This window comes from Nelumbo nucifera, chromosome 5 (assembly GCF_055504915.1).
Source record: "Nelumbo nucifera cultivar China Antique chromosome 5, China Antique-T2T, whole genome shotgun sequence".
Lineage (NCBI taxonomy): Eukaryota > Viridiplantae > Streptophyta > Magnoliopsida > Proteales > Nelumbonaceae > Nelumbo > Nelumbo nucifera.
The window spans coordinates 4,128,232-4,232,264 of record NC_142653.1 but is presented as its reverse complement, the minus strand read 5'-3'; the positions used below and the strand labels follow the sequence as shown (position 1 = coordinate 4,232,264).

General features: G+C 37.6%; 4 protein-coding genes across 7 annotated transcripts; 3 read left to right on the top strand and 1 right to left on the bottom strand.

Moving 5' to 3' along the window:
• The first annotated feature begins 20,878 nt into the window (after window positions 1-20,878).
• On the top strand, window positions 20,879-58,165 carry LOC104603621 (E3 ubiquitin-protein ligase UPL3-like). Its single transcript, XM_010267683.3, has 17 exons — window positions 20,879-22,404; window positions 22,654-22,764; window positions 22,909-23,025; window positions 23,151-23,321; window positions 23,395-23,556; window positions 36,949-37,197; window positions 37,311-37,432; window positions 37,557-38,985; window positions 50,254-50,349; window positions 54,258-55,844; window positions 55,951-56,169; window positions 56,275-56,379; window positions 56,674-56,754; window positions 56,835-56,903; window positions 57,001-57,129; window positions 57,216-57,338; window positions 57,439-58,165. The coding sequence occupies exons 1-17, from the start codon at window positions 21,544-21,546 to the stop codon at window positions 57,502-57,504; spliced, it is 5,697 nt and encodes a 1,898-aa protein (XP_010265985.1). The 5' UTR covers window positions 20,879-21,543; the 3' UTR covers window positions 57,505-58,165.
• Window positions 58,166-63,282: 5,117 nt separating this feature from the next.
• Window positions 63,283-68,289, bottom strand: LOC104603863 (beta-galactosidase 13-like). Of its 2 annotated transcripts, XM_010268033.3 has the most exons (19): window positions 67,972-68,289; window positions 67,752-67,847; window positions 67,501-67,613; window positions 67,340-67,406; window positions 67,109-67,201; window positions 66,842-66,985; window positions 66,602-66,696; window positions 66,398-66,503; window positions 66,148-66,232; window positions 65,927-66,045; window positions 65,638-65,805; window positions 65,363-65,544; window positions 65,120-65,229; window positions 64,884-64,993; window positions 64,683-64,790; window positions 64,476-64,580; window positions 64,201-64,346; window positions 63,738-64,089; window positions 63,283-63,601 (listed from the first exon to the last, which is right to left on the bottom strand). In XM_010268033.3, exons 1-19 carry the CDS (start codon window positions 68,137-68,139, stop codon window positions 63,473-63,475), a joined length of 2,496 nt encoding a protein of 831 aa, XP_010266335.1. In that variant the 5' UTR covers window positions 68,140-68,289; the 3' UTR covers window positions 63,283-63,472. The 2 variants fall into 2 exon arrangements, with proteins under 2 accessions (XP_010266335.1, XP_088744098.1); XM_088887972.1 differs by lacking the exon at window positions 67,109-67,201 and having other exon boundaries at window positions 67,972-68,288.
• Window positions 68,290-75,517: 7,228 nt separating this feature from the next.
• MCM10 (minichromosome maintenance 10) lies at window positions 75,518-82,142 on the top strand. The gene is made up of 11 exons (XM_010267684.3): window positions 75,518-75,767; window positions 75,903-76,086; window positions 76,217-76,291; window positions 76,397-76,634; window positions 76,716-76,840; window positions 80,172-80,205; window positions 80,305-80,351; window positions 80,453-80,593; window positions 81,534-81,598; window positions 81,682-81,763; window positions 81,872-82,142. Exons 1-11 carry the CDS (start codon window positions 75,665-75,667, stop codon window positions 81,999-82,001), a joined length of 1,224 nt encoding a protein of 407 aa, XP_010265986.1. The 5' UTR covers window positions 75,518-75,664; the 3' UTR covers window positions 82,002-82,142.
• A 9,045-nt stretch (window positions 82,143-91,187) lies between these two features.
• Window positions 91,188-99,534, top strand: RAC3 (RAC-like 3). Of its 3 annotated transcripts, none has more exons than XM_010267685.3 (8): window positions 91,188-91,487; window positions 91,761-91,978; window positions 92,664-92,751; window positions 92,862-92,971; window positions 93,103-93,166; window positions 98,581-98,645; window positions 98,738-98,803; window positions 98,898-99,534. In XM_010267685.3, the coding sequence occupies exons 2-8, from the start codon at window positions 91,880-91,882 to the stop codon at window positions 99,000-99,002; spliced, it is 597 nt and encodes a 198-aa protein (XP_010265987.1). In that variant the 5' UTR covers window positions 91,188-91,487; window positions 91,761-91,879; the 3' UTR covers window positions 99,003-99,534. The 3 variants fall into 3 exon arrangements, with proteins under 3 accessions (XP_010265987.1, XP_088743558.1, XP_010265988.1); XM_088887432.1 differs by having other exon boundaries at window positions 91,268-91,487; window positions 91,614-91,978; XM_010267686.3 differs by having other exon boundaries at window positions 91,371-91,551.
• The last annotated feature ends 4,499 nt before the right edge of the window (window positions 99,535-104,033 follow it).

The following is a 104,033-nucleotide window of genomic DNA, read 5'->3' as shown; positions in this document are numbered from 1 at the left end:
AGTTACTCGTAATCTCATATATATCTTTCCACCATATTTATATATCCAAAAATTGTATTGTGGTGCATGTCCAACCGTATTAAGAATGATGCAATACAAAATACCGACACTATGAATATTAAGTTGCTTGGTTCCATCAGTTTCCCCTTTTTAATGTTGATGTGCCTCTTCTATTAGACCAGGAGACCACCCTCAAAATACGTAAAAACTAGCTAGTGGTTGCCACTAGCTAGACGAATGGTTTACATCGTTCAACCATGGAGAGTGAATAAATTACCATACATATGGAAATCTCATTGTCAAAATAAAATGAAGAGAAGGAAAAGCTAGACTTGAGTAGAATATTTTTTTCGTTCCATTTAGCTATTTGGTATTTTTAAACAGAGTTCACATCAATAATTTATGTAGCGTGAGTCACTTGGCTCCACTCCACATAGGTAGTTATTTTGTAAACTCATACACCGACACTGTTCTTGAAGCAATCATGAAATATATTACAATACAGTATACGATAAACATGTAACATTACAAATCAACAACAAACAAGTAAACAAATATCAAAGCATCTGAAAATGTTTTTTTTATTTAATCCATGCGGGTATTGCGCTATGCTAGCTTTGGGTCTACGGTGGCGGTGGCGATGGCATTGCCACCGCAGCCTGATTTTGGATGGGAAAAGTAACACTCCACTTCTGGCTTGGTCTATGCCCATTAGACGAGTTTTTTCACTTGTGGCCTCGTAAGTCGTAACTCGATGAGGCAAATATGAATGTTGGGATGGGTGCTAATTAATTGCTATAGTTGAGGCGTATGTTTGTTCCGTAGCGTTTTGTGATAGTTATTTGCCACACAAATTAGCATCATGTTCATCTTTATTTTAAGATAAATTAAATACAAACGTTTATTTAGTAAATGGAATCCATATCAAAGAGATATAATATTATTATTATATTTTTTAGTATTCCGTGGTATGCATCATTAATAACTTCCTTTCAACCCTTTCTTTTTGATTTTATGTCAATATTGGAACAAAGCAGCTGATACACCAGTAAGCCAGTCCTTGGTTCATATAGATAAGATTATTGGTCATTCAAAAGATTCTCGCCAAAAAAATCGGCTCCAGTACTCACAAAACTGTTTTCACACTTTTTGCGCAATCTTTACAGCCATACATTGAGAATATCTCAATACTTATATTTTTTTTTTTATAAAGAGATATTCCCAATGCAAGGCTTTAAGTGACTGTACCAACTGTGTGAGTATGGTACTGGTGCCTATTTCCTTGCAACAACCAGACTAGCTGCAAATTCATTTAGAAAAACTACGTAAAACTATTAATATTACTGCCACTGTTAGTTATTTTTAAGAAAAAAAAATCCGTACAAGTTGTAGGGAAGAAATGGGGAATATTGGTATCTAATTGTTGCTGCTGTCATTATCATACTCCTCACCATCTTTATTAATATTAATACTTTTTATGTATGCATTTTATATTCACATTTTAATATATAATATGAATCGATGAAAAGAAATTGATTAAAATTTTGACTTAACATGTTGTAAATATTTAAAATGCATGGTAGTTGAACTCTTTTTTTTTTCTAAATTCTTACTAAATCATATGCAACGCAAAATCACTGATATAAAACCTAGGGTTGCATCTGGTTACGAGAAATTATTGAAAGTGAGAATGTGGTGAAGTCTTAAGGTTATATTTGGTTTGGTAAAAAAGTAAAACGAGAAACAAGAAATTGAAAGGAAAAGTTCTTAAGAATTTTCACAGAATTATTAAGAGTACTTTCGCTTAATTTTCTATTTCTCTATAATTTTCTTCAAGCCAAATACATCATAAGCGTTGAAAGAGGAAAAAAAATAAAAGCCTTGGAAGACTCTTTCACAACTTTTTCCAATTTCAATGTTTAAGCAGTAGAACCCATGGAAAATTGAAATAGGCACCATGAACGGAGACCTGAATATCTAAATGGTCAATAATTTGGAACGTCGACTTCTTTATTCTTTAATTGATTAATTAACCAAAGAAAACATTAAAGTGGATTTCAGTTTGGTACACGTAGTACGTACGCATGTACATGAGCAAGCAAAACCGCAAAAGCTAACTTTGTGAAGATTATTGCCATTGCTTGGATATATATATTCTAAAAAAAGATGTCAACGTAATTAATCGAAAATCCGAAGTCGGTGGCCCACGCTGCAGTCGCACCACAAACGCTGAAGCACACGTAGATTTACGAAAGCATATGGAAGAAAAAGAAAAAGAAAAAGCAGGTTCTCTTTATGAGTTTTGAATTGGATCATCCCAAACATGGAATACTGAATGTCCATCGGAATATTCAACTTTATGAGTTTTGAATTGGATCAAAGAAATAATTAAAATTGGTTCACAGATCCAAAAAGTCTTTGCCCCTACCACCTATACATTCAGCCCATGGCATCCTTCACTCAAAAGATATTAGAAAAAAAAAAAGGAAAAGCTAAAACCTTTTGACAATAACTCAAGCCTCATATTAAAAAGAGGTGGTAGAGGAACTCTTAATTGCTTTTTTAGGACGTTTAATATCTTTCGTTTTAATAGGTTTTTGGATTTTTCTTTTTTTTAAGTTTAGAAGACCAAAATTTGGTCCTTTTACATGTGTTAATGAAAACCAGGAAGCCGGAAAGACCTATGCCCCATAAAACTTGCAGAAATTCAAAGCAACCAAAAATCAGGAAGTTTCAAATTTCTGACTTCCTACACCTAAATGCAACGTTTTAAAAAATTGATTCAGAAATGGAATTGTTTTGACCATCGGTTTTTGGGTCAATGGTCCAATCATCCGATTCGAATGAACGGCCCATTTTAATAGCAAAATTAAAAATTAAAAATAAAAAATCGTTAAATGGAACAACGGGTCAATTGCCTGAGTCAACAATTTGTTGACTTTTCTAACGGTTTTTTAACCAGATTCTAAATTTAGAGTAAAACAGAACCGATTGCCTGAACGATTCATTGGCCAAAATATCCGACCATCCAAGTGAATGGAGGTCCAAAAAAATTGCCTAAATTAATGTATTTCAATTAACAGCTCAATAGACCATACTAGACAAAGATACTTATCAAATTTGATCTTTTATGATAAGGCCCCAAAAGTTTAATATGTCAAATGGTTTTTTTAGTATTTGGTGAAACGCTTATCACACTTATCACCCCCATGCTAACAGTTAATGGTAATGGGATTCGAATCCCTGTCTCTACTGGAACAAACCAATTAATATACCAACTGATGAACCAGCCTCGTCGGCCATCTGTGTAGAACTTCCCAAAAAGATTGGTCAAACAGCACCTTTTTTTTATTACTTCTTTATTGTAAAGAATTCATTCTTCCCGATCTACCCTATATATTCCAATATTCAAATAGTTGTATAAAATTTCCAAATTGCAGATTTTTTTCCTTTTTTTTTTGTGGTCGGCATAACATGAGATATATTATATATATGACTCTCCACCTATCAAAAGTATCATACTCATACGTGGCAAATGACACAATGATTTCAAGTTTTCAACATAGTTTTCATTCAATTTGTATTAGATTAAGGTAGAGATGGATAATTAAGTGGGTTATTTTGGGAAGATGCCTGCACAAATCAAATTTGTCCAAAATATTTCAAGTTTTCACTGTGTTGGTACAGGTATCCAAATTTTGATTGTACCCTAGAGGCTGCTGAACTGTTTTAATTACCAGGTGGGTGGGTAACCGGTTCAACCATATCAACAGGTCAACCACATGGTCCACATTATACTATGCACAATTAAAGTTTTGAAAAAATAAATAAATATAAAAAAACTAGTGAACCAATTAATAGGTCGAATGAATCAATAATTTAATTACCTAGGTCCTAGGGTCATTGCCCAAGCCAAATTTTTTTTTATATGGTGGCCGGGTTGGATGTTTGATCCAAATCAGAATTGTGGCTGGGTCACCGGTCCAACTGGGTGAATCAACTATGGGTTCAAGAAGAGCAGTTTCCAAAATTTGCTAATTTTTGATAACCACAAGATAAATGATCTATACTCCCTCTTCGTTATTCTCCTCCTACATATGCGATCCGAGTTTTTCACCAAATAACCCAGTATTTGTGGATTAAGAGTAGGGTTGCAAGTAAGAGTGCAACTTGGGCAGGTTCAAAGTTAAGCTTTTATCAAAATTTTAATGAATCCAATCCAAAAGCTTGAACACAAAGCAGTGTAAAATACTTATTCAGGCCAAGTCGAGTTGCACCCCTGATTACAAGTTATGTTATCTGACTTGAATTTTAACTCAAGTTAGGGTTTGAATTTCAAACCATTTAAAAAAATTAACAATTTTCAAACCAAATCCAACCTGACCTAAGTTGCACCCTAATTAAGGTTACCTAACTTTGATGAATTTTAACTGTATTCAACATTTCAACTCGAGTTAGGGTTTGAACTTTAAATCATTTAAAAATTTTAACAAATTTCAAGCCAAACCCAACCTGACCCAATTAACGTGCACCCTGATTAAGATTACTTGACTTGATGAATTTTAACTGTATTCAACTCGAATTAGGGTTTAAACTTCAAATCATTTAAAAATTTAATAAATTTCAAATCAAATCCAACCTGACCCAAGTTGCACTCTAATTAAGGGCCATTGCCATTGATTGATCTTCACCAGTGACCAAAACACGGAAATTGGAATAATAAAAGATCCTTAATTATGTCACCTATTCTATCTTTAATTTAAGATAGCGTACTACAGACAGACCATGACCATCCATGTTACTATGAGAGGCATCAACCATCCGAGTTAGGTAATTGATGACATAATGCTACACTTAATTATTTAGATTGGGAATAATGTACGTAGTAGAAAAAACTGTATATAGCAATGAACAACTGACATATTACAGATTGCACAAAAACCAGAAACTATATATTATCAGTGACAATGCATTCCTTCGCTTGATGCTGATATAATATATTTTGTAGATCGAATTAAGGTGGTTATATATAATAGTAAGGTTGCATTTTGACTAATTTGTGAGTGCAGACGTGGGTAGGTGTCTGTTTTAAGGTGTTGAAAATTGGAATTTTTGAACATTGCTTTTTAATTTGATCAGCGGAGAATAGCTAAGTATTTGATAAGCTGCTACCTAGTTTTTTTTTTTCTTTTGCTTTTGTTCGGTAAGTATGACTTCCTTAATTAATGCCCGGAAGATAGGTGCATTTGGTGGAGGTTTTGCTCTTACCTCTGGCTTGTTAAAATTTGTGCCAACTTGCAAGGAAATCATTGCTCAACTTTATTAACTGTTGTTTATTCCGGCCGTAGAGAAATATGATACAAGTTTCGGCAACTGACCCCCTTCCCATCTTCATTTGGACCCTTTTTATTTGTGTTAGTTATTTATTTGGGTTGAAAATTTGAAATATGATAGGAAGACATGATACCCAAGAAATATTAAACAATCAAATGCTATGATGACAATTGTGGGTTTCATTAAAATTCATTAGAGGTTTTCTTAATGTTTTCAAAACTGGACCGGACCAGATCAGACCCAAAAATCAGGAATCGGTTATATGATCGGCTTTGTTTTATCTTAAAATTGTCTTTTGACCAAAAACTGTTGATTTTATCAGCAAACTGCTGACCCAGGCGTTGAATCACTGAATTATCAACCCAAACAATGGATTTTTACCTTTTTTAATTTATTTTTATCAGAATAGGCTATCCATTCAGGCTGGATGATCGGGCCGTTCAACCCAAAAACCGGACCCAAAATAGTTCCCTGTCTTATCCAATTTTAAAAACCTTAGTTTTTTTTATTGGTCAAAGTTTCAACGCTCTTATGCATGTCTTTCCATATTCTAAATGGACCTGTGGTCAAAACCAAGTTTTCCTAGAGCTGAGACAAATGTAATATTTCCTGTGGTCAAAATGTAATATTTACTTAATTATTTAATTAAAGATTAATATTATTTTTAATTAGTAATGGTGATGATTATTTTCTTATATTCAGTATTTAATTAATGAATGTTGTTGTTATAATAGATTTTCTAATTACAATAAATTCTGGTAATTTACATAACTTTAATGCACAGTCAGTTTTTGAACCGTAGGACTCTTAATTAAGATTAAAATTCAAATTTATTTGTGGCTTAAAGTAACCATTTTGAGAATTTTTTAGGAGTGGATAAGCCCCACTTCTAGGGACTGGGGTGCTGTTTAATTAAATTTTAGGATGCCACATGTTTGAAGGGAGGGGATTGTTGCCCAAATACATTCCTTTAAATATATATAATAAATTTGTAATTAGGGGTGGCCACGAGCCGAGCTTTCACAAGCTATTCGAGCTCAGCTCGTCAGGCTCACGAGCTGAGCTTGAATAGATAAATAATATATAATATTTTTATTCTTATATATAATAATAACTAATTATTATACTTCTTGATTTTTTAAATATCAAATAAAAAATAATATATATATTTATAAAACATTTAGCCTAACTTGAACTTACGAGCTTTTGATTCGAGCTGAGCTGAGCTCGAACTCAAAGTTCTAACTCGAACTAAGCTCAACCTTGAGCTCGAGCCTCATACTGCCTTGGCAAGCCGAACTCTGAATCCACCCCTACTTGGCACCTGTAATGCGTAATATGTAATAAAATAAAGGAAATATATTTATTCTACTATTTTCAGATTTTGGGAGGTAAATAAATTTTTATCCTCAAAATATTAGAGTTTTATTTATATAAAAGGTTATATTGACTATTGAAAAGAAAAAGGATCAAATTTTATCATTCGAATAAATCGGATATGCTTTTAAAATAATCACAAAAAGGAAAAGTCGGTCAGATTTTTGCTTTTACTGGACCAAACAACTCGTTTTCCTCTTTCAGCTTTAATGTGGGCTATACCATTTTTACAAAGCAAACAAGATATAAAGAGCTACAGTCTTTAATAGGCAAGACAACTCAAATCCATTGTTGGAATACATATCCAACAAGACATTGCCAATAACAGTGGTAAATTTAAGCTTCTCATAGCCAATAGGGGATGTTTGGAACCATGGCGTTTTTCAAAAATGCCCATATATCTCATTGTTTGGTTCAATTGATTATTAAAAAATTGGGCATGTCTCTAAAATGGGAATCCCATTAGTCAACTGTTTCTTCCAATGGTTGACTGATGTGTATCCTATGTGGTGCTTACTTGTCAGCACATACATGAAAAGCGATAATGAAAATCACCTCGCCAAACAGCATAGTATTGCTCACTGTCTGTATAGCAAAAACATTTTTTTTTTGAAAAACTAGTCTTAGAAACATTGACGTTTTTTCTTGAAAATCGGTCCCAAAAAGCATCCATGCTTCCAAACACCATGTAAGAGTAAGAGTGTTGACCGCTGACTACTATTGCTTCATCAGGCCTCACACAACTTTGAGGTTTCATCTAACTAGAAAACAGAAAATGCATGCATTGCCAAATCATGTTTAATCTGAATTATTCAAAAATTTCTAACTTTTTTTATTTTCCATTTTTTATTATAAACATATCATATCAATATTTTAATCCTTACGTTTAATATATCTATAAATCAGAACATTCTAATAAATTATATCTTTCCCAGACATCCCTTCAAACAAACAAAGTATTGCAAAGTCTACCCCCCACCCATTCATTATACATGTCTATAAGTGAATTTCTCACATAAGAAACAACATTTTATCGTTTTGGTTCAATTTGAGAATATTATAAATACAAATATATAAAATACAAAACCTTGTATTTTATATTTTGTGTACAAAATACAAATGTGTATTTATGATCTTTCTAAACTGAACCTGTAAGTCAGAGATGATTTTATTTTGCAAAACGAAGAGGAGAGAATACAAATTGTAGTCTTACGGGTGAGTTTAACACAAATGGCTTATTTGGTTATTTTATCTAAGGTCTTGAAAGCCGGACTGAACCGAACAGTGAAACTAGTTTACCTGGGAACCATTCAGGCAATCTGGTCTGTTTCACCCTAAAATTGTTTTTAAGCCAAAAGTCATTGATTTAGTCAATAATCCATTGACCTAGGTGGTTAAATTGTTGATTTATTGATTCAAATAATGGTTTTGACTTTTTTATTTTAATTATTTTTTAAATAAAATAAGATGTTTATTTGAACTGAATGGTCGAATCTCTAACTCGAAAACCGGCAGCCTAAGTGGTTCCAGTTCTGGTTCCATATCGTTTGTTAAAACATTGATTTTATCTTGCAAAAAAAAGCCTAAAATGATATCTCTTGTCCTTACCGTCGTTGAACTATTCGAATTCTCACCCAGCCAGGATTTCAGGTTTGGTTCAGTCAAGTCCCACTCGACTGTCAACAATCGCTGACTTAATCAAGAACCGTTCGACCCGGCCAATTCAACCATTGACCCATCAACCCGGTGATCGGATCGCAGGTTGCACACTAAATACATACAAACTTTCAGAGGCCATAACTTTACACTCTAATGTCCGATTGAGGTATTTATTTATTTTATTTTATTTTGGATAACTTTTAGAGATCTATGCGCCCATGCGCCTTACCATGCTATTTTTGCAAAAAAAAAAAAAAAACTTTTTTAGCCTCAAAATGCATTTTTTAATATTTTTTATAAATAAAAAATTTAAAAACATAAATTAAAGAAAAAATAATATATAACATATCTAAACATATTTATACATTATTTAGTGCTATACATGTAACACGGTCTGAACCGGGTCGAATCGGTGACCTGCAACCCGAAGGCAAAAACAGTTCGGCCTCCGAATCGATTTTTAAATATTGGTCCTTTTTTTTTTTAAGGAGGTGATTATTTGGTAATTGATCTGGTCATTGCTGGTTACGTCATTGTCATTAAACAGCAAAAATATCTGTTTACCAGAGAAGTAGAGAACTTCTCATTTCACTAGTACCGTGAATGAGGGGCGGGATTCGATCTCTGGATCACACCTCTACAATCAGCAGAGAGCCAAACAAGAAGCCAGGCCCAGCTGCCCCACCGCACGGTGCCACGGTCCGCACCTGAAATAAAATAATCCAAATTAATAAGTTAACATTTTTTTTTACCATGCCCACCACGTGAGGGCATAACAACTGTTATTAATACCAGCGCCGTCCAGTCAAAAACGTGTATGGCTGGGATATATCCTGTCTCTTTCGCCACTGGACTAACTTTGGGGAACCCGATGTAAACATCGACGGTCTATATTCCTCCAACGGATACTTTATATCTAGATCCAACGGTCAATGTCGAATCGGCGGTTGCCGCCCTACAGTATCTGGTCCTGGGGTTTGCAGTAGACGACCGAATGGGTTGTCGGCAAATTAGGAGTAACATAATAAAAAAATTAAAATACAATTTAAAAGTGTATAAAAATTAAAAATAAAGTAGCCGTTGGCGGTTCGTCTATAAAAATGGATGTCGACACATTACAGATTTCGCGTAAAGCAGCAAGAAGGATACCATTTATCAGACCCTGTGTTTAGGGTTCCTTGAACATTCATTTTAAAAAAAGCTCAAAGATCTGCTTCTCGTCTCTGTGATTACAGATCTACTTATCTATCGATCTACGGATCGAATTTATGTTTATCATCAGGTATAGGTTTTTTCTCTCGATGAGAGAAGATTTCCTCGTTTCTTCTTAGTTTTTTTGATAAGTTTTTTCCCATATAGTTCAAGTTGAAAACAAAATTGGTTTCAGCGAGGCAGTGCGTTTTGATGATTTGATCCAGTTACTCGATAGATATCTCCTTTTTCTTCAAAATCTTAAAAAGAAGATTCTTATGGTGAGTATTCATCGCCGGTGAAGTTCCTTGAATGAAATTTAGCAACTCCAGGGCTTTCAGCCGAGCCTTTTTTTATCCTTTTGATATTGCTTTCTGTATAGTATTTCATCGCTCCTCGGTCTTTTTTTTTCATGATTTGTTCGTAGTTAGCTGTAGATCTGTAAGGATTTCTGGCTGGAACAGCGAATTTTAACAGGCTATTGATCTTTTTTATTATTTGAGATCATCGCCGCTTTTTTTCTCTTTCTGTTTTGTACTTAAGAAGTGAAAATTTCCTATAGATCTCAGTTCCTTCTAGAATCTATTATCTTCAAAAGGATCAAGTTGAAAACTTGAATCGACACAATCAGTCATGGAGGCTGTTCTTTTACATCCTTCTTTCGATCAATCAATCTCTCCTCGCAAACATGTTCGGAGGAACCCCAAAAGAAACATCCAAACCTTCATTTCCGGACCTTCTGAAAATGTCGCTCCTTCTCCAAATCATCTTTTCAGCATCTTCGGGCCTCCACCATCTCTCTCTTCTTCATTTCCCTTCTCGGTTATCAATTACTCACAACGGCAACCACCTCTCCTTCCTCTCCCCTTTTCCAAAACCTATCCTCCTCTCCCATCACGAGACAGAGGCCGCTCCTGTCCTCCTACTAGCAGAAGAAACAACAAAACCAAAGACCAAGATCTCACACCAAAGAAACCCAAACCTTCGATCAGTCCCAAAAAACAAAACTCGAAACAAGATTTAAGACCAGCGACGACGACGGCAGCAGCAACAGAGAGCTTGGTGATCACGTCAACTAATAGGTTGGGACCGGAGCCGAGGGAGCTTCCGAAGGAAGTATCTAGGGCCTGGAAACCTATAGCCTCGTCATCATCAACTGCTGCCAGTGCTACAATGGTCATTGAAGGTGAGGGAGAAAAGTTTTCTGATTCTGTTTTCCTTCTGTCTCCTCCTCCGAGTAGCTTGCCTATACCAAAATTCTCTCTGAGGCCGAAGCACAGTTGCAATGTCGAAGCCGGTGGGATCGATGCCGGAGCGACTGATAATCTCCGGCGACTTTTACGCCTCCGTTGAGAGTATGATTGCTCTTCTTTTTTACGAGTAATGATGATTGATGAGTTTGCTTTTGGTGAGTTGGCGTCTTTGGGTCTTTGTGTAAATAATTCGGAAACGAAGGGTGCTGTTTGCTGGGTGTTGGAACTTTGTGATGACATCTCGCGTTTTTTATTAGAGGTTTCATTGCAGAGTGAGGTGGAGCTGGGGAGGCTGCATGGGGTTGTGTCGTTTTCCGTTTTTTTTTTTTAATGTAATTCCCATTTTTTTTTTTACAAGTTTGTAATTCCCACTTGATGACTTGATGTTGCTTTTGTTCCTTTATTTTTATCTTCTCTTCGACTCCCCAAACTTTATGTATGTACGCAATTATGTTCTTACACAGTTTCTGCAAAAGAAGAAAAGCAGTTCCCACAGTGAAGATTCTGTAATGACATTTGAATTTCATTTCTTTTATACAAAAACAATCAGTTTGGAAGGATTACAAATAAAAATATGTAGAGTGCAAATTTTGTATTTTATAGATTGTATTTTGTATAGTGTATCATTATTTTATATTTATACTCCTTCCAAACTGAGCATTTTCACAAAATTAAAATCAAATCGGTGGTATTGAATTGAATGGTAAGATTTTATTAGGGACGTTTGGATTGTGGTAACAAGGGTCTAGAATTGGAACGAAATAACCAGAATGACGGGTGTCAATCATCGTTTTGGATTGGATTTAATCTTTTTAAATAAGATATAAGATTTGGACCAATTGGGCCAATGTAATGGACCTAAATCAAATTTTTAATAATTCGATCATTTTGGATTGATTGGCCAATCTAATTGGATTTAAATCAAATTTTCAATAATTCGATCATGAGGCCGAATTATCCATCAAAGATCTTTGTCCCATTTGAAATTGATCATCTTTTATTAAAAGTAATATATGAAAAGTATTTTTATGAAAAAAATTATTAGAATATTTATATGAAAGCATTTTTTATAAAAGTATTTTTATGAAAACATTTTTACGAAGCAGTTTTACAAAAATATTTTTACGAAAGCATTTTAATAAAAATATTTTTACGATAATACTTTTAAACGAAATCATAAAGCACTTTTATGGAAGTATTTTTATAAAAATACTTTTTATTAGAACATTTATATGAAAGCACTTTTTATAGAAGTATTTTTATGAAAACATTTTTATGAATCAGTTTTGTAAAAGTACTTTTACAAAAGCATTTTAATAAAGGTATTTTTATGAAAGTATTTTTAAATGAAATCACAAAGCACTTTTATGAATATATTTTTATAAAAGCATTTTTACAAAGGTAATTTTATAAAAGCACTTGTACGAAAGTATTTTTATAAAAGCATTTTTGCGAAAATACTTTTATAAAAGCATTTCTATGAAAATACTTTTATAAAAACTTATACAAAAGTACTTTATAAAAGCACTTTTACAAAAGAACACTTATATGATAGTACTTTTATAACTTCTATAGAAATAATTTTATGAATACACTTTTATGAAATTACTTTTATCAAAGTATTTTTATGGAAATACTTTTTCAATACCAAAACGTAATGTTTTTGTACTTTTCAGATTTTCTTCTTCATTTTAATATGGTTTTTGTAATTTTTATATGTTCTGTTTTTTATATAATTTTGATATTTTATCCAATTCAGTCCATTTACATTTTAATGGATTGAATTAGATATGATTTGTATTGGATTTGGACTGATTTAGATCAGGTCTATTTGTAATTGGACCAAATTGAACTAAATCCAATCCAATTGACACCTCTTCGGCCCATGCCACTCTGAAGTCTGATAATTTCCTCCCTTTCCGTGTGAACGAAAATTCTATTCCGGTTGGATCTAATTTTAAGTTCGAATTCTGTTTGGAATATTCGTGATTCCGATTAAGATCATGAAACAACAAATGGACCCTTGGAACTTGGAAGAAGTGGACAACAAAAAAGAAGAATGATCCGGGTCCCTTCCATGGGAAAATTGACACAGAGCCTTGGAAGTATCGAGTATTAACAACTTGAAATGGGCAATTTTGTCAAGGTGGCTGATTTCTTTTATACAACGCAGAATCAGTTTTGTGGACGTGCTCGCAGTCTCTTATTCTAAATGGACCCCACTGCCCCTATGTACCAACAAGGCGCCAACTCATTTATCATCGTAATATTCCGTTGGTGGGCCAATTCCCTGTCATAGTAGTCCAACGTGGACTTGCGGTATAACATAGGATTTGGGGGCAGGCCACATCACCTTTTTTTTAAATCATGCTAAAGGTTAAGGGGGTATTTGGTTGGACGAATCGTGAAGATCCCATTAAGGGGAATATTTTCGTATTGGCAATTTGACATTATCATATGTCATATTTTATAAAACTCGTGTAGGAGAAATAGTACCTTCTTGTTCATTCAAAACATCCATTATTATTATTATTTTTTTAATTATCATAAATGGTAAATTGAATAAAAGAGTATCACTTTTTTTTGGTTCCATTATTGGATAGAACATAAAGCCGGGGAAAGGCTGGTTATTCTATTTCTACATCTATAAATATCCAAATTTATATATAGATCCATTCAACATTATATCCTGAAATTTGTATTTGCTTATTCAGCTAATCCAATAAGGTTTTAAATTGATTTTCAAAATGAAACTTTATTGTTTAGGTGCACACCAACACAATACAAAAGGAAGCTGTTTTGTTTATGGTTCATTATTTGAATCATGGTATGTGAGGATTGGTTGTATGAGTCATGTGCACTATGCTTTTACTATTTAGTTTTGATCATACTGTCATTATCAAAATACAAATATCATGAATATTGGAGCCATGCCGATGCATAAGACATATTATACAAAACCATATTTCCTAGTTCAGGAACCCACTACACCAAAAAATAAGGCGTGGTTCTGGATCTATGGATTAGTAGTTCACTAGTTCCAAAACCAGTAATAGCATATAAAAGTTCACGGAATGATGGTTGTGTTAGCCAAATAAAACATGAACACACCCACCAATAGAACATCCACTTAATTGTATGGATATGAATTTTGCAAAAATACTATCTTCCCATAAGGTTTTGCAATTTCTTTTGAACCACCAATTCGCCTATCTATTAATCCCCTAATAATAACCCAATCTATATCAATTCCCGTCATCATCATCACCATCTAAGCCTTATCCCAAATATACATGTAAGGGGTCATATTTATGCCAACCTTATACTCCATATTATTACCAAAAAAAAAAAAAAGCCATCATACTATTAGCCATTAATATAGAACTTATGAACATATGGCAGTGTCTTTGGGGTCAAATTGTTTGTTTCATTTATTTACGCTGTGTTTGGTTTGAAGGAAAAAATAGGAAAAGATAAGGAAACCTATCTTCCTTTTCCTTCAAACCAAACATAGCCTTAGGGTGGGAGAGCAATAAAGGGAATTCCGTGGGACTTGGGCTCCAAGACAAATTGTATAGGGCTGTCAACGGGCCGATTTGGGTTGGAACCAGTTGGAACTGGAACTGGCCCAACATGAAACATTGAGGATCCAATCCGGAACCGATAGGGTCTGTAGTTTTTTGGACCCGGAACTGAATCGATTAATTATCAGGACAAGAGGGCCTGATCCAACAGACCTAATTATAACAAATAAAAAATAAATATTTATATATATCAGGTCGGGTCTAAATCTGTTCAGGACTATGTGAAATCGATTCTAAACTGATAATGATCATAACCATATACCAAAACCTGAAACCGAGCTATCTGTTCCAGTTCCCAAAACCAGAACCGGCCCAATTAGATCGAAACCATCGGGTCAGACCCGATCCATTGACAGCCCTAAATTTTCGTTAACATGCAATCACAGTGGTTTGCTAAATTTGCATCAACATGCAATCACAACTATTGACGCATTCAGCTGTCAATAATTACATGGCTTTGCTAATCACGGTGGTTTGCTATACATATATATATATATATATATATATATATATATATATATATTAGCGGAAGCATTGGTGGCATTTGTCTATTTGATAATTGCTGGAATGCGTGGAGAAACCCAGAAAGTGAAAACACAGAAAAACATTTGAAACTAAAAGTGGCTCAGTTTGCAAAGAGTATAAATACAAATGTATACAATACAAATAATAATAGATGCCAAATAACTCAAAATGCAAAGTTTTGTATTCTACCTATGCATTTGTACTCCTTCCTTTGATAAGGGTAAACAGAAACACTCTATTGGCAAATTCATAAATCAGATGGCTTTTGGATTTTTCGATTATAAATTTTGTGGAAGGTGTTTTCTGATTGGTTTGTGAAAATGATTAAGGGTCTTTTTGGTTTATAATCGAATTTAGAATTGGAATCAAAACCCATTTGAATTGTTATTGGAATGATCTGTTCTCATAATTTATTTGGTTCATACTGGAATAAGAATGAAAATTGAAATCAGTTGAAATGAGATTTTATTTCAATTCTAAATTTAGATCTATTCCCATGAACCAAATCGACCCTAATTAAATTATTGAGGTTGGGTTAGCTCGAACCTACCTCAATAAAGTCAGTTTAGCTGATTAACAATAGGGTCATGCTTACCTAATTTCAATTCCGGTTGGGTTAGAGTTGAAGAACCTCGGATAACCCAACCCAACAAAAACGCAATTCTATTTCTACCATTATTAATTTACAGGTAGAATGGATATGGTTTAAATGGGTCGAACTAAAGTGGGTAAACAATCTGATAAGACTCGTTAACCACCCAGCATTGTTTATTCTTGCCTAGTGACTAACATCATACACAGTAACACAGGTTGGTTTGTTTATCGTGCATTTTTAAGACATAAAGCATTTCATTGCATCAAATATTTCATGAGTACAGGAAATAAGAAATGTGAAACAACGGACCACGTGGTCGGCTAGACAAACATACTGCATGTTTGGCAATACAATCAACGAACGATGAACGAAGTAGATGGAGTGATGCTCAAAATCATGCAGAATATTTCGTAGCAATCAATGATGTGATGGAATTGGGCCAGCTTTGAACGAAAGCCCAAATATGAAGTTCAACAAGTCTTGGTCTCTTGGATACTTGTTGGAGCATGCGCTGGTAGGCTAGATTTGGGCCTGCATCGAACAGGCTGGCTTGACCTCTGGACTTGGGCCTTAGGCCCAATTCTTAAGTTTGCTTACAGGTTTCGTTAAACCTGGCCTAGCCACTATAGGCCCAATTCTTAAAAATGCATGTGTGAGCCTGTTTGTAGAAACATCAAATTGGAACCTTGTGGTCCTTGCCCACCATAGCCACTTCATTCACTTCCTCTTTTACCTCTCCCTCCACAATTATTCATTCTGTATTATTTTTCTAATTTCATAGAATGCTGGAAAAATTATGTCATTTTTTGTATTAATCTGTGGGAGTATTCTTTGAAGCCTTGCATTTTCTTATCTACCAAAAAAAAAAAAAAAACTTGTATTTTCTTAAGCTTTAATACCTGATCCTTCTACATCATGCATTTTGGTAGTCCATCAAGTTGAACCACGTGCGAGCCCATTTAAATCCCATCTAAAGATTATAAAAATCAATACAAATCTATTAATAAAAATATTAGTTTATAACTACTTTTTATTAATTTAAACCCATATAACTAATAATCTAAATACATATATAAAAGGCAACTGTCCATGTCAGCAACTACTCTCCATTGAGGTAAAATATTTTTATATTTTTTTGTTTGTTAGAAGCTTATATGCAAGTCAATATGATACACCACATATCGGGTGTATCATATTGTATCGGTGGCTTAACGATATGCCCTTACAGAGGTCATATCGGGGTCTGAACTGTTTCAGTGAGTAGATCAGCCTTAGACCGGCCCTCTGAACCAGTTTCAAAGAAAAAATGGGGGGGGGGGGGGGGGGTAGCAAGCTTCGGTATAGGGCAATATGCCCTTACTGGCATATTAGGTTGTATCAATATATATTTTAAACCTTTCTTACAAATTATAGTTGACCTTTTTTTTTGGTATTTCGTAGATTTAGTTGGCATTTGCCACTATCTTGCTTACCCACTCCTAGACTATTACTCTCATTAATCCTCATGTTTTATCTTAAAACAGACACACTCTCTCTCTCTCCCTCCCCCACATTACTTAATAAATTAATTATAAATTAATGATAAAGTTAAACTTTAAAGTTTAATAGTAACATCAATGGAATTAAGTTTACTTAATAAAATTAAAAAATATATATTTGAAAAAAAGTTGAAAAATATTTTAATTAATTGATGAAAATAAAGTAGAGTTAACATATGACTGTAATGACATTTAAGAAATTAGCTAAGTTAAATGAATTATTATTTTTAATGATAAAGCAATAAATGTTATTAAATCTAAATAATTATTATCAATTTAAACTTAAATTTCAATGTTTTAAAATCTATTTAAAAATGATATAAAAATATTAATCTAAAACCTATTTAAATCCCATTTAAATTTAATACGAGTAACATTTGTCCACTCTTACTAAATGGTGCAACTGTTTTTTTTTTGTATTACATATTATAGACCATAAGAGGATCAAGGAGTTACATTTAAAAATAATTACTAAAATTTTCAAGAAAATTTAAAAATTTCATTTAATAAGAACGAAATTTCCAATAAAATTAATAATTAATGGAGTGTATTAACTCATTTTTAATTTCCTACTATTTTGAAAGTCCATTTAAAATATTAGAAATTAATAAAAAAAATATTAGTTGGAGTGTTGTACAACTATATTAATTTAAAATATATTTAAACCCATTTAAAATGAATTGTTGGACATTCTCATTGGATGGTGCAACATTTTTTTTTATTACCTATCAGAGATTATAAGGGGATTAAGGTGTAGGGACAACAAGGTGCACATAAGGTCCATTGACATTACCACAAAGAGCCTACACTTACATAGGTATTGAATTGAGAATGTCATGTCATGTGGTTGAATTGGATTTGGACTGCCTTTGCCAGTCGATAATGTCATACGGACCCTTTTGCCTCATTTTTCACCTAACAAAATTTGTGCATTTTGTAAATTAAAAAAATGCTTACAGTAATAAAATTTTAAACTAATTAAATATAAGAATTAATGATAGTTTAATATCTAAAACTCAACTTTTGCCAATTTAAAGCTCATACGAAGAATACTAGAGATTAATAAAAATTTATTAATTTTATACTTATCTTTCAATTGTCAATTAAGATATGTTTAAATTTTACATAAATTAGTGAAATTGAATACAAAATCTGACCACTATCACTGAGGTTGTAACTTGTATGCATTGTGTCACTTTTACGACCACTTTATCACTTTAGCCACACCGGTACCACGTAATTTAAATAAGTGTGACCAAGACAAGAGAACTTTGCACGGATGAGGGTAGTTCTATTGGAGATTGGGTTTTATCTTGAAGACCTCGGTGGACAATCTCATATCGACAACCCTGAAAGCCTCATTCAAATAAGACATGGATTTTTGGCTATAAAAAGGTAATTCCCGCTTAATATAAGGGACTTTTGACTCTTCAGCATTCATGCTGTTATTCTGCTCGGATTAGCATTGCTCTCAACTGCTCGGCCCGACCACCATTTCTCCCCACTGACTTGAGCGTCAGAGTACCTACTCAATGAACAACTCCTCGGGCCTCTGACAACTTTCTTGGTTTCAAATCTTGCCATGTGGCTTTGTCCAATTGGCATAATTATTTGATTTCAAATCTTGCCATGTTGATTTCAACAACATCAATGCTATTATTGGTCTCGATTTTTTTATAGGGTAAATTACAAAACCCCCCCCCCCCCAAACTTTTTCTATATTCTTTTTCTTTCCCTTTTTCTCTTAAAACCTATTTAACCTAGGAAATGAATATCTTTGTTTTGGTTGTTGGTTATCTTCGTTTCCATGGTCAAAACATCATGGCCACGTACAAGAACTGTAGAAGAAGTACCTGCCAACCAGCTTTTATGCTGTTGAGATCTGGGCCGTCAAAGGATCCAGAAAGACTAAACTCGTTCACCACTTGGATTGATGCATGGTTTCTTCTCTGCTTATCTGTTTGTCTGTAACCTTCCATTCCATTGCAACCATAAACCATCATCTTCTTCTTTGCTTGCTTGGTATTAAGATTACAGAAAGTCTGAGAGGAATAGATAGAACACAAATACCTCATGGCCATTGCCACTGACCACATCAGGAGCATTAACGTATCTGTCAAGAGGAAGCCTGCGTATGCGTTGTTTCTTCTCAAAGTAATACAGAGATTTGTCTCTCAGCACATCATTCATTGAGCTTCGCCTTATGGGAACCGTTCCCAAATGGATTCATCATAAGTTCTACCACATGATTGATAATTTCATTAAATATTATTTGCATATCCTGTGGTGTTCCTTCGTCAAATATCCTTTGCAAAATCCGACAACCATGCTGATCCTTTGCTATGAAGTAGATATAGCCTTGGGCTTCCAGCAATGAATTATATTTAGGTGGCAGAAAAGGGCAATAAATCTGTGGACTGCAACCATTTTCAGAACTCATAGTAGGGATTCCTCCAGAGCAGAATCGACCATCCAACCCAGAACTCTTATGCCATAGGTGTTCTGTGACAATTGCATTGCCACAACCTTTTTTATGTCCTTTTGAATGATCATTTCCCTTGTTGATCACATAGTTCAATCCTTTTCCCTGTATGATGATGCTATCCTCACAATTAAATGCCTCAAGATCTTGCATATTTCTCATTGATGGTACAGATTGAGCAGCCCAACTGTTGGGAATTTCTCCTGCCCTTCTGTTTAACATTGGAATGGTGTAGCCCAGTTGATTTTCTACACCCGAAGGCAGCTTTAAATGTGTCCAATGAGAACTTTATGAATTCAATGCAACCCTGTCTCCACTAGAAATTATCCTATTTTGCTGTGAGAATAGGAAAGAATCGTTAGCAGAAGGCCTAGTTAAAGAAGGGATTACATTTGGTACCCGAATTCCCCTATGGTACAAGTTCCTACCAAAAGCAAAATATGCTCGGAGTTGCAAATTATTTAAGGTTACATTGTTTGCATGCTCCCATGGAGGATTGATTTGGTCTACGAAGCAACTTGGCTGAGAAAATTGCACATCAGGTCGACGGGGAGAGAACAGGGCCATGATAAATTACCGAAATGAGATCCCTGCTGCATTCTCCACAATGCCGACGACATCTCCTCGTCTAAATTATGTTGAGCCGTGGAACCAGAGTAGTTAAGGTCTCCATAATCAGAAATTTCTCTGGTACAACCTTCAAAAGAACCATTGATTTCGCCTGACTGGTGAATGATCATTATACCAAAAACCACTGTAAGGCTCTCTCTGAAACGCTCTGTTCATCGATAAAACCTCTTGATCATCTCTAATATGCATTTTACTTAACTCCTCCAGTGGAGGAGGAGTTGGTGATCCGTCGTCGGGTGAGGACAACCCACCAGAGAATGAACTCGAAGAAAAAGAGCCTTGGGACTGCAGCGAGACTCCACTAATAGGGGGATACCAAAGAACATTGGACTTGGAAGAGTTCTCGAAACCAACCGCCATCCGGTGAGAGTGCTTTCCCAACTAAAGAGCACTCTCATATTGTCTGATCTTCTCCCAAGCATCAGTCTAAATGAGGGGAAATGCTTGAGGTTAGTTTTGAGATTCAATCGAGAAGACAATGAACAATATAAAAATAGTACTTTGGTCATTTAAAAAATTTTAAATAATCGGATGAAAATTTTTTCAAGTTAACTGACAGAATATTAACGGAAGGGGGTTTTTGTTTAATGGATAAAGTTTAGGGGGTTCTGTCGCAAAAAAATACAGGGGGACTTTATCACTGACCCCATAGGACAAGGGGGTCTTTGTAATTTACCATTTCTTATATCATTTTACAAAAGAAAGGAATCTCCTTTTCATGGGCACGAAGAAGTGAATTTGTGCCGAGATTGTCAAAAATCAAAAGTAGGACGTGCCCAAATCAGCAGTTCAGCACTTTACCTCAAAAAAAGGGAAAAAAAAAAACAGCAGTTCAGCGCAAGAAAATATATAACAAAGCACAGAAAAGCATATGCCGATTAAGACGGGGTGAAAGGAGAAGCCTTCATCGGCTCATCATTGCCATGGAAGCTTAATAAGAGAAGGGGGAAAGAGAGAGAGGGATACTTTCTTGTTCTTCTAAACCAGAGCGTTCTGACTTCTGAGTCTCTTCTTTAAAACTCTATGTGGACATAAATAATATGTTGTATCATTTGCAAAATTTGGAGGCAAGAGCTTAATCACTATTCTAAAAATGTGTAATTCTGATTGAACCTCACAGCAGAATGGTTTTATCGAATAGTTTCTGATTGCAGAAAGGCTGATTAACAGTGATTTTAGGGTTTGTAGGTGATTTTCGATTTTGGTGGTTACTTTGGAAGGCGAAGTTAATTGGTTCTTGATCAGCTTCGACACAGCTAGGGCTTTTTTTTTCCTGATTGGAACTGTTGGTTCAGCGATGCCAGAGTTTGGTGGATCAGGGAAAGTTTGATCGCCGCCGAAGGCGTGCGGCTTCTCGTCGTGAGGGGGGTTTTGTATGGAAACGCGGAGTCGGAAGCGGGCGGAGGCCTCCTCAGCAGCCCCTTCATCTCAGCCCACTACCCGTTCGAGCAAGAGAGCTCGTCTGTCTGTTGCATCGCCCTCGTCTATTCCCTCCATTTCGACAATTTCCACTCGTTCCCGCCAAAATTCACGGTCCCAAGAATCATTGGCATCTGCTGCTCCCATGGATTCTAATAGCGAATCATCTGGTTCTGCTTCCCGCCGCGAGTCATCCAGCCGACGTGCAAGGAATCAGGGTTCGGAGAGAGAGAAAGATTCGGATAAAGGGAAAGAGAAGGAGCCTGAAATTAGGGCTAGGGATAGGGAACGAGATAGCTTAGGATTGAGTATTGATGGTAGTGGCGGTGGGATTGATGATGATAATGATAGCGAAGGAGGCGTTGGCATTTTACACCAGAATTTGACCTCTGCGAGCAGCGCTCTTCAAGGGCTTCTTCGGAAACTTGGTGCTGGATTGGACGATCTTCTTCCTTCCTCTGCTGTGGCAGCAACATCATCCTCTCACCAGAGCGGGCGGCTTAAGAAGATATTGTCTGGGTTGCGTGCGGATGGAGAAGAAGGGCGTCAGGTTGAGGCCTTAACTCAACTCTGTGATATGCTCTCCATTGGGACTGAAGAATCGCTGAGCACGTTCTCTGTTGATTCATTCGTGCCTGTTCTTGTCGGACTGCTTAATCACGAGAGCAATGCTGATATCATGCTGCTAGCTGCCAGGGCTCTCACCCACCTTTGCGATGTGCTCCCATCGTCCTGTGCCGCTGTTGTTCACTATGGCGCTGTTTCATGTTTCTGTGCACGGCTGCTCACTATTGAGTACATGGACTTGGCTGAACAGGTGCATCCTTTTCTTTGTTTAAACATTTTTCATATCCTTTTCTTCCCTGTTGGTTCTATTCAAGCAAACCCCCAAAGTAGGGAACAAAGTAAAAGAAAAGAGAGGAGGAAAGGTCAAATTTTCTGATTCCTATAGGATCTGGTTGAGAATGCCAGTTTCATTCCTTGCCTTAAAATCGCTATTCATTTGATACTTGCTCTTTCACTGGAGTTTGATAATCTCATATTATGTTTGTTCCAATGCATGCAGTCTCTGCAAGCTCTTAAGAAGATTTCCCAAGAACACCCAACTGCCTGCTTGCGAGCAGGTGCTCTTATGGCAGTGCTATCTTATCTGGACTTTTTCTCGACAGGAGTTCAGGTAGTTTTAAGTCTTTTTGTTAATGTTGTTTTCCAACTAGTTAGGTTGCTTGTATGCTTCTTGGGAGGCTGAGCGAATAATGTCTTTTTGTGTCTGCTTGTTGTTTCTGTGTGTGTGTACACGCGCACTTGCTTCATGTTCCAGCGAGTTGCATTATCTACTGCTGCAAACATATGCAAGAAACTTCCATCAGATGCAGCCGACTTTGTGATGGAAGCTGTACCACTGCTTACAAACCTTCTTCAGTACCACGATTCAAAGGTGAGATTGTCATTTCCAAGTTTCACGGTTCAAGGCTTCAAGCAGTACTCTCTCTCTCTCTCTCTCTCTCTCTCTCTCTCTTTCCTCCTGTTTGTTCTGAGTTTTGGCGTGTTTATTACTTGCAGGTTTTGGAGCATGCTTCTGTTTGCTTGACTCGAATTGCAGAGGCTTTTGCATCATCACCAGAAAAATTAGATGAACTGTGTAATCATGGACTAGTAGCACAAGCTGCATCTCTTATTTCTGTAAGCAATTCTGGAGGTGGTCAGGCATCCCTTAGCAGATCTACTTACACGGTATATTCAAATTCAGAGTTTTGGATTAATTGCTTATTTTGTAGGCCTCCTTTGTGACTTCTATCCTGTGCAGGGTTTAATCCGCCTGCTTTCAACATGTGCCAGTGGGTCTCCTTTGGGTGCCAAAACTCTACTTCTCCTTGGCATCAGTGGCATTTTGAAGGATATTCTTTCTGGATCTGGCCTAGTTGCAAGCATTTCAGTTTCACCTGCTTTAACCAGACCACCAGAGCAGGTATGTGCGTCTTGTTTAATTAGTTCATGTTCATAATGTATTTTTGGTCATTGGAATGATAGGATGAAATACTACTTATTTGCATGCTTCATACCAAAGACACATTCCATATTTCCACTTAAATATGGATTATTGACACTTGATAGCATTTCATAGCCCATTGGTTCATGGATTCAGCTGCTGTCTTTTGAGCAGGAAAAAAATCTCAGGAGAACACTTTATTAGTTTTTTTTTTTTCTTTCCATATTGCAATTACAAATGTCCATCACTTTCTCCAAGTAGAAAAATGGGTATCTCTAGGCTAGTTGCTTCACTGTAAGAGAGTAAACTTAATTTTCATCTAAGATTTGCAAATCTCACAGCAAACTGAGGAATTTGTGAGTTGGCCAGGAGTCATGAAGTTTTATTGAGGTGGTTGATGGTGTTGAGGAGTGGTTCATACTAAAAGGAATGCATTTTGGCTGTAAATGGAGAAATTGGTTGAGGTATGTTTAACCATGCCATCCTTCTTGGTAATAATAAATGTTACTTTGCAAGGCAAATATTATAGTTCCTGGAGAATTATGCAAGGTGACCCACTATCACCTTTCCTATTCTTTTCCGTCACTGAGGCTCTTAGTCTTAGCAGGTTAATTGATAGGGCTGGTCAGGGAGGCTTCATTAGGGGTTTCTTTGTGGGAGATGAGATAGAGGAAATCTCACTTTTTTTTTTTCTGTGAAGCTTCACAAGAGCAGATGATGCACCTAAGGTTCATATTTTTTTTGGTTCAATTATTATTGATAAAAAAAATATTAAGGTGGTTGAAAGTCATATCTGGTTTTCATGTCAACTTGCAGATAAGTGGCTGTTGTGGAGATACCTGAATTAGAGCATCTAGCAGATATACTCGGGTGTAATGTTGGAAAGCTACCAACAAAGTATTTGGGCTTGCCACTAGGGGCTTGATGCATTTCCCAACAATATTTGAGATCCAACTGGTAACAAAGGATATAACATTAAACAGAACGGAATGGCGAAACAGGATTCATGTAGCTGACCCCAAATATTTGGGATAAGGGTTGGATGATGGTGATTTGGGATCTTATGGTAGAACATTTTGATAAAAGACTGGCTTCTTGGAAGGCTAGATGCCTATTAAGGTCAGTAATTGGGAGTGTATTATCCTTGATTCCCTATTATTTTCTATCACATTTCCCTTTGCCATCTACAGCAGCAAAAAAGTTGGAAAAAGTAATGAGGGATTTTTATGAAGGGATGGGATGGAAGGATGATATCAAATTCCATTTGGTTGCTTGGAAGAAGGTATACATGCCAAAGAATGAAAGTGGCTTGGGGAGGGCTATGAACACTGTCCTGCTAGGCAAGTGGTTTTGGGGTTTCATTGAACAACAAGACAACTTATGGGGGCAAGTTATTTATCCAAATATGGCACAAGAAATAGGTAACTTTTGGAGGGATAAATGGTGTGATGATCTTCCACTTATGGTGATTTATCCAAATTTATACATGGCAGTTTATAACAAGGATGTACTAGTTAGTGATTGTTATGAGATCCATGACAGCACAGTTGTATGGAATTCCTGATTTAGATGTTAGAGAAATGCCTACTGCTGTTGAGAAGGGGCATGGTGATGGATAATAATGATTGTATTTTGCTCTGATGAGTAGGAAATGACATACTATTTCATTGCCATTTTATCCAAACATATAGGAAATGGTGTGATGATTTTCAACTTATGGTGATTTATCCAACTTTATACATGGCAGTTTATAAGAAGGATGTAAGTGATTGTTATGAGATCCATGACAGCACAGTTGTATGGAATTCCTGATTTAGATGTTAGATAAATGCCTACTGCTGTTGAGAAGGGGCATGGTGATGGATAGTAATGATTGTATTTTGCTCTGATGCGTAGGAAATGACATACTATTTCATTGCCATTTTATCCAAACATATAGGAAATGGTGCAGCTTCTTTGGGTGGAAAGGTTTAAGTGAGAATATATGGGGGATTCTATCAGTTGCTATTTTTGGGTGCATTTGGGCTGAGAGAAATGTATGCCATATTTTAGGAGAAATCAAATGCAGAGGAAGCATTATGAACCGAACTGAATGGAACGTTAAGTTCTTGGTGGTCCATACATAAACTGTTTAGAGATGTTACTTGTAGCCTGTTTTTGGAAAGGGTCGCATTATTTAGGGCATAGTGATATACTGATCCAACCTCATGTATATTCCCATTGTACAGGTCCTTGGATCTAGGGATACATATGTGGTTTTTGAAGCAGAAGTTTACAAGTTGTAGGAGCTGGATATTTATTTCTTTATGGAAGGATGAATGGTAGATTTATTGGTATGTCACCTAGGTGGGGGAGTGGGTTTCATTGGGGGTGTTGGTTATTTTTTTTTTTGACTTGTTCTGTTTGGTAGGGGAGAGGAGAGATGAGTGATTTAGTGATGGGTGTTTAAGTTGGGTACTCCTGGGGATCTTGTTGTATAAGTGATGTTTGATCAACTGAATTTGTATTTTTTAATATCAATTAATAAACTGCCTACATAGATGGTAGAAGCCCATTGTAGCACCCTTGTTTCTTTCATTCTTAAACTAGGAAGGGGTGCCCGTGCTGAGCATGGACATGTAACCAGAAAATAATTACTTAATTTTTATAAGGATGAAAGCTAAAATTACTTAATTTTATTAGATATCTTTATTAATTTTTATAAAGATAAAATCTCTCTCTCTCAAATATGGCTCTGGGTTCCACACAACCCCCCCCCCCCCCCCCTTTGTCACTTGACACCTCTCTCTCTCAACCCCCTTATATTGGCATGAGTTTCTCCATTATGGCACTGGGTCCAACACAACCCCCTTATTTGTCACTCCACTTCTCTCTCTTAGTATGACACTAGGTCCCACACAGCCCCTTATTTTGTCACTTCACCTCTCTCTCTCTTTCTCACTCTCTTCCTCCCTCCCTCCCCATTGGGTTCTCCATTATGACATATGCTCTCACTGGTTCACCTCTCTCTCTTTCTCTCTCTCACAACTCCCCATGTATTTCATGTGTTTCCCCATTATGACATCAGGTCCCACACAACCCCTTGATTTGTCACTTCACTTCACTTCACCTCCTTCCCCCCTCTCTCTCAAATATGAAACTCCATTAGGTGACACATGGACCATAACTCCCACTTTCTCTCTCAAATATGACATTAGGTCCCATTGAGTTCCACACAACCACCCCTTTTCATCACTTCACCTCTAGTCCATGTCGCTTACTTCTCAACCCCAAAATAGATACCATTCTCTCAGTGCTCATGCTATCCACGTTAGTCTTTAAATTCCATGAAAGTCATGTTCTAGACGTCAACCATTGAAATTTGGCTTCATGACATTTGATGGAAGTGGAAGTGACTATATTATGTGTACATGAGTGTCACAATTTATCTGACTTTGTTAACCTAAAAAATAGAATGCAAGCAAGGATGAGGCCTTCTGTCTTGGTGTAATTGATGCTGGGAAGGAAGGTGAAGAGTAATCTAGAGGTTGAAGACAATGAACTCATAACGTCAGGGGGTGGTAAGTAATTTCGACAAGAGGGGGAATCGTTCCATTTATTGGTGACCACATGCTCACCAAAGTTGAGGAGAGGGGAGAAGCCGAAGGGTTGGAGGGCTTCTTGGGTGCTAGTAGCATTATTCCATATTTGATCTCGAGGGGTTAAGATGGACAGGTTGGGGCCACCCCCTATTTGGTAATGTTGTTGATTCATTCATCCTAATAGAATATCTTCTTAAAAAGCAATTAAAATGATAAAATCATTATGTTTTTGTGTGAGGACTAAGAGTTTAAGACCCTATCATGAACTTGTTTGGGCTTGCCTCGAGGGGCATGGCATGGGGGTTTGGGGCCGGAGCCCTCAACCCAGTTGCTAGGTTCAAAAAAAGCAAAAAAGGTGTTAAATTTTCAAAAGGTGCACCAGGCGTGCACCTTTGGAGAGGGCCGCGCCTAGGACCTAGGCGAGGCACCTACCCTAAAATGCGCATCGCCTGTGCGTCTAGGCGCGCCTTTTAAATCACTGTTCTCGCCTGTTGGCAACAATCTGTGCTATTCCCAAGGTTCAAAGTATCGAAAATGCAAGGTGTATCGGAAAGGTAATTTTAAGAAACATATTGAGATATGCTTTGGAAACACATAGATACAGAGGAAAATCAAGATACACATGGATACACTAGAAAATCCAAAAAATGTAAAAAAACATATTGACAGCAATAAAAACGAGTTTTATGTGATTATAACTAACTTATTTAAACACAAAAACCATATTTAATGATTTATATAAAGTAGTAACATAATTAGTAATTGTTGAAAAATAATAGAAGAACTAAAATGTACGTGTGTGTGTATATATACTAATATTTATTAGTTAATATTTTTTTTGAAGTCATTTATTAGTTAATTTTTAATAGATAAATATAATTTGTTTTAATCTTATTATTATATAAGTTTTAATAATCAAATTTAAGCATTTATTGGGAAATATTCACCAAGAGAATAAAGATTACATTAAGAATCAAAATACATGAGATAAGCAATTAAGGTTGGCATAGTGATTAGTTAATTGTTGTTGTAAATAATGACTAGGGTTCGAAACTTCTTACCTCCAACTTACGATTTTTAATAATAACTTAATTAGCATTTAATGACATCTTAAATGCCTTAATTAAAGGTTATTCAAATGAGTATTTAATTAAATAATATTAGCATTTAATGACGTCTCGAATTTAAAGGCTTAATTAAAAGTGATATAAATGAGAGAGAGAAGAGATAAATTAAATTTACATTTGAATTGAAATGTAGAAAGAAAGGAAAATTAAATTTGGCTGATACGCAGTGCATATCGGTCTGTTTCGGGATTGTATCAGCCTATACATATCCGAAACAGTCTGGTACGACTGAAAAAATATGATACCATCTATTTATATATGTCCCGTGTATCCGATGTCTCCCAAAATGATACATATCGGCTGATACGGGCTGATATGTTGTGAAATCTTAAACCTTGGCTATTCCTCCTGATGGTGTTCATTAAATTGAATGTGGTGCTTCATCCAAAGAGATAGCTGTGAAGTCGGGGGAATCTTGTCTCGATGGTGTTTTGGTTAAGCCGTTTAAGGGTAGAGATGGAGGTGTCGATTTGGGTGGGGGTGGTTTTAAAGGAGTGGAGAAAGGGAAGGTGGGTGGCTTTGGGGGTGGGGTGGAGTCGTGGAGAGAAATATTGTGGATAAGGAAGGAGATAAGATGAAAAGAAGTGGTAGGGGGGAGATAGTTGTTTGTGGTGGTGGTTCGAATTCCATTTGTGCCAGTCTGGTTTTGGATAAGGAGCTTCCTGAGAGTAGAGAAGACCTTTTAGTTGATGAGGTGCTAGTTGGAAAACTGGGAACAAGGCTCATATTGTTCACGTTAATAAGGTTTTCCCATGACTTAAAGATGGCATCGTTGGGGTTGGGCCAGCTAATAAACTTAAAAAGACTTGCAAAAGAAAGGGAGTCAAATCCAAAGGACAGAGATCTGATTTTCAGGCTGGGGATGGCCAGAGTTTGAAGGTTTTGGACTGGAAGTCGGATCCTTTGGTGATCCCTTCAGATGAAGAAACATTTAAAAATGGAGGATTGGAGGACTCTAGGACAGAAGATAAGGAGGAGAAAGAAGTGGAGCCAAAGGAGAAGGAAATGAAGCAAGGAAGCATTGATTTCAAGAAGCTTGTCGATAGGGAGTAGAGGTTGGCAAATCCTTGGGGTTGTTCTTCTTGGGAGGTGAGCCTTTTGTTAGAAGATCTTTTGAGTAGTTTGAGAAGAAGAGGAAGGAAGAGAGTCTTTCGAAATCTTTAAAAGGGGAAGTGGGAGAAATCTGGAACGAGGAAGGAGGAGAGGAAGATTTTTATGTTGATGAGGAATAACTGTCAGTGTCAGGGATCTGTATGGACGAAATTGGAGGACTGCTCGTGGGGTCCCTGCTGTCGCTCAGTTTGTTTCTGTTTTGTTTTTAGTTTTGCGTGGGTGAGATGTTTTTGGTGAGTCGTGCCTTCTTGGCACCGATGGAGGATGTATCGAGTTTTTTATTTTCTTTAATAAATATTTTCCTTTTACTTATCTTTGACTCAGTAGAACTTAATTTTTTTCATCAGTGGGTATAATTTTATTAATAAGCTTCATATTGTATCTCAGGGCTACCAATATGCAAGATATAAAATTAGTAGAATTATAGTTGGAAAAGAAAATACATTAATATTAAAAGCACAAATCAATTTAAACAGCACTAAGCAATTAAGATAAGTGATTGTAAATATTTTAAGACATGGAGGCATTCTGCTATCCAGGGTTCAAAATATCTATACGATACGCCCTGTATTGGGTGTATGATATTGTATCTCAGGGCTACCAATATGCAAGATATAAAATTAGTAGAATTATAGTTGGAAAAGAAAAGACATTAATATTAAAAGCATAAATCAATTTAAACAGCACTAAGCAATTAAAATAAGTGATTGTAAATATTTTAAAACATGGAGGCATTCTGCTATCCAGGGTTCAAAATATCTATACGATACGCCCTGTATTGGGTGTATGATATTGTATCTCAGGGCTACCAATATGCAAGATATAAAAAGTTTTTAAGATTTCAACTTTTTAATATTTTAATATATGATTAGACAACTCTCCTATCAAATTGTCAATGAAAAATATTAAAAAAATAATGATTTTGGTTAGCTAAAACTCTCAATATGCAATTTTTTTTGATGAATAAAGATAGTTTTATTACTTCAAAAAATAAAGGAGATCTCATACAACAGCCCATGGAGAGGCCGGAGCTGCAGCCTCTCTCAACTGATTACAAAGAAGCTTAAAAGGAAAAAGGAAAAGATAAACATTACAGCTGAGCCCAAAACAAATCTTCCCTGTTTGTCCCTTGCTTAGCTAAGCCATCAGCCAAAGCATTTGCTGATCTCCCCACCCATTGTGTACTACCAGACATATTCCTTGTCAGCCACTTAAATTTTTTGACTTCATTTCTGTAGCACCATATAGTTTCCTCAGGGTTCTGCAACCACCCCACCACCATCTTGGAGTCCCCATCTATAACAAGCTGTCCTACTCCTAACTGATTTGCGAGTTGCACTCCTTGTATGGCTGGTAATAGTTCTGCTCTGACTGAAACCCCAAATCGCAAAGGACCTGAATAAAGAAGTACATAATCTCCAGCCTCATTTCTCAAGACCCTTCCCATTCCAGAGTGCCCTGGGTTTCCCTTCAGTTTCATTGAACCTTCAGGCGGTGGAGTCCATCTTGTAGATGCCTTAGTCTTCCTAGAAGAGCACCTTGCCACTGCTGGCCAATTTCTCCTAAGATTGAAAAGGAAAAGTGATGGAAAAGTTCCAGAGTCTTTAGCCAGTGGATTGCTCTATTCATCACACACTCCTTCAAATCTTGGCTGCTCCTCTCCTTGTCTTGGAAGATTCTAGCATTTCTTTCTTCCCAAATTGTCCATAGCAAGGCTTCTCTGGCACATCTCCATATAATTCTCCCTCTTTTTTTTGGGGGGGGGGCTGGCTGGAGGTAGAAGTGTTAAAGATCATGCACACTTCTGTTGGCATGTTCCACCTGCACCCAAACAACGAAAAAAGCCAATCCCACAATTCTACAGAAAAAGAACAAGACATTAGTAGGTAACAATCCTCCCCATGAGCTCTACAGAGAGTACACTAGTTGGGTGAAATACGAAGGAAAGGTCTTCTCTTTTGTAGATTATCTAAAGTGTCCACATTCCCATGGTACACTTCCCAACAAAAAAGCCATTATCTTTGTGGGAGCCAGCCAACACCATATTTCCTTTGAAGGGAAAACTTGTTGAGAGGGAAATTGACAAAGGGTGTTAAAAAAAGAAGCACAAGAAAAGGTTCCTCTGGGCTGGGGAACCCAAATCCTATTGTCTGGCTTAGATGGATCCAAACAGACTTGATTTAAGAGATAGATCAGATTGGAGAAGGAATTAATTTCATCATCCCTTAACCCCCTACGAAAGCCAAAGTCCCAATTTGGAGCCAGAGGGGTACTCTCAATTGTGATAAAGTTTGAGATGACCTCATTTTTATATAAAGACAAGTGAAGAGAAAAGTCTTTTAAAGGAATATTTCTGATCCAAATATCCTCCCAGAACCGAACACTGTTCCCAGAGCAAGCATCATACCTGACAAATGAGGAAGAACACTATGAATGGCTTTCCAAAGTGTTGTCAAAGTAGCCTACCTTGATAACCAGCATCCCACCCATTCTCTGAGCTGCCATGAATGCTTCCCACCACTTCATGCCATAATCTCTCTCTCTTTGCAAAGGCCACTACCATAGCAACTTCCCCATCAATGCTAGATTTTTTTGAATCAACTTACCTAGACCCAACCCACCATCTTCTTTGCTTCTGTACACAACTTCCTACTTTACCAAATGGGCCTTCTTCCCTTGTCCTGGTTTCCAAAGGAAATCCCTCATTAGTTTCTCCAGCTTCTTAGCTTCCCTAGGCGGTATCCTAAAGACAGAAAGAAAGTGGGTAAGTTCACCAAGGTAGCTCTTATCAAGGTGATCCTACCACCCAAGGAAATGTAGTTCTTCTTCAGTGATGCTAATCTCTTCTCAAACTTTTCAATCATTGGAGTCCAAAACCTACTCTCCCTAGGGTTTGCCCCTAACGGAAGCCCTAAGTAGGGCAACGACCAAGAAGAGATGGAGCACTCAAGACAAGCTACAATAGCTTCAACCTCCATATCCTCCAGATTGATACCTGCCATACAACTCTTTTCCAGGTTTATTTTCAAATTGGAGATTCTTTCAAATCCTCTAATCACCTCTTTTAACTTTGCTACCTTTTCACTAGCACCCCCATCACAGAAAATCATCAAGTCATCTGCAAACTGAAGATGGGTGACTGGGATTCGATTTCTACCTATCCTCCACCTCCTTATAAGATCTTCCCTATCGGTCTTAGTGATGATTCAACTGAAAACATCAACTACTAGGGTAAAAAGGAAAGGTGAAAGTGGGTCCCCTTGCCTAACACCCCTACAAGTTGGAAAGAAGTCTTCCACTACTCCATTCACCAATATTGAGTAATGATAGGTACTAATACACCCAAGTATCCAGCTACACCACCTTTGCCCAAACCCGCACTTCCTCAACACCTCTAAAAGAAATCACCAATCCACCAAATTGTATGCCTTCTCAAGATCCAATTTACAAACAAAGCCTCTTTTTCTAGACCTTTTCATCTCCTCCACACATTCATTGGCAATCAAGATTTGTTTAGTTATTTGTCGCTCGTGAATAAAAGCCCCTTGGGCTTGACTAATAATGGAGGGGACAATTGCTTTAATACTTCAGGAGAGCACTTTAGCCAAGATTTTGTAAATGCTCGTTAACAAACTAATCTGCCTAAAATCTTTTGGATGGCTAGCATCAGGCTTCTTAGGGATTAGAGCAAAAAAAGTAGCATTGACTCTATGGCTTACTATGTGTGTTTCTTCAAATTCCTTAAAAACATCGCACAAATCATCTTTTATTATTTCCCATCAATCTTGATAGAAAGCCATTGTGAATCCGTCAAGGCCCGAAGCCTTATCTCTGTCCATTAAAAGCACTGCTTGTTTAATTTCTTCTTCCTCAAAATTCCTTTCTAACCACCTAACCTTTCCTCGGTCACCCTTGGCCAATTCACCCCTTCCACCACTAATCTCTCATTCAAGGGTTTTCTAAATATGGACTTGAATTGGTCCACAAACTTCATGGCTATCTCACCCTAGTTGGTAATCACCTTCTCTCCTAATTTGGTCATAAAATTCTTCCTCCTTCCATTTGCTAAATCATGAAAGAATCTAGTATTCCCGTCGCCTTCCTTAATCCATTTGTGCCTTGATTTCTGCCTCCAGCTAATTTCTTCTCTCAAAAGCACCTCTTCTAGGTCCTTCTTCAACTGTCTTCTCAATTCTCGGTCGCCTCATTCAAATTATTTTGAGATTCTTTTTCATCCAATTCTTCAATCGAAGAGATTAATCTCATTTTTTGTTCCTCAGTTTTCCCAAAATGATCCCTACTCCACTCTTTAATTTTGCATCTTAGTCTTTGCAATTTCTTATGGAATTTTATGCCCTTCCATTTTACACTGCTTAACTCCTCACCACACCATTGTTTCATTTTATTCACAAAATCTGTGTGAGCTAGCCACATGTTTTCAAATCTGAAAGGTCTAGGTCCATTGACAAATGACTTCACCCCTATTTTGATGGGATAGTGAACAGAGGTGACCCTAGGCAAGGCTCTGGAAACCAAATCTCCCCCCCAATGATTCTCCCAGTCTAAGTTAAAAAAGGAATCTATCCCGTTTCGAGCAGAGGGGATTTTCCTCTAGGTTGGACCAGGTGAATCTAGAGTTCAAAAGTGGGATTTCCTTTAGCTCACAATCTTCAATAAAGCCATTGGATTTCCTTAGACTAGTTGTAATTGTCTGTTGGGGACTGCTAGATTCTTCGGTGAATTGTGTAACATTAAAATCCCCTCCCCCCCCCCCAAGCACCAGCGACCATCCCTTAGGCCCTGAATTGCATACAACTCCTCCCACATTTTATTCCTTTCTCTGTAACTATTAGGGCCATAAACATTGGTTACAACCCAAACAAAACCATCCACTACATTCCTGAATTTAATTGAGACTGAAAATCTACCTATCGAACTATCAATTCCTCTACTGATTCCACCACAACATCCTCTTCAAAGAGTGATGATTCCCCCTGAGGCTCCCCAAGAGGGAGCTGAGTTCCAACCTATACCCCTAGATCTCCAAAAGCTCCTAATCCACCTTTCATCCGGTTCTGAGAGTTTTGTTTCTTGCAATAGCACAATTTCAGGCTTTTCCCTTTTTAGTAAATCCTTAATCACCCTTCTCTTTCTCGCACTTCCTAAGCCTCTCAAATTCCAGTTAATGGTTTTCATGAGGGCAACTTAAAAGGACCCCAAAACTCTTGTCTCAATCCCTTACTTGAGACCTTTCCTCCTACCCCCCTACCACTGAATTCTAAGTCCCCCTCAATATCAGAGATTAACCTTTCCATCTCCGTTTTTTCTTTCTTTTTCTTTTCCTGTTTTCCTTCATTCTCCTTAGCATCATTTTTCATCTCTTCTTCCCCCTCCCCCCAGTTTCTCAGCCTTTTGCTCCCCTTTCTCACTTTCTGAAATTAATTTTGTTCCTTCACTTTCATGTTGGCCATTCTTCTCCACTGTATCTTCCTTCTGTTGCAAAATCTCGAATTCAGTGCAAATTCCAGATTTTGTCTGCCTCCCACACCCCCTTACTGACATCTCCTCTCTCTACCTTCTCCCTCTAAACTTTCCCTTGTGCAGTCTTCTGTTTGTGGGTGGGATGTTGGTGCACCTGTTTCAGGCACAGAACACAAGTCAGCCACTAAAACTGAATTTACAGTTGTACCTGGGTAGACAGAGGGAGCACACGAAGCAAAAGGACTAGAATGCAAAGCCTTTTCATTTGGTTCTGAGGCCTTCCCCTTAGCTGGAGAAAGTTGGGTTGCAGAAGTGGTAGACACTTTCGCCTAACCTACTTGTTTGAAGACACTTTCTCATTGTTTCCAATCCTGAAGTATCTTCATCCAACCTCATGATAGAATTTTGTCACCCACCGTACAAGTCCTATGAATCTTGAGAACCTGGGTCAGTCCCTTCAACGATGGGATTAGAGGACTGCTCATCAGCAGCTGCACTTGCTTCAACAATTCGTCCTCCCCAACTTCCTTCATCGCCAGCATCTTCTTCTAAAAAAAGAATTTCTGTAAAATTTGCATATTGAGAGTATTGGTACTTTGAACCAAGCACCATCCTAAGGTGTTTGGTGTAAACCGGAACACAAGAGTAGCAAGGATTTTTAATTAATAAATAATTAAAATAAGATAAAACGAATAAATAAAAATATAGTAAAAATACATGAGAATAGGAAAATTTATGAGAAATTTGAAAAATCCATATATGCAATTTCTACTAATAAAATCACCTCTTTTAAATATAGAATTAAAGTATCATCATCCATAATTGTATTCGTATCATTAGCCATCAATATATCACTTGTCAAGGGAATCTGGGACCTTCAGGAATAAGGGGAGTTTACAGAGATAAGAATGGTCACATTGTGGCGTTATATTCTGGACCAATAGGGGATGGTGACTCATGCTGAGTTACAAGCTGTGCTACAAGGGGGGGTACAGATCGCTAAGAATTTGAACTTTAACAGGTTACTCATTGAAGGGGACTCTATGGTAGTGGTTGGTTGGCTGAAGAATCCGAGTAAAGTATTATGGAGTTACTCAAGAGATTTAAATAGTGGACTTCCAACATGGAAATAAGGATCCAATGGGAAAGGAGGATGGCAAATGGGCTAGCTGACTTTTTAGCTAAACAAGGGGTGAACAGGGTTCAATTGTTTTGGGCTTAGCTGTAATTTATGTTTGAGACCTGAAGCTGAACCTTGCACCTCTAGTTGAGATGTCTTAATGATGTATCTCTATTGTTTCTCTCTGATTTTTAATGAAATTTCACTATTTATCAAAAATAAAGGAAACAAAAGTTCAGAATTAACATAAACAAGTGTGCCACCTCATATTCAAATGAATGTAGTGCATTAAAAGAAACCAAAGCTATGGTGCCCCTACTTCTATTTATGACATTTTATTGTAAAATTACAGTAAGCACATTTGGAGGGTTTTCATCCTTTGTATTATGTCAGTATAAATGGGGAACACAGTAAAATGGTTCCCTTGTCTCTTGTTTATATTATTTTTACTAAAAAGTAGCTTAAAAGGTAAGGTCATATGAGGTGTATTTCTCCTGTATAAAGTGCAACAGAGGTGTACACCTCATATTCCTCTATAGTGGAGGTGTATACCTCTATTGCTTCTCTTCGTTTTCTCTTTATTTGATATTTTTTGATGGAGTGGTATTGGAGTGTATCCCGTTTTTGCTAAGCAAGGCACACTCTAACTAATAGCTGAAAAGTACTTTGATTAAATACAAGAAATGCCTGATTTGATTTACCTTTATAACACATAATTGGTGTTGCACGCTATCATATTTTCTTTTTAACATAAATCTTCTTTAACAGTGTATTTTATGAGAATACTGAATATCAGTATTCATACATTTCAAATTCTAAGAGAACTTAAATGTGAAAAATAAGAAACTTAAAAAATAACTTCCAAAAAAAGGAAATTATAGTGCAAAATGGTATTATTCATCTGGTGTTCATTTTATCTGATTTTGGTGGATTATGTTCCATGGATTAGATTTTTGAGATTGTGAACCTTGCGGATGAGCTTCTTCCCCCTCTGCCTCAAGGAATTATTTCTCTTCCAATTTGCTCAAATTATCTAGTGAAAGGATCTGCCACAAAGAAATCTCCTGTCAGTAGTTCTGGAAAGCGAGAGGATGCAAATGGAACTGTGCATGAGGTTTCTGCTCGTGAGAAATTATTGCGTGATCAGCCTGAGCTTCTGCAGCAGTTTGGAATGGACCTACTTCCTGTACTAATACAGGTAAGTGCTTCCAATATGTTCATGTGGTACCTAAGAGGCTATAACCTACTTCCTCAAAGTAAGTGATAATTGGGATCATAACTTTCACTCCCCGTACTTTTCTTGTCAAGCAGATCTATGGATCCAGTGTAAATGGTCCAGTTCGCCACAAATGCTTGTCAGTAATTGGAAAGTTGATGTATTTTAGCACAGCAGATATGATTCAGTCTTTTCTAAGTGTAACAAATATATCAAGGTATTCAAAATATTTTACCCCTTTTCTTGCATGCTACATTTGTTTTCCACTGCAGATGAGAAATTTTCTTTTTCATGCATGATATAAAAGCTTAATTATTGTTTTTTTTTGTTTGATCTGCCAGTTTCTTAGCTGGTGTTTTAGCATGGAAAGATCCACAAGTCTTGATTCCTGCCCTTCAGATAGCTGAGATTCTCATGGAAAAGCTTCCAGGAACATTCTCCAAGGTGTTTGTGAGAGAAGGGGTGGTTCACGCTGTAGACACACTTATATCAACTGATTCTTCAAATGCAGCCAATGCCCAATCTTCTTCTATGGAGAAGGATAATGATTCTATACATGGATCATCACGTTCTAGGCGCTATCGACGGCGCAGTGGTAGTTCAAATCCAGATGGAAGTGTTTTGGAAGAATTGAAAACTGTTCCACCTGGAAGTGTTGGTTCACCACCAGTATCATTAGAAATCCCAATGGTTAATTCTAGTCTTCGCATTGCTGTAAGTTCTTGTGCAAAATCATTTAAAGATAAATATTTTTTGGCAGACACTGGGGTAGCTGAAATTGGTGTTACTGATGACCTTATGCGTTTAAAAAATCTTTGCCTGAAGTTGAATGCTTGTGTTGATGATCAGAAGACTAAAGCAAAGGGTAAATCAAAAGCTTCTGGCCCTCGTCTAGCTGACATTTCAGCTAATACTGAGGAGAACTTAATTGGAGTGATATCTGAAATGCTAACAGAATTAAGTAAAGGTGATGGTGTTTCCACATTTGAGTTCATTGGTAGTGGAGTTGTTGCAGCTTTACTGAACTACTTTTCCTGTGGAACCTTCTCCAAGGAGAGAATATCAGAAGCTAACCTGGCTAAACTTCAGCAACAAGCACTTGGAAGATTTAAATCTTTTATTGCTGTTGCTCTTCCTGCTGGTGTTAATGAAGGGAATGGAGCTCCTATGACTGTCTTGGTTCAGAAGCTTCAAAATGCTCTATCTTCCCTGGAGCGTTTTCCAGTTGTATTGAGCCATTCCTCTAGGTCATCTAGTGGAAGTGCACGCCTTTCCTTGGGATTGAGTGCGTTGGCTCAGCCATTTAAGCTGCGCCTGTGTAGGGATCAAGGAGAAAAGTCTCTTCGTGATTATTCATCAAATGTTGTATTGATTGATCCCCTTGCAAGTTTGGCTGCCGTTGAAGAATTTCTTTGGCCAAGAGTGCAGCGAGGTGAATCTGCACAGAAACTTTCGGTATCTTCAGGAAACTCTGAGCCTGGTTCTGCACCTGCCGGGGCTGGTGTTTCATTTTCATCTGTATCTTCACCTGCATCTTCCACTTGCCGCCATTCAACTAGATCCAGATCATCAGTAACCATTGGAGGTTCAACCAGGAAGGATCCTCCTCAAGAGAGTAATTCAAGCTCTTTAAAGGGGAAGGGCAAAGCTGTTTTGAAATCTGCTCCAGATGAGACAAGAGGACCTCAAACAAGAAATGCTGCACGCAGAAGAGCAGCTTCAGATAAGGATACTCAAATGAAACCTGCACATGAGGAATCTAGCTCTGAGGTATGCTATTCTAGTGACTTGAATATACCTACATTGTTGTGATTTGAAGTTCTCGATATGAGATAAAGCAACAGAAGTCAGAAATTATGTTGGTATATGCACCTAAGTTTTCAGATGCGACCTGATGGTTCTCATAACAGGAAAACATCCATGTAGAAAGAAATTGAAATTTGTATAGAGCTTTGAATGGGTCGGATCTGGTTTGGGACAGGGTGTACCTGTCCCTTTCCATTTATTAGTTGGGATAATAAGGACCTAGAACTGAACCACTTAGTTTTGATGATATAACCTTAATAAAACTGAAACTAAAATACTAAACTGTTTATATTTTGATAAAATATGTGTTTCTTTCCATTTATTAATTGGGATAATAAGGACCTAGAACTGAACCACTTAGTTTTGATGATATAACCTTAATAAAACTGAAACTAAAATACTAAACTGTTTATATTTTGATAAAATATGTGTTTCTAACCGTGATAATCTTCTGTATTGTTTATGAAATTTACTCTTTTAGACATAAATATAACAAAAATTACAAAACAAAGATATTTATATTTTATTAACTATATAATCTATTGAGAACAGCAAGAACTAGTTTCGACCCAATTTCTAATCGGGGCAAGCTCACAGAACCAGAACCAGCATAATTGGTTTGGCTGGTTTCGATCTGTCAGGTAGACCCAACCCATTGACAGCCCTAAGCTTGTGAAGTGAATGAGCTTCAAACAATTCATATCTTTCTTGTAGAAAGATGGTAAAGAGTCTATTTTGTCAATTTCTTGATACCCATCTTTTAACCTTAGTTATGTGATTGTAGATTGATGTGCGTATTCTTCTTCTAGTCCTAAACATACTTATTAGTTGGAGTATCAAACCAAACATGTGGAGTGAGAAAGAAAACAGTACAGCCATTTTTATCTGAACTTCTCTGGCACATGGGAAGGTCAATACCCTTTTTAGTTTACGAATAAAAGAATTCTGTACATGAAGGAATGTGTCATAGCACCCCCTAAATTTGGTCTTGCTGCTGCTCGTGTCCCTTTCCATTTTTTTTTTCTTTTTTACAAGTTTTCTCCCTTAGGAAATCACGGGAAATGATTGTTATAAAGGGAATTTACTTTACAGACATTCGGACATTGTGGAAGCGTATATACTATTATGAATTCATTGGCATTATGTTCATAAGATCCACAGGGCTTCAGTTGCCATGCTTTCCCATCATTGATGCATTGAAGAAATGCTGCTGTATATACAGTAGCACCCTGAAAGCTGCTTATTTTTAACTATCTTTTTTTAAATATGGACTCATAATTCCTTCCTTTTTGTCTTACTCAAAAACATTTTTCTTCTTTTTTTGATTGCTAATGGTTGGAAATTTTATTACTATGAATAAAACAATGGTACAAACAATAGGATGATAAAATTTCTTCTTGGATTAGCTCTTGTTACCCAACCCCATTTTCTATTTGTACATCATTATGGTATATTCCCCCCAAATGGTTGTGCCCTATTCACCTCTTGTTTTGCCATTCAATCAGCCAAATTATTGGTTCTTCTACCCAAGTAAAAGTGACTACCACCTCTCTTGACAATGCTTGATTTTCCTCATGACATGCAAGAAGTCTGTTTCTTGTTCCTCGACCAGTGCACTACAACTTTTGTAACCCCTTCCATTCCTGAAATTAAGTTATTTGCCAACCTCAATCCCCTTCCACCACAAAACAATTTTCTTTTGAAGATGCATATATGAATTTGCAGTTTTCCCTCTCTTTTTTAACACCCAATCAAAGAAGTTTTATAAAATAAAGTTGAAAGGACCCCTTCTAATAGGAGTTAATTAGCAGGGGCAGATGCGGTTCAATACAGAAGCAAAAAGGTTACACAGCTATAGCTACAATAAGCCAAAATTGAAGTACAATCTAAATCAGTTCTGCATATAAGTTCCCTTTTGGTAATATATCATATGCATAACAATTTGAAAAAAGATGGTTGTGGATATCAGATGATGAATTTGATACTTACTACTATAGATAATGGAGAACTCATACAACAGCCCGTGGAGAGGTGCGAGTTGCAGCCTCTCTCAACTGATTACATAAAAACTTAAAGGTAAAAGACAAGCATTACAGCTGATTCGAAAACAAGACTTCCCTATTTGTCCCTTGCTTAGCTAAGCCATCAGCCAAAGCATTTGCTGATCTCCCCATCCATTGTGTACTAACAGACATATTCCTTGTCGTCCACTTAAATTTTTTGACTTCATTTCTTTTGCACCATATAGTTTCCTCAGGTTTCTGCAACCACCCCACCTCCACCATGGAACCCCCTTCTATAACAAGCTGTCCTACTCCTAATTGATTTGCAAGTTGCACTCCTTGTATGGCTTCTAATAGTTCTTCTCTGACCGAATCCCCAAATCCCAAAGGACCTGAATAAAGAAGTACAATATCTCCAGCCTCATTTCTTAAGACCCCTCCCATTCCAGAGTGCCCTGGATTGCCCTGACTGCTCCCATCAAAATTCAGTTTCATTGAACCTTCAGGCGGTGGAATCCATCTTGTAGTTGCCTTAGTCTTCCTAGAAGAGCACCTTGCTACTGCTCGCCAATTTCTCCCTTAGTCTGAAAAGGAAAAGTTCCAGAGTCTTTAGCTAGTGGATTGCCCGATTTAACACACCTTCAAATCTTGGCTTCTCCTCTCTGTCTTGGAAGATTCTGGCATTCCATTCTTCCCAAATTGTCCATAGCAAGGCTGCTCTAGCACATTTCCACATGATTCTCCCTCTTTTTTTGCAGAAAAAGGACAAGACATTAGTAGGTGATAACAATCCTCCCTGTGAGCTCTACAGAGAGTACACTAGTTGGGTGAAACACAAAGGAAAGGTCTTCTCTTTTGTAGGTTATCTAAACTGTTCACTTTCCCATGATATACTTCTCAACAAAAAGCCATTATCTTTGGGGGAACTGACCTGCACCAAATTTCCTTTGAAGGGAAAACATGTTGAGAGGGAAACTAACAAAGGGAGTTAAAAAAAAGAAGCACAAGAGAAGGTCTCTTTGGGCCGGGGAACCCAAATCCTACTGTCAATGTTCCATGGATACCTTTTTTGAGAAAAGGTAAAGCATGGAAAAGAAGTACCATTGTGGTAGTATTTCCAAAGGAGTTGCAAATGCATTTGCTGGTTCACCAATCATTGACGACATAGTTGTCAATGTCACGCCTTAGGTGTACACCTAGGTGACGAGGCTTTTTTTTATAGATAAAAGTTCATTAAAATTCATTATCAGCAAAAAGATAAAAGTCTGTTACAAACATGCCAAGGGGAGGTGCGTGGTGCAGCCTCACACTTTAAAAGAAAAAAAAACAGAATAAAATTACTATTGGGCCCAATACAACTGATCCCTACTTACTCCTTGCTTGGCTAGATGCATTAACCTCCCTTCCCACCCATAGTATAGTCAAATTCATATGTTGTCTTACCCATTTGAATTTCTTCATTGCATTTCTATTACACCATATCACTGAGTCTGGATCTCTAAGCCAGCCCATCACCACCTTGGAGTCCCCTTTTATTACCAAATTCTTCAAGCCTATCTCTCTTTCAATCTGTACACCTTATATGACTGCATAGAGTTCAGCCCTTCTGTCTTGAATAGAGTATTCTTAAATTCCCATCCTTGTCTCTTATTGTCTTGAACAGAGTGCTCTTAAATTACCATCTTGTGTAGATGGTAACAAGATTCACCATCTGATTTACAAAGAGTGCACCAATTTGGAGAAATACACAAAAACTCTTCTTTTGCAAGTAATCCAAAGTGTTAATTTTCCCATATTCAACTTCCCAGCAAAAAGCCTTAATTTTAGGGGGAACCGACTGAAACCAAACTTCCTTCCAAGGAAAAGATTGAGAGAAGGGGACGGGCAAAGAGCTTTAAAGAAAGAGGCACAAAAGAAGAAGCGTTTAGGATTTGGACACCAAACACTCCTATCTGGTTTTGAAGTCTCTAGGCAAACTTTATCAAGAACTAGGAGAAGCTTTGACAAGCAAGTAGCTTCTTCATCCCTCAACCCCCTTCGAAACCCAACGTCCCAAATGTGACTTAAAGGTGAAATAGGATGGACCTTAAAACTTGAAATCACCTCATTTTTGTACAAGGAAATGGGATACAAGGAATGAAACAAATCCTTTAAAGGTCGGTCACCAAACCAAGTGTCTTCCCAAAAACACCTGCAAAGAGGGGTATTAGGCAAGGAGATCCATTGTTCCCATTCCTCTTTACCCTAGTAGTTGATGTGTTGAGTGCCATGGTTTCGAGGGCTGATGCTAACAATTTGGTAAGAGGTTGGAGGATTGGTAGGGAGGAGGTGGTGGTCACACACTTACAATTTGCAAATGGCATCATCTTGTTTTGTGACGGGGAGGAAGGGGAATTACGGAACTTAAAGAGTCTAATGCTTCAATTTGAAGGGAAGTCCAATCTTAAAGTGAATTGGGGAAAAAGTTGTGTGGCAAGGCTCAATTTAGGGGGAGAGGAGGTGGATTCCCTAGCTAGGATTTTGGGGTATGAAGTGGGGGGCTGGCCTTTACAATATTTGGGGCTACCATTGGGAGGAAACCTAATGGTTGAGAGTTTTTGGTACCTTGTAATTGAAAGATTCTCCAAGAGGTTGGCAAATTGGAATGGAATTACATCTCTTTAGGGGGTAGGATAATCTTAATCAAGTCAACCTTGGCCAACCTGCCAATTTATTTTTTGATGAATGACTTGCCAGTTTATTTCCTGTCTACCTTTAGAGTACCAATGAAAGTAGCTAACGAATTAGAGAAGATAATGAGGGATTTCTTGTGGGAACCAAGGGATACTAAGAAGGATCACTTAGTGAAGTGGGAGGTGGTTTCTAGGAGTAGGGATGATGGAGGTCTTGGGTTAGGAAATATAAGATTAAGAAACACGGCTTTGCTGGGGAAATGGATTTGGAGACTACTGATGGAACAGGATAGACTTTGGTCTAGAGTGATTGTTAGTATTCATGGATTGGTAGAGGGATTCTGAAATGGGGATGGTTGATGATTTGATAACTCAGATAGGGGAAGTCTTTCTTGATCAGTCCTGTAGAGATAGCAGAATTTGGAAACCTTCCCCTTCTGGTTTTTTCAATTGCTCTTCTTTCTATAACATTTTGCTTCGGACCTCCAACCTTGTAAGGAACTTTCTTTCAATGGAGGTGTGGGGTAGCCCTGTACCTCCTAAACTTCAGGCCTTTTGTTGGGAAGTGGTACTCCAAAAAATCAACACCTTGGGTTTATTGCAGAAAAAGAGGCCAAGTATGTGCCTCTCCCTCCATGTTTGTTGCCTTTGTTTGGGTTATGGTGAGACAATTTCACGTTTACTAATCTCATGTCCCTTTGTGTTCTTTATTTGGTCTTGGTTCTCTTCTCTCTTTGGTTACAGGTGGACTCCCTCCTCGAGCATGGTGAACCTCTTTGATCCAACTTTTTACAGGCAACCAACGGTTCATGGAAGGATTATGTGGAGAGCCACTAGAGCTATTGTATTGTGGTCAATGTGGGAGGGAAGAAACAATAGGATCTTCAAAGGCAGTTGTAGATCCAAGGAAGGGGTTGTGGAAGGAATAACTACTAAGGTTATCCATTGGTTGAAATCCTGTGATCTTTTTAAGGATTTCTCAGTTGAAGACATTTATAGAAGTTGGGGTATTGTGGCATCTACTACTACTTCCAAAGCTATGATACAGGAAGTTTGGTCCCCACCGACACAACAAAGGGTGAAACTGAACTTTGATGGAAGCTCTATAGGTAATCCAGGCCCATCTGGTATAGGGGGTGTTTTCAGAGATAATGAAGGCAAGATAATGGCTTTGTTTTCAGGTCCAATAGGAGTTGGAGATTCCTTAAGAGCGGAAATCTTGGCACTACATCAAGGTGTAAAACTGGCCAAACAATTGGGGCTACAACATATTGAGATAGAGGGAAACTCCAAGTTGGTAATTGGGTGGATGCAATTAGGGCAGCTGGGAATTTGGCAATATAGATAGCTGATAAGGGAAATTCTTAGCATAACAAGGGAGGTGGGTGTTTGGTTCAAGTGGGTAAGGAGATCAGCAAATGGTTTTGTTGATGCCCTAGCAAAACAAGGGACTGTAAGGGAGAGTCCTTATTGGGTAGTCCTGTAATGTTTGATGTTTATTGGATCAACCTTTTCTAATAAGGGTTGACTTCTGTATTTCAGTTTAATTTTTCTCTAATGAAAGTTATAGTTTCTGATAAAAAAAAAGTGTCTTCCCAAAAACGAATTAAGTTTCCTAAGCAAACATCATACCTGATAAACTTCAGGAATTAAGGAAGCAAGTTGCGGATTGCTTTCTAAGGTGCTTCCAAGGTAGCCTAATGTGATACACCAGCATCCCAACCACTCTCCATTCTCCCATGAATACTATCCACTACTAGGGGTGTCAATTGGACTGGATTTGGTCCAATCCAATCCAGTCAGACGTGGGTCCATGCACTGGATTGAACCCAATCCGGTCCAAATCCATAACAAACTGGGTCCAATCCGGTCCAACTAAAATATAAATGGATCAGATCGGGTCCAATCCAGTCCAAATTGAACGAAACTTCAAAAATTACACGAAAAATAAAAAATATAAAAAACTTTAGAAATATATTAGAAATTTCACAAAAATATAAAAAATGCAGAAAAATAAAATGTAGTGCAAAAAATCAGAAAAGTAACATGTTAACCTAAACATTTCTTTCAAAGAAATTACAAAAACTGAAAATTCGTTTATAGAATTGAAGCTAAGAAAAGACACGCAGAGATGCTTTGATATGTTTAGCTGTTTATTTTGACAATAGAAATCTAAGTTCAGACTTTGGAGAAAAATAGAAAGCTGTGAATAGAGGGCTTGGTGTGTATTGTTCTTGTAAATTAAAACCCAAACTCCGATTTTTAAGCTTTGTAATGTGGACAACTTGGTTGATTTGAAACTGAATATAGAAAATTTAAGCTTGTAGACTATTTGCGATTAACCATACAATGCTAATTAACCATTTGGTTTGGTCTCCATTTTGATCTACTTGCTAAAATAATTGTGGGACCGTTTGGCAAGTCTTTCCGCATCGTTTTCCGTCTGTTTAGAAGCCCGAAAGACCGCTTTTCGGTCTATTTCCATTTGGTTCGCAGAATATCTAGCCGCCAAAAGCCGGAGCGCCAAAAAGACGCAAGAAGCCCATTTTGGGCTGACTTCGAGAAGCTCCAAATGGAGCTTTTCGCGTCTTTTTCACTTTATTCTCGCACGAAAAGACGCACGATAACCAAACTAGCTTCGAGCTGCTCAGATCTTCAAGCAAAAGCTCAATTTGTCTTTTGACTGTCAAAGCTACCAGAAGATCTTCCCAAAAAGACTTGCCAAACGGCCCCTGTGTAAGCAAGTTGGAAGCCAAAAAGTAATCACCAAGGAGATAGGATGGACCCAAACTTTTAAAGAGGAACTTGGTTATTTCTTAGTCACTGTATTGTATCTAACAACTAGGATGTATTAGACCAAAGAGAGAAAAGCATTTACCTTGGGTGATCATGTAGGAATCCAAGCCCCCCCTTTTCTATTTGTAATGATGTTGAGCCTCTTTTTTCACTTCAAATCTTCTGAAACTCAAACCCCAACTTCAAACTCCACCATCTTCTTTGTTGAACGATAAGCTTAGACCCAAATTCATATAGTCACATGATATAAACGAGAAATTCTAAACTAGTCTGTTTTAATGAACAAATAACAGAGGAGCCTGCCTCCTTGTTTGGGTTCTTGGAGAGAGATGGAGAAAGAGGGGAGTGAGAGAGAGAGAGCTGTTGGAGAGAGGGGGGGAGTGAATCGCGGTGAGAGTACCACCAGAGAGGTGTGTCGTTGGAGTAGGGATGCAAATGGATTGGATCGGATTCGAATCCGATCCAAAGATCCGATTGGATCTGATAGGACTCGATTTGAATTTGAATCCTATTGGTAAGTCGGATCTTCGGATCTGATCTGATCCAACTTGTTTTCGTTAAAAATAAAAAATTATTAAAAGAAAAATAAAATATACTAATTTAAATAAAAAATAAATAATATAACAAATTTAAAAAATATAATATAAACAATATATTTATAAATATATAATATATCAGATCTGATAGGGGGTTTGATCCAAATATGATCCGAAGATCTGAACATGGGCGATCCGAATTCGACCAAGTAGGATCAGATCGGATCATGATCCGATCCATTTGCACCCCTACATTGGAGAAAGCTGAATGCTGCCAGAGAGGGGAAGAGAGATGTTCGTTGAGCCAGGAGATGAAAGACAATAGAAAAAACCTATTCGTTCCAACAATAACTCAAGGACCTGGGTGCGGACAAGTGGACCTTTGGACTCTATCCTCATCAGATTGGTCCAAATTCTGGCCTGTTGTTTGCATGGTCTGTTAAGTCTGGACAGGTCCGACTCCATACTCTCTTTTGGACCATCCAATCCGTCCAAATCACATTCGATTTAGATGGGTCCAACCCAAATCTGGTCCATTGACACCCCTATCTACTACCTCAACCCACAAGTTTTCCCTCTCTAGAGGCCATCCCCATAACCATTTTCCTAAGAGAGCTGTATTCTTCTTTCTCACATTCCCAAGTCCTAGTCCACCCTCTTCCTTTCTTTTACACAATCTCCCATTTGATTAAATGGTCCTTTCTAGTCTCTCCCGGCTCCCAAAGGAAATCCCTCTAATTTTTTCTAATTTCTTTTCTTCCCTTGGTGGGATCCTAAAAACAGAGAGGAAATAGATAGGTAGGTTAGCCAGGTGGCCAATCTCATTTCACATCTTTCTACAACTTGGTTCCAAAATCTGCTTTCCATAGGGTTAGCCCCTAGAGGAAGCCCCAAATAGGTCAGAGGCCAAGGGGTTATATGACACTCTAAGCACTCCGGTACCAAATTTAGGACATTCTCCTCCATATTAATCCCTGCTATACAACTCTTGTCTAAGTTGATTTTCAGATTTGACACCTTTTTAAACTTCTGGATCAGTTCTTTTAATATCCTCACTATCCTGGGATCTCCCCCTTCACAAAATATTATGGTATCATCTGCAAATTGGAGGTAAGTAATTGGAACCCTATTTCTGCCCACTCTCCATCCCTTAACGTCATCTTTTCTGTCTGCCTTGGAGAGGAGTCTACTAAAAATATCCGCCACTAAAAAGAAAGGGTGAGAGAGGGTCACCTTGCGTTAATCCTCTAGAAGCTGGGAAGAAATCTTTCACCACTCCATCAACAAAGATGGAAGAATGACTAGACCGAACACATCTAAAGATCCAATTGCACCATTTCTCCCCAAACCCCTATTGTTGCATTACTCCTAATAAGAATTTCCAGTCCACCAAGTCATAAGCTTTTTCTAAATCCAATTTGCACACAAAGCCTTCCTTCCTAGATCTCTTCATTTCTTCTAAACATTCATTGTCTCTCAGGATTTGATCAATTATTTGGGATTGTACTGTGCGTCACTTTGGTCTTTCCATATAGGAGGTGAAAAGCATGAAATAGTTTTATGTTTAGTGCAGCTAAAAAATCAAAGCTAGATCTGTATCCTGTTTACCTGTCCCATGACCTCAGATAGATGGGACCATTGTTGGGTGATGGTTTTTCTCCGTAGTGCAGATAAACCATATTATACTGTATAAATAAGGTAAAAGTCTAGACATGAGAATGATAAAATGCAAATTTTCAGCTTAGAGAGCCATAAAATGGATTTTTGCCTCTTTTATTCTTTTTTTTAGATCTTTCTGTAATTACTCTCCATCTTTGTACACTTCTTTTCTTTTCTTTTCTTTTCTTTGCAATTAAAACACTTCCATTTTTTTTCTCTTTTATACCTCTGTAACTCTGTTCCATTAAAAATAACAAGGGACCTATCCCTTCATATGTTTGTTATCTTCTATTCTCTCTACATTTGACACACTTGCACATCTTCTCCTTCATACCTCTATCACATTCAAGACAACCAGTGCTCTTTTTTTATCAGTAATGTTTTTAAGTTTTACTATTATCTGTATAAAAAAACGAGATACAAAAAATTGTGTGCCGAGGTACCCTAATTAGGTATCTAGCCTTGGCTAGCTGCCACTTCTACCCCCCTCCCACTGGGAAATTAAGCACTGAAACATCTGATTTCTGTTCACCCCTTGATTTTCTAGTCCATCAGCAATGCTGTTAGCTGAATATGATGCCCATTTGGAACTAGTTTTTTGGTCTTCCTACAAGTATGTCTATATTTCTATGAACCAATTTAGTCTCTTTTTAACCATCCTATGACCACACTGCAATCCCCTTATTCATGATCTCTCTTAAATTTAGAGATTTGCCATCCTTAAGCTATGAAGTACTGTCCATTTTGCTCTGATCGAGTCAGAGAACTCAACTGGTCTAACATGTTTCCTTCCCAACTTCTAAGAACATCCCCTACTCTATTAGGCCTTGGATTCCCTATGCTACAGTCATCAAAGCTCATTTTATGATATTTAGGAAAGGAGAGTCCTGAGTCCATGGAGTAGAGGGATTATTTTTTGCCAATGAAGAGGATGCTACTCATTATCTTATGACATTATCTGTAGTAAAAAAGAATAAAAATATCCATTGTCTTTACCCAATTTACCACCTTATATCACAATGGCTTCTTCCCTTCATGTGTTTGTTTTCTACTATTGTTTCACTTATGCATGCATTGTTTTTATCTCTTTCTTTGCATTAACTTGGTAGAGATATGTCCCCTAGTATTTTATAGGCTATAAAATGTTGTTTCAATTCTACTTTATTGTTTGGTTCTTTCATGTTAATTTTCAATCTTTTCTATTTGCTACACCAACTAGAGAGATAAGATAATCCACAAAAAAAGGGAAACAAGCTAATGTGAGCCAGATTTTCTTTATATAAAAAAATCACTCCCAAGCAACAAGGTGCTATGCTGCCATCGAGACCCAGCCTTGACTAACAGACTTAGTGTCTTAACAACTATGGTTAATGGTTCTAGAGCCACTAAGCCTATGTTAAATACAACATACCTTGAGTTTTACTGGAAAAATATATAAAAACTCATTGAGCCACATTTTTCTCCCTGTTTTATGAAGTCACTAATTTTGGTTTATTCCCATAAAATTAATACCAGGGTGTCTTTTATTGTACCTTACGACAAAAGTTTATGTGTTTGTATTAACAGGATGAGGAGTTGGACATCTCTCCAGTTGAGATTGATGATGCCTTGGTGATTGAAGAGGATGATCTATCAGATGATGAAGATGATGATCAAGAAGAGGTGAATCACTTGATTTCTTCTAGTATTTCTTAGTTTGACAAAATGTTCTCTGTGTGTCTGTACATTTTCTAATCAGATCAAGTAGAGGGCTTTCTACACAACTACCCTGTTTCTGTCATGTGGAGGGATGATAATGCTGATCCAAGTGTCTGCCTGGTAGGGGATTCTCTGAATTGGCCAAATGTTCAATCTTGTAGTGTGTTGGAATTCTACTTCTAACTGTCAGATATGTCCTATTGTCGACTGACATTAGTGCCCAGCATTTCAATTTTCATAGCATGAAGGGCTGGATATGTGTGAATGACAATAAAGTAAATGTTGGCACTTCAATATGTGTTTTATTTCATCATTCCTTGTCAGGGAGTCTCAAGGACTTAAAAATATCTTTCTATTTTCACCTTGGCATGTTCTTCACATGGCAATAAGTTTCGTGCATTGAGCGTCTGCAGGGATAGAGCTTTTAGTGGTGAAGTGTAATCTCCAGTAATTTGCAGATTTTCCTCACATGGCATTTAGGGTATGATAATTTGAGACATTGAAGGAAACATTTATCTTGGGCTATTCTATGAACATCAGTTGAAGAAGAAGATGTTGCATAGGAAGGAATGAGCTGGGAAGTGAAGTTAAAGAGAATGTAATGTTGATTCAACATACTTGTTTATGATTCAAGAGTATAGATAATCAGTAGGGAAGTGCTCTTAAGTGAGCTATGGAGATGCAACTAGTAATGTAAACTGGAAACGTGAAACAGCGCTTACCATACATATTGCCAACTAATTGTTGTTTGGCAGTTATATCCATGCTTTGGGTATTTGTGGGAAATAAGCAGTAGATGCACTTGCACATGGAACAGGAGAATGGAAAGTGATAGTGGAAATGAACCATAGAAATGTAACAAGTAATATAAACTAGAATGACTAAAACAAGAAGTTAATTTTGGGTACTTCTTTGACATTGCATCTGTGCTTAAAAAAACCGAAGTTTTGCTCTGGTCCAATTTTGGTGGTTAATTTTGCCTTTGTTGCTTATGGAAAGAAATCCTAGGATGGGAAGCATGTATGCTTGTGCATGTTTGATCTGAGCCTTTTGGTCAGGTTCACATGGTGGCTCATGATGTTGATTTGTGAATTTGCAATTAAAATGGATTTTATATCTATATTTTGAATCTACCAATTGTTTTTATGTAAAATGGTAGTAGTAACATAATTAGAGAGTCCTTGACATAACTCATGATATGTAACAAAATAATTCGGAAGGTTGGCTCCGGTCACTTGCAAAATTCTTTGTTTGTGCTGTAAAGGGAAATGAAGCTCCTTCATATCCTCTTTTATTTGGGATCACCTCAAAACCAACCAAGGTTGCATTTTTTTACAGGTTCAGCATACTTGGACAAGATGTTGGCAATAGATATTGAGAAGACTAGTGTCTCTGATGTGTGCCTTTTGTGCAATGCTGAATGATTAAAATGCCCTTTTTTCGTTTCTATAGGGGTGTATCCTTGTTTCTGGGTGCTTTGGCGTATATGAGTTGAAAACCCTGATTTTGTGGAATTTATGTACATCCTTTAGAGAGATTAGTGTCTACTCTCTCCCTTTCATTTTACTTCCAACTGAACCCAAAACAACTGATTTCCAACCACCCCTTGTTTTGCTAATGCATCAGCAATGTGGTTGGGCTGACCTTTGTATCCATTGGATTTTTACATGAATATTTCTAGCCAGCCATCTAAACTTCTTTATTTCATTTCTCTAGGACCATAGAGTTGACTCACTAATCAGCAACCAACCTATCATCACCTTGTTTTCTCTTTTAATGATTAATTTATTCAGGTCAATATTTGTTGCCAGCTGTACACCCTCAAGAACATTCATAGTTTCTGCCCTTAACGAATCCCCTATTCTTATCAGCTCCCACTCCTCAAAGCCCTGGATTCCCCATGCTGCTACCACCAAAATTAAGCTTTATGAAGCTGCCTTCCATTGGCGTCTGGTTTTTGTGGGTTACAGTCTTTTTTGATGATGTTCCAGTCACTTCCTTCCACTTTCTAATAATATCATCTATTGAGAAATATTAAAAGGTATTCAATGAGCCACCCTTTGGAAACCTCCTGATGCAGGGAGCTGAAGGGGTCAAATTTGGAATTTTGTGAAATTTTATGTATTTCTGTATTTTTGGACACGGGGGATAATTTTGCCATTTTAAAATTTCTGTAAGGTCCAATAATAGGGTTTGATTGTCTATTTATAGTTTGTTTATGAAGTCATTGCATAAGTAGGATTACAGTTATTGAGTCTTCTTTGAATTGAAATAGGATATGACAGCTTAGTTTGAGTCCTACTAGGATTATTGAGTCTAACAGTTTGGCTCTTAGTCCTATGAGTATTATGAGTCTAATAGTTTGACTCCTAGGATTATTTTTGATATCTTCTGAAGGTCTACACAACGGGGGGTAGCCCATCCCCCAATCCAGGTGCATGCGGGATTTGATCCCAAGTCTTCGCTACGACCGGAAGGAGACCTTACCAACCATCTGGTTGGCACTTTGCATTTGACTCTTAGGATTATTATGAGTATAGAGTCTATAAATATGTATGGGCGTTTTACACAAAGAGCAATGAAGTTTATTGAGTTTTCTTCAGCTCATGCTAATTATGGTGAGTGATTCCCATACCCTACAGTGATTCTAGGCACCCCGTGAGTGATTCTGGGTATTTTCTCTATTCTTTGTATCCCTATTTTCTTTCTTGTTTTTTCAAGAAGCCATTATAACCATCAACAGCCATAAATTTCTGATCAAAGAAACCATTCAACATTCTCTAAGGACTAGCGTTGAACTGGTCCTACATCACCTCATTTTTTTCCCATGCTGGTTAATTTGGAAGAAGACAGATATAAAATTTTGAGAGCAATAATAGCTTAGTGCAAGAAAAACATTTAAACCACCCCCTTCTTATGACTCTATGTAGTGAGCAAATTTAGTATTATGCAGTACTTCCATTTTAGGGATAAATAACTGGTTGGATATAATATGTCAATCATTTTTTGCTGTATACTGACCAGCTTGTGTTATGTGTATAGTGGAAATTGTTCATATTGCTTTATGAGTATAGATGCAGCATCATACTTAATGGACATTATTAGCATGATATCTTGAAACTAAAGAGTCCAGCCACAATGTTGCAATCCTGTTGTATTTTGTTCTTTTGCCCATCTGGGAGCTTGTCTCTTAGGGGCTTGTATCTTGATTATTGAGATATCAATAAATTACCTTACTTTTTTTTCTAAAAATAAAAAGAGAGTCCAGCCATGCTGGACACTAGGACACCAAAGTGATACCTGGTGGTTGGCATAACAGTTACTGTAGCATCTTGGTGATGCTCCACGCTGAAGTCAGCATAAAAACTGGGAATTTAGCATTCAAACAAGGTATTATGAGCAAAGGCATGCCTAATAGTCCAGACTTTTCTTATTTTTACTATGTTTTAAAATCACTTATATTGATAAAAATCATTCGTAATTAAATAATTATCATGTTGTCTAGTCCCTTGATTTTTGGAGGTTAATGTGCTGTGGACACTTATTGATGTCTGTAACTCTGTATACTTGGTGCCTGTGCCATGTATCGAGGTAATACTGCTGTTATACTTGGCAATCAGCATCATGGTATTGAAGAAGTTTTCAAGTTGATTTTGCTTGAATCAACATAGTTAAAAAGGAGCCACAGTAAAATGCACTTGCAGGTCAAATAGACTGAAAATTTTAATGTATTGGGATGTGATACTGGTTTTTTAGTTGAGCAAGCTATTTCTAGGACACCCTTGCTTGTTTATGTATGGGTGTTGGTTGGTGGAGTTGGTTGTATACTCTCTTCCTATGGTTTTGAAACTTATGTTTTTTGTCCTTTTTAGGTGCTAAGAGATGATCCTCTTCCAGTTTGCATGCCTGAGAAAGTACATGATGTGAAATTGGGTGATTCATCTGAGGATGGTACAGCTACCCATTCAACCAATGATAGCCAGACTAATCCTTCTGGTTCTACCAACAGAACTTCCACAGTTAGGGGCATGGAATCTACTGACTTTAGGAGTGGGAGCTCATTTGGTTCAAAGGGTGCAATGTCATTTGCTGCAGCTGCCATGGCTGGGCTTACATCTGCAAGTGGTAGAGGTATCAGGGGTGGCAGAGACCGGCGGGGACTTTCCCTTTCTGGTACTTCAAATGATCCTGCTAAATTAATATTTTCAGTGGGTAGCAAGCAGCTCAACAGACATCTAACCATATATCAAGCCATCCAACGCCAGCTTGTTTTGGATGAGGATGATGATGAGAGGTATACTTGCTCTGATTTTCTGCCTGGTGATGGAAGCAGACTTTGGAATGACATTTATACCATCACATATCAGAGGGCTGACAACCAGATAGATAGGAGTTCAATAGGAGATTCTTCTTCCACTACTCCATCCAAATCTGCCAAAGCCAGTTCTACCTCCAACTCTGAGTCTTCATGGCATCAAACCTCTCTTTTAGATAGTTTCTTGCAGGGGGAGCTTCCATGTGATCTAGAAAAAGCTAACCCAACTTATTGCATATTGGCATTGCTGCGTGTGTTGGAAGGTTTGAACCAGCTGGCGCCTCGTTTACGAGTCTTGGCATTATCCGATGATTTCTCAAAGGGGAAGATTTCTACTCTAGAATTGAGTACAACTGGTGCCAAAGTCCCTTCTGAGGAGTTCATCAATAGCAAGCTCACTCCGAAATTGGCTCGTCAAATCCAGGATGCATTGGCACTGTGCAGTGGTAGTATTCCTTCTTGGTGTTCCCAGCTCACTAAAGCATGCCCATTCTTGTTTCCATTTGAAACTAGGAGACATTATTTCTATTCTACTGCTTTTGGGCTGTCTCGTGCATTGCATCGATTGCAGCAGCAACAGGGTGCTGATGGTCATGGATCAACAAATGAAAGAGAGATCCGTGTTGGGAGATTACAGCGGCAGAAGGTTCGTGTCTCCAGAAATCGAATTTTGGATTCTGCAGTAAAAGTTATGGAGATGTATTCAAGCCAAAAGGCTGTCCTGGAAGTGGAATATTTTGGTGAGGTTGGAACAGGGTTAGGTCCCACCCTGGAGTTTTATACCCTTCTAAGTCATCACCTTCAAAAGGCTAGCCTTGGAATGTGGAGGTCTAATTCTTCTTCAGATAAGCCAGCAATGGAAATAGATAGAGATGAACAGAAAAACAGAAAAAATAATGATAGTTCAGATGCAAAGAAACTTGGATCAGATTCTTCTGCAGGTGGAAGAGATCTCATACAAGCTCCTCTTGGGTTGTTCCCTTGCCCATGGCCTCCAAAGGCAGATGCTTCTGAGGGTACCCAGTTTTCCAAGGTGATTGAGTATTTCCGGCTTGTTGGACGAGTGATGGCAAAAGCTCTTCAAGATGGACGGCTTCTAGACCTTCCATTGTCAACTGCATTTTACAAGCTTGTGCTTGGTCAAGTAAGCTAAAATACCAGACCTTATTTAATGTACTTGTTTTCTTGATGTTCAATTCCCACTGCACTCTCAACTTTTCAAAATCTTTTAACATTTCACTCTATTACAGGAGCTTGATTTGCATGACATTCTCTCTTTTGATGCTGTATTTGGGAAGATTCTGCAAGAGCTGCAAATCCTTGTTGCCCGGAAGAAATATCTTGAGGCAATGGGCCGTAGGGATCAAATTGCAGATTTAAAATTCCGTGGTGCTCCTATTGAAGATCTCTGCCTGGATTTCACACTTCCTGGTTATCCAGACTATGTTTTAAAACCAGGGGATGAAAATGTACTGGTTTATTCTCTTTGAATGTATCTTTATCTTTGATAGACCTACTTTTTTCAGTTCATTTTTCCCTGGGAGTGGCCTTGAAGTTCCATATTGTCTTGTTAGGTTGATATTAATAATTTGGAGGAGTACATTTCTTCAGTCGTTGATGCAACTGTCAAGACTGGAATTATGCGGCAAATTGAAGCTTTCAGAGCAGGCTTTAATCAGGCAAGTACATTTCTGTTTCGTCTTTCCACTAGGATGCATTGTGATGGTTTCAATGGGATAACCCATTGAATTTGTGATCTTGCTCATATTTTATTGCTGGACCTGCTACTCTTTTCATTTTAAGTTGTTTGTTTTATTTGTTTCTTGTTCTGTAAATATTCTCAATACACCACATTGTTCTGCATTGTACCTCCGTAATTGCTATAGGAAATGGACCTTTAAGTGTTTATTTACCTATTTGGTTTCTGTATATGTTTATGGTCCAAACCTTCTACTATGCCCTGAGACATGCAGGTCTTTGACATTTCATCTCTGCAAATATTTTCTCCTCATGAACTGGATTACCTATTATGTGGCCGCAGAGAGTTGTGGGAGGTATTTGGCTCTTACATGGTGCTTCTTGTTGTGATTGCAACTTAATTGTTTGCTGTCATTTAACTTTCTAGTTTATGCAGGCTGAGACGCTGGTTGATCATATAAAATTTGATCATGGATATACTGCCAAGAGTCCTGCCATTGTCAACGTATGCTTTCCATCATAACAAAGTTCAAAACTTTGAGATTGAGTTTATGCATAATGCTTACTTTGTACATCTTGTTTGTTGTTTCTGATGTGTTTAGTTACTAGAAATAATGGGAGAATTCACACCTGAACAGCAGCGTGCCTTCTGCCAGTTTGTAACTGGTGCACCCCGGCTCCCACCTGGTGGTCTGGCTGTGCTGAACCCGAAGCTTACAATTGTTAGAAAAGTATGTCTTACCCGTATCTGTTTCTATATTACTGGGCTGAGATTTTTGGTACACGAGGTTTATTGACGACTCCCCATGTCTGGCAGCATTCTTCATCAACAACAAACACAACATCAAATGGAACGGGACCTTCTGAATCAGCAGATGACGACTTACCTAGTGTCATGACTTGTGCTAATTACCTCAAGCTTCCTCCTTACTCAACCAAGGTCCTACACTTCTAGAAAAAGCAAAATTTTATATTTATATATATATATATATATATTTCCTACCTTTTCGACACATTCTTATTGTTGGTTTTTCTTGCAGGAAATTATGTATAAGAAACTACTGTATGCCATCAGCGAAGGGCAAGGATCTTTTGACCTGTCCTGAGCCTCCAAGACTAACCCAATCTGCTGTTGGTATACATTATCTTGCGACACTTTTCCTGTCGAATTGCAATTCCAGGCATGGGCTAATTTTGATATTCGAAGTTCTGCCCATTCTACTTAAAGAAACATGTGCCCTGTGCCATTCCTTGAGGAGTGTAGAGGTCAGTTTTGTATTCATTTTAACGGATGTCAGGTTGGGATGTTGTTGGAGTGGCGGGAATAGGTGGGCAACTAATGTGTTTTATTTTTTCCATTTTTTTCCTTTTGTTCCTGTAAATTCTCAATTCATCTGCACAACTTTATCTTTGTCACCTTTTTTGTTCTTAATTCTTCAATAATATATAGTGGTTTTTAGTGAAGTCTGGTTCAACAGACAGTTGCAATCAAGGAGAAGCTTTGAAATGGCAAGGTTGTGGCATCCGGCCTGCTACTGGTGCCTGTAAATAAAGTGAAACACCTGGATTTTTATTGTTATCTTTTGTTTCAATGTTGTTATTAATTTTTGCCCAGAGCATATTGATGTACGGACAGGGCTAAAAATATATATGGTACACTATCAGTATAGTCTTCCAAATTTTTACCATTTCATTGTCACATTTACATTTCAAGTTTTTTTTTTTAATGTATCTTAATTTAGCTAAGAAAAGAGCTTTTTTCTTTAATGATAGCTTGCCATGGAATTCTTGAGCTCTATGATTTTGGATAATCTCCAAATTATTTTAGGTGGGTCGGTTTGGTAGGTCCTGTCGTCCTGGTCCTTTTTTTTACTCCGAGGGAGTAAAACCTAAATTTGTAGTATTTATGCGATATGGTCATTTGGCCAATGTGGCAGGCAGACGCAAAATCCAGTTTGGGATGTTACGCGTGGAAAGCAATACCCTTTAGGTCCCGTTCACTTTTTGGTATATTATTTATTCGGATAAATGCATTTATTCAGGTAAGTTTTTTAGGAAATATATATTTTAGTCAAGTCTGAAGTGTATTTACCCAAGTTTTTTTTCTCAGATTAATAAGGAAATGACCGTTTTAGTCATAAAAATCTATTATTAAAAGGGGCATTTGTGTCTTATTGAAGAAGTGTTGATAATTCTTTTTAGGTGAAAAAATTATTAAGTGATATTCAGGAAAATAAAATTTTCTTGTCCTCACATAAATCTGAAATAAGAATATAGGTTGCAACCTATAAGTTGCAAATTTTTGCTTTTAAACCACATTAATTGAATTCTTTTTACCTTTGTCTAATGCTTCGGTGTCAAGTTTTATGTAAATATAAATTATTAAATGTGTTTATTTTTTTCTTGGCAGTAAAAAATAAAATATGTATTTCTTCTGTGGGCATGTTTATAACCATTCAAGCCTTAGGCTGTGTTTGGTGGCTGTACAAATTTCATTTTAAATCATGGTTTTCAAAACTGGACCGGAAAAACCGGTAATCGTTCAGCCCCTCGGGTCTGGTTATACTATAAACTACCAAGTCTTTAAAACCCATTGAAAAAGTAAAAAAACTGTTGACCTGGGTGGTTGAACCGCTAAACCGTTCTACCCGGGCAGCGGTTCGTGGGTTATCATTTTTATTTTTGTTGATTTAAATAAAATATAAAAACAAAAAAGAAAACAAAATGACCCCCATATCCCCGATCCCATCTCTTATGTTTAGGGTTAGAATGACCCCCTTTTCATTCTAACCCTTCCCTCCTCTCAGTTGTCACACCCAACCGACCACCTGCGGTGGCCACGACCTACGGCGTCCAATGGCAACACACAATGACTGACGGCAATTCATGGTGACCGACGACAATAGTGAGCTTCATCTATGGCACTTAGCGTTGATTTTGCAACAGATCCAGCAGTAACAGATTTGGTGATGGTCGGCGATTTTGCAACCTTACATGTAGTGACGTGATGGTATATTTCCTGCCCACTATTCTCTACCCATGCATGCAAGAGTAAGCATCGTTGTTCTATCTGTAACCTTACCTGTAGCTTGACAAACTTATGAACAATTTGGTGGTTCTCAATTGAGTGTTAAGCTTGAAATTGGTGGTTCCCAATTGAGTGTTAGGCTCGAAATTGGTGGTTCCCAAAAGTTTTGCATTTTTTTGATTTTATACCTTCAAGCTCGAAGGACCTGAAGGTATAAAATGCTTTTTTTTTTAATTTTTTTGTGAGTTTAATTAATTCTTTGATTTTTTTGCTTAATTCTTTGTTTAATTATTTTTTCTGAATCTTTGTTTAATTAATTACATAGATTCACATACTCACATTGCCTTAATTAATTTTGCTTTATTAATTTTTTTTCAATTCCTTGCTTATTTGCTATGTGAATGATGATGATGATGATTATTAGATGATGTCAAAGAATGATAATCTCTTTTTTTTTGTATTTTTTGCAAATATATGGTTTTTGTATTTTCTGCAAGCAATTTTTGTATTTAGGTAGTTTTATTTTTTTGTATTTGCTTTTTTTTTTGAATTTTTCTGTATTTATTTTTATATTTTCTGTGTTTTGTACTGTATTATTTTTGTATTTAGATCGTTTTATTTTCTGTATTTTTATTTATTTTTATACTATTTTTTATTATTTATAAATATATTTTTTTATTTTTTATTTATTTATGATGTCACGGGTCGAACCGTTCAACCCGAATGGTTGAACTGCTTAACCAGAAACTGGTCCCCTGACCGGTTCTATTTCCGATTCATTTTTAAAAACCTTGCTTTAAATGCATGGGAATGTGAAAGGTCTGAGTGTAAATTCTGGTTTACTTTTGATTTAGACTTGATTTTCTTGTTTGTGAGAGTAAAATGGGAAGTAAAGTCAAGTGGCCCTCACTTTAAAATAATGAGAAGAGAGCTAGGAGGGTAAAGGGTTATCTCTTATCTGTCTAAGAGTAAGGTAGGATGCAAGACGATGTGATCCCCAATTTGTACGAGAAAGAATCGAATTAAAAAGACTTTGGTGTAAATTTTAATAGTTTTGGGATGTGAAATTTGCACAGTCAGTGAGTGCAAAAGGGACAAAAAGCACACATTTTATATATGATAGAAATATATATTATAATTACAAACGAATGAAAGCAAATTTTGCACTTCGTTAAGATTTGCACTGCAACTAAAAGATCCCTGGATTCAATATTGTTAATTCATTTTTGGGAATCACATGAATTTCCCTAGCATATCATAAATGTCCTATGTATTTCACTTCCATCGTATTCATGTGTTTGTTAAGTTATCCTCTGCATATAACCCCAGAAACACCAATTTGAATCATCTCTGCAGCTTTAAAATGAATTTCAGCAATGGGTTGGTTTATTGCAGCCAAAAAAAAAAAAAAAACAAGGGTTGGTTTTCTCTTTTGAGCTATTCAGAGTGGGGGGATTGTAGCCTTTCTGTACCTTAATACCCAGAAAGAAAAATTAATGAAAGCTATCTCCTAATTTTAACTATTTCATATCAAAAGCTGTCGATGTTCTACAATGGTTACTCGTAAAAAAACCACAAATCCACAATAGTTAGGTGCGTTTTCCAATTCTAGGTGAGCCAATGGACTCCTGTACCTTCAGTTCAACTAGGAAAAGTCAAAGGTCTCTCCAAAGTGTATCACTTACGTTGATTTTCCAAAGCATAAGCCTGCCTTTTCTGATTAGCTAAGCTAAGCAGCACTTAAGTTGGAACCTCACCTGCTTCTAAACAACAGCCAGTGTCTTTCTTGTCTTTCTTGCATGAATCTTCCTGGTATACCTTTGACATTGCAAGTGGAAGAAATTGGGATGAATACAACTCAAATTTCGTTTTTTTTTTTTAGGCAAACCCAAATAAGTTGGCATGACCTGTCAACTAGTCACCCAGTAAGTAGAACTGTAAAGTGAGCTCGGATGCCTGCGGGCTGGAATGGCTCAGAACGACTTGGGCCATGCCAGGCCCAGCCCGTGCCTAACTGGGTTTGGGTTTGAGGCCCGTGGGGCATGGGTTAGCACATCACAACACAAAAAAAGTGGGCAGTGCTGGCATGGCCCACAATAATATATGTATGTATACATACATTTTATTTTTCAATTTTATTGTCATTTTAAATTTTATTTTATTATTTCACATATAAACAATTATATACACCAAAATTCATATAGAATAAAATTTTAAGATTTTTTTCAATTTATTGTTTATTTTGTTAATTTATTTTAACTTTTTCATTTTTTTTCAATTTTTCTAAAAACATTTATGCCGCCCATGGCCCGGCACGGGCCTAGGCCATGCTGGGCTTCCTTTTTGAGGGATTCTAGGCCAAATAGGAATGGCCCACAGGCCTGCATACTGGCATGGCATGGCCTGCTATAATTAAGGGTGTCAATGGACTGGTTTTGGATTGGACCCCATCCAGTCCAAAATCAATTTGGATGGATTGAATGGACCAACAAGACATTTGATGGACCAATCCAGTCCAAAATATTTGTTAGATTGGATTGGACCTGGTCCATCTGTAATAAGTTTATATTGGAATGGGTTGGATTAAGTCAAATCTGGTCCATTGATATAAGATAAGAATAAAGGTGCAAACATCAATACACATTCAGTTCTTTGTTTGTCTTTGTGGTGAAAAGAATATTAAGGGGGCAATTACTCTTTTGCTTCACACCCAAGGTTCAAAATACTGATACAATCCAATATGGCAAAGGGGATGTGTATTGGTACTTTAAATTTTTTGTCATATTTTTTAGTTTTTTTTTTATTTAAAGGGGGGCTGAATTCCACTATGATGTTGGAAAAACTTATAACCAATCAATTGGCATCATGAAAGTATGAAAGTAGGGATTAGGGTTTTATCAAAATTCATGAGAGGATGTGATAGATTTTCCCCTGGAAATAATATATAAACAACCATTTAAAACAAAACCTTAAAAACAAAGTATTGGTACTCTCATACTCTACCAATTTGATACGTATTGGCTATAATGAGCCGATATGTTGAAAATTTTGTCCTTGCCCACATCCATAATAAATGTGTCATGTGTTTGTAAAACCCATGATAATAAATATATGGGTTGATTTCATTTAAGAATTGTTTTTTATGGGGATTCCATTTTGGAATAGATCAGTTGGAAATTGGTTTGATTTTATCAGCGTTTGGATGTAGTATGAAATGTTTGGATTTTATCGATTTTATCGAATGTTTGAATTTTTTTTACACTTGTCCTTTAATATAACTCCTGGCCTATCCTTGAAAAAGATTAAAAATTACTTTTAACACTTGTCAGAATATTTCAAGTACTGGTTGATGTTTTTTGATGTACTTACTATGTTGTTAATAATAGATCTGGGTCTCGATTTTTACATTGATTAAGTAAGAATAATAAGTTGAGTTTGAAAAAAGTATATTATATATATATATAGGTGTAACATTGATTAAGTAAGAAGTGTAACATTTTCCGGTCCCATATTGGTACATCTAATTAATATATATATATATATTTCAAGCTACAGCCTCCACCATTCAGATACGTGGTTTTTTCAAATTTATACACTTCATTTTCTGAGAAGTTGTTTTTAAAGCCCGCATCCCATTATCACCAAGTGGCCAACTCATTTTCTAGAAAGTTAGACATATGGCATTTTCTGACAAGTTGCTACTAAAGCACACAATTCACTACCATCATTTTTAATTAATTCCTAAAAAAATGTAGAAATACAAAATTAATTATCCACAACCACTTCTGCATTAACCCTCTACGCATCATATCAAAAAAGAAAACTATCTATGTTTTAATAATTATTGAAAAAACTATTTTTGAAATAAATATTTCTTAAAATTTTAATAATTATTTAAATTATTAATAAATATAAATTTAACGTTATTGATTCCATAAGTAATTAACATTATGGATTCCCGGGTCATTCCCTAGTTTATTAATTAATTGAAACAAGACGCAACACTGACTCTATGTCTCTATGATCAGTCTGAGTCCTCCTTCTCGTCAGTCATCTTTTCCGGCGCAATGCACTTGGACGGCCAGAGACTTAATTCCCGGACATTCATCTCCCTTGCCACCGCCGAATGTCTTCTGATCAACCGGTATATCACAGGTAGTCTTTCCTAGGCAGTACTGCACGAAGCCAGTATTGGTTGGAATTGAGCGATGGAGAGTGCTGAACTCAACTAAATATATATCTAGAAAAAGAAGCAAGAAGAAAGGTAGAAAAGTAGTAGTAGGAGGAGGAGGAGGAGGAGGAGAACCCCACCTGCTCAACAACCTTCTTGGCTTCTGATGATGAGGTGCAATTTCCCGGGGTAAAAGCTCCGCAGGCGCCAGTAGGCACATTACCGAAGGTTGCAAAATCGACATTGACAATCACCTTGTGGTTGGGACACTTCAAGTGCGCCTTTGGGTTGGTGTCGCCTACCACCGCCCGTATCTTGCCGTTCTCCCTTTGCCATGACTGGACGTTTGCCGAGTGATGCTCGGTGATTATGCTACATATGGTATCCCTGTTGACTGTCAGTATCTTAATCTCTTCTGGGTTTCCTCCCATTTCCTCTAACACTACTAGAAGGTTTCCACTTGGCTTAAGGAACACCCTCGGGACATGGTACCTGAATCAAAATCATGGATTTATATATATAGACAGATCACAGATGCTGAGATGGATGGATATGGTTAAGCTAGTATCAGGCATTAGGTGCAATTAATTAATTAATACATACTCGGACTGAGTGGGCTTCCCCAAAGGAGACTTATAGTCTACCCAGTAACGACCAATGCTTTTGCCATTAACCCAAACCATGCCCTTGCCCATACTTGTTAGATTGAGAGCGACTGGGTTGTCTCCTTCGGGAGCGTCGAAGTAAGTCTGCAATTAGAAGTTTTCATCTTTATCTGTTACTATTCGTAGCTACATATAAGTTGTAATAAAAGAAAAAGCAAAACTCGGTCTGATCACTGATCAGATTCCAGTAGTAGTGTTTTCCCGCAATGATACCTTGTACCATGTAAGAGCATGTCCACCCCCCTTGGCCTCTTTCCACGATACCTTCTCTGTTCCCTCTGGAGTAAAGATTTCGTTCTTTTCTCCATCCACTCCAACCTGTGGCATGCGCCAAGCTTAATCCTTTGGGTAGCTGCTGCTCATGGACTGAGATATATACATATGGTGCAGTTTAAGCTTAGAAAATTGATGCATGATTACCTGATGTCCCCATCCATTGGCCGATAGATCGAGTGTTCCGGTGTTCAAACCTTGTACAGCTACACGATGAACACCAGCAAGCCTAATGTTCAAGTAGGCTCCACTATCCTTTCATTCAGAGAGAGATCCTTACTTAAGTTTCTTGTTTAAGATAAGAAAGAAAGGAAATTGAACATTGCAGAATATATATATATATATTACCGGGAATCCGACTGTCATTCCTAACAATTGTATGTGGTTGGTCCCAGGTTTCAGGGGTACTGGTTTCTGGAATGTGAAAGACTTTTCAATATGGCTGCCATGTCCGGACCCTGAAATCCAAAACAAGGAAAAGCAAGCAGAATATGTATATATGTAGTAGGGTGGTGTAGGCAATTAGTCAATAATCAAATTGTAAGTTGTAACCGGAGGTAGATGAATGGCATGCTAATATGTACCAACGTATTCGCCGTTTGCAAAAGTGTGCATGACATGGCCGAAATTTGAAACTTGGAGAACTGGATGAATGTCACGTCGAAAGGGAAGATCATCCCTAGTCAACTGGATTCTGCATTTGGAATTCGTTCAGTGCATCAGAATTAATTAATTAATTGGCTATTAGCAAAACAATTAAACAAGGGAACAAGCTTATTGTGTTTCCTTAATCCAAGGGTGTTCATCAGGATGGATGGTTTAATTACTTGGTAGTATACCACAGGTAGTCTGATCTATCCTTAGTCTGATTCATGAGCTCTAATGGGTTCTTGTATTTTACAGGACTTTCATCAATGATTGGAATCTTTTCGTGGTACATCTCCCACTCTAGATTCTTATTGGCCCTTTTTGATATCTTGTAGCTCCTTGAGTTGTGTTGTGAAACCACCTGTGTTTACACAGCAGACATCTCTCTTTAAGTAGTCCTTATTATTCAAAAATAAAATAAGATAATTTTAAAGGTATCGATATCAGAACTTACATTTTGAGTGTTGAACACCACGGTCTTGCAATCTGGGAGGATGCTAATGGAACGTGGAGGAAAGTAATACTCCTTGCCCCTGAATTTTGCAGTTGCCGGTTCTCTAGTATTGTTGTTGCACAAGAAAGCTGCACACACCTTACTCTCAGAATTCTCAAAAATTCTTGCCTGCATGCAGAGTAGAATTTTGGTTAATTATTAGCTCATTCAATTCTCTCTCTCTCTCTCTCTCTCTCTCACTCAAAGGAAGCTCTCTTTAGAAATTGTGCTTTCGCTTTATCCCCCTTACCTCTACTCCATTTTCCAACTTCTGGACAGAGGGAGTCCCCCAAAGCAAAGCCTTCTTACATAATCTCAAAGCAGCATGCAAGTCTCTAAGGTGGCCCCATTTCGGATCCTTCTGCAGACCTGCAAGCACATGAGGAAACCAGTGATGAGGTGTAGTGTACGATTAACAAATTAATTTAGACATGAGGAATATAGGATGAAGTAGTAGTAATTGTGTCCAACCATATTCATCGAGAGGAGCTTCATCATAGTAGCGAGTTGTTACAAAGTCGGCACTTGTTCTACCATAATTCGTCCCTCCATGATACTGTGGATATATGCAGAAAGAAGAGAGAACTAATTAATGAATTAATCCTCATTTCCTTCTCTATTCTTTTAATTCATGATCAATTTGTTGTGAGGTAGGTCAAGCATCACATTTAAATTTTAATTAAGAGATACACCAACTCATCATTGTCCTGGCCATATATACCATATAATAGTTGTTAAGAGTCCCCTTCTTAGAGAAGAAACGGGCAACAGCAAATGCCAGATCTTCTGCTGCTCTCTGAGATGGTGGGTCCCCAAATACTCTATACCTGCAATCCATTCAAATGCAGCTACAAATTTAGCTATATGCTACCTACTATAAACAAATTGCTACAACTTCAATGCTGATGAATTGAGGCGCACTTACTGTGCAGTCCAGTTCTCAGTCCAGATAAAAGGTTTATTGGGTTTGTTTGGGCCTATGAATGTATCTCCACAGTTCCTTCCATTGCATGAGTTGATCTACACAACACGCCAAGCCATCTTATATTTATAAAGCTGATCGATGATTTACTTTACTGCTTATTTTGGTACTCAAGTGTTAGTTAGAAACCTTAATTAATTTGTCAACAAAGAATCGATGGATGCAGGAGTAGGTATAACTTACCACTGGATCGGGAGCTTCCTTCTGTTTGCACATCACCCATGGGACTCCTGTGTTGAGGCCCACAGCCATCTTTGCTGCCCAATGAACGTAACTAATTCCTGCTTCTCGATATGCAAGTTGGATAGTGTTATATTCATTTTCAATCTGCACCAACCAAATCACAGCATAGACTGAGAGTCAGGATTAAACCTGTGATAAAATGAGTGGGATAAAGCCAGCCAAAAGGGTAATTCATATAGTTGTGGTAGTGGAATCAATCAATTAAACCTGTGATAAAACGATAGGACCTCCTTGAGAAGCAAATAGTTTCTCATCCTTCATCTTTTTTACGATCAACTCGGTGAACTTTTGCATGTGGTACTGCATATATATATATATATATATATATATATATGTATATTTATGCATCAGAAATCAGAAATATTTAAATCTATCTATATATGTTTATGTAATGCTAGCTGAGGCTGAGCTGCTTAAAGGAAGAAAATTAAGAATCACCTTGTATGGCTCATTATCCGTGCGGAAAGTAATGTTTGGAACTTCTCTTAGCCAATACGGTAATCCACTGATGATGATCAAGAGCGCGCACTTGGTTTCAGTTTAATTAGCAGAGAAAAATCTAATTAATTATATTTAAGTAGGTAATCTGAAGTATATACCCATAATTCCATTCAGCCTGGACGAATGGTCCAATCCTGAGGACCGCGTACATGTCCATCTCTTTGATCAATTTGATGAATTTCACCAAATCATAATTTCCTTCAAAGTTGTACTGCATTTGGAGGGGAGGTGCGTGGTAGTTAGTTTTCTTATTATTATGTACAGTTGACGACAAGAAGAGATCAAGAAGAAGAAGAAGAAGAGATTAACAACACTAACTCAATCCTCCATGCATTAATATTATAATTACCTTTCCTTGTTTGGGCTCATGAACGTTCCAAAAGACGTAAGTCTCGATCGTATTCAATCCTCCATGCTTAGATTTGTTGAAGATTTCAGGCCACATCTATATATATATGCATGGTTTACAACAACAAAATCCGTCATTAAAGTACAAGAGCAAAGCTTTTCAGTTTCAGATGAAAATCCATGAAAAAAAAAATGATCGATGAAGAAGAATAAGTTGTTACCCCAACAGGGACACGCGGGTAATGGACGGAACCCGAGAAGAAAAGCTCTCTCTTTCCATTGATGATGAATGATCGGCCATCGTAGGTCACCTCCTCGGAAACAGCCGAGACAACAAACACAGAAACAAGTGTAAAAAGGAGAGGGAGAGCTGGGCTTCGTATCAACATGGAGATTGGTCGACGACGACGACCAGAGAATATCTGTGTGTTCCCGATCAGCTTCAGCTTCGACGTGGTGCAATGGCCAATGAAGTTGTCTGGGTCTGGCCTGGCTTCTTAAGAAGAAAGAGCGCAGCGCTGCACACCCATCATCACCCCCCCCCCCCCCCCCCCCCCATTGTCATAAATAGGATACCTTTAAGGAGTAATTTCCGTGTTCTACCTCTGACTCTTGACTCTTGTTTCTTTCTCTTGGTCCTCCTTTCTTACACGTGCAATTTCCGTTAATCGGGATCACCCGCTGAACCACGACCAAGCCTTCGCTATCCTTCTTCCACGTACGTTGGATCCGAATTTCCCGAAATCGGCGTTATTTGGTCTGTCCGTCTCTCTGTCTACCGTCTTTTATGTGGGCTGGACACGGCCCACGGACGAATTCAAATCAGCCCCCCGCATCATTTCGTTCTCAATACACGGTGAAAATGTGCTGTGGAACGTTGTGGGGACAATCTTGTGGGGTGAGGGGGTGGGGGGGCTGATTTGATCTCGATAGAGACGGGCCCAACCTTTTGAGCTAAATGAAGCAATAGGCTTCTAGAGTGGAGTTTGGGCTTGGGCCCAGCCGCTTTTAATATTTCTTGGCCTCTGTTTTTAGTTTGGGTCATTTGTTAAAACACCCCTATATAGTTTTATAAATTTATTAAAATCTATCATATAGTTTGTGTTTTGTTAAAACATTTTTATAATTTTCAATCAATTTACTTAATCGACCTTCTATTAGATGAAAGTGAAAAACGATAGTTATAACAATAATATTTATTCGGATAAATTTAATAAATAAATAAAAATGTCATTTTTGCCCCTAATAAAACATGGACAACTACTCTATTTTGGAACAAACAACCATTGATCCATACCCTTGAACATTTTTCACTCTGTTTAGGAGTATTTTTTAAATAAACAATCATGAGTCCATGCTTTTAACCATTTTCTAATTAATTTAGGTAATCTTATTACTATTCTAGTAAAATGCAAGGTCGATTAAGTAAATTGTTTTTTTAATGCAATAATTATATTTCATTCAAACTAAGAAACTTGTATGAATGCAGGGAAGTAATCGCAGTATCAAGCAAAAAAGAACAAATACAAATCCTTAGAAAGAACAAAATATAGATTGTGGATAAAGGAAAACATAAAAGAACTTATGCAACTTACATAAGGTGAGACAAAATCACCAACAGAATAAATAATTGAGCGCATCTCCAACCACCAAAAGTGAGTGATAAAAACAGTAGTTACTTGCACCAAGAAACTGGAGCTACTTGGAACTGTAATCACTATAACTGTACCTGTTGGAATTGGAACTATCGGAATTGTCACCGTCTGAACTATAACCATCTGAAACTATAACCATTAGAACTGTAATCATCTAAAATTGTAATTGCCAGTGAAATATGATTTGAAAAAAGCCACCAACGGCGGTGAAAGCCAAATAAGTGATGAAGGCCACCACCCAACACCAAAATCTTCAAGGAAGAGTTAACCTCTTATATCAAAATCCCTACATAAAAGAACAAAAAGGAAAAACAAGATAGGGAGAAGCGGAAGGAGAGAGAGGAGTGAAAGAAAAAGGAGAAGTGGAGAAAAACGGATAAGAGAGGAAGAGAGGGAGAAGAAAATAAGGGGTGACGCAGTGTGGAAGCAATGAATCTGGAAAAATTGGAAGAAGAGAACTTGAAGAAATTCTGAAATTATGAAGTATGAATTGATGAATAATTATGGGAAAATAGCAGTATTTATAATACATTTAGAAATTGTAAAAGAACTAGGAAAGAACATGAATCTTGATCTTGATCTTGATCCTCTTGGGCTGTCTTGATAAGGTCGAACCCTCTTGGAATTCTTGGGCTTGATCTTCCACCATCCGATCTCCCTGGCTCTCCTTATGCATGAATTTGGGAGTCTTGGATTTCTTGATGCTTCTTGGAGTCTTTGTTGGATCTTGATTGGAGTCTTGAATTCTTGCTAATCTTGGATTCTTGATAAGTCTTGGAGTCTTGGATTAAGTCTTGATGGATCTTGAATTATCCTTTCTTGACTTATCTTGGACTCTTGACCTTATCCTAGGAGCTTCCGCCCCTAGGGGTGAGATGGGCCTCCATCATTCTCCCCCACTTGGAGAGAACTCGACCCCGAGTCGTGATGAGGATATGCAAGTGTTATCTCTGGCAGGTACTGGTGAAGGTCAACAACGTTGAAGGTCTTGGATATACCCATATGATCTGGTAGGTCCACTATATAGGCATTATCATTAATCTTCTTCACGATCTTGTATGGACCATACTTCCGAGGCTTCAACTTGTTGTAGGTACCTACGGGAATTCTTTCCTTCCTTAAGAAGACCATAACCTCATCACCTACATCAAACACTTGAGACCGTCGGTGCTTGTCTGCGACCATCTTGTACTAGGCATTGGATTGCTCAAGCTTCTGCTTCATGGCCTCTTGGACGGACTGGATTTGTTCTGCCATTTGTTTCGCTGAGATACTGGCACTGGGTACTCTGGGTAGCTTCATTAAATCCAGTGCATGGTTAGGTACCTTCATGTATACGATGGAGAATGGGGACCTGCCTGTAGAACTGTGCACTGCATTGTTATAAGCGAACTCAGCCTGGGCTATGGCGAAATCCCACTGTTTTGGCCTCTCCCGACATATGCTACGAATTAAATTCCCTAAGGTCCGGTTTACCACTTCTGTTTGTCCATCTGTCTGCAGATGGGCTGTACTGCTGAAATTAAGTGATGAATCAAACAATCTCCACAGGGTCATCCAAAAGTGACTGAGGAACCGTGTGTCACGATCTGATGTAATGGTCTTGGGTACCCCATGCAAGCGGACAATCTCCCTGAAAAACAATTTGGTTGTAGCAGATGCATCTGCTGTTTTCTTGCATGGGAGGAAGTGAGTCATTTTTGAGAATCTATCAACTACCACGAAGACGGAGTTCATGTTCCTCTAGGTATTTGGAAAGCCTAGCACAAAATCCATGGACAAGTCTTCCCATATAGCACTAGGAACGGGTAGAGGCATGTAGAGACCTGTGTTCTGGGTTTTTCCCTTAGCTATCTGACAAACATAGCACCTGCTTACAATGGTAGACACGTCCCTTCTTAATTTTGGCCAGTAGTATCGTCCCTTAACTGCTTCTACTGTTTTATCCCTTCCCAAGTGTCCTACTAATCCACCCCCATGCAAATCCCTTATGATCTTTTCGCGGGGGGAGGTGCAAGGGATACACAGTTGTTCCCCTTTCATAAGGAACCCATCATAAATAAAGAAATCCTCTACTGGCTGCTTATTCATGCATTTCTCCCATACCTGTTGGAAGTCTTCATCCTGGGCATATAAGTCTTTCAGGCACTCAAAACCCACAATCTCAACACTGGCTACTAAGTGCATTAGCCACTTTATTTTGTTGTCCTGCCTTATACACAATTTTATATGGGAACTTGTCTAGGAAGGCAGACCATCTAGCATGCAAATCACTTCTTAATTGCTTTTGCCCACTAAGATATTTTAGGGTCTGGTGGTCAGTGTAGAGAACAAATTTTTTTGCAATTAAATAGTGTTCCCATGTCTTCAGGGCTCTAATCACAGCATAAAACTCATTGTCATAGGTGGACCACTTTCTTCTGGCTTCACATAATTTTTCACTGAAAAAAGCAATGGGCCTCTTTTCTTGGGACAATACAGCCCCTATGCCAACTCCACTGGCATCACATTCAACTTCAAATAATTTATTAAAATCTGGCAAAGCAAGAACAGGAGCAGAACATAATTGTTCTTTTATGAGAGCAAAACTTTGCTCTTGTTCTTCTCCCCATTGAAATTTACCCTTTTTCAAACATTCAGTAATGGAAGTCATGATACTACTAAAATCCTTAATAAAGCGCCTATAGAAGGTTGCCAACCCATGAAAACGCCTGACATCTGTGACAGTGGATGGGGTTGGCCACTCCCTAATGGCTTTCACTTTTTCTTCATCTACTTTCACACCATCCTTGCTTATAATAAATCATAGGAATAATAAATTATCAATCATGAATATGCATTTTTTCAAATTAGCATATAATTTATTTTCCCTCAATGTTTTCAGGACCTCCCTAATATGTCCCACATGCTCAGTGATAGATTTACTGTATATCAAAATATCATCAAAATAGACTACCACAAATTTACCAATGAAGGGGCGCAATACCTGGTTCATTAGCCTCATGAATGTGCTGGGTGCATTGGTTAGTCAAAGGAAATGACTAACCACTCGAACAGGCCATCTCTAGTCTTGAAAGCTGTCTTCCATTCATCTCCGGGACGGATCCTGATCTGATGATATCCACTCCTGAGATCAATCTTTGAGAAAACTATAGCTCCATTAAGTTGGTCAAGCATGTCGTCCAGCCTGGGAATAGGAAATTTGTACCCAATGGTGATCTTGTTAATGGCCCTGCTGTCGACACACATTCTCCAACTGCCATCATTTTTAGGTGTTAATAAGGCAGGTACTGCGCAAGGACTCATGTTGATTTGAATGTGTCCCTTTTTTCAATAATTCTTCTACCTTCTCCCGTAAGATTTCATTCTCCTTAGGACTCATTCTGTAATGTGAGAGGTTAGGTAGACTGGCACCTAGAACAAAATCAATATGGTGTTGTATGTCTCTCATGGGAGGGAGTCCATTTGGTAATTCCTCTGGAACTACATCATGGAATTCATCAAGTAGTCCCTGTACATCTGCTGGAATTTTATTTTCATCATTAACATCTTCTCCTTTTACTACTAGCAAATGTATTTCATGAGTATCCTTACATTCTTTAACAAATTCAGCATGATGATGGGTGATGGTAAGGAAATTCTTCTCATGTGTTTTTTGAGCATTTGTAATATTTTTTTCAGCCATGGGTAACAAAGTATAACGTGTACCTTCTTTTTCAAGTTGGTAGGTATTCTCCCTACCCATGTGCCTTGCATCTGTATCAAACTGCCAAGGCCTCCCTAACAAAATGTGGCAAGCATCCATATCAACAATATCACAATATACTTCATCATGGTATTTACCAATCGAAAAAGGTACATTGCAGCGTTCTTCCACTCGTACGCCACCTCTTTCCTTGATCCACCCAATTGTGTATGGGTTGGGATGTTTTTTAGGGATCAGTTGTAATTGTTTGATGACATTCCTGGAAATAATATTTTTCTGACTGCCACTATCAATAATTAAATTAAATAATTTTCCCTTGACAGTACATCTGGTACGAAAAAATTTGTGCCTTTGAGAAGTATCCTTATTTTTATAGGACAACATTAATTTTCTGACCACACAAGTAATACTCCTCATGTTCATATGGACCCTCTTCATCTTCCCCATCAGGCCCACAGTATACCTCATCCTCAATATCTTCTTCTTCCTCCCTTTCTACCATATTAATTGCCTTCCTCCTGGGATAGTCACTGGATTTATGTCCAACCTCATTATATTTAAAACATTTAATAGGAACAGGCCTTGCATAAGGGTTACTGGGTTTAGGAGGGTTGGAAGGATTACCTCGAGTATGTCCTCTTGTAGTAGCCTTACCGGCGTTACTTGTGCTTGCCGGGTGAGAGGGTTGCACTGTCGGGACTGATTTGTTCATGTCGATAGTTGCCGGTTTGTTGTCGCTCCCGCTGTACCGGCGGTAATTATCACTGCGTGCCTTGTCTTGGAACATTAATTCTACTTTCAAGGCTAGGTTCCTTGCTTCCTGCACACTAAGAACCATTTGTACACCAATTTTGTCCCTGATGGACGGTCTTAACCCGCTTAGATAATGGGCTGCCTACTGGTTATCACTTTCAGACAACTGGTTTCTTTTTGCTAATCTTAAAAATTTTGATGTGTATTCATTAACACTACGTGAACCTTGCGTACACCACTGGTAAGATTCAAACATATATTGTTCATAGTCAGGGGTAAAAATCTACTTCTGATTAATTGTTTCATGCGCCTCCAGGTTCGAACAGGACCCCTTCCTTCTCTAATCCGGGTCTCTCTCAAGCGTTCCCACCAAACAGATGCGCCTCTCTTTAATCGGAAAGCTACTAGTTTTATCCTCCGTTCCTCTGGTATATCCACGTACTCAAAGAATCTATCGACTTCTGTGATCCAATCTAGAAGTCCATTTATGCCAAGATCTCCACTAAAAGTAGGAATATCTACCTTGAGTTTAAATTCATCATTATTCCTACGGGGATTGAAATTACCTTGATTGTGCCAATTTCTGCCGTTTCTGTCATTGCCGGGAAGAACTGGAGCACCACCAAATTCGAAATCATCATCACTGTCGTCGTCAAGAACTGGGCATCGGGACGCAGTAGCGACGGGTGGTCTGTCGTGGTTGTCTCCTTCGATCTGCTGTGGATTTTCCCGGTTCCGTGGGACAACTTCCCGTAACAAGGTTCGTAGTTGCTCGGTCACCTTTGCCAACTGATGTTCGATGTTACGTGTGGCCATGCGCTGTTCTTCAATCGCTCTCCAAACAGCTGGGAACCCCTGATCTCCGTTACAGGGTGGGTTGCGACTACTATCGTCTGGGTTGGACATGGCTGGGCGAATTCCCTACTCTGATACCACCTGACGCAGCGTGGAAGCAATGAAAACCGGGCTGGCTATGCAAGCACCGGGCGATCGCTAGCTTCTAGCGAAGAACACCAAATTCTCTAGGAGAGAGAAAAGGTGGCAAAAATTGGAAGAAGATAACTTGAAGAAATTCTGAAATTCTGAAGTATGAATTGATGAATAATTATGGGAAAATAGCAATATTTATAATACATTTAGAAATTGTAAAAGAACTAGGAAAGAACATGAATCTTGATCCTCTTGGGCTGTCTTGATAAGGTCGAACCCTCTTGGAATTCTTGGGCTTGATCTTCCATCGTCTGATCTCCCTGACTCTCCTTATGCATGAATCTGGGAGTCTTGGATTTCTTGATGCTTTTTGGAGTCTTTGTTGGATCCTGATTGGAGTCTTGAGTTCTTGTTAATCTTGGATTCTTGATAAATCTTGGAGTCTTGGATTAAGTCTTGATGGATCTTGAATTATCCTTTATTGACTTATCTTGAACTCTTGACCTTATCCTAGGGGCGGCCTCCATCAAGGGGGTTAGTGGTAACTCGCTAGGCAAATCACCCAAAAACGACCGAAGAAAGAAGGACGACGGAGGGTGGTAAAATGTAAAATATATAGGGTAGGTTTAAATAAACCTGTGAAACTATAGGGGGTGTTCTAGTAACGATCCTTCTAATTTCTACTTTCTCGCGAGTCGCGGCAAGCAAAACCTATATACTCTCCTCTTGGACTTCTCCCTCCCAAGATTTGAAATTCCCTCCACATTTCCACAAGGCCACCGTGCCAAAACAGAAGAAAGACATTCGGTTCCGTTCAGGGAAACTCCTAGTCACTGTGACTGATCTATCATCTTCGCAAAGAAAGCCACCATGGCCACCCACCAAGACGATCTTGATCTTCTTCTGTCTCTTCAAGATAGGGTTTTGGAAACCCCACCTGCTTCTCCTTCTACCACTCGCTTCTCGGAATCAGGTAGGCTTGTTTCATATTGATTCTGAAGCGGACGGACCATCCTACTCTTCGTTTGCCTTTTCTCTTTCTCCCTATACGGGTTTTCGTGGAGATCCATCCTCCGTGGTGTTTTATCTTAGTTTCATGATTTCGCAGGTTACATTTCGGATGATGGGTCACCGAAACGAAAGGGCTGTAATGCGGACATGTCTGTATTCAAAAATGCTGTTGAAGACTACCTCGAAGATGAGCCCGACATCCTCGAGAAGGTTCCCAAGCTGACCAAGCCCAAGAACTTAAATGATGCTGATGTTGAAAAGTTTTCGGGTTTGCGAATTAGGTGATTCTTTTAACAACTCAGATTGAAAATTAACGAAATCTCTATCTCCTTCTTTCCCTCTCCCTAGTTGTTTCATCAACTCAGAAGGATAGTATCAAAATGGTTTCTGGTTATATTTTTCCATGTTCAGGAATCAGTTGCTCTCCCCCGCTGAACTGAGCAGCCATTTCTCTGATATCCGCTTTGTCCGATTGCCCGTAATAAGGTACTAACTGCTTACTTGATTCAAGTTGCGATAAACTACACTGTACTTACACGTTTGATCTTTTTTTTTTTTTGTCTTGTGATCTCATGCATTGAAAAATATCAGGAATTTGCTGATGGGTGATACTCTTTCCGGTTGTTGGGCGACTGTTGGAGTTTTGACCGAGAAGGGGAATCCAAAAGTGAGCTCCACCGGAAAGAATTATTGTATATGGAAAATTGGTTGTTTGGATGAAAAAACTGTTCCTGTTTTCTTGTTTGGAGATGCTTATACTAAGTACTGGAAGGAACATGCAGCGACTGTATTTGCTTTTTTCAATTCCAATATTCGAAAGGATGCCGAGGTAATATTCTAAGAATGTAATGAAGTTGAAGATGTATATGTTTATATCTAAGACATTCTTAACTCCGTAATCTTTTGGTAGGGCAAGGGGTTTTCTCTGAGCGTGTATTCAGCTGGTCAGATTTTAAAGATCGGCACCTCTGTGGATTATGGAATATGCAAAGGAAAAAGGAAGGACGGGTTGACTTGTACAATGATCATAAATAAGTACGCAACTCACAGTGCCTGAAATAGAACTGACAGTAGTATTGAATGAATTTTGCATTGCTGATTGTAATGTAAAATCCTTATCCCTCTAGCTATGTTGAGATTCCAAATGATCAAAAACAGTTAATTTCCCTTTTTCTAGTCACCATCCCAATTTTTTACGTTAAAAGATTACATATGTGTAGCCCCTTCTTATGTATCCTGAATTGGCATCTGGACTTTCAACGGTAAGCAATTAGTCAGAGTCAGGGTTCAACTGGAAATTATACCATCCTTCTTGGCTCTTTGTGTGTTTTCCATTCTCATGTTCCTCTTGAACCCTATTGTTTTATTGGTCTCATGAACCTTATTTTCCTTATTTAATTGCATTGCAATATTTATTACATCTTAGGAGAGTGAAAAAAATGAGTTTGAAAATTCCCACATAGGTTATTTCTTATTCCTTTTTAATGCAATTGCACTGCTTTAAAAGAGTGCCTGAAATTCACCCATGGTCCCAGGCCAGACCCTTTAATTTTATAGATAATGCAAAAGAAGGTACAATCTAGGTGGTTATGGGTCTCTGTTCCTTGGCCCAAAGCCATGCATATGGTGAAGAAAAGAAAACCATCCCTCCCAATGCAACCCAACTAATGACCAGAGATACAAAGTTTCTTTTCTTTTCATTTCATTTTTTACCTGTGGTAGGGGGGATGAGGCCTTACCTCAGATATGCCAACACACAAGAACAAGTTGAAGTTCCAATAGAAACTAACTTGTGAAACTATCTTGAGACCAAGAAAGTTCATTCCATTCAGGATGAAGATGCTTTTAAATGATCTTGGCAACCTTCTACTCAGTCAAATCAGTTCCCAGCTTAAAATGCTATTAACCATCTTATTTCCCTCTGTACATATATGGCACACTACTTTTAAATCTTTGATAGACTTAACTAGGAGTGCAAATGGATCGGATCGTGATTCGATCCAATGTATATTATATATTTATAAATATAAATATATTTTTTATATTATATTTTTATAAATTTGTTATACTATTCATTTTTTTTTTATAAAAACATGTATATATATGATGAAAATAACTAAAAATACTTGTATTTTTTGTTTTTGCTTTACTTAAATTAGTATATTTTATTTTTCTTTTAATAATTTGTTAATTTTTAAGGAAAACAAGTTGGATTGGATCAGATCCGAATATTCGACTTACCGATAGGATTCGAATTCAAATAGAGTCCTATCAGATCCAATCAGATCTTCGGATCGGATCAGATCCGATATGCACAGTGTTGGATTGGATTCGAATATACCCTGATTCAAATCCGATCCATTTGCATCCCTAGACTTAACCACATTGTTTGTTGATCAATGTTGGTATGATTTGCACCCAACCCCTCTTCAATTTTAGAATGGATTGTCTATGGATGCTGTGTTTTTTCTTCATTGGAAGTGGATGAATGCTATTTTCTGTAATGGTACTGTGAACCTGAGTTTGATTTCATCATTAAAGATGAACTGTTAATATAACCACCTTTCTCTTTTTTCATCTATTTTGTTTTTTCTTATACTTAATTATGTTTATAATCCTATATTGGCCTTAGGATTATCTCCTGAGGACTAAACTTAATCATCTAAGAGCCATTTGATAAACGGCTGAAGTGGATGGACTGAATAGCTTATTGCTTTGTCTTTTAGTGGATATGTCATTAAGGAAGTTGTGAGCTCCTTAATGGCTGAAGCTGAAGTTAGTTGCTTACTATATCATTTTATATTTATTATTTAATTATTTCATCCATAAAGGATAAAGCAATAAGACATCCAATTCAGCTGTTATCAAATAGCCCCTTTGGTCTCTTGCCCCATAAGACTAGAGGTGGATTTACGTTAATTCAAGCTATCACCTTTATTTATTTCTCTTTTTAATCCAAAATAACGTTTATACTACTTGGGATCTTTTCTTTTCTTTGAGGATATTGCAGTCAATTTGGATTAGATGGTCTTCACAACCAAGCTATCTATTGAACTTTCCTACATGAAAGGCTGCAATTGTTTGGATGTGATTTCTATTTTCTCAGTCATAAATAATAGATCTTTGTGTTTTAAATTCCCAAGAATTGTAAAAGATTTTTGAACTAGTTTTATTTGCCAACGGAGCATAAGTTATCATTTCCAGAAGTAGTTGCAAACAAAAAGCCTTCCAAGTGTTTCTAGAAATACTTGGTTATTGGATTTTACTGGTAAATTGGTTGAACTTTAATCTATACACTGGTTGATAACTTGATATGTACATTCATGGAAATGCAAGCTCAATCTACTTGTAAATTAATAGGTTGCAACAGTTCCTAATTCAAATATTAATTTATCATCTCAAGCATATTGGCATAGGCCAATCTTAGGTTCCCTTAATATAAACTAATAAATATTGTTTAATCCAAAGTAGGTTTCATGGCATGATATTTGGCATTAGAAAATTTTGTAACAATTTCCCAGTTCTTGCTTTTTCATGGTCAGTATTCTGTTAGAACACAAAAGGAAATTTAGCCCTAATTGGCATCAGAATATATTAAGATGCTTAAGAGTCTATATGGGGATAGTGGAACACATTTGAACTTTTTCCTGTGGTTGAAGATGTAGCCACTCCCAGTTTGCGTTCAATATTGTCTCTCACAGAACTAAATAGTCAGAGAAATATGATTTGTCACAGTTTCAGACTTGTAGCTAGTGTGTAATAGATGATGGATCATCTGCTTATTTAACACCACCCATAATTTTCATTCCAGATGAGGAAGTTGTACATTGTTCTGAAGAAAGTATTTCCACCATAGCCAACTCTTACTCTCTAGTTCACTCTAGCAGCAAACATTGAAGTTTCATAATGTATGTATGGTCAGTATCATGCAAAAAGCAGTATCAACCCGCACAAAATCACGACTGCAGACTTCTTTTTTTTTTTTTTTTAGTACAATGTCTAAGCTTGAAGCTGACTCCCAATCAGTGGGTTGCATGGCTTTGCATCAGAGTAGGTGCATGTAATGGTTGAAAAGAGTTAAAGAACAAGAACGACTAAGCTTGAAGTGTGACCTTGACATGTTTTAATCACATTCTTTTCATAGCCTCATTGCTTACTGTTCTTCAAAGTTGATGATGTAACGAGTATTTGCAATGTATCCATTGTCCATGACCATGAATAAGTGCATATTGTTTTCTGATAAAATAATAAATAAAAGAATGAGATTGCCGCTATTCTTTTTTTAGTTACACTTTTCTTGTACCAAAGTTTATTTTGACTTGGGGATATTATGAAATTTAATCTAACCAAGTCACTGTAATTTCAGACGCCATGGCATGTTTTGCAAGTACCATATGTCGGTAAGAATGGATACCAAAATTGTCATTCAATATTTGTTTCAACATTAGCTTCTGTATCAAATGATTAATCAAATACTTCTTTGATCTCTTTTTTGGCAGAAAGCATCCCAAAAATACTCTGTTAGTCGTCCAGAGCTCAGAGGAGGGCAAGTATTTTTCTGCATTATAGCATGTTGAGTTTGTTAGCTGTTTTCTGCCATTTATTTTATGTTCTAAAGCAGAAAAAGTTTCCCTTCATGTTCATCAGCAACTTGCAGACAGCCTTTATGAAACCCCTGAAGTCTGAAGGAATATACTTGGTTGATCCTCTCTCAGACAAAAGTAACTTAAGAAAGCCCATGCAACCAGTTAAAGTGTTATCTGTGGATGGACTAAAGAAGGCATTAAGGTATGCCCAGGAATCTTAAGCTTAAAGTGACTTTCAATATTATCCTCAAAACAGTTAAATTAAGGGGGTATTCGCCAATATATATGCTTTTGTTTTTGAAACAAAAACAATTCCTTAAAGGCCATTACCCAATGTTGGAGTGATCTGGGATCTTGAGAGGTATGTACTGCATTCAGATCTAACCTTTGACATTTTGTCACAAAGTGGCTACTCTCAGACTCGAATCCATGGTCTGACACTGTCAACCTGAGATTTTACCATTGCACCAAGCAATGGCCTCTAAAACAAAAATAACTGTTTTTTTTAATCAATCAACAAAAATAACTGTTATGTCAGCAAAATCATGTTAAGGTGTGTTCAGAAATCTTTTGCTTAAAAGTGACTTGCAATATTGTCATCAAAACAGTTAATCAAGGGGGTGTTTACCAATATGTGGTTTGCATTATTGGCCAGTACTCCAAAAAATGTCAGCCACATTTTCATGGTAAATTTCATCTCTAAAATGCCAAAGGTTAACTGAATTGTTGGTTAATTTTCCAAAACTAAATGGGATTTCACCAACATGTATGATTTTGTTTTCCGGAAGAAACAAAATTGCCATATGATGTAGGAAGGGAGGGTGGAGAATGTCCTGTTAGGGTGAATGTAGTGGGAAAAAGTGGAAGAACCAAGGATCTGAATTAGGAGAGGAGAGGTTAATATCTAAATAGGAGAGTGAGAGAGGGACTGCTTTCTCCTCCAAATTGCTTCAAGAACTTGAGTAGAAAGTACACCAATAGGACTACGAGCAGGATGAAATTCAACTTTGAACATTTGTTTAAGAGCATTTCAGTTTTCAGCTTTAGGAACCACCATCTCAAACTTCTTTATTGCTAACATTATCTGCAGAGTGTTGTTATTTATTGCTAACATTATCTAAATATTGTATGTAAATATAAAGTAATGCAGGTAAAGTGACAACTAATGCTCACTCACAAGGAATAAGATTCCTCACGGAAGTTACAGGTTCAAAATCATTCTCATCTCTTGGCAACGTCTGTACTCCTGTGCTTTTTCTTTGTTTAAGCCTTGTGTTTTATTTCTCACAGGAAAGATGCATCCTAAAAGTTCAAGTAAAGGATATGAGATGCATGATCAGAAAAATGGTAGCTCTGGTAGCTCAGAGAAGAGGTGAATTATGGGCATGGATATTCTTTCTTTTAAAGAAAATTTCTTTAAATTTGTAAAATGTGGTTTGATTTCGCACTGAATATAGATGCATGTATCACTACTGTTCAGGTTATCATCAGCCATGATGTCGACTTGCACCAATGTAAAAAACCAAAATTCAGAGGCAAAAAGAAAGAAAACTGATCAGACGGTGAAGATGATTGAATTGGATCTTGTTAGCTCAGATGAAGAAGGGTGAGACCCGGGGGTGAACCCTTCTCACCAATCAGGCCATTATTTACCCCTTGCTTGTACCATAGTCATCATGCCTTCATCTTGTATTGCAAGGAGAACGTAAAGTTTAGCAAATGGAAAGATCGATGCCATCAACCTTCGTTGGTGGCTGAAGGAAATTCAAGTGGTTTTTCTCAACTCCACATTCAATGGATTGAAAAAGTTCACAACTAACTTATCCCTAATATATAAAACGCAGCAGGATAATTTGTACCGGAAGTTCTCCAAAAGAATAGAGCCACTTGAACAAAAAGCTTTTTTTGACACTTGCATTTGTCTGTTCCTGCAAATGCTTATAGATTATCTGTTGATAATTGTTCCTTGCATGCGTGTCCCAACTGATTTCAGGCTGTCAGAAAAGGAAAATCCTTAGTATATCTTAATACCTGCAATTGGTTGAACTTGAAGTAACAACCAACTCCACTGTGTCACATCTCAGCCTTTGTTCCGACATAATCACGCTGATTTTTAGGTGGGATTAGTGGTTCTGTTCTGACTTCTGACTTCTGATCCTCTTCGTCTTAAACATGTTGGCTAAGACTGTTAAACGATGATGAGATGAGGGATTGCGAATGGCTTCCTGACTCCTGTATAATAATATAGGCCCACGCACCCTTTCCGCGGGGGCCCATGTGATTCGTAACCGCAGGGCGCAGGTTGTAGATACTGAAAATTATCACCTGCTGCCTGTATATTCTGAACATTACACTTTTGTAGATGTAGTTCGTTCACACATCTGACATACGACTGGATCCATCGGATTTCGCGGTTCTGGGCTTTCAGTTGTTCTGCCCTTTTCCTTGCGTCGAGATTAGTAAGTAGGCATTTGTATGGTTGTCTGTACTTTTAAATAAAAATTAGGCTGTGTTTGGCTTGATGGAAAGTATGAGAGAATGGTTTTTTAAAACGAACCGGTCAGGGGGTCTGGTTACCGGTTTGAATGGTCTGACTGTTCGACCCAAACGGCTGGCTCATTCTGACAAAAATAAAAATAAAAAAATTGAAAATTGGTAAAAACTGTTTGAACGGTTAACCGGCTGGTTCAGCGGTTTGCTGACCAAAATCAACGGTTTTGAGGGAAAAAGCAGTTTTAGAGAAAAACGAAACCGGTCAGGTGATCAGTTCCTGGTTTTTCCGGTCTGACTGTCTAGTCCGGTCCGGTTTTAAAAACAGTGGTTGAGAGAAAGGATTGCAATTCTCGACCCAGTTGGATTAATTAAGTAGGTGTTTGGCAATGGTGCTGGGCATGTGGGATTGTAATCACCGTTTTCTATTTTCTCGACCCAGTTGAGAAAATAGTACCTATTTTTTGTTTGGAATTGATGATGCCACATAGGCTGTTTTCTAAGAAAATAGCACTGGTTTTCAATATGGTCTATATTATTCAATATTCAAGATGATACCATATTAATGTCACATCATTGCATCATTGACAATAATGTACCATTTTCTTAAAAAACATTAAATTTGACGTTACTCTTAATCACATTTTCCTGATTTCCAAAGCTTTGTCTAGAATAATATATATATTTTTTTTGAAAAAACAGTAGTAGACCAAAAAGCATTGTTTGAAGCATATGGTACCGTTTTCTCAAAAAAACGACAATGTCAAACACCCATTAAACCTTCCTCAATCTGGCCCAGCTTGGAATTCGACTGAAAGCGTGACTGGCATGCTCGTGCTTATTGCTATTAGTACCCCACTCTCTGGCACGCACTGAAAAGCTTTAGGCTCAAATCAATTCACACAGTAAATGAATTGATTAAGTTGAATCAAACCTGCCATGATCTGAACCAAAATGGGGTAGAAGTAAATCCAACTACATGAGTATTGAATTTGACAGTAGACTTCAGGCAATGGCCCTTTCCACTTCTACTTGGATCTAGCTGTGTGTATGTGAGTCCGTTTCTCTGACTTTTGTCCCTTAATTTAGTCCAATCAATTCTATGACTAAATACACAAACACAAGGAAGTGTACAGGGAGAAAATGATAAGAAATGATTCACCAAATAAAGTTTCCCTTCTTTTCTTTCCGTCCTCTGTGATGGGAACTAATGATACCGAATAGAGATTTATGGACAAGAATTTGGTTAGACATATCATATCACTTTCCAAACTGATGGAAACTCCCACCATATGTGCTTGGGACCAGAAATGCAATGCGAAAGCCCAAAAGTAGTGATATAGACTGATTTTGAAGATGACAGTTGAATAGGCTTTTCTTATCTATCACTTCAATATGAATGGCTGCAGTGGAACCCAAGTTTATAATCGTATAATTCTAACAATTTCAAACGTCTTTGTGAAACTAAGTATGAAAGGGTGTATACCATTTGGAACAACATAAACAAGTCTCAGACTCTCAGTTTTGGAAGAGTACAAATACAAATATGTACAGTGCATATTTGTATTTGTACTCTTCCCAAACTAGAGTTACAGACACCAAGCGGGAGAAAACAGAAATTACCACTGGAGAGGAGAGGTAATTTTATGTAGATGCCGTGTATTCATTCTCATTGGGGGTTGAGTTAGGGTTTATGAGAGAAATTTCTATTCTTGGGCAACTACCAACTGAGAATATAGTGGATTTCACAGGGGATTCATTGGTGGACGTAGACATCTATTGCCCAACCCTAATCATGTAAATCCTGTCTTCTCTGTGCATTTAATTTTTTTGCTTTGCTTTGTTAGTTTTCTAGATTTTGGTTTACAGGCTATCAGAGACAATACCAGCACCTCACAAAGTTAGAGGTTTTGAAAATAAAATTGGCCTTAAGATTTGGTATTTGACAGTGATATTGATCAAGATATGACAGAAGTGTATGGGGTCTGGATGATCTTCTAGGTTGAGTTTCAGGACGTGTACTTTGTATGGCATCTGGCAAAATGTTAATAGAAGGGGATGAATCAATGGTGCCATTATCTGAAGTGGTAAGAGGTGCTGGTATTGTCTCTGATACTGGCAATACATAAAAGTTAAAACAAATATGGCCATACACGAGAATGATGCCCATAGTGTTACTGTGAATAAAATAAACAATAATGTAGTTTAAGTCTTGCCAAAAGACAAAAAAAAAATAATCATTTAGTGGTAAAAGTGTTCAACTCATCATTTAATTAAGAAATATTTAGGGTCAGTTTGATTTGCAGTTAGAATCCGAATTGGGATAAATTAGAATGGGATTTCATTCTTAAAGAAGAGGGTCATTCCCTCAAACGCCATTCCAGCAAGAATGATCCATACCAGATCCCTATTCATGTGAGCCAATCATACCCTTAGTTTTTTAGTGAATAGTGTTGAGCCCAATAGCTTAAGAACCAAGTCCAGTCATAATCAATCACAGGGATAAACATGAGTCGACAACTCTGATGGTAGGTCACCAACTGCTAAACAAACCCTTTTCTTTTTTTTTCCTACATATGTAATAATTAAATATAATTTACATTGACAAGAATTCAAACATAAAAACGGATAGGCTAATAACGCCGTCCCCTTTGTCCTATTTAATTAAACTTTGCTTTAGGTGTGATATGGAATCTCACTAACGACACCAAAATATCAAAGGAAAAGAAAGATAGCAGCAGTAGAATTAGAAGTAGGAGAAGGAGGAGAGTTGGTCAACCAAGCACATGGGGTTTGGTGTGGAACCATGTGATCCCAATTTTTCTTTTCTGTACTTACTGCCGTGATTAACGGATTATGCTTGCAAAAACTTGTAACATATTTCTGCAAATCGGAGCGGCCAATCCGTGATTAGACCCGCCAACCAACCCATCCCAGAAAAATCCGGGCGGGTTGGATTGGAATTTGCTTGACTAGACTGTACTTATAGGAATTCAATTACCCCGCCATTTCCCCATTTAAATAAACTACATCCTTGGTTACAGCACTGTTGAATTGTTTCCGCAAGAGGGCTGAGCCCAATATTGGTGTGTACATCAACAGCAAAACCCATTTAATAAATTGGTCCGGTCGGCTTTTGGGTCCATTCCCTTGTTGAGAGGACAATTTATTCTGTCCCCCGCCCCGCCCTGCCCTGACCCGACTGTAATTTTAAATATTATTATATTTTAACATATATATATATATATAGATATACACACTCAAATAGGTATTAGTTAAGTGTTAAATCAATTTAGATTATTGACTTTTTATTTTTAAATAAATCTTTTTTCAAAGCAAATTTTTAAAAATAAAGGATTCAAGATTCGGGTCCCTGATGGGAAGAAAACCTGTCTCTGCCAAGGATCGGGGATAGAGGTTCATTTTCCTCCTCGACAAAAATGGAGATAAAAAACAGGGGTTATTTAGATATTGAAATTAGGGATAGAAGTATAATACCCACTCCAAACCCGACTATTGGCCGTTGCCATTCCTTATTGCTTAAGGCGTTAACTTGGTTTAAACTTAAAGTGTTGCTGATAAAGCCAATGAGTGCAAAGGCAAGTGGGCACTTAGAGAGCGTTAAATGGGCAAGAACAGCTAATAGCCAGCCAGGGTCTGGACTCTCTGGAGTCCGGAAGCTGTTGTAGTACTCCATTTAAACTTAAAGTGTTGCTGATAAAGCCAATGAGTGCAAAGGCAAGTGGGCACTTAGAGAGCGTTAAATGGGCAAGAACAGCTAATAGCCAGCCAGGGTCTGGACTCTCTGGAGTCCGGAAGCTGTTGTAGTACTCCAAGCAAGATTGACTCTATATAGGATTAGTGCATCTTATATTTAACAGATTAGGTCGCAGTAGCCCTAAAATGTGCACTTTATTTAATGCCACAGTGGGCATCACCAAGTCAACATTGCCTCCTCTATCATCTTTCTTAGTTGAGATGAACCAAGTCTGGCACAAAAGTTTGTTAGACACCTCTTTATTTGGCTTTTCAAGGGTTGTGGGACCTGAGACACTACTACCAACTCAACCAACCACCGCTTTTTTCATATCCAAGTGTCCCACCGGAAACGGTTTAGATGGCTCATGACTCATGAGTGTGTATACTCAAAAGCAAAGGCCCATCCTAACTAACCCTACTTGAATGTATACCACTTGAGAGTTTTTTCTCTCACCAATTCAGATTCTCCCCTTCAAAGCTAAGCTATGACCCCCCTATATCTCTCTCCCTCTCGTTAGTCCTTTCATCATGCCTTTATGCTTTGTCATGGGGAGAATTCATTATACAAGATTCTGGGTTCTTCCACGTGGCAACTTAGGAAATGCCCAAATTCAATACCCACATATATAGCCTTTATCCAGGGACCAGGATCCCCCTTATATAACATTTTGTCAGCTTATTAACTTCAATTCCTAGCATGGGGAAGGAATTGTGTCGTCTCCTATCTAAGGGCTTACCCCACTTTAATTTCTATGCTGCAATACTCCCTCTTGTATATGCATACTTGCATAGGGAGCATTTTTGCTAGTCGGGCCATGTATTGGGCTTCGGCTTCTTTAGATTTTCAGAGAATGTTACACATTAACATATCAGCTCGGAGTTCAAAATAAGTCTCTGGATTCTACTACTTACCCTTTACTTATGAGATAGATTTTCCCCCTTTTTTTGGCCTCGACATATGCACTGACACATCTATTTTTGCCATGTGGATGCATGCCATGAATGGTCTATGGATTCATCCTAGTATATGCCACATGTTGTTTAATCACATTGTCCATATCAGCCATATGTACGTGCGTGTATGGGTATGGGCAGGGGTGTCAATAGAACCCATTTAAATCAAAATCAATTTTGATGGATTGGACAGACCAATAAAACATTAAATTGGATCAGTCCACATTTAGTTGTCCAAGTATTTATTGGATTGTATTGGACCTAATTCATCCTAATGTTATTTATATTGGATTGGATCAAATTGAACCAGTCTCTGGTCCACTAATGGATAAGAATAGAGGTGCCATTTGTCAATGACCAAATTTGAATTATAACCAATCTAAATTAAAACCAAATTGAACAGATTGGACCGATAAAAAATATGCATCGGATTGGAATAAACCTCGCCTATACGTAATGGATTCAAATTGGATTTAATCCGGTTGGACCAAATCCCGTCCAATTGACACCCTAGTTGGATAGACAGATCAATAATACGTATATTCAAGTAAAGAGTATGAGATATATGATTGCTTGTGTGAAGAATCAAGACACAGGAGTTGCACAGTCAAGACAGGGCACCTGAGCTGAGGTAGCTGAGTTCACGTGTGTCCTATTGTTTTTGTCTGTGTGTATTAGACAAAATCCAATAAATGGGGCGTGGGGCTGACGTGGGGGAGAATTTCCACGTATCCAATCCAAGGAATACCCAATCCTTTGTACTGTTTGGAGGGACCCTGATTAGTCCTCCATGTGACATGAAACCCAGGAACTAGTTCACACTCCAACCCTCCCTGTAAACGCTTCGTCACCTGTGTCTGTCATCCATTTGGACTTTTCTTTAATATAATATTGTTAATAAATAAACCATAGTTTATAATAATAATAATATTTCACTAATTGCTTGAGAATAAGGCAACCCTAAAATTCAATTAACCAATCCTAATTGCATTACATGCAAAAGACATGACTTGATGTAACGTTTTCTCATGTGTACTAAACATCCATACACCAATCACATGGTGTTGGGTTTTGGGATTGACCATTCAAATTTGGGCCCAGATCCAAATGGATGCCCACATGGATCCAACCATGATGCAAACAACAGAAATTCTTCCTTCCTGCTGAGTGCTGTCTGGCCAACCGTCCAGCCCTGTTTGCTGTTTAGGAAGGGAAAACGACATAAACGGATTCAATCCACCTTGTGCACTCCTCCTAGTTCTCTGCTTCTGGATCATGGTAATAGTGTACTTGTACATTCACATGCGAAGAAGTTACCTATTATCATCTATTCGGAATGGAGAGAGGGGGAAATGGGTTTCTGTAATTTTGGTCCAAAGAAAGAATAATAGCGACAAGTCCAATTATGTTCCCATCCATGTCATAAGCATCGCAGTTTTATTTGTCTGCATGGATGTGCAGCTTGAGAGGGATCTCTGGATGGTCAGCTCTCCATTTTACCTTCTTTCTATCCATGCCGGCAATATCTGAAGGAAGATTGACAAGGCAAATTTGGCTGGTGCACTTAATGGTGTGGAGGGCCTTGTTTCAATTAGGTGTACAATTTGAGGTGTTTAGAATCAATGGCATAATCAGATAGTTTTGCCAATTGGATGAAACTAAGGTGTAAGGGTGAAATCGTACATCGAGACCTGCAATCAAGAGAAAGGCCAGAGGCTCGAAGAGTTGTTCCCTGGATAAGTAATCTGAGACTCAAGTCAATAAGATCGAGAATGATGTAGTCGGGCCAAGCAGGTTGAAATAGTGTTGGTTTGGGCTGAAGAAATTGCAAAGAGATGTTTAGAGAGTACAATTATGAAAAAGGGTCCCTTACCTCGAGTTAGGGTGCCAATCGATTGGTTTTGGGTTGGATCCAATCTGATCCAAACCTTATCAAATCAAATTTGGACTGCCCATTGTAATTATTGAATTGGGTCAATCCAAAATAAAATTGTCCATATTCTTATTAGTTTGAATTGGGCCTAAACCAAATTTCCAATAATTTGATCATAAGGCCAAACTCTTATCCAATTTGAAATCAATCAAAACTAAAGCCGGTATAAAAATCACTTTTATGAAAGCACTTTTATGAAAATAAATTTACAAAAATACTTTTATAAAAATAATTTTATGAAAAATACTTTTACAAAAGAACTTTTACAAAAAATACTTATTTACAAAAGTGCATTTTCAATGCCAAAAGGGTGTATTTTTGTAATTTTCAGATTTTTTTCATTTTAATATATTTTTGTATTTTTTTATATGTTCTTTTTTTATATAATTTTTTATATTTCATTCGGTTTGGATTGATCCAATCCATTTACATTTGAATGGATTTGGAACGGATTGGGTCCAGTCCATTTGTAAGTGGATTCACATTGGATTGGATGGGGTTAGACCAAATCTAGTCCAATTGGCAACTTTACCTCGAGCAGTGAATACCTATTTATAGTTGGGTGTCCGTATCTTATATGGATAAGGCTCCTAAGGTTGTTGAGATGAGGGTGTTCGTTGAGGTCTTTGAAAATTTCCTTTTTCCTAGTGGAATTTGCTTCCTTGTCTGTATAGGATACTTCTCCCTAGTTATACTCTTCCGTTATGTGTAACGCCGACGTAGCTTGAGAATGAAGTGGTTATGGAGATAGCCACGTGGCATCTTTCCCAAATCAACCATCACCCGAAGAGTCAGATTGTTTGTTTAGATGAGATTAAAAGTTGAAGTTGTAAAATGGGAAAAAAAAGGGTGACAATAACAAAAGTCTACATAACAAAGACGTTTCAGCTGCCATATGGGCCATATGCCAGAAGGTATAGGTGGGTGATTTGGTGGAAACCAGCAGAAAGGGGTATGAAACATTTTATACTGCATGTGCGTGCAATGGTTATAATATTATCCTTCCACGTGGATAAAAAAAGAGATGACTCGACTAACCGGGCAGGGCAAATCAGGAGATTCAGGACTCACCGTCCAGAGAACCGATTCAAACTTTTATTTTTCTTTTTTGTGATTGTGGTGAAAAAAAATAAATAAAAAAGAACCGCCCTTGGCTTGGCATTCGTTTCACACATTCAAGTTTGAAGTTTGATCATAATTCAAAGCTCAAACCCCACTTTATTAAACAACAAAAATGTTTGAATTTAAAAGAGGAAACAACCAAGCATACCAAAAGAAGAAAGAGAGAGAATATTAGTAATTAATAATATTAAATTATTAAAAGAAGTACAGAGTACAGACATGCGTGATATGCACAGATACACATGATTCAAGACCCGCCTACAATGGTGAACGGTCCTGGGTATACTGTATACGAATGGAGGAATCTAGGCCGTCCATGTAAACTCCACTTGAGAGATTTCCTGATCCAAGACCAGGAGTTGAGTGTCAGTTTTTAATCACTTTAATTGAGTTGATCATCACGACCATCTCACCATATCCTTAAATGATCCGATCAGTCATCAGAGAGTATTGGAATACGTGACCCCACGTAATTATTTTCCACGTGTCGTACATGCAAGTAGGGCATATTAAGACTACTCTATGTTTCAATGCATATTATCCTCATTTTTAACAGAAGCTTTATGAATAGCTGGACTGCCGGAGTGGTTGAAAGTGGGAAAGAAACAAGGTTAAACAGATGAAGGTGAAGTAAAACATGTAGAGAGAGAGAGAGGGCGGGATTTTTTATTTCTTTTCTTCTAGAGGTATTTGTTGGGCGGTGAGGAGAGGGGATTTTTCTGGACCGAGGGCGAGGGGTTTGGGTAATAGAGACATAGAGATAGAGAGCAATAGCTGTCGAAAGGGCGTTTCGCAGCGCAGAGCGAACGCTTCAACCGCATTGTTTCCCGGCTACAAGGTATCCAATCTCTTGCTTCTCTCTCTCTTGCCCCCCTCAATGTGCTTGCGATTTTTCAGATTAGGTACTCCATCCACCCACATTTCTCTCTCTTCTAATTTTCTGTTTGTTTCTGGTGACGGTTAGGGTTAGGGTTTGGTTTGGTTCGATTCTCTAGCAGGAGGAATTGTTGTTTGATTCTGGTTTTGCTTTTGCTGTCCTGCATTATGGTTCCAATTTTGCTAGGGTTTTGTTGAGAAATGGGGTTTTCTGTTGGGTATTGTTGTTGGACAGATGTATAGTTGAAGGTGAAGAAGGAAAGAAAAAAAAAGAGAGCAAAGGTGGAAGGATTTTGGCGTTTCTAGTGGCTCGTCTTCGTCGTCGGAAGAAGATCTGCGGATTCGCCGGCGGAAATGAGCGCTTCTAGGTTTATAAAGTGTGTCACTGTCGGGGACGGTGCCGTTGGTAAAACATGTATGCTGATTTCCTACACCAGCAACACATTCCCCACGGTGAGCTTTGAAATTTCCATGTTTTTATTCATTTTGTTTGATTCTGAAGAATTTACGGCTTTCCATTGTGTTCGTTTGGTCGATCACCATGAAACAGAAAATGCTTGCTTGTTTAGGGCTTCATGGTTTTTTTTCCAGGTCGGTTTGCGAAATGTATTTACACAATGAAAGCATGTGAAAGAAGTAGCATATTTTGTATTTGTTTCCTAATTTCCGGTGTTTGTTTCTTCTCTGATTTCGGAAGTGATTGGAAAAGAGAATTTTTGTTTTGAGATTTCGTATTTTTGAAATCCTTATATGATATTGCTTTATGTTTTTGTCGGTGCTCGACTTTTCTTTTGCCCTCCATGCCATTTCTCTGCTTTTTATTTTCTTCATTTTAATGTTTCCTTTTGTTGTGGGCCAAAATAAATAATCCCCTATTTTTCTTTGAGGTAGATGCACTTTTTATGCTTGTAATTCTTCCACTTTCTAAAGCCCTTAATTTTCATAGTTGATGCTGATAACTGCCCTGCTATAAGAGTTACCTATTATGGATTTTCTTTAATTAGCGTTGCTTTGCTTGATTTCTAGAAATATCTGTTGAAGAAAAATCACTTTCACAAATTCATTTCTGTTTTTGGATGTGGGAATGGTTATTGTATGGAAATCTTATTGTTTACTTTTCTTTTATAATGAACTACAGGATTATGTACCAACTGTTTTTGACAATTTCAGTGCAAATGTGGTTGTTGATGGGAACACAGTCAACCTTGGGTTGTGGGATACTGCTGGTAATGTTAACTAGTTCTCTCCCTCCATTCTCCTTTCTCTTGTCCAGTTACTTTTTATTTTTTGTTTTTCATTTTGGCTTCTGGTTTGAATTTTTTGTTTTATCGAACAGGTCAGGAGGACTATAACAGATTAAGACCTTTGAGTTATCGAGGGGCAGATGTTTTCCTGTTGGCCTTCTCTCTTATTAGCAAGGCCAGCTACGAGAATGTAGCCAAGAAGGTGGGGACTTGATCATATATATGTGTTCAAAAATGGAGCTTACCTTTCTCTAGAAGGAAATTTATCTTTAGTTGTCATATTGATTTATTGGTTGCCAATGATTTTTTATTTGTTTTGATTGTTGTTTTCAGTGGATTCCCGAACTGAGGCATTATGCACCTGGTGTTCCCGTAATTCTTGTTGGAACAAAGCTTGGTGAGAATTATATCTTGTGCCATGTGGTTTCTCAATTTTACTTTAGTTCAGTCATTTTGTTTTTGAAGACTTGCATCATTCTATCTGGTTCCGTAATTTGGCTAAAGTAGTTGGAAATTTTGAAGTGTGTTTCTTTTGTCATCAGTTTTTCTGTAGCTTTTGTAATTGATTTAATTCTACCCTTTATATGGTCCTATCTGGTTCTGTGATTTGGCTAAAACAGTTGGGCATTTTGAAGTCTTGTTGTTTTGGTTATCAATTTTGCTGTGCCTTTTATAGTTGATTTTGTTCTACCTTTTTTTTTTCTTTAACCCAGAAGCATAGGACGACCTCTAGACTTAGCTGTTTTTCTAAAAGGCTTAGGCTGCATTTGGGAAGAGTACAAATACAAAAGTGATTGCTACAAATGCCAAGGTTTTAAAAGACTAAAGGTAGAGGGAAGGCGGTTGGGTGCTGAAGAGGCGATGTGTCAGCCTCAAGGCAGTTTGAGGTGTAAGCCTCAAAGTACAAATATAATTTTTAAAATTTGTATGTATATAAATACAATGTACCTATGTATATAAGCACACAAGTTATTTCATTTTAAAGCAAACTTACATATTTCTTTTTATTGCGTATATATAGTTTTTATTATGAGCCTTTAAGGGTTCAATTTATTTATTTCATAGAATTTTTTATATTTATATATTTTTTGTCTTAAAATTAATCATATGTTTGTTGGTAATCATTTACCTAAATAAAATTATCCATTTATTTAATTTACATGTTTCATAGTTTATTCATATATATCCAACAAATCAAAATTCTTTTTAATTTGCTTGTATATTTTCCAAATATATTTTTCTTACATTGTTAATTTGTATATTTTATTTTTTATTAAATTATGTTCTTTTTAATATGTGACTTTTTTAATTCTATTTTACATTTATAACCCTTTCTTACTAAATAAAAATAACTTTACTTGATTCATTTTGTTAATTGTAATTAGATTTGTGGAAAAATACCTATTCTAACATGTGCATTTAGTAAGAGAAAAATAGATGACATGTTTTAGTTTTAGCGTTTTTTGTACAAGGCTTATGCCTCGCCACTTTGAGGTGCGAGGTGATGAAGCATAAGTATTTAATAGAGGTGCTAGCCTCTTAACATAGGGGCAAGGTGCCTGAAGCCAGGCATTTTGGCTCTGCCTCACCTTGAGGTGTGCACTTCAATGTCACACCTGAGAGCCTTTTAGAACTATGACAAATGCAAATATGTCTCATTAAAAAAAAATGCAAAGTTGGTTTAGTTTGTATTGATAATTTTGTATTCTTGCCAAATGATTTTTAGTTGTGATAGGTACAAACACAAATCCCAAGATTGAAATCCACCTTTTTTACATTGAACAACTTGAGTGCATGGATGCAAACTCTTGCTCTCATTTGAATGCAACCATGCCTTGGGAATCTGTTTTTTCTGTCATTATCAATACACATACATTCTTACCAAACACCCACAAAACTGAACCAGAGTGCATATATGCAGTGAGCCGGCATTTATCCTCTTCCCAAATGCTGCCTTAGTTTCATAGGCAAGGTTTATTTTGTAGGGTTTGTGGTATGACTCACTTGAACTCAGGTGTTGGGTTGTTATTATGTTTACATGAATTAACCTTGTATCTGAAATTTGATTAGGTATTTAGTATAATGTAAATTGAGGCATTTCTAAACATCTATTTTGTTCAAAAGACATGTTTGGTAAAGATAAGCATTGACATGGCATTTTTTGTGTTTTCTCAAAAATGGTTAGGTGTTCACACATTCTTGGCATGCATGGTTAATTATATGTCCATATATTTTCTAATATTTTCATAACATATTTCCATTTCCATGGGTGTCAACACAAAAGGTTACTGGAGTTGACATATTCCTCAATGAAAACTCTTGGTGCTATGTAGAGTACAAGAGATAGTATTATAACATAAGTTAGCTGGTGGTGATATTTTAGATATGTAGAGAAGTGATTTAAAAGGCACGCCTAGGTGCACAAGGGAGGCACATTTTATGGTATGTGCCTTACCTAGGTCCCAAGCACAGCACTTTCAAAAAATGTGCGTCTGCTGTGCCCTGTGCTTCAGCCCAGGCACTTGTCTTGAAAATTTGTGCATTTTTTTTTTCTGTTTTTTATGCCTTGCAGCCCGGCCAGGAGCTCTGCCCTGGACCCCCTATTTGTTAATGTTGCTCATTCATTCATCCTAATAAAAGAAATTTTTTAAAGAATTTAGAAATTTAAGACCCTAATATGGATTTATTTGGGCTTGCCTTGAGGGGCTTGGTATAAAGGCAACTTGTAGAATCAGGAATGCATAATGTTTAGTATTTTACATTAGCTATTTGAAGTAATGCAATTGGGAAAAAAAATAAAGAGGTTGAGAGTTTTACATACTTGAATATGTTTTATATGTTATGCTTGATTTTAATTTTAAATTTTCATTTTAAATATGTTTTACATGTTATGTTTAATTATTTTAATTTGAGATAATAGGTTTTTTAAAACATTTATTTGAAAATTATAGTTTATATTTTTAATTATCATTTTCTTAATATTTTGCAATTTTTAAATTTTGCCTTTTTTTTGAATTTATAGTCATTTCTTTTGCACCTTGCTTCGAAAAGATGCACCTCGCCTTGTGCCTTGGGTGCAAAATGCCCCTTGCACTTTTAAAACACTGATGTGGAGTAGCATTGTTGTTGCCTGCCTATTGGACATGAAGCTAGTTTGCATATTTTACAATGTTTCCAACATGCCTTTAATTTTTACAGAAGTTCCATGTGACGTTTCCAACATTTCTGACAGTTTCTTGTATTTGGATGACCAGTATTTCCACCAACACTGGCATTTTAAACCTTGTTTCTTATATGATGTTTCATCTGTTTTCTTAATCTTAATTTTTGATGGAACAGGCTTACCAGATACATTTTCTTGTAGTATCATCAAAGCTTTGAGCATTTGTTTGCTTATATAGCTGATTATTTCTAATAATTGCTTTAAATATTTGTGTTGGAAAATTATTGGCTAATGGTATATAAAAAGCCATAAAATAAATGAAGGCAGTGGAGTTACAAAGTTGCCACAAACAAATGATGCATCAAATGGTCAAGGTTGCACACTTTGCAAGATATAGGCTGTAATTCCCTATCTTGGCCCATCCAGCCCAACATTTTATGTACCAAAATTACCAGTTCTCATCTCATCATTGATAAAACTTGTTTTCTTGAGTAATTTGATGAATTGGTTTCTCATTACTCTTTCATAATTAAATTTTCGATTTTTATTTAATTTAATGGGTCAGTCCAGTAGGATAGGCATTTGAAGAGTATTTTCCAGTGTTCAGAAAACTGGACTGGACTGGCTGGTTGGACCGGATTAATTGTGACCCAGACCCCTGGCTGGTTCAGTGGTACCACTAAAACTGCATTGGGTAAAAAAATGGCCAAACCTGCTGATTTGGACAGTTGAACTGGAAAACTGGTGATCCGGCCCCGCTTTTAGAAAACTGGTCGGTTTTTGAATTTTTTTAGCACATAAATGCAACCTTCTAAAGGCCACAACTTTGTGCTTGGATGTCTAATTGGGGTGATCATTTTTTTTTTATTTTGGGAACTTTTTGAGATCTACATGTTCCCAATGTGTCAAAGGTGCCTTTCCCCACTATTTTTGCTAACAAATTCCTTTTGTCCTCGATCTTAATATTTAGTATAAAAATTTGAAACTAAAATAGAAAATATATGTTATAGAAGAATATAATTATGTGTTATGAATATATTATGATCTAATATAATTTATAATATATATGTTGTCATCATGGTTCGAGATCCGGTTGGACCCAGGGTGAACCTCTCCCTTTCCCAGGTTGATGCATTTTCTGGTTCTCAGAACATTGGTATTTTCTTAGATTGAGCCCAAGGGGAGACTGAACTTTTTGGATCCTAGTTGTATAACCATCATTTACTGCTCAGCTTGAGGCCTGGCAGATTTAGTCAATTGAGCAGATTTTGCCTTGCTTTTGGGAAGCTCCTGAAATTTGGTCAGGGCTAGGGTTAGATTTTGGTGACTTGCTTTGGTCTTTTTGTGCGTTATCCTTCATTCAACTGCTTGTCTTGGTTTCCACAAGCTTTCCGGCCTTTTCCCCAGCCTATTATCCACAATTAGATAACATCAATTGTTTTTTCAATTACTTTGTAATAGAATTTGTTTTCTGGTTTGCCTCCTTATGTCCACAATGTTGGCAAATACGACAAGGGGATTATTACTTATTTTGGCCTCTTCCCAGGCAATGTGGTGACTAGTCAGTGCCTAGGGCACTGAGTAGTTGACCACAAAAGATATGTTATAAATTTAGGATACCTTTGATGACAAGCTTCCCAAACTCTATCCTCATTTTTGGAATTTGAAAAGATCTTGAGTGTGTTTGACCTTGAAATATCTTTCTTCTAAAGCCCAACTAAATGCCATTAAAGTTGACTAGGCTGACTTGTTGTATGTGCACCCAGTCAATTTATTCAATGTTAGTCACTCTCACATGATGGGCACCAGCCAACTAGTTGGTAATGCAGTCAGTATGACCCTCAACTGACTAGTTGGCACTATGATAATACTGGTTGTCCATTATCTGCGTTACTGTATTTTGGTTTATGACACTCATTTTAGTACTGGCCCTTTATTTCTATGTGGGTTCAAGATTTCTGGACAAATTCCAAATATTCTGCCAAAATTTGGTTGAATGTTTTGACTTATTTTGGTTGCAAATCTTTCAAAGGCCTAGAGATAATCAGATCTTTCTTTTCTGCGGATCAAACAAAAGATACTCCATGGAGGCATGGAATATTCCCTTCAACAAAGTTGTCAACAAAGTTTGGGGTGGTCTCCCTGAGTACAGGGTGACCATCTGTAATTTACCCCTAATTTTTTGATGAATGTTACCTTGGTTTTCACAGGATAACGCTAAGGAAGTTTCTATGTAGGGCCAAAAGGAAAACAAATAGAATTTACAAGACATCTGCATAAAATGGTTTATGATATTCATTATCCTGCTTATGCAGATCTTTCTATAGAAATTAGAGTGGTAGCGTTCATCTATTCGTTTGTTTATATTATTGCTTTTGTACTTGTCCATGTAATACTGTTAAATGTGTGTTTTCCTATCTTTGTATCTAATTTATGTGTGCATACATGTGTTGAAAGTAGAAAATTCAGAATGTTAACTTGTTATTATGCACAGCATCTCGTATTTTAGCTTCAATTTCATGGGCATTTCTTGTTGGCAATTTGTGGCTCATCCTACGTTGCAGATGTCCGGCCTTTTTGTTATTATTGTTTTTTCTACTAATGGATGCAAATCCTTCTGTTTTATGACTCCTTGTTATACTGTGCAGATCTTCGGGATGACAAGCAGTTCTTCGTTGATCACCCTGGTGCAGTACCCATTTCTACTGCTCAGGTAAAGGACCAAACAATACCATTTTCAACCCTAAAGGTTTCTAGCATCCAATTTTCTTGAGAATAATTTCCTGGATTGTTTTCATGTTGAAGGGAGAAGAGCTGAAGAAATTGATTGGAGCTCCTGCCTACATTGAATGTAGCTCAAAAACCCAGCAGGTGTATATGCTTGATTTAACCTTAATGAATAACTGTGGAAAAGTCTCGTAGCCTTGTTATTGATGGGTTGTGTGCAACCTCCTTGCAAATGCAGAATGTTAAGGCAGTCTTTGATGCGGCCATTAAGGTGGTTCTCCAGCCGCCCAAACAAAAGAAGAAGAAGAAGAGAAAGTCTCAAAGAGGGTGCTCCATTTTGTGATTATGGAAAGAATAGGTGCAGAAGGAAAGATAACTATGTGATATTTCTCCTGTAGTCTCTCTCAACCTCTTTCTGCCTCTTGAGGAAGCAGCAGTGCCTTGGTGTATAGTCTCGACTGACACTACTAGGGAGCTCAATGAAAGCATCAGGTGGTTTGTTTTCTGGCTTTCTCGGTGTTATTGTGATCTGTAATCAACGATTCGCAGTGTTAAATGGTTCCATACACATCACTCTTGTTATTTGGATTTAGATTCATGTCAAATATTAACCAGATGTGAGTAAGATCCCCCCATCTGAAAACAACTGTTCCTCGTCATGGACTTGATTATAATTCATATTTTGTATCCCTATTTAAAAAACACTGCAAAGGGGCCTTGGCTATGTTTGCGATGCTGTTCGGTGTGCTATAACTACTTGCAGCAGATGCTTGGGAAATGGGAGTTGGATGTGATTTGTGAATTGTGAATTGTGATGTTAAAACTTTATGGTGAGAGCTAGTTTTGATTGTTTGTCTTTATTCTTTTTTCGAAAATTTAATTTTTTCCGAAGAGTTGTACTCCATTCTTTTGTCTAAAATGGATGAAAATCGGTCATATGGTACATGGTACATCAAGAGTTTCAGCCACCCTCAATCATTTAGCCTCCATTTGGTGGGGATGAGAAAAAGGTAATATTCTAAAAATTTTCTTTTTTTTTTTCATTTGTTTCAAAGGAAATAGGGGGATGGGATAAGAAAAGGTGGGATGTGAGATTTCAAAATTGTACAATCGGGTTGCACCAAAATAGTGACCTTGGTGGAAAGACGTGAGAAAATTTGAGTTTCCATCTCCCTCCTCCCGTAAAGTGCATCGGAGTGGATCGTCAGAGTCAGAGTTAGAAGAGCACGACCATGCCAAAGGTGGCAGCGATAACGATGTTAACGTTGTCGATCATGACCATTCAAAAGTTAAGGTAATAACTTTCGGGAAGATCATTTGAGACGAACAATAGAAGGAAATGTTCGACAACAGGAAGATCAATCGAAAGTTCAGGTGGAAAAATGCTTTGGAGCAAAAGTTTGAAACTGAAACCCAGGAGTTCGAGTAGAATAGAAGGGAACATCGAGCTCTTTGGGTTCTGCATAACTGTTTTTTGGAGTAAACTATCAAAGAACAAAATCATCAACCATCGGTTCAGGAATTTAATGGAATTAAATTTAATTAAAATAATAATATAAAAAGAATATGTCTTAGAAAGAAGGCTTCGAGGCCATACAAGTTATAGTGGCAATATCGGGAATAAACAGAGAGGTTGAAACGAGAAAAAAAAGAAGAGAGGAGAAAGAGAGTGGGAGAGGTGGGAGATGAGGGGGTAGCCGTCACCTCTGTTCGTCTCAAACAAAGGAGGTAGATGAACAGTGCTATTTCGGTCCTCCTTTTGTTGATCCCGTACCCGACTTGGGAAGATCATTTTACACTTTCCCATCCCATCCCATATAAAACCAAACAATAAAAAGTTAATTTTTATACTTTTTCATTCCAGTCCATATTTTTCCATCTAACCCAAATCTTCTTACAAACCAAACGAAGCCTTAGTAAATCAGGCCCAAACATACGTGTAATCGGTCAAAGATTATGAGCTACGTGGTCAAAGGAATAAAGTAAATTGAGCGTTCGAGAAGCCTAGTCGTCTGCAGGAATATTATATTACTATTGTGTCCGTGTCTTCTTTCTTCTGCTTTTGGGATGGGCTGAGAGTTTTGCCTGTTTGCGACAATCTTGATTCTTGACTGCTTTCAATTTCATGTTGCCTTTCGCGAAAAAGAAATGGAACCTGCCCAGATTCTCATGGGGGTTGAACTGTTGTAGCTAAGAACGAATATCTTTCTCGTGGACGTGGGCCCTGAGATTCCTCATTTTGATATTGAAATGGAGTTAAATCTCAACTATCAATTTAGTAGGATAGGAACCTTGCATTCATAAATGCAAGTGTGAATGATGGGGCTCCGTTAAAAGTTAAAACAAAATTATGGAATTGCCAGCTTAATATTATGTATCAAGGCAACGGGATCTGTACAAAGTTGAAATTCCAAACCTTTTAAATTAAGGTTTCTTGAAACTTGAAAGAGAGACGCAATCAATAACCATTATTTTCAGCCACTGCGTACCGTGGGTCCTTTTATTATATCTTTTGAAATTTCGGTATTGGGATTTGGGAGTAACTTCTCTGAAAATCTTTCGTTTTATCATTTTTTGGGTAAATTATACGGAACCCCCCCGTACTATGGGGTCAGTGACAAACACCCCTCACTTTGTTTCGACAAATACCCCTTAAATTTTTATGTTGCGAAAAATACCCCTCTATCGTTAACTCAATTAACGATAGGCATTAAATTACTAAAATACCCCATTAACCTTTCTCTATTTTCCTTCTTTTTTTTTTTTTGCCATTCTCTTAAAACAACTGACCGAAAAATATCTTCATTGATTTTCAAGGGAAAATAGTGACGGTCTCTCTTTCGCCTAATCCCCGTGTTGCGAAGGTTGTAAGGATTTGGGCGAGTTCGCCATGGGGTGAAGGAAGCTCAGAGGCTGCAATCTGACGGTAGAGTGCTACAAGCACTTCGTCTGGTTCAGAATTGCTCCTCACAACTATAGACAAGTTCTTTATGTGAATTCCAACAAAGTTCAGAATTCAAAGGGAAAAGACATGATTCCATTTTATGGGCTTCTGGTTGTCATAAGCAGGACCCATTTAAAAGTAGCATGCTTCAGGACTTCTACAACTCATTTCTTGGTTGCAGTCTCTTCCCCAGATTTCAGATTAGAGAGCCAAAGCCGGTCCATGATCGTTTATCGCCCTGTGGAGGGGTCGGTTGTTGTTGAGATGGTTGTGGGGGACGAGTACCCACTATCAGAGATGATTCTTTTTTATGGTAGTCTTCTGCTTGCTTTCTATAGTTCCACCACGGAGCATATAGCCGATCAGCATGCCGAGCCGTGGCGTCCCTTTACAGGTCTAAGTGACCCATGTTTTGAAGCCTGTATGTATGCACATTCGGACGGATCCATTCATTCCATGTGCACCAGCGAGCTCCGTCTCTCGTCAATGACCTGATCCCAACTTCTCTGTTAATTGGCTGGAAGGTTGATTTCCGGTGGATGCCTTTGACTGCTCTTGAATTTAGATCCGTCACACAGCTTTAAGAGAGGGCTTTTTTCTCGGTTTTAATACTTCTGCTCTGCCTGTCTACTCACCGCCCTGAATCTTGAGGCTTTTTTTTTTCATGACGACGCCTTTAACTGCTCTTGAATTTAGATCAGTCACAGAGCTTTAAGCGAGGGTTTTTTCCTGGTTTTAATACTTCTGCTTTGCCTGTTTATTCAAACCCTCGAATCTTGCGGCATTTTTTCATGGAAGTCATTGTTGCCGTAACCTATCTCTCTCATGCTTTCGTTTGGCATCAAGATATCACGTTCATGCAGCATCTTTCTCTTCCAAGTTAGAAAACAATTTGAGGTCGTGTAGTCCAAGGCCTTTCTGGGTCGTAGTTGATATATGCGGAAACCTCCTCTGAATTCGGTGATATCTTAATCAGAGGAGACGATGAACATATACTTGACCCGGATTTGCAGTTATTCCGAACACCATAGACTCGACCCTTGTAACTGGATTTCTGGAACGGTGAATTAATGGAACTCAATCGCAAAGGCAGAGCGATCTTAGACCAGGAAGCATCATCTTTGGGGATTTGTCTGCTACTAGAGTTCTCGCTATAACAAGGAACAAGGCGATCAGTAGTACAGGAAGCGCAAGAAGAAAGACGAACGGGAGGAGAGCGGAGGAAAAGATGATGAACAGTACAAAGTATAAAAAAATTAGATAGTTTCATAAATTAATGAAAAGGGTAATTTGGATATTTAGAAACATTTAAACAGTCGGATGATAATTTTCTTCGAAATTAACGGACGGAACATTAACGAAAAGGGTCTTTATCTAACGGTCAAAGTTTAGGGATATTTGTTGAAAAAAAAGTGCTGGGTCTTTGTGACTCACCCCATAGGTTCTGTCCACGAGAAGTCTGCCCACATCTACACACAACACGTTACTCCCGTGAGTTGGGAACATCGACCCCTGCATAATACCATGTAGGAGGATGAGATGTTCTCAATGTGTGGCTGTGATGTTATGTGGGTCATGATTTCAAAACCGGATCGGATCGGATGGTCGGATCAGAAAAATCAGGAACCAGTTAGGTGACTGGTTTTGGTTTTCCCCAAAACCGGATTTTTCATAAAAATCGTTGATTTTGGTCAACAAATCGCTGATCTGGGCGGTGAATCACTCGAACCGTTTGAACTGTTTTGACCGATTTTCATTTTTTCTTATTATTTTTTATTTTTTTTGTTAGAACGGGCCGATTGTTTAGGTCGGACCGTTCGACCCGGTAACTAAACCCCTGACCGGTTGACCTCCGGGTCGGTTTTAAAAACCATGATGTGGGTAGACGTGAGTAGAGTTTGTGTGGTAGGAGATTCGAACTTGTATAATTTATATTTTCTTTGGGGAGAATGACTGATTAGTCCAGGTTAGAATTTTTTAGCCCCAACGTACCAGGATGAATTCTGACTTTGGATTGATGCCAAATCTACGAACAGGATGCGGTTTATAAGCGGGCAGGAGGTTGTAATTAAGAATTCTGCATTGTACTTAACCTTTCTTTTTGACGAGTATGTATTATTTTTAAGGTAATTTTTTTAAATTATCTTATAGTTTAGCTAATATTGACTAATGCTATCCCTATTGTTTTAAACAATTGATTAATACTTTCCTAATGTTCCCTCATAAAAGATCCAAATATATATTACGTGACTGTTATAACTTTCGAAAATATCCAATTTACCCTTGTTGTAAATTCTAGCATTGACATTTTGCAAAACCCTAACCTTTCAAAGCCTTTCACATCTCTAAGGAATTGACGAGAGGTGGCGGAGAGGGAAGCACCAAATCCGTGGTGGTGGAACGAAGGAAGTGAAAGAGGAGGGGAGAGAC

Excerpts from the sequence above, each read along its gene's own strand:
- LOC104603621 (XM_010267683.3), top strand. The coding sequence starts at position 21,544 with ATGGAAACGCGGAGTCGGAAGCGGGCGGAGGCCTCCTCAGCAGCCCCT. Across the intron at positions 56,170-56,274 it reads TAAAACCAGGGGATGAAAAT|GTTGATATTAATAATTTGGA; the intron begins GTACTGGTTTAT and ends TTGTCTTGTTAG. Across the intron at positions 56,904-57,000 it reads AGAGTCCTGCCATTGTCAAC|TTACTAGAAATAATGGGAGA; the intron begins GTATGCTTTCCA and ends TGATGTGTTTAG.
- LOC104603863 (XM_010268033.3), bottom strand. The coding sequence starts at position 68,139 with ATGTTGATACGAAGCCCAGCTCTCCCTCTCCTTTTTACACTTGTTTCT. Across the intron at positions 66,986-67,108 it reads GTCCTATCGTTTTATCACAG|ATTGAAAATGAATATAACAC; the intron begins GTTTAATTGATT and ends TGGTTGGTGCAG. Across the intron at positions 66,697-66,841 it reads AGGAAGCTCCCGATCCAGTG|ATCAACTCATGCAATGGAAG; the intron begins GTAAGTTATACC and ends CGTGTTGTGTAG.
- MCM10 (XM_010267684.3), top strand. The coding sequence starts at position 75,665 with ATGGCCACCCACCAAGACGATCTTGATCTTCTTCTGTCTCTTCAAGAT. Across the intron at positions 76,635-76,715 it reads ATATTCGAAAGGATGCCGAG|GGCAAGGGGTTTTCTCTGAG; the intron begins GTAATATTCTAA and ends ATCTTTTGGTAG. Across the intron at positions 76,841-80,171 it reads TGTACAATGATCATAAATAA|ACGCCATGGCATGTTTTGCA; the intron begins GTACGCAACTCA and ends CTGTAATTTCAG.
- RAC3 (XM_010267685.3), top strand. The coding sequence starts at position 91,880 with ATGAGCGCTTCTAGGTTTATAAAGTGTGTCACTGTCGGGGACGGTGCC. Across the intron at positions 92,752-92,861 it reads TGGGTTGTGGGATACTGCTG|GTCAGGAGGACTATAACAGA; the intron begins GTAATGTTAACT and ends TTTATCGAACAG. Across the intron at positions 93,167-98,580 it reads TCTTGTTGGAACAAAGCTTG|ATCTTCGGGATGACAAGCAG; the intron begins GTGAGAATTATA and ends TATACTGTGCAG.